Source organism: Diadema antillarum, unplaced genomic scaffold (assembly GCF_040938485.1).
Source record: "Diadema antillarum isolate AM-2024a unplaced genomic scaffold, OU_Dant_1.0 seq00000263_RagTag, whole genome shotgun sequence".
NCBI lineage: Eukaryota > Metazoa > Echinodermata > Echinoidea > Diadematoida > Diadematidae > Diadema > Diadema antillarum.
This window is the reverse complement of record NW_027271301.1, coordinates 1,823,957-1,944,494: the sequence shown is the minus strand read 5'-3', so window position 1 is coordinate 1,944,494 and position 120,538 is coordinate 1,823,957. Positions and strand designations below refer to the sequence as shown.

Below are 120,538 nucleotides of genomic sequence, written 5' to 3'. Positions count from 1 at the left end.
AAAATCAATCAATCAAAGTGATAAATAGTACAAATAAACAGGTTTTCATTAGTTTTATGGAAGAGCATTGTTTTCCACAGGAAATGTACGCAAAATTGTGCCCATTTTGGCGTGAAATGCAGTTACAAAAATGGACGTGGCCTTGTAACGGTACCCGTGGATGTTGCAAATTTGGTCTGAAAAGTTGCGTGAGACTTGAATAAAAAAAGTCAAGAAGCCTCATGACGAGGTCTTCATGTGTTCCAGATTTATTGCGCTAAACATTGAAGGGGGCGGATTCCTCCCCCACCCCCACGGTCCTTTTAGGGTTACATAAATTGAGAACCTATTACTCTAGGGATGTCATCTGCTTAGTTTGGTGAAAACCCTTCCTGGGGTTGTCAAAAAGAAACTGAAAAAAGTTTATAGATGACACATGACAGATGCTACACAACGAATGATCGCAACAGCTCACTTGAACCTTTGGCTCAGGTAAGCTAACAAGCAAACAGGTCCCATTCCACTTACTGGAGATGAGTGTGGTGTTGGAGAGTCTAGCTTGCGCTTCTTGCGTGGTCCAATGGCAGCCAGGGCAGTTAGATTGGCCTCCTGCTGGCGAAGCTGCTCCAGCTCCATCTGCTGCATCTCCCTCGCTTTCTGCTTGAGTCGTAGCTGCTCAGGGTCTTCCTGCTTGGAGCGGCTCTGCCGTGGGAAAGGAGGGACAAAAACATAATACAAATAGGCTACTGTATCTACATTTTTCCCCTTTCTCTAGTAAATTTTGGTGAAATTTTGCCATACAATATGTGAATAAAGTGCTAGGCATCAGCCTTTGTTTGTGGTAATATTCTAAAAAAATTGTAAAGTGAGAAGATTTTTTTCATATGATGAAAGTGGTAGCAAAAATCTGTGTGGTACCATAGGAGACTTGGTTGAAGTAAGCAGCACATACATGCAATAATTACAAAAAAAAAAAGAAACTAGATATATCGCTACGGCGACTGATATGCCTCCGCCATAATGCATGGTTCTCCTAAAAGGTCTATAGTACAATGTCTTGACAATGTGTGATGACAGTTTCACACAATTGGCAAAATTATTAAAATGACAGGTTTGACACAAATGTACTGAATGTTCACTTTCCTAGAACTAGGTTCAATTGGATGAATGATTAAAATGTCAGAGTGCAGGTATTTGGGGGAACTGATGATTTTTACTTGACTTTTGACCCTTTTATAAGTTTATGCATTGAGTAATTTTCAAGGTATTGAGAAAAAGTACAATTTCAGTATCAAATGGGAAAATAGCATTATCTAAACCTGGCCTTTGACCTTTGACTATAAGGTATTGAGAAAAAGTATAATTTCAGTATCAAACGGGAAAATAGCATTATCTAAACCTAGCCTTTGACCTTTGACCTCACAGTTCCAAAGAGAATCACTGTTAGGTTGAACATGCATAAATATGTAAGTTTCATGATGATACCTTGAGTTACTTTTGAGATATGGAGGAAAAAGTGCAATTCAGCACTTTCACTTGACCTTTGACCTTTTGGCAAGAAACTTCCCACAGAATATATACTGGGTAATACATGTATACATCAAGTTTAAAAAAAAACAAAAAACCTTCAGGCATTGCATAAATATAAGGGAAGTAATGATATTTTGAGGAGTTGACCATGACCTTTGACCCCCTGACCTTTGAACCATGACCCCCAACTTCTCTAGATAATCACTGCCCATTGGAACAAGCATATATACTAAGTTCCATGAAGATACCTTGAACCATTTGCGAGATATGGAGAAAAACATGAATTTTCAACCTTTTTTTTCACAAAATAACCTGTGACCTTTGACCTTTGACCACGTGACCCTAAAATCCAAACAAAGTATTATCCCCCCAGGATATACCCTCATACCAAGTTTGATGTAAAACCACCACACAGTTCTTGAGATATCGACAAAAACAAAACGGGACGGACGTACGTACGTACGGACGGACGGACGGACGACCCGAAAACATAATGCCTCCGGCCACTTCGTTGGCGGAGGCATAAAAAGGTAACATTTGATAAAATGTAACACAAGCACGAGGGCATGCATATATTGTGGTAAATAAAACATTTCATAACACCTTCAATGTTTAAAGGTCCAGACAAATTCAACTATACTGGCCTTTTGTAAATACTGTAAAACATGATATATTCGCGGCATGAATTTTTCGCGAATTGGAGCCGACGGCCTTTTTTGCGGCATGAAATTTTCGCGAACTGCCACTGGCATTCAATGCACATAGTGTAGACAAGAACTTTCGCGTGCATTTTAATTTCGCGAATCTTGGCGCTCGCGAAATTCGCGAAATTAAAATGCACGCGAAAATTCCTCGTTTTACAGTAGTCAAATGATTGTAAATGTATGCAATTCACCTTAATATTCCTTTGGAAATCTCAGGTTTGAGCAGAGAATGAAAAATACTACCCAATTTATGAGGATTTCACCCATGGTCCAAAACTTTCCAAGAATATCTTTACTTGTTAATATATGCATACAAGAAAACACCTTCTGGCAGTGCATGGATATGGGGAAAATAGTAAAATTTTGAGCATCAGACTTTAACCTTTGGTCTTGATCTTTGACCTCCTGACCTAAATATTCCCAAGAAAATCACTGACAGGCAGTGCATGCATATGTAACAAGTCTCATGCAGATTCTTGAGCCATTTCTGAGATATGGAGAAAAAAGTGAATCTTAGCATTTTCACTTAACCTTGGCTTTTGACCTCATGGACCAAAACTTTTTCTAGAGAATCTTTATTGGGTAATACATGTATACACAAAGTTTCAAGAAAATAACTTCAGGCATTACACATAGATATGGGGGGGGGGGGGGAGATAGTGAAATTTTGATAAATTGACCGTGACCTTTGACCTTGGCCATATGTACCAAAAATTTGATGGGCACAACTTAGTCTACTCATACATCTTTATACACATATAAATTTTATTACGATACCTCAAATGGTATATAAGTTATGCTGTCCACAAAAGTCATTACGGATGGAAGGAAGGATGGAAGAACGGACAACCCAAAAACATAATGCCTCTGGCGACACTTCTTGGCGGAGGCATAAAAATCCATTTCTTATTGTAGTTTAGGTAGATTATCTAAGTTTGGATTTGAATGTTTCTGTAGCTGACAGTCGGCACAACTGAACACATAATTGATTACACAGTTTCGGTTCCATAACAGAGAAAGCACGATTCCCCATCTATGTTTTATTCTAGGTGTTTGACGTAACAGTGCATCTGAATACGAACGCAGACTTCACGTTGGGTGGTATTTGGGAATAGAGTCAAAGCAGGTATGCACGGGAAAGTGAGTGAACAAAATTATGTACTTATGACAGAATCTTAAAGATAATCCTTTTTTTTTCAACTGGCAGCCAATGTAAAGAATGGAGAATTGGTGATATGGAATTAAACTTTTTAGTGAAAGTTAACACCCAGGCAGCAGAATTTTGCAACTGTTGCAGTTTTGCGACAGCATTCTTTGAGAGATTACAAAACAGCTGTAGTATTATGCAATGTCTCCCAAAGGTGACGAACTGACAAGACTCCCTAAGTTGACAACTGCAGTAGCACTAGGTCCTTTATACTGTACGCAGATAAAGCTCACCTTAGCAGCTCTTAAAAGGATTTCTCTCTCCTGTTCATCTCTTCTTTTCCTCTCCAAGGTGTCCAGCTGCTCAAAGAACTTCATCTGAGACCTGACATCATTCATCACTTGGTATCTTGCATCATTCTGTCAACAAACAATAAATATTGCCATCTTTTTTGGTCTTGTTCAAATGATACATTCATAAAATATAGTGACATATCTAATCTCCTTCCAGCTTAAATTTTTCACTTAGCGAAAGTGTAAGTTATCTACAGCCTGCCACACACTATACGACCTGAGGTTGTACAACCTTCCATGAATCCAACCATAAGACCAGTTCATGTGGCCTGGCAATGCACACTCTACAACTTGATCTTAGGACTTGCCACCTGCCTCCCACACACTTTAGTACATCATAGACCGAAGAGCATGCAGTGTGCACTTGCATTTCGACAGCATACATAAACTTGGGTCAAAACTTCCCATGGTTTCTTTACTGGGGTACAATATACTGTAAAAATGACCTATTTTTGGAGACCTAATGTGTGGCAACATGCACTTACAGCATACAGAAAGAAGCCACTTTGTGTACTTATTCAAATAAGTCATTGCATATTGATTTCAGGCCTGATTCCCTGCAAATACATATACTTTGAAGAACATACCAAAAAATCTCAAAATGTTAAAGACATCAGGTGATAGCTCATTTCCAGTGAGCATAACACATACTACTCTTGGTGTCCACCTTATTTGCGAGTAATCAACCTCTTTTGGTGTCTACAGCAATGCATTTAACAGCTGAATTTTGAGTAGCAATTCTACTGACTTTAGTTGTTTTTAACTGCATCCATAAATTTTTTATCTAAACTCACAACTCATGGTGGTTTATCCAAAACATGCAAAGTGAAAAATCAAAGTTTCACTCCTGGAAATACTGCTGCAACTTTCACTTTGATGTCTGCCTCAGGCCTTGTGCAATGTGCTTTACTGCCATGTGACAGACTTCAGAAATTATCCTTAAATCTAAACACAAGCAATAGATGTCCACACAAAAGATCAATACATATGACTAAACCCAACATAAAATAAAAAAAACTGTTTGGCTTTAGAAACAAGGCAATTTTTAAGTCTTATGTAATGGTTGTTACAGTAGGCAACAAGCTACATTGTCATAATCTACTACCGGAACATATATTTAATGAAGCTTCATGTCCATTCAAGGATTTGATTACAATTGCATTGCACATCTTCCTGTGCCACAGGTTCCATCAAAGACGTAGGAAATATTTATCTATTTTGGTCATTTTCATGAAAATTAACATGTCAAAACTATGTCACACTTCCACTCACCGATACTGAGAAATTACTCATAAGCTTCTGTAAAACACCACTGAACACCTTAACAACCAGAAAAAAAAAAAAAACAACAAACAAACAAACAAACTTTATTGTTTTTTTCACTGGCAGCTTACCCGGTATATTTCTAATCTATGTTGAGATATGACACTGAGTTTCTCCACCACCTGCTTTAATCTCTCCTGCACTGCCTGTGACACTAGATCCAACACTGCAGGTGCAGCAGAGTCTACACCATGCTTGGTACCTGGAGTGGGGGGGTTGATGACATATAAAGAGGGGAGACAAATCTTTAAAAAAATTGTGTGCCTTCATAAAAAAACAAACAATAAAGAAACAGAAGGAAGAAGCATTGTAATGACAAGTGTACACACATGTTAATTTAATAGAGAAAACTTTAAGTGGCACATAAGCATTTTACAGGTGGTAAGGAAGCCTAACACAAATCATCAGCAGCGAACAACTAATCATGCATATGTGACCCGCTACAACAAAAGGATCCTAAAGTCGCTGACGGGTGAGCCGAGAAAATCGAGTTTGAAGTCAGATCACCAAAATCTGTCACAACGTTCGGATTTCTGTTTTTAACATAATTTTGTAGTCTAATGTATCTTCTATCATCTGCCGAAATTTCGAAGCTAAATGATCAAAGGAAAGGCCTGAAAATAGCATTTTTCTGGGCCATGATTGGCTCGCCCGTCAGCGACTTTAGGATCCTTTTGTTGTAGCGGGTCACATATGTCCAACTTGTTGACCACATGAGAAGATCATTGTCTCATGAACATGCAGGCTTACATTCATCCTCATGTTAATGCTTTGTTGTTGTTGTTGGGTGTTTTGGGTTTTGGGTTTTGGTTTTGGTTTTGTTTTTTTTTTTTTTTTGGGGGGGTTCTCTCTTATTAAAGAGATTCACCATTCAAAGACTTGACTTGCTGAGTAGCCTCTCACAGTGATTCTTGATGTTCTTACACTACAGGGTCTATTTAAGGGCTTAAAGGTCCTGTTTACCTTTGGGAGAAGTGATTTAAAAAATTTTCAAGATATCACATTTGATGCATATGTGTAGGTCTGTTGTATCACAAAACATCCTACCATATACAATTTTGCAATAAAGCCTACAATATAAGGAGATATCAGTATTTTTCTCATTAAACCGTATCTGCAGATGGTTTAGGCTGGAAACATTTTTATCATAACTATTGTTCACATTTTGTGTATTTAAAAGAAGACTGTACTGGTATCTTATTTTTTGATATGTTGTTCTTCTAATTCCAAAAGACCAAGCTGTGCAAAAAAAAAAAAAGATTTCATCGCAATTTAGTCCGCAATTTAAAATTGAAAATGAGACTTTATTGGTGCTATTTATGCTAATGAGCTGACGAGCCTAAATGTAGCGACGTATCAGGTGCACAACTAACATACTGATTACAAGTGCTCGCATACGCGTGCGTTAATTCGTACCGAGTAGCAGACGACGCTTAGGCCTAATTAGCTAGCAGGCGGCGCTTATGTATTGTCCTATCCATGTAGATATCTCAAATCCCACCGAATCAAATTGCACCAAAATTACAGGATATACTTCTTAGCTTATTTCAAAGTACTCACTTAAGCCCCGGTCACACAGCGCTTTAGGGCTTAATCACGGCCAAAACCCGTCTAAAAGTGGTCTCCCGTGAAGCAGACGATGTTGTTCGCATTGATGTCGAGTTTAAGACGAGCTACAGTCTATTTATAGACGTGGCAGGACGCGGGGAAAAATCGAAACGGCGTCGGACGCGGTAAAAAGTTTTGAACTGCTCAAAACTTTACTCCGCGGACAACCACGGGTGGCACACATGGTAAAGACGTGCAACACACGAGAAACATACGTGATAATCCGTGTTCTAGCAGTGATTAAAACTTGGGAAGACGCGGCAAGACGCGAAAATTTAGCGGGCAGTGCACGGTCATCTGATGCGTGTTACGCGTTGGTATCACTGGAAATAGCGTGTGTTTAGCGGCTTATCACTGACAAATTGATTTTTTCAGTACATACACGTGGCTGGACGTGCTTCAGCAGTGGAACAGCCGCCAACGACCATACCCCGTACAAAGCACGGCCAAACCAAAATTGACCAAAACATTACCACTTACGACCACGTCCACCAGATTTTTATAACTTTTTGTACGTGATTCAGACGTGGAGTGCTGTGTGACCGGGGCATTATATTTGAACGAAATCAGTTATTGGGAAGTATCAATATCAATGCCGACTTTCAAGTCGTCACTCAAAACGAACTCACTCTTCGCGAGAGATCGTGGCGAACGTGACCTGCACAATCTAGGACTGAAGTTAGCCGTCTAATACTGTGCAAACGGGGATTTACGCAGGAACTAAAAATCTAAGTGCAATGATTGTGGCAATTTGTGTGATTTAGGCACTATGTTTTTCATTCAAGTTGCCATTGTACATTGATTTTTTGCTCCCGATTACTTTAAAGATTTGTCTCATGATATTAGATGGCTTGTACCTTCAGTCTGTGCGTGCGCAGGCAGGTACGCCGCGATCACTCATGTTTAACGTTAGAGCAATTTTAAGCGACGACATAAAAGTCAACATCTACACTTACGTTTCCCCACAAGCGATTTGGTTCAAATTTACATGAGCAATTGGATATGAGTCATAAAGTATTTCCTGTGATTTTGGTGCAATTCGGTAAAGTGAATTTTAAGATATCTACATGGATACGGAAGTACGTTAATACTATACCTACACTACAGTGCCAGCACTGGGATCGCGAAGCGGCGGCACTAGTGGCATCTACGTGGTCAGGCCACACTTCGAGGTATGGGTCCTACTAAAACTAGGTCTAGTGTTAGTCCTTGGTGTGAATAAGATCACCAAGAGATTTATCTTGGCTACAAACATCGGAAATCCATAAACCAGATACCTTACCTACAAAATTCAGCACAGGAGCAACAGATTCTGCAGGACAAGGGACTAGATCTAGATCTTGGAATCTGGACTTTCATCAGGACTTTCTTCAAGTTCTGGCAGCTGGGGTATGTAACGTTACGCCTACGCTGTGCCTTATTAGCGCTGTGCACATACAGCTGTCGTTGACAGCGACGCGAGTGAGTGTACGGTACTCATAAAAACTAGGACTGCCACTTGACTAGTCCTAGTCCTAACTGTTAGTTCTAGTCTAGAGTCTATGTGCACTGGGTGCCGTTTTCTTCTAACTAGGCGTAAATCGTACATGCTGTTGAAAAGAGTCTATTTGGATTTAGATTTTAAGATTCACTCAGCCCTCATCTACGTTAGATAGAAACTGTCGAAGGTAATAGCTCAATGCATTTTATGTAACATTACTTACACACAGTTTTCTACGGGCAGCACATTCAGACGATGCCAATTTCATTTTGCATATCTGGAAATTTCCCAACAAATTTTATCTAAATAAAAAGCTTATGAAGAGATTCCTCTTGAAAATTAATAAATATTGTTTGACATGTTTATTTCAGATCCATATAGCAATTTGACTAAATAACAGCTTTTGCAGTACTTCGTGTGAGATTTCATCAGTAAATTGACATCTGTAGTTTGTCTTGCCAAAGTCGGAGTTGTGCACCTATGACGTACGCCAAATTGTGTGGATCGTTCCATGGCTTGCTCGTTTTCATTTTTTTCAAAAAATCATTACAGGCTTATCCTGGGTTTTAAAATCCTCTCTTTCCAGTAGTAGGCATTAAAAAATGTAGATAAGAATTATAAGACAATTAGAAAATGTCAGTACAGTCTTCGTTTAACAATACTTAACATCGATTATACGGATTCAAATTTTTACAGTGGTTGTTTCTATCCCTTAACTCACATTTTAGAACTATTCTAAAGCACTAATGCTGGGTTTTTGTTTCTTCTGCAAATGGTAAATTATGCCTTTAATGGGATGCAATGCCATGCTCTCATAAAAACTAAGAAAAGTTCAAACTCTGCTCTTACACCAATGACAACACTCAATCTGAAAATGCACTTTGAAATTTATCAACAAGCACAATAGGTGCCTGGCTGCCTCTTTTAGTAAAAATTAGTTACGAAATGTAGCCTCATTAATTTTCATGACACAATATGATGCACGATAAATTACTTGAAAATATGACTGAACTTTACGTAACAAATATTTCTTTTAAGATTTTTTTACTTTTTGCTTTTTTCCATATGAAAAAAAAAAACTATTCAAAGTCGTGTAATATTCTCACAATAGAAGTACTTTTGCAACTCTGATGGATGTGTACAAAAGCCTGTTGTTTCCAAATGGAAATCCAACTAATCTTTAACATGGACCTATTAGGGTAAAATAGGAGCAAATGATACAGGCAATTTTTCAATAAGGTCAGTAGTAGTACAACTAAGAAAGGTTAGAATAAGGTTACCATTAGGCCACGTTCACATTTTAGAGGAGAGCGAAACAATGACTGTGTGATAGTGCTGCATCAGCATGGGTAGTAGGAGAATAGAAAGAAGGAAGTACCCATGAAAGCCGGCTCATACACAGAAGAAAGCATCACACACAAGCCAAAGAAATTCTCGGCAGACTTACAGATCTTGCTCATGTGGGCACGTAGCGGGGAGAGGTGGAGGAACTTCTCATCCTCACACGACCTAAGTTGAGTGCCAACAAAGGCCTCATTGGTGGCAAGAATGCGAGCACTCTCCTCCGACAGGTTAACGCCAGCCATGGAGGCCACATCATTGATGTCATCATCATCTCGACTGCTACTGAAGGGTTGGAAAAAAATAAATCAACACAGACAAGATTGCAGAGTATTATTTCTTTACAATTCACCACAAATAATCTGCATCTGCAAGGGAGAGGAAAAAGAAAACCAAACTAGTGTCAGGTACTCTATACATTTCTTGATGAATACATCTGAAGTTAAAGGGATGGTATAGTCTTGGTTGAGATGGGGCTTCGGTTTTCCAAATTTTTTGTGTGTGAGATTATGAGAAACCTCTAGGAAATATGAAAGAGCATGTAATCTTATGAGGGAATCAAAATTTACCAGTATTTGATGAAAATTGGTTTTGAAATGGCTGAGACATGAAAAAACAAAGGGATTCTAATAAAAGGTGGGACTTACCTTTTTATTAGGATCACTTTGTTACCTCCGCCAAGGGAGGAGGTTATGTTTTTGTTACCGTTGGTTTGTTAGTTTGTCCGTGTGCAAAATAACTCAAAAAGTAGTTAACGGATTGGGATGAAACTTGCAGGAAAGGTTGAGAATGACAAAAGTACCAAACGATTAACTTTTGGTAGTGATCCGAGAATTTTGGGGGAATTTATGAAGGATTTTTGACATTTTGGCAGGTAGGGTCAATGAACTTGGGAGTTCAGGCTGTGCGTATTTGAGGTTTGCCTGCGCGCACTAAAGTGCGTGCTCTAGTTTCTGCTGGGGTGAGGCGCGCCGTGCAGCTGAGTGTTTATGACGTAACAAAGGCTTCTATATTGGGAAGTCTGACAACTTTCAGCACACAATGCAGTACGTATGGGTGGAAATCACTGATATGTCTACGGAAGAACAAGATCAGTGGTGAAAATGATTTGCATGCTTGGCGGAGGTCTGCGCTCTCAGAGTGCTTTTCTAGTTTTAATTTGTTTTTGGATATCTCAGCCATTTCAAAACCGGTTTTCATCAAATAAACTTTTCTTAGAATTGTATGCTCTGTAACACTGGTTTCTTAGTATCTGGCAAAAAGTCAAAAACTCAATCCTCATCTCAACCAATACTATACCATTCCTTTAAGTTGCCACTGTTGAACAAAAAAGGAGGAAAAAGAAACAACACATTCCCTTCTTCTCTTAGCCTAAAATTCACTCAGATGGAAGTTGTATCCCCCATGTGGATGATTTTAAAAAATCAGATTTCAGGATTTATGGCTACATGGGATAAACAGCCTTTCTTCTTCTTTTTTTTTTTTTTTGTAAGGTCAAGTTCCAATAGTGCAATATATGTGACAACTTTGACATTTGATAATACACGTTACAAAGTCTTCCACACAAAGACAGAATCCACAGAAACAAAATTCTAATCATATAAACATGATGTAAATAGTGATGTCTACCTGAAAGTTGCTGAGCTGTCTTTGCTTTTGTCCTTCTTGGAGGACGTCGATCGACTGCTGGATGATTTACTAGTGCCAGTCTTACTACCTGATGACCGTGATGATGACTTGCTTGATGACTACACAGAATGATATTTAAACAAAATGTGAATACAAAGTGATTGCACAGAAACAGATAAAATGCCTAGCATAACATACAACACTTGCTGCATTATGCTGTTTCAAGGAAAACTTACCTATAGAATAAAGGAAAGGTCTAATTAATTGGCATAAATGAAAAAAAAAATGTGTAAATGCGCGCATTACAATACAATCTGTACAGATTTTTAAACTTTCAATTTCTTTTTTTTTTTCTTATGATGCAATGAAGTGGGTCAATTATATATCGCTTTTAAAGATTAGCATCTGGCGAATTCATATCTGCCACAACCAAAAAATTATTTCCCTGACATTTTATGGTTTTGGTGATGATGCATCACATATTATCTTTAAATTGAGAAACACACCATGTGACTCTTTACAAGTTTTGTAATACAAGGTTACATATGTACAAATCACACCAACCTTGGATGATGAAGGTGTTGCAGGCTTTGACACGCCAGGCTTTCCCTGTGGGCTGGGGGACCTTCCAGGTGAGCTGCTGCTCTTTGAACTTTTGCTGGACGGCTGCTTCTGTGACGCCTGCTGGGATTGCTTACTGGAGGAGCTTCGGCTGGTGGTTACAGTGGTAGAGGTTGTTGATGGGGTGCTTGTCGTCCCTAAAGATGCTGACTTCGCCACACCCACTGCCTTCGCCACCTTGCTGGATGCAGATGACGAGGAAGAGGATGCAGCAGTATCAGCTGAGGATGTGGCTGTTGGCGTGGCAACTGGATTGGCCGGTATTGGCGTCATCAGAGAGCTGATATTGGAGCTGCTGTGGCTCCTTTGCATGGACTGTCTCAGCAGGGGCAGACTCCTCTGATACACAGGTAGTGTAAATGACAGTAATACCAAATTACTTCAACCTGCATTTTGTATAAGTAGGAAATCTGCTTTACCACAGATCTACAACACTCATGTAATTCAAATTCATCACAAAATCACATTTACTGAGTGTAACTGTTTGCCATCCTAGCAAGCGCCCATCCTGTTGCAAACATGGCAACCTTGGTCAGATGGCCGACACTGCTCGCATCTGTACTAATCATTATCTTGTGTCATCAAAATTTTCTTGTTTCTGGCATAATGGTTTGTTCCTGGCTTTGCTGACATTATAGGCCATTTATTGTCCAAGTGCATCAGACACAAAGGCATTACATTTTCAAAATGACATTTTATTAAATGACAAACAGATATATAGCAGATATATACACTGCAGATGTATAATATACTGCTTCTACTGTTGTGCCAAAACAAATGTGGAAGACACCTTGCATTGTGTAGTATGCAAAATTGTAGTCTCATGACCACGGAATTATCTTGAGGCATTAACAGAATTCTTTGTTCATGTGTTGTTGTTTCTTAATCAATGACTTTCTCTTTTAAGAACATTTCGAGTTGACATAAATCCTCTAATTATTTTCCTTTTGATGCACAAGTTTTGCTATTTTCAGAATTACTTTGCTTATCTTAAACAAGGAAAGGCTAATGTTGCATGTGTCAACAGCCTAATTATACCTTGAGAAAAGGCACAAGGTAGGGTTGGGGTGATGAGTTGAGTTCCTTCTGCAGCTTTTGAGTGAATTCCTCTGGCTCAATCTTGGCATCCTAATGAAAATAACAAAAATATACAAATACATTAATAAGACATACACATACTTCTTTTTCTTCTTCGCGTCACATTGCATACACATATATATATATGCTGGTGTGGTCCAAAGAAGAGTTCTCCATTCAGTGCGGTCAGCTGCCATTACAAGAAATACTGATATAAAAAATGTAGAAATCATCTGATGATAAGTGTTTGATGCAGAGAAGGATAAGTGACTGCTTTTTGATACTGAATTCATCCACTCAAAGAAGAAGAAAATTCCACAAAAATTCACTTTTCTAGCATAATGAAAGAGCACTTAACCACTTTCAGAAAGCTGGGAGAATAATTGCTACCCTAACATTATATGTCAGCATCAAGTTGATGGAACTTGTAATTTCATGAAAAATGAATTTTTGGGGAATTTCCTTTATATTTTCTTTATATTGTTGTCTACACATACGTCATAATCTCTAGTAGTCTCCTCATCCAGCGGTTCCAAACACCAAAACTTTAAAAATTCCTAACTTTTGCATCGACTGTCCGATTTTCCTTAAACTTTCACTGATATGTTCTACTAATGTTGCTGAGCACTTTCACTCTATCCACATTTCTCTTTGGGTTTGGGTTTCCTGTAAGATAATCCACAACTATGTACAGTATATCAAACCCACTTCTATGCACTATGCATATAAACATACATGCAGAGCACTTGTATTTTATACAGAGATCACAGTATTAAAAGCATTTGAATACCTAGTAAGGCAAAGTAATTACTGAATGCTTGGTTTGCTAGCCAATAGGTGTCTTTTATTGAGTACAGGAATGTTTGCAAAGTATGCAAACTCTTGCTACATTATGTACAAGTGCGCGATAAACCATGTTCACAGTGGCTATCATCAGCGAGGCAATGTGCAGCTAGTAAAAATCAACACAAAGCGCTCAACCAATGAGATTGCAGGATTTTCGCTACCCTTTCTATGCAATTTGTCAAGGCAGACAGTACATCAACTGGAAGGTGAGAGAGAATTCTACACCTTAATGAACATCCCTATTGTAATCCTGGAGACTATAAATCCCTGGCTGTGATTACATTACCAAGAGTGATTCCAAAGTGAGATAGAGGGGGTAGAGGAGAATGCAAATTATGTAGCTTGGAGACATTTCAACTAATGGCCTTGGCCACATGGGAAAGAATCACGGTGCCCCTTTCTACCACTTGGCTCACATCGATGAAATTGTCCCTCTATATCTCTCTCATTTCACTCAACAACTTTGCAAGATGTTTTGGTAACCTATTACAATATGTGCCTTGCTTTATAGGGAAAAAATGTCTTTACTCACTACAACACCATTTGTTATGACTCATATAATGAACTTTAAACTTCAATTTCTATCAAAAGTAAGAATTAGAATTAAACATTGCCTGACACCTTTAGGATTGTGTAGCAACTTATGTGTACAGTGAAAAGTTAAAGATTCCCAGCTTGCAAAACAAACAAAAGAATTAACAAATTTTGATATACTAAACAATCTTGAAGATTTATCATGAGAAAAAAAAAAAAGAAGATTTCCAGCAAGACAGATAATCTTCATCTAGATGTCTGATAGCTGGATCCATTTTTCACATCTAAAAAAAAAGAGAAAAAAAAGAAACAGGTAATATCAGAGTTTCATAAACATTACTCATAAAGAAACTAGGTTTTCACAGATTTCAAAGAAATATTCAGTTGCTCTCCACCACCTGCAAGTTCAATATCGATAGCAAGCTCAGCATGATTTAAGTGAAATGGTTTACTATTATGGCTTAAAATGTGTGATTCCTTAACTGTACACACTTGGTTCTAAGAAAGAAAAAAAAAGAATCTGCACACAACATGGCATTCTGTAACCCCAGCTAATGAAGCAGAATCGACGTTCCAGCTACAGCAAAGACTTTAGGTAATAAAAACCTTCCTGAGAAATCAAGAGCATGACATTACTGTCATTGGTATTGGTCATTTCTCCTAGTTAGTATGTCACACTCGGTATGATTACAGTGTACATGCACAACACCTTGTGTTGCATTTACTGCTTTGCTACATTACTTAAGGTCAATTCCATTGTGACTTATGGGACAAAGTGACAATTTTTGGCAATTTCAAACCAGTATTTTGAGAAAATAGTTGCATCAAATGCATTTTTCTCAGTTCATGGTTAGATCCATCATATCACAGTTTATGAAAACACCATATTTAGTTTGAAAAGTATCATTGCATTACGTACGGCAACAAAAAATTGCTGTCGTGACTTATGGGACATCTGAGGACCACCGTTTTTCACGTGGGAAAGTAAGTTCTGAAATATTCTTACACACAGAGACTCTGGAAAGATATTTTCTTTCCTGAATGTAGCAAAGGGTTGGTGCTTACCCTGAGCCAAGTGGTATGAATATCTACTCATTGGTACAGTAGCAGGATAGGGAAAACCAGTGTGACTGATGGGACACAAAAACGTGACTTATGGGACGCTATCAACTACCACATTTTGAGATTGAGAGAATAATATTTACTGATGCCGGAACAAGATCTAGAACATCATAAAACCAATCTATGACCAAAGAACATTCAGAAAATAAGCCATGTGAGAATTACACAAGCTGTATTATGGTCATAATAGTGTATCAGAAATGATACATAAATTCTGCAAAAATTGGCAATTTTCATGAAAAATGAAGGTTTTTCGGACATAACTCTACTCCACGTTCACCGATGTTCACAAATGAGGTATCAAAATATCCGTTGTGAAAGGCTGCCTTGAGTAAACAATACCAGATCATCTAATCAAGCTTCATTAATCATCTATACTCAATAGTTTGATTATCATAAAATGCAACCTTTCCGTGGAATTGACCACAAGGGTTTAACCATAAGCTCTTGTTGAGTTTATTGAACACATCTAGGCAGATGAATTGCTCATGCCACATTGGGGGTACTATGAGGAACATGTTCTCACATGAGTTCTATGTTAGATGCCACCATGTAATTAACCTGCACACGAGTGCTCAATCATGACTAAACACTCATACATACAGCATATGTCTGCAAACAATCTGAAAAGTTAGCAAACTACAGATGTTTCAGTATTGCCAAAAATGAAAAAGTAGGAATGGCACATAACCTACAAGTTTTAACAGTCAGACAAACATTATTTGTTATACTTTATGAAGCTTTAGTTCTTTTCTTTTTGTTAAATGCCATTGGACTCCCATTATAACAAAGTCTGTGGGACCGGCACTTTTCTTTCGTTATATTGAAATTTCATTATAATTGAACAGAAAAGTACACAAAGAGATAAAAATGATCATTTGGGGACCTGATTTTTACTTTGTTGTAACAAGAATAACTATTCTATGTTATACTCCATTTTGCCCTTGAAGGGCAAACAGTGTGTATCTTCCCATGGCTGGTCATTTGGAAAGCAAGCAACTGTTGCATGATAACCAGACAAGCACTTGAGCCAAAATGTGATTTTCTGCTAATCACACAAAAAGTCTTTGCCTAGTAAATATCATTTTGGTATTTCTCACACTACACACATTAGCAGTCTTTAGGTTCAAAACAGTAGTTTCCTGGTAATTATCTTTCTTTAACAAGATATGACAATAACAATGAATCAATCAGTGTCCCAGGCAAAGAGCTCGCTCAAAGAGAAAATGTAAATTTATATCTCCATAGAATTCAAAAAATTATGACAAGAGATCCGGGAGGGTTCATTAATCCAAATATGTGGCTTTATGCTGAACCACAAATACTAATATTCCATATACACTTCTTAATCTGAAAATGAAATAAGGTTTGTTATTCTGCAGGTTCGTTAACCCCAAAATAAAATGATGTTTGTTATTCCAAAGGATTGTGATGGGTCAAAAAGTAAATACGATTCATTAATTGAGAATCTAATTTCAATGGAAAAAAAAAGCGCGCACTAACGAACCTTTGGAATTACGAACTTTATTTCATTTCTTGATTAACAGACCTTTGGAATGAAAACAACACCTTTTTTTCCATTTACGGATTTAACAAACCCTCAAAGAAACATTTTTTTTTTTGCATTTTTGGACCAATGAACGTTTGGCAAAACTAACCTTATTTCATTTACGTACGCTTTAAATAATGGTTTCTGATACACCAATTTTACTGAAGATTGGCGATCTGCAAAAAAACGCTGATCATCCATGATTGGTATCGGATCGGCATCAGATCGAATAATAAGTTACACCACTATACTAGGCAGCAGTGAGCTGGAAGTTGAAGTTGCACTAACGTATATGGGAAAAAAGGGGAGAGAGTGAGTCAGAAGGAAGAATAGAGTGAAAATCTGGTAAAAGGTCGGAATGGTTGGGAGGAGAAAGATGAAACCAGAAAGGAGGGGGCGAGGGAGAAGTTGTAGGTTGAAAAATCATGGAAATAGAGAGAGAGAGAAATGAAGTTTTATGAAACCAAGGGGGAGAAATAAAGCCGCTGAATGATGTGGACTATGGAATGCTGAATCAAAATGATGAAAGGAGGAATAAATTGGGAAGGAAAGCGGTAAGTCAACTCTTAACACTGGCACCGTTCAGATGGTCCCTGACTGGTAAAAATCAGTCGGGCCAGTAACTTTCTTCAGGAATTGCCAAATTTACTGGTCCGAAATAACTGGTACAAACAATGATTAAAACTAGAAATGTCGCTATGGCGACTGATGCCTCCGCCATAATGCATGATTCTCCCAATAGGTGTATAGTACAATGTCTTCACAATGTGTGATGACAGTTTCACATAACTGGCAAAATATTGAAATGACAGGTCTGTCAGAAATATCTTGAATGTTCACTTTCCTTGAACTGGGTTTGCTATAATTGTCTAAGAGTGCAGTTACACATATTTGGGGAATTGAGGATCTTTACTTGACTTCTAACCGACCCTTTTTTATAGGTTTATGCATTGAGTAATTCTCAAGGTATGAAGAAAGAGTGTAATTACAGTGAAAAATAGAATTTTTTTTTTTTTTGCATCTAAACCTGGCCTCTGACCCTTAACCTTTGACTTTCTGGCTGGAAATTTCCCAGAGAATTTCCATTAGGTAATACATGTATTACGTTTTAAAACTAATAATGCAAGCATATACTAGTATATGAGGGAAATAGTACAATTTTGAGGAGTTGACCTTGACCTTTGACCCCTGACTATTGACCCATGACCCCTAAATTCCCTAGATAATCCCTGCAAGTCAGTACATGCGTATGGACCAAGTTCCATGAAAATGCATCGAACCATTTGCGAGAAAAGTGAAATTGTAACATTTTCACCTAACTTTTGACCTTTTGACCTTTAACCTTATGACATGAAACTCTCTCTGGAGAATCTTTATGCAGTAGTACATGTCTACACTAAGTTTCAAGAAAATACATTTGGGCATTGCATACAGGATTGTAGATATGGGGGAAATAGCAACTTTTTTGCATTTGACCTTGACCTTTTGACCTTTGACCTCTCGCCAATGTCACTAAAATCTACTCAACTAATTGCCCTATCATACATCATCCTTGGACCAAGTTTGGTAAAAGCTGCTTCATCCAGTTTTGAGTTATCACGTAAACAGATAAATTTTAGGATTTGACCTTGATCTTTGACCTTTGACCTCTGTCTGATTTCACTAAAAAAACTAATCATGTATTTGTCCCATCATACAAATACATCGTCCTCGGACAAAGTTTGGTGAAATTTGCTCAATCCTGTCTTGAGTTATCGCGTAAACAAATACAATTTCATGATTTGACCTTGACCTTTAACCTTTGGCCGATTTCACCCAAAATCTAATCAAGTAATTGCCCCATCATACTTTATACTTGGACCAAGTTTGGTAAAATTAGAGTCAGTATTACTCAAGTTATCGCGTAAACGAATGCAGACGGACGTATGTACGGACGGACGGACGGACGGACAACCCGAAAACATAATACCTCCAGCACCACTTCGTGGCGGAGGCATAAAAATAAACAATTGTCGAGGCCATCGTAAAAAAATAGAACAGGACCACTAAGTTTTAGGTTCAGACAAGTAATAGAAAAATTGGCTATCTCCTGGTCTCACAGGGACAGGTCGGACCAGTAGAAAAAATGGGTTACTATACTGTGCAGCCCTTGGTAAGTCAAGGAGAGATGAGACTATACAGTACTAAGAGAAAGGAAAGAAAAAAAGAGGAATGAGAGCTAAGAAAGTACCGGTAAAGTGGAGGGGGTTGAGTGGATCCTAGGAAGGATTACTGTGGGAGACAGAGAGAAAACAAAAAGCAATCCTTCGTACGATCCATTCAACCCTTTCCCCTTAACTTTCTAAGCGTTCCTTAGTCCGCATCATTCATCGACTTCATTTCTCTCCCTAGGTTTTGTGAAACTTCACCTTCTCTCTCTTACAAGTGTGTATCTCCACGATTTCCAGCCTTCAACTTCTCCCTTTTCCCCCTCCTTTTTATTTCATCTTTCTCCTCCTGATTTCTGAACCTTTTACCTGATTTCACTGTTCTTTCTTATGACTCTCTCTTTCCTCTTTTCTCCCGTCTCCACTCGTGCATCTTCAACTTCCAGCTCACTGCTGCCCTTCATTTATCACTACCGGTATTTGCCCTTCCTTACAATCTCCCTACGTGTCGCTTACCTCCTCAACTCTCCTCTTTGTAGGCTCTTCTTTTGTCAAGCCATGATCTTTACACATTTTGTTACTGCACACCTCTCCCCCTCACTAACTTCACCATGCAAACCTTCAAGCAATACACAACAGTGGGTCTGTCACAAACCCTGCCAAACTTACAATGAGATTCTGGACCAGCTTCTTCACATTCATCACGGTTTGGGGAGGCTGGTTCGCATTGGAAGCCAACCTGATCAGAGTTGTCAGAAAGTTCTTGCACTTTTTCACGTTGTCCATGGCACCTGGTGACATAGCACCATGAGATCCACTTGCACCGGAGGAGGCAGTCGTTGCTGCTGCAGAACTGCTCTGACTCTTCCCCATCACTGTCACAGACGTCTTCGCCGAAACTTGTGGGCTGACTGAGACTGCTGTGGATGTGATGCCCCGCACCACTGGAACATTGCTGGATATTACTACAGGAGATCCTGCTCTTGTGGTTTGCGTGATGATCTGGGGACTATTGACGATTGTAGTGGCACTACCAGATGACAGCACTCTCCCTGGCTGAGCATTGGATGTCACAATCTGGGAGCCCGGCTAGAAAAGTGGGGAAAGAAAGGCACAATGTCATGGTGACATTTATTTTATCTTTTTTCTATCTAACAGGTAGTTTCTTCCAGGTTGCACTTTGAATATATGACAATGCCTATCATTACCACACTGCTGAGTAGCGTATATAGGCCCTATTAGAAGTCAAGTTATTATTATTCAATATCATATTCATAACCTTAAATACCAGGAATATAAGCTACAAAAGATATTAAACAATACCAACATTCACGTAGATGTGCTGATGGTGTCTGCAGTGCTATCATCTCCAACAAACTTAGAATGATGTGTTTTAAACAGTTCAAGATTATTTTCCCCCTTGCTTTGGTCTAAATATAAAATGAAATTTGATGCTTGCTACTTAAGTGACATAAGCATATAAATGACAAAGAAATCTTGCTATCAATGTCTACTTCACATTGAATTATTATACAAGTACAACACTCCTTTATCTTCTCCCTGGCCTAGAGTACAGTAGTCTGTCATGAACATTAGTATTCCACAAAGGTTAAAAGCTTACAAAAACAATGTTATACGTGTACAAGCATATAATTTATGCTGAATTTGTGAAAGTTTGTAAACAGTAATAATGCATTTTAGATGAAACCTGCAGAGACTCCCATCTCTCAAGCGTTTGGTAGATATCCTGCTTTGAGGCCATTTTTGCAAAGTCTCCAGCTCTCACTGTGTCTCTCCCGCTTATGATGTATTTTCTTTTTTTCACATGCAAGACTTTACTTTCCCCTGCAATACTACCTCTTTAAAAAAACATGAAACAAAATTCAAATAAAACAAGAGACAAATTTCATAAACTTATGGGTTCAAAAATTAACAAGTAGGGCCTCATAGTGTAAAGGAAAGGTAATTCAAAGAGTTAGAAGTGCGCGTAAATGAGCACAATCTTTCATCTATTCTTTAAACATCAATCAAATTTGTATGAGGTAAGCATTTAGTCACATGGAGGGCACTTGATTACCACCTGTGACCTGAAATATCACATCCAGTATTCTTATTTCTAGGGCATGACTTTCCCAATGCAAAATCATGAACCATTAACAACCAATACTTGCATTTGTTGGCTGATGGTGATGCAGACTTTCCTGAATGCTTATTTTTATGTTTCACTTTGTATCTTTCAATATACTAATTATATAGGTTAGACCCCCTATACAAGAACCATGCCTTTGCTGCACAACAAATAAAGTGCACCATAAAGACTGCAATACCTTGGGCTAAATGAATATCACTTTAAGTTTCTGGTCTTCAACTTGTTTGTCATTGTACTATATTTTAGCATGTTTCATATTTTATCTTTATAGATACTCCTTGGTAAAAAGAGTAGTTGTATTAACTGGGTTTAATTCTACCTGAACGTGTCTGTACGTAATCCCTGGAGACCCTGCGACATGGGCTTGAATCGCTGCTGGATTACTCATCACTGCTTGCACTGTTCCTCCTTTATTGATCAATACCACTCCAGGTGGCAATGAAGTACCGGGAGGAAGACGAATCTGTACTGGCGCCCCCATTTGGGCACGAGGAGCGATGACATGCTGCCCCGTTGGCATTCGAACCGTCTGTGCTGCAATTACATGGGGTGAGACTGCCTTTGGGGTACCTGAAACAGCATTGACAACATACTGTCCTGACCGCCCAGTTGTTGGAATTCCAGGGCTGGCAACATTGATTGTCACAACTTTTTGATTGGCGTTTCCAACTGCCACACTTCCTGTGGGGATCGTTGTTGGTACCGTAGGAACAGTGGCCATGCTAGGTTGCACAACTATCCTGGGTTTCATTGCACCTGACTGATCACTACTTGCAGAGCCTGCCAGAGCCTGCTGCCTTGCTTGCAACTGTTCTTTGGCAGAGCTAGAGTTGTTCACATTCCCACCTGCATCTGAGCTCAACTTGGCATTGGCATTATGGCTATGCACAGCACTAGGCACAGACACAACTTTTACAATTTGCTGATCATTGCCACTTGTAGTCCTCAGTTGATTTAAAGCATTAGGATTCAATGCACTTACAGGCATACCTCCTGCTGAGTCGTTTTGTTTGGTATTACCCGGTAAGGTCTGCTGATGCTGTGCCTGTATGGCCTGTGTTGTGTCCTGCTGACCAATGCCCAATGTCACTGGCGTTGGCGGGTTTGTCACAGCAACTTGTGGATTTGGAGCTACCGGCGTCGGTCCAGAGGATGGAGATAAATGCGTTCCCGTGTCAGATTTTACATTTCCTACTGCAGTACCACTTACTCCATGATTACTCTGATCATTATCTTCCGTTCCGTTGTTGGCTTGAAGAATACTGCTCGACCCCGATTCATGGTTATGACCCGTCTTTGCACCACCTATTTGTGATTCTTGCATGGTTTGCCTCACCGCATTTGAATGTATTGAACCCCCCGGTTCGGCCTTAACTGTTGTCAGTCCGACATGTCCAGTTTGTGCAGGCAAAGTGGCACTTTCGTTCACATGATTTACGCTAACTATGGCATCTTGTAGCGGTCCAGATACTGCCTTGGGATTTTGTGGTGCCAATTTCGTCTCAAGCGATCCAATCAGTGCATTAACCTCCTTTTCGTCAACCTCAGAAGAGAAAATATCGTCAATGGTCTTCGAAACCGCCATCTTCACTCCACCATGGCTTCTGAATGAATGAATCGGAGCATGCGCAGTAATAACTATTATGGGATATACGTACGTACGATCTCGATTGCGTGTGCAGAAGAGGGGCGATGAGAGAGAGAGAGAGAGAGAGAGAGAGAGAGAGAGAGAGAGAGAAAAGCTACTAGATTGGGGGGGGGGGGGTGATTTACACAAAAGACAAGTACATTGTACCTCCTGCTCTGCACGTGTTCGTCGAAAAAAAAATTCTGTTGTGTTTGTCTATGTGCGTGTGTGTGTATGTGTGCTTTTCACAATTTCGGGTATGTTTTTTATCAGCCATTTCCTGTCAAGTGAGGACTGCAAGTCGGGCAATTACACTTGTTTTCTTCGAAGGCTAGTCGGGCCTATACCAACGGCGTAAATCCGTACTGAGGAGTGGGGGGATGATCGGCGATGGTCACCATCACCACGATTGCAAGCCCATAACCAGACTAGACCGGCGCAGCCCTTGGGTGGGTGGGTGGGGGGGGGGGGGGGGGGGGGGGGGGGAGAGAAGAAGCTTGGTCTCCCCCCCCCCCCCCACAGACACACACTTTACAGGGATCGAATGTCCCACTCTTTTGCATGCAAAGTGGGAGGGAATTCAGTGGCAGCAAAAATATGAAGATTTTTTTTTCGTTTGTTTGTTTGTTTTTTTGCTTGTCAGCAGACTTTCGGCGGAAAATCAGACCTTAAAAGTATGAAGACTTTTTTGTTGTTGTTTCTCTTGTCTTTTGATGTTCTTTCTTCTTTTCTGACGGGCGATTTTGATACCCCCCCCCCCCCCCCCCCTTCAAAAGGTTCGGTGTAAAGATGGCAGAGGTAAAAATGGCAGAGGTAAAAATGGCAGGGGTAAAAATGGCAGAGGTAAAAATGGCAGAGGTTAAAAATGGCAGAGGTAGAAATGGCACAGGTAAAAATGGCAGAGATAAAAATGGCAGAGGTAAAAATGGCAGGGGTAAAAATGGCAGAGGTAAAAATGGCAGGGGTACAAATGGCAGAGGTAAAAATGGCAGGGGTAAAAATGGCAGAGGTAGAAATGGAAGAGGTAAAAATGGCAGAGGTAAAAACGGCAGAGGCAATAATGGCAGAGGTAAAAATGGCAGAAGTACAATGTCAGAAGTATAATGAGAGCGATTTCGTGAGATATAAACGTATGAAGAGGTTTCGAGTAATGATAACCTTGCCAGAGCAAACTGTATTTATCGAATTTTCAATTCCAAATTGCAGGTTTGAAGAATATTGAATGAATTATGTTTTAAAGAGATTAGAGCACTCTCAGCATTCTGGGTTTGATTCAAGTGCAGTGGCGTAATCTGTCTGTGTGCAGAGAAATAATAAACCAGCTAAGAGCCTAGTAGTCCTATGGGAAATTATTTTATTATTCAGTATTATCATTATTATCATTGTTATTATCATTATCATTATTATTATTATTATTATTATTATTATTATTATTATTATTATTATTATTATTATTATTATTGATGTGATACCCCAAGAAAATAGACCCCCCCCCCATTTTTTTAGAAGTTTTGAACAATTGCACTGATTTAAAAGAAAGAACATACCCTCACAAACTTGATCCATCCACCCCTAAAGCCCGGAGTGGAGTTAACCAAACTGCTTGAAATTCAGAGAAAAATGACATCACTCAGATGGATGTGGTTTTGAGCACACTTTCATCCCTGCATCCATCTTGACTGGACGTGTGCACTGGCGTAGCCAGGGGGGGGGGGGCGATGGGGGCGGTCGCCCCCCCTAAGATTTGGACCGGGGATTTGGGAGGCGGAAAAAAAATGCGTGTATACTGTATGCATGCACATGAAGCGGGTCTCCTTTGCAACCTTTCATCAAATAAGATATTTTTTTTGAATATTTCACTCAAAGTGTGCACCAGATCGTTGAATTTCAATTCAAAATATGCAAAATCTCTCGTGCATGGGAGGGGGTATCCCCCTCCCAAACCCTCCCCCTCTGTGCCTCTTTCCCTAGCTTAGTACACTTTTTAGATTTAAAAAAAAAATTATGAATAATTCTGAGTACACAAGACTTATCACATACCTTCCCAAAACTCAAGGTTCCCTCATGTATAAGGGGAATTTCCCCTTTTAATCGACCCTTTCCTCCCTCAGTCCCCTCCCCCCATCAGTTTTTTTTTTTTTGATTTCCCAAATGTTGATTCCATCAAATATGCGTATACGAGATATCTCAATTTCAACCTTAAAGAGGCAAAAGCTCCATCGGAAGGGAAAGGTGGAGATAACACTAGCCCACGCCTTCTCCCTGCTCACCCGCCCCTCCTCCCCCCCCCCCTTCCGCCATGCATAGAAGTAGACTGTGGCTATACCCAGATCGCTTTATTTCATTTCTAAAAACGCAAAAGCTCCGCGAGCGGGAGGCGGAATTCCCCTTCCCCTAAGCTCTACCTCACTAGACTTTATACACTGACACACAGTTGGTGCACATTCGGAATAAGAGCTAAATTCCGTGATTTCAACACTTCGATGAAAAAGTATTGCACCAAAAATTTGCACCAGATCGCTGAATTTCAGGTCTGAAAACGCAAAATCCCCTTCGTGTGGGAGGGGATATGCCCCTATCTACAACCTCGTGTGCATGCTTTTTCTGTATGATTGCTGAACAGACAGCGTTCATGATATTCAGTGTAAGAATTAATACAAGAAGTGTATTTAAATATAGGCAAATTGTTCTATAATAATCTACACTAAAATATACTGCAACCTCAAACAAGTGGGACTGCTTCAACTCGTTAAAACACGTAAAAACATGCATCAAATTGCACCATTTTGCAACATCAATATGCAAAAAGTTCTCACCGTGGGAGGGGGACACCCCCCTCCCACACCCTCCCCCTCCCCCATCGCTCGCTCCGCTCGCTCGGGTTCAGTCGCTTTCATGATATTCAGTGAAAAGAATTAATACAAGAAGATTATTCAAAATGATACCATTTTATATGCAAATTGTTCAATAATAATCTACATCAAAATATACTGCTACATTACACTAATGTTACTGTTTCACGTCGATAAAACGCGCAAAAACATGCATCAAATTGCATCATTTGCAACATCAAAATGCAAAAAGTTCTCACCGTGGGAGGGGGGGACACCCCCTCCCACACCCTCCCCTCTCCCTTCGCCCGCTCCGCTTGCTCGGGTTCAGTCGCGTTCATGATATTCAGTGAAAAGAATTAATACAAGAAGTGTATTTAAATCATACCATATTATAGGCAAATTGTTCAATGATAATCTACATCAAAATATACTGCTGCCTAACACTAATGTTACTGTTTCACGTCGATAAAACGCGCAAAAACATGCATCAAATTGCACCATTGCAACATCAAAATGCAAAAAGTTCTCACCGTGGGAGGGGGTACACCCCCTCCCACACCCTCCCCCTCCCCCTTCGCTCGCTCCGCTCGCTCGGGTTCAGTCGCGTTCATGATATTCAGTGAAAAGAATTAATACAAGAAGATTATTCAAATTGATACCATTTTGTATGCAAATTGTTCAATAATAATCTACATCAAAATATACTGCTACCTTACACTAATGTTACTGTTTCACGTCGATAAAACGCGCAAAAACATGCATCAAATTGCATCATTTGCAACATCAAAATGCAAAAAGTTCTCACCGTGGGAGGGGGGACACCCCCTCCCACACCCTCCCCTCTCCCTTCGCTCGCTCCGCTTGCTCGGGTTCAGTCGCGTTCATGATATTCAGTGAAAAGAATTAATACAAGAAGTGTATTTAAATCATACCATATTATAGGCAAATTGTTCAATGATAATCTACATCAAAATATACTGGAACCTTAAACAAGTGGGACTGTTTCAACTCGTTAAAACACGCAAAAACATGCATCAAGTTGCACCATTTGCAACATCAAAATGCAAAAAGTTCTCACCGTGGGAGGGGGTACACCCCCTCCCACACCCTCCCCCTCCTCCTTCGCTCCGCTCGCTCGGGTTCAGTCGCGTTCATGATATCAGTGAAAAGAATTAATACAAGAAGATTATTTTAATGATACCATTTTATAGGCAAATTGTTCAATAATAATCTACATCAAAATATACTGCTACCTTACACTAATGTTACTGTTTCACGTCGATAAAACGCGCAAAAACATGCATCAAACTGCATCATTTGCAACATCAAAATGCAAAAAGTTCTCACCGTGGGAGGGGGGACACCCCCTCCCACACCCTCCCCTCTCCCTTCGCTCGCTCCGCTTGCTCGGGTTCAGTCGCGTTCATGATATTCAGTGAAAAGAATTAATACAAGAAGTGTATTTAAATCATACCATATTATAGGCAAATTGTTCAATGATAATCTACATCAAAATATACTGCTGCCTAACACTAATGTTACTGTTTCACGTCGATAAAACGCGCAAAAACATGCATCAAATTGCACCATTGCAACATCAAAATGCAAAAAGTTCTCACCGTGGGAGGGGGTACACCCCCTCCCACACCCTCCCCCTCCCCCTTCGCTCGCTCCGCTCGCTCGGGTTCAGTCGCGTTCATGATATTCAGTGAAAAGAATTAATACAAGAAGATTATTCAAATTGATACCATTTTGTATGCAAATTGTTCAATAATAATCTACATCAAAATATACTGCTACCTTACACTAATGTTACTGTTTCACGTCGATAAAACGCGCAAAAACATGCATCAAATTGCATCATTTGCAACATCAAAATGCAAAAAGTTCTCACCGTGGGAGGGGGGACACCCCCTCCCACACCCTCCCCTCTCCCTTCGCTCGCTCCGCTTGCTCGGGTTCAGTCGCGTTCATGATATTCAGTGAAAAGAATTAATACAAGAAGTGTATTTAAATCATACCATATAGGCAAATTGTTCAATGATAATCTACATCAAAATATACTGGAACCTTAAACAAGTGGGACTGTTTCAACTCGTTAAAACACGCAAAAACATGCATCAAGTTGCACCATTTGCAACATCAAAATGCAAAAAGTTCTCACCGTGGGAGGGGGTACACCCCCTCCCACACCCTCCCCCTCCTCCTTCGCTCCGCTCGCTCGGGTTCAGTCGCGTTCATGATATCAGTGAAAAGAATTAATACAAGAAGATTATTTTAATGATACCATTTTATAGGCAAATTGTTCAATAATAATCTACATCAAAATATACTGCTACCTTACACTAATGTTACTGTTTCACGTCGATAAAACGCGCAAAAACATGCATCAAATTGCACCATTTGCAACATCAAAATGCAAAAAGTTCTTACCGTGGGAGGGGGGACACCCCCCTCCCACACCCTCCCCCCCTCGCTCGCTCCGCTCGCTCGGGCTCGGTCGCTTCGCTCCCTCGCAGACTAACCGCCCCCCCTAAGATGAAATCCTGGCTACGCCGTTGGACGTGTGTTATCTTTCTCTGCATACAGGTAAGAAACCTTGCTTTTACCCCTTTTCAATTATTCAAATCATTCCTTCCTATTGGTAAATCTGGTGATTCTATGATATTTAGTGTTTTGTAGTTGAATGTAGTAATTATTCCTTCAGAAAAAAGGAATTCTGAACACCAATGGTGTTCTCAGTGAAGTTATTAAGTATATGTATTTGTACAAATCTATTGTCACTTACAGCTAGATAGACTGGTATGCTAGTGTTGGTGAATAATAGAAATGGTGTTACTGTTATATTTGTGTAGTGATGTAGTACTTTTCATGATGTAAGAGTTGAAATTACAACTTAAGCTGATTTGATTCCGGATTAAGTGCTGCTTGTGCGAGTGTGAACAAGCCATAGGCTGTACTGTCCTGTGGAAGAGAAAGAGTAGAACGGTCAGTGTAAACACTCCTAGGCGGTGCGCCGTGTAAGAGTCCGTTGACCTTTAGGCTATCTTGGGAATGACTGTGAAGTGACTGACATACATTGTATATGTTATTCTGACTGAAAGCCCAAATGCCTTAACAAGTGTGCTAATTGTAAATACATGGATGTTTGGCATGATGCTTATGGAATAGTAGTGTAGCATTGTGCAGAATGGAAACAGTGACGGATGATGATAATAGTGTACATTTGTAGATACAGGTAGAATAGAGATAGAGACGGAGGGCCGGTGTGAACACAGTTTGGATGACTCACGCCAACCTCCGCACCTTATCGGCCAGAGCTCTGACCACTAGCTCTCTGGACGGTGTGTTTATAGTTGTGGTCAGTGTCTCTCTCACTTTCCCAGCTTCTCAGTTCCTCACTTTTGGCCAGTCCCTCACTTGGTATAAAGAAATTAAAAGGAATTATTCAGGGATCGTCCCCAAAGTTTGGTCTTCAGAGCGACCGTAGTAACATTCCCGAAATACTTTCGCTTTTGCCTGACGGCAGGGATCATCTCAGATGTTGTTAAAGTTTATGCTGTAAAAGATGTTATAGAAGCGTTTTGTTTTATATGAGAGGAATAAAATATAGGAACGAGCAGGAAAGAGAGAGAAAACCTGGATTTTAGAGAAACAAAGGAAAACTAAAGAAGTTAGAATTGTTTTGCAGTGTACTAAGATGACTAGTTTCCCCGCTTGCTTTCAAGACAATTCTTGCCAAAGAAGTGAATGCATTCCAGGTTTAGGTTTATTTAATCATTTGTGTTTCGATTTATGGATACAAACAGAGATTAATCAAATAATATGTAGTTGCGTTTATTTGATTAAATCAATTGTATTTTAAATGACTGGTTAATGTTAAGCTATAAGGTTGCTTTTGTTAAAGGAGAATTGTACAGTTAATTAGGCTTACTACAAAGGAATATTAAGATTGATTGTTACGAGTAAGTGTCATAATTAACCTTTGATTTTAGAGACTCTTTGAGGTATAAATCAAGCGTCATAATATTGAGCAAGGTAAATTATCAATTACACTGAAGAAGAATTAGATATTCTTATCAACAATTTGCATGTGTAATTCACGTTGTGTTGATGAAAAGAAGTATTGATAATTATTTGATTGCGATTTATATGATCATTATTGAAACTTGATATGATTTATACAAGAATAAAGAGAGACACTTTCATCCCTGCATCCATCTTGACTGGACGTGTGTTATCTTTCTCTGCATACAGATCAAGAGTGATATTGGAGTGTAAATTCAACCCAGTTACCCGAGACCCGGGTAACATTATTGTTATTATTATTATTATCATTATTACCTATCACTATAAGGGGGTTCCAACAATGCTGCACAGCCCTTAAACAGTTTAATCCTACGTTGTTTCGCCCAATGACGTTATCACACACACACACACACACACACACACACACACACACACACACACGAACCCACTTTTGATATAAACATATACGCAGATATACCTACTCTCACATACACACTCTTACACAAACGAATTCCGCTCACGTCCAGGCTAGTATATTGTCATTATTTTTCATTTCTTGAACTGTTTAGTGTAAAGAAGTGAAGGAGACATAGTCGAAGCAAACCGCTAATTTTTCACCTGTTCAATATTATTTTCTCACATTTAGGTTTCGTAGGAGCCTATTTATCTCACAAGGCCTGATCACGGCATAATGTAGAAGTAAAAATACAAAACGCAAAAAAACAAACTATACAGCAGATGTATCGGCAGACATAAGTAAGCTCTTGCAAAATATCTTATTACATTGTTCAAGTATTATACGGCGCAAAAAAAAAAAAAAGCTTTTGCAAAATATTTTATTACATTGTTCAAGTATCACATGGCGCAAAAACAAAAATCTCGAAATTTCTCCTAGTGGTAACGGAAACCAAATGGAAACAGTAAAAGATTCGTGCAAATAATATCATTTTTCATACCTGCATGTCTGTTATCAAGCAATTTTATTTTCAGAAGTTTGCACGCTTTTAAAAATTCTAATTAATATAGATAGGACCTACCAGATCTAAAGTGAATTTGATATTTTACTGACAAGATATATTTTTTTACCTGTAGAGCTGTATATAGTGGTTAATATGTCCATTTTCAGGTGTACCGAGGATCATCTTTTTACTGATATAATTGGATTGTTGACTGGCCGAGCGTTTTTCAAGTTACATGAGTGTCCCATATTTCTCCCCGTGTCCCATTTCTCCCCGGTCTCCCCCGTGCTTTATTTCAGGAGAAGAAGGCACAAAAAGCGCGTATTACGAGAAAGGTGTCAGAAACATGAAGGAAAAAAATCTCTGTCACTTTTACCTCGTCCTCTCACATTTCAACGACTAAATTTTTATCAGTGGCATTTTTATCTCTAGCATTTTGACCACTGACATTTCCACCACTGACAACTTTACCTCTGACAATTTTACCACATAATCATTTACCTCTGCCATTTTTACCGCTGCCATTTTTACCTCTGCCGTTTTTACCTCTGCCATTTTTACCCCTGCCATTTTTACCTCTGCCATTTTTACCCCTGCCATTTTTACCCCAGCCATTTTTACCACTGCCATTTTTACCTCTGCCATTTCTACCTCTGCCATTTTTACCCCTGCCATTTTTACGTCTGCCATTTTTACCCCTGCCATTTTTACCTCTGCCATTTTTACCCCTGCCATTTTTACCCCTGCCATTTTTACCTCTGCCATTTTTACCTCTGCCATTTTTACCCCTGCCATTTTTACCTCTGCCATTTTTACCCCTGCCATTTTTACCTCTGCCATTTTTACCCCTGCCATTTTTACCTCTGTCATTTTTACCTCTGCCATTTTTACCTCTGCCATTTCTACCTCTGCCATTTTTACCTCTGCCATTTTTACCTGGCACCCTTCAAAAAGCGCAGCCCTGAAAAATGCCCAAATAAATTCAATAAGATGGTAATATGGATATCTATTTCTTTGTATGTAATAACGTAGTAGACATTTTCCTGTAGCTATTAGGGGGGGGGGTAGGAGGAGGTTGTCCCCCATCCCACGGTGAGAACTTTTTGCATTTTGATGTTGTACATGGTGCAATTTGATGCATGTTTTTGCGCGTTTTGTCGACTTGAAACAGTTTCACTTGTTTAAGGCTCATAGCAATATAAGAATTACTTTGATGTCGATGATGATTATACAATTTCGGTATAAAATGGTATCATTTAAAGGGGATGGCTAGTAACCGATCAGTGGGAATCAGTGGGAATGCTGAGGGATGATTGTTCCAATCCTTGTGGGATTCATTTAAGAGTATACATTATATATCTACTGTTGTGTGAAAATTATTTGCTTCAGAATGGTCTCATATTCAAGTAATGTGCAGATAAATGCCCCGTCACTGACCAGGCACGCTAACCTGGAAACATTAAACTGCACGTATACTTGAATATGAGACCATTCTGAAGTAAATAATTTTCACACAACAATAGATATATAACGCACTCTTAAATGAATCCCACAAGGATTGGAACAATCATCCTCCAGCATTCCCACAGATTCCCACTGATCAGTTACTAGCTATCTCCTTTAAATAAACTTCTTGTATTAATTCTAACACTGAATATCATGAACGCGACCGAGCCCGAGCGAGCGGAGCGAGCGAGGGGGGAGGGTGATGGGGGAGGGCGTGTTCCCCCTCGCACGGTGAGAACTTTTTGCATTTTGATGTTGTACATGGTGCAATTTGATGCATGTTTTTTTGCGCGTTTTGTCGACTTGAAACAGTCCCACTTGTTTAAGGTAGCAATATATCTTAATGTCGATTATTCTAAAACAATTTTTGCTATAAAATGGTATCATTAGGTGAATTAACTTCTTGTATTAATTCTTACACTAATCATGAACGCGACCGAACCCGAGTGAGCGGAGCGAGCAAGGGAGGGCGGGGGAGGGTGTGGGAGGGGGATGTTCCCCCTCCCATGGTGAGAACTTTTTGCATTTTGATGTTGTCAAAATGGTGCAATTTGATGTATGTTTTTGCGTGTTTTATCGACTTGAAACAGTACCACTTGTTTTGTTTAAGGTAGCAGAACATTTTCGATGTAGATTATTATTGAACAATTTGCCTTAAATGGTATCATTTAGATACACTTCTTGTATTAATTCTTCCACTGAATGTCATGAACGCGACCGAGCCCGAGCAAGCGGAGCGAGCGAGGAGGAGGGGGTGGGAGGGGGGGGGGGTGTCCCCCTCCCACGGTGAGAACTTTTTGCATTTTGATGTTGTATAATGGTGCAATTTGATGCATGATTTTGCGCGTTTTGTCGACTTGAAACAGTCCCACTTGTTTAAGGCAGCAATGTATTTCGATGTCGATTATTATCAAACAATTTGGCTATAAAATGGTATAAAGTAAATCTAAATAAACTTCTTTTTATGTGTTTTATCGACTTGAAACAGTCCCACTAAGTTTATGGTAGCAGAATATTTTGATGTCGATTATCATTGGACAATTTGCCTTAAAAATGGTATCATTAAATTTAAATTCAATTCTTGTATTCTTCCACTGAATGTCATGAACGCGACCGAGCCCAAAAATGATTGAAGAAATAAATAGGGCCTTTTCAGGGAAGTCTTAAAATCATGGAATGTATAGCTCTTATTCCGAGTGTGCACCATCTTTGTGTTACATAAAGTCTAGTGAGGTAGAGCTTAGGGGGAGGATGTGGGAGGGGGAACACAATAATAATAATAATAATAATTGCATTTATATGGCGCTTCATACTGACGTTTCTAAGCGCAAGACGGAGCTTTTGCGTTATTAGAATTGAAATAAAGCGATCTGAAGCACACTATTAGTGGAAAATTCGGAAATTGTCATTCCTCAAAGTAAGTCTATACTGGAGAGGGGACCAAGCAAAGGGAGGGTGGCAAGATACGTCTCCCATATTCGAGGGAGCTTTTTTTTCAGTTTTAGAACTGAAATTCAACAATCTGGTGCACACTTTTGTTGGAATATCTGGAAATCTGTCAATCAGAGACGGTGGGAGGGGATAAGTCCTATTCCCTATATTCCCCCTTCCTACACGAGGGAGATTCTGTATTTTCTGAATGTATTAAAACGTTTTGGTGCACACATATTGTGGCATATTTTGGAAAACTGTCTATGTTCAAAGTGTAACCACAGTCTACTTGTATGGATAGGGGGGGGGGGGAGGGGACGGGCGAGCAGGGAGAAGGCGTGGGCGAGTGCTAACACCACCCTTCCAGTTTTCTATCAAAAAACGCAAGAAAATTTTTCTCATTTCGGGAATCATGGGGATCATAATGATATGTTTGCCCCTCCCCTCTTCCCCCGTCCGCGCTCCCCGTCCTCCAGGATCGACGCCCCTGCATACGAGGGTGCTTTTGCATTTTTAGAATTCAAATGAAAGTATCTCGTAAACACATTTATGATGTAATCTGGGAAAATTTCAATCTCAGTAGTGTATTATATAAATATATATATTTATTTATTTATTTATTTATTTATTATTATTATTTATTTTTTTTTTGGGGGGGGGGGGGAACCCTCCGTTAATTGAAAGTATCTAGATATCTCCTCCCACCCCCGGAACATTTGCAGTTTTTTAAACTGAAGTAACAGACCTGGTGCACACTTTAGATGAAACATTTTAAAATCTGTCAATCTAAAGTGTATTAATAATAATAATAATAACAATAAAGGACATTTATATTAGGCAGCTACTATAATAACATACTCTACTGCGCATTACAAAATGACATACATACAAGAAATTCAAGCAGAAAATACATTACTTCAAGAGATAACTTTTTAACCTGACCTTAAACTCATTAATTGTAACTGCTTGTCTTACAAACAAAGGGAGATTATTAAGTAGAAAGGACTGAACGGGGAGGTTATGGAAGGGGTTAGGCCTATCCCCCTCTTACGCGAGGGAGTTTTTGTATTTTCAGAATTGAAATTCAGCCATCTTTGGGTGAAATATTTAGACAGTTTTCTATCAAAAAAGTAAAAACATTTCCACATCTCGGGAGTTACGAGGAGGAGCAAAGTGATATAATCGTCTCCAATACTTTTATGCTTGGGGGAACCATCCCCCTCCCCCTCCATCGACGCCTCTGCATTTATGAGGGAGCTTTTGTAAGTGAAAGATCTGCTGCACACTCTTTGATAAAATATATATACGGAAACACGTCAATCCAAAAGTGTACAAAGTCTATTGAAAGGGACCCAGTAGCGGAGCTTTTATATATTTATGATTGCAATTCAACGATCCGGTGCATAGCTCTGGCGGTAGTTGAACAATTTTCCATAAAGAAAGTTCGAGATTTGTCCTTATCTCGGGAATTGCTTGGCGGACAAATGATTTGTCTGCCCCCCAACATTTCCGTAGGGGCGGGGCGAATGCCCCCCCCCCCCCCCCCCCCCGAGATAGATTCGACGCCCCTGATCATCCCTGGGTATGCCCATAGATGTAGCAGTCATTATCGTTTCAGGAATGATTCAGGAAATGGAGAGGGGGGGGGGGGCGGGGGGTGGTTCAATTATGGCGGTATATAGTTTTTGTTATTGAATGTTTGTTTTCGTACATAATTTGCAGATGGTCCCGAGTTGCTCGCGTCATAGCATGTTTACATGTAAGCCTAGGCCTATGCTATTTGACGTTGTCAACGTCTGGACCATAATATTATGTCATCATCGTTTCAGGAATGATTCAGGAAATGGAGGGGGGTTCAATTATGGCGGCATAGTTTTTGTTCAAGTTCAAGTTGATTTATTTCACTTCCAACAAACAAATAATAAGAAATACAAAGAAACGCTCTATACACAGACGTCATGAAATCAGTACCACAATGCGATGAACATTACTAACATTGTAAAAGAGATACAGGTAAATTATCAACAGAGATACAAATAACTGTTACGTCACTGTGGTAAATGCATAAACAATATTGCTGGAAATGGAGGGGACTGCTAAAAAGCAGAGCTTGTAGAATGCAGTCCCCTCATAGAGAAAAAATATAATAAAGAAAAAACAACAACAACAAATTTCCCTAAGCGGCAGCAAAAAAAAGAAAGACAGACAGAGTAATACACACATACATGCACACGGACGCACATTAACAAACACATGGCGGCTGTCTTGTAAGGAAAAATTGATGAAAGGATAGAAAGAGATATAGTAGTGAAGAAGGTAGTAAGTCCGAGGTGGACAAGGGGGGGGGGGGGGGGGAGAAGAGAGGGAAATGGTGGGTCATAACCAGGGCACTGTTCCAGAGGCACAGAAGCACGGGCTCGCTGATGAACAAAGAGTAGTGAGAATAACGAAGCAACAACAACATTGAAAATCAAAAGTAAAAAAGAATGAATTATTATGCTGCATACGAAGTTTTTAAATGATTCTTTAACTTTAAAGAAAATGTATAAAAACTTAAAGCTTCTTTTATATCATTATCCAGAGAATTCCAGAATTTTGGTCCAGAAAAGGAGAATAAAGATTTTGCAAAAACCGTCCTAGTCAAAGGCAAATGATATTCATGGGATTGACGGGTTGGATATGCATGAACAGTTTCATTCTTTAAAAACATGGAATCAAACATTATTTGTTTGTTTTCGTACACAATTTGCAGATGGTCCCGAGTTGCTCGCGTCATAGCATGTTTACATGTAAGCCTATGCTATTTGACGTTGTCAACGTCTGGACCATACCTTATGTCGATATTACTTTCTTCGCGAGCGAGCGAAGCGAGCGAGCGCTCGAGAAAATTATTATCTTACAAGATAGATATACTGTTCAGCTCTGTATACCTGTCTGAAGGCGGGCGTACGAACGTCATGCTATATGGCAAAATTGATACAATCACATTTTCTGCTTCCTCCATTTTTTTCTCAAATTTCGGGGGGGGGGATGATTGTACAGGCCACCCCCCCCCCCTCCTCCATTTCAGGGGGGATATATCCCCCACAATCCCCCCGGGAATTACGCCCATGGCCTATACTATATCTTTTTTCAATTCAGACTTTTTGTCATTTGATGAAGCAAGTGAGATTGCACTTGTCTTATTATTGGTTCTGTGTGTGTGTGTGTGTGTGTGTGTGTGTGTGTGTGTGTGTGTGTGGGTGGGTGTGTCGTTCATCAGTTCCCCATTAAAAAAGAAAGCTGATAGTCAAATTCCTCTTCAGTTCCATAGTGCAAATGATAACCAAAAAAAAAGATTTAAGAAAAAGAAAACATTCAATATTAACAAAAGCCATGGGACGCCTAATTGGTGGTCAGATTCTGGTTATAATACAGGAGTCCCGAAATATTTCTCTATTTTTAAATAATTATCTAATTTGCTGTTCAGTTGATTTGATGGCCAATGTTCCGCCCCCCCCCCCCACCTCCCACCTGCGGGGATCTATTATTGGTTCTGTGTGTGTGTGTGTGTGTGTGTGTGTGTGTGTGTGTGGGTGTGTATGTGTGTGTGTGTGTGTGTGTGGGTGGGTGGGTGGGTGTGTCGTTCATCAGTTCCCCATTAAAAAAGAAAGTGCACCCCACGGGGAAGCTCTTTTGCATTTATTTGCACTACCATGGCATATTTGGTAAATAATGTCAATTGTCAAAAAAGTATAAGACGATAATTTATTGGTTGGTTATTGATCAAATTGCAGCAAAAAAAAAAAAAAACATGCACACGCAAACAAGAACAAAAAACCAATAACGATCTAAATTCTTTAAAGGGATGGTATAGTATCGATGGAGATGAAAAATGGGCTTACAATTTTTTGCGAGATACCAAGAAACCACTTGTTAAACAGTACAGAGCATACCATTCTAAGAGGAATTCAAAGTTTATTTGATGAAAATCGGTTTTTAAATGGCCGAGACATCCAAAAACAAAGTACAACAAAGCGATCGGATGAAAGATGGGTCCCACCTTTTACTAGTATTCCTCTGTTTTGGGTGTTTCAGCCATATCAAAACCAATTTTCATCAAATAAACGTTGAATTTCTTTTGGAATTACATGCTCCTCCATATTTCATGAGAGGTTTCTCATATCTCACCCCAAAATGTTAAAAACCTGAAGTTAGACCTCAGCCAAAACTATAGGGCCTATACGATCCCTTCAACTACTGCATGATTTTGCAAATCCTTTAATTGTTGCACAATTTTCTTATTCACTATGCTGCAATACTCAAATTATTTGACAATATACCTTGTATCTAAGTGTAACTATCGAGCGGGGGTGTGAGAAAAATTATAAAAAAAGAAGAAGGAAATAATGCACATGTTGGTTATTCATCAAAATTACAAAGGCAAAAAGCCAAAACAAACTTTTACTGTCATTTTCAAGCAGACAGGAGGCACACTTCCCCCTTCCCCTTTTACGGGCTTGTACGCATAGGAAAAATGAAATTGTTGTTCACGTGACTGTAATATTTTTATGTTTTATGCGTGTGTATAATTGTTTCAAATGAAGTGTGTGTCGGGTTGTGTACGAAAGAGGGGTTTCTTCTATTCTGATCATAAAAAAGAGAAATATATGAATGAACACTGTTGGAAAGAATATGAAAAGATTAGAAGGAAACAGAAAAGGAAGGAAATAAAGAAAGAGAGAACACTGTCCGAGACAAGCTTTAGTGTACTACGAAAGGAATCTGTTGAATCCGTGAAGTACTTGGGTGTAACCATCACTTCTGATTTGAAGTGGACCCAACACATTAACAATACTGTCAATAAAGCCAATAACGTGCTTGCATTTCTAAAACGCAATCTTCGCATAAAATCTGATGTTAAAGCCACAGCTTACAAAACGTTGGTTCGACCAATTGTTGAGTATGCTTCCACAGTTTGGGACCCATCTACCAAGAACCTAATCCACCAAGTGGAAATGGTCCAGAGAAGAGCTGCGCGATTCACTTTAAATCGCTACCATAACACCTCGAGTGTCACCAAAATGCTACAAGAACTTAATTGGACCACTCTGGAACAGCGCAGAGAAAATGACAGGCTAATTATGATGTACAAAATACACAATAATCTCACTCCTCTTTCAGCACAGGACTATATCATCAAACAGGCTACTCAGTTAACGAGAGCCTCGCAACCACACTCCTACCAGGTACCATATTCGAGAACTGAATCGCATCGCCATTCGTTCTTCCCAAGAACTGTAAGGAACTGGAATTCCCTGTCGTCAGAAATTGTTTCAGCGCCATCTGTGGGATCATTTCGAAACCGTCTAACGGTTGATCACAGTGGCTAGTATTTTCGTCAAATTTTCTATGTGCTTGTAAATATCTGTAAATAAATTGTATTATAATGTAAATAGCATCAGTCTGCAAGAATCTTCAGTCTATTGAAGGAGGCAGACTTAATCAGAAGAAGAAGAAGAAGGAGGAGGCTCGTAGGGTTCGTCAAAAGAGGGCGGCATGGAAAATTTAATACGCTACATCCGGGTCATTCCTCCTGTCGATCGTTTCCATGATCAACAAACAACTCCTGCTGCAAGCCCAGCCAGCGTTAGCTACTGATTTGTTAGCAAATTTTAGCCATTTGGATAAGTAAACGTCAACAAAATCCTTCAAAATGGTATGTCATATTCTCAGTATTAATATGTATGTAGTTCTATGGCACATTATGTATTATCACCGAACACATAGCGCAGAGTGTTTCCTCGATCCTCCAAGCTGAGCTCGAGTGCGGAATGTACGAGTAACAAGTGTGTGTCGACCCTATCCTGGCTTCCACACCTCCCCAAAGGGCCGGCTGATGTTTGTGCGGATATTCGTATAATCGTTTGGGTTCGTGCGCTTCGCAGCGCACTCAGTTGTCAGGGAGATTTAACGTTAATAGACGTGTTGCGCTGTAGGTAATAATAATGTTCACTGAGAGCACTAACGTTAGGATTTTGTAACGCATCAAAATTTTACATGATTTCGTCTGTCAAGATCAAGATGTTAGAATGAAGTGTAATACTGTACTAGATCTGTACTACTAGTAGTGTACTACTACTACTGTACTAGTCTAGACATTGTTGTAGATAAACAGTAGTGGTTCTAACTCGTTAACAATATGTTACTAATTTATCGATCTAACGTTGTGGTTAGATCTAGCATTAACTCAACTGGTTAGATTCTAGCAATTGTAATATTGTACGTTGTAAGATCTAACTTGGGTGTTAGATTCTAGTCTAGAATCATCTAACATTAGAAGTTCATAATCATAGTTGAGTAATTTAGATAGACGGGACTAATTGTTATGTTAGAACTTAGAATAATCTATGGGTTTCTAACGTAATAGTAGTAGACCGGCTAGACGTCTTTAGGCAAGGCCTAAAGACCGGCTAGACGTCTTTAGACAAGGCCTGGCCTAGCGTTACAAGTTGTAACCCCGGGGCGCTCCTTGTACATAGTGCGACTGTGGGATTGGGGTCTTGTGCGAGGTAGTGTTGCAGCTAACTTTCAACTTAATACTAAAAATTACGTCAATTTGAATACATCAGTACAGATGTAGTCCAATTATTGACAACAGGATACGGTGAACATTTGGTTTCACTATAGTAATACTAATAGAAGTTGTCTATTCCATTTCTGTCCAAATTGATGACTTTAAATGATTCGGTCAAGAGGAATTTGTGAGAATGACAACTGTTCGGTACGACGGATTTGAAACCTATGCTCGTATCAGTTCGGGAAACCCACTCACAAGGGGGGCCCCTCCTTATAAGTAACCCGTCCCCCTTATAAGTAACCCCGTCCCCCTTATAAGTAACCCCCGGGGCACCCCTTATAAGGAGTCTCCACGCTTTTTTGCAATGCAACGCGAAAATGAAAGGACTGCGGCAATTCGCTTGATTATGTCCATAAAGCTTCACAAGTTTCCTAGTTACTCACGAAATTTGAGCAAAATCGGTTAGAGGCATCATATCTAAAATCATGGATTTAAATGCGATGTCAAACGACCCATGCGAATGCTGAAATGCGAGCGATTACTGGCGTGAGTGTCGCCAGGCGCGGCGGCGCGGCAATGCTTGAGTGCAGACGTGGCGACTGAGTACGGAGACTTTCGTTCATTCAGGTGGCTCGTCTGCACTCAAGCATTGCCACGCCGCCGCGCCTGGCGACACTCACGCCAGTAATCGCTCGCATTTCAGCATTCGCATGGGTCGTTTGACATCGCATTTAAATCCATGATTTTAGATATGATGCCTCAAACCGATTTTGCTCAAATTTCGTGAGTAACTAGGAAACTTGTGAAGCTTTATGGACATAATCAAGCGAATTGCCGCAGTCCTTTCATTTTCGCGTTGCATTGCAAAAAAGCGTGGAGACTCCTTATAAGGGGTGCCCCGGGGGTTACTTATAAGGGAGACGGGGTTACTTATAAGGGGGACGGGTTACTTATAAGGAGGGGCCCCCCTTGTGAGTGGGTTTCCCGAACTGGTATGCACTTGTGCTAGCTGGTACCAGTGTGGTCTTTTGACCAGGCACTCTTGCTGCGCAACATCATGTGGTGCCCAATCGCTCTCTAATATGCGCTGGTGGGCGCATTTCACTCAAACCCTATCACTCGCCACTACACAGCGCACAGTGAAAGGGCCTTGTTTAAAGGCTAAAACCATCGCGACTCTCATGCATATTCATAAAGCCGATGCGCCAAATGCCATGCAAAGGTTGCATCACAAAACGAAAGAATAAATGGGAGGTATAGAGATGAACTCATAGAAAAACATCTTAAATTCAAGACCATATGGCCAATGGGATCGATCTGAAAATGAGCAAGTCCACAACTGGTATGAATTAGATACGGAACATATGTATAGTTTAAAAGTAAGCCATTTGCTGGTAAACTAGGACACTTCTAGAGGTGCTTAAATTTGTGTTTCTTTTTTCTTCGTACAGAGATACCACTCTGTTGACTCAGGGCACTCCCACAGTATAACTGAAGGAGCACCCCGAGATTTATAGTTTCATCATGAAACTTAGTATATATTTATGCATGTACTACCTGACAGTGATTCATTGGGGAATTTTATGGGCATTGGGTCAAGTCAATGGTCTTCCTCGTCTTCTTGGTTACTGCCCAACACCCCTTAGTAGGGGCCAACCGGACAGGGGGTGTGCTGGTGTTTCTTGCGCGGAGAGAGAAGTGTGGGATCTAGTTGCTTTGCTCCTGGATGTACAAGGATTGCTGCTTTGAAGGAGTCTTTCTTTGTGATGTCGGTGACTGTCAATGGGAGCGTGTTCCAGTCTGTGATCGTTCTTGGGATGAACGAGTATCTATAGCAGTTTTTGTTCATGGCGATTGGGATGAAACTTGTGTGATGATTTTTGGAGAACCCTTCAGACCGGACGCAGGGCTTTTCGAACTGGGATGGACAGGCAAGCGCTTCAGGGAATGTGGTAATACGTCCTACTCTGCGTCTATGTTTCAGCAGTTCCCAGCCCAGCTCACGCTTCATATATGTTACACTACTGTGCCTAGAGTAGTCGCCTCTAACAAATCGCGCTGCTCTGTTCTGCACAGCTTCCAGCCTGTCTATCAAAGTCTGAGTGTGGGGGTCCCAGACTGTTGAACAGTTATCTAATAATGGTCTTCCAAGGGTCTTATACAACATGTTTTTGATTCTGCTGATACAATCATGAAGGTTTCGCCTTAGAAATCCTATAGTTCTTTTGGCTTTAGCACATGTTCTGTCGACGTGCGCATTCCAAGACGAATCTGATGATCCACCCCCAAGTATCTATGACACTTTGTCTCTGCTAATGTGCTGTTGTTTAGTGAATGCTGGTATTTGACAGGGTTTTTTGCATAGTGTGATGTACAAGACATGACTGATCTGAGCATTGAAATCCATCTGCCACTTACCTTGCCACTCAGTCAAGTATCAAGATCTCTTTGTAAGTTTTGTGCATCTTCTACTCTCGATACCTGTTTGTAAATGATGCAGTCGTCGGCAAACAATCGACAGGTGGAGTTTAGATCATTTTTCTCAGTTTGCCAATCTGTCAATCTATCTATCTATCTATCTATCTATCTATCTATTTATCTATCTTCTGTCTATCTGTCTGTCTGTCAAAAGGTCAAAGCCAGTTTAGAATACTAAAATGTTATGTAATGCTGAAATAACACTTTTTCCCCATGCCTTGGAAATTACCCAATGTATAAACTTATAAAAGGGTCAAGGTCAAGTAAAAATCCTCAAATCCCCAAATACATTTGTATATCCTCTTTTTCAAATAGCCATTCATCCAGTTGACCCTCGTTCAAGGAACGTGAACACTCGACACATTTGTGACAAACACTGTCGTCACACATTGTCAAGACGTACCATAGACCTATCAGGAGAACCATGAATTATAGCGGAGACATACCAGTAACAATAGCGACATTTCTAGTTTAAATATTTAACCGCTTTTTGGGTATCACCCGTGATTGATAAATGCAATGTTCATGCAGGGATGCACTGTACATGGCTTTGTGAAAGCAATAGATACACTGTTTAAAAGTAGCCACATACTGTATATCAGCACTGTAGAGATCTTGTTCTAATCTCCAACTCTACAGATGACCATAATACAGAAGTAATGTTGAGTTACTCATGCTGTGGCACAGCTGTTTATTCTGTAGCCTCGTGCTACACGACTGCTTATAAATGTCTGCAGTCTGCTTACAAGTGAGTGGTCATGGTGTGTGTGTTTACACACTGCATGCATTACTACATACATTGTAGGTGATGGCAATACATTAATAATCACATGCATTGATCACAATGTACTAGGTTGCTGTAGTCTTACAAATTCAGACCTACATCATTACATCTCCCTTTCCACCAAAGAAGTAGCATTGATTGATCATTGTCTACTGATCTAAAAACTTTTCTTTGTATCCGTTATTACAGTACAACTGCTTCACCGTGTTCATACTGTTGCAAGTGGGTAATGAGTTTTGTTGTTGCCATGTCTCATATTGTCAATAACCCTTTGTATTATAACTCAAAACTCTATGGAAACTTTCCAACTCAACTAACATAACAGTAGCCAATGCATGCAACTTGGCTTGGCTTATTATGAGCCATGTTTAAATTCAACTTGTCTTGTTACACTGTCAGTTCAATCAATACAAACATGCCCTATTAAAACTGTACTCACACTGACCTTCAAAACTTCTTACACACTGTCGCTTAACCTCACAAAACTACATCATAACTGATTGAACGAAATGTGCACTTTTCTGTATTGATATACCGGTATACACATTGTGCCTGTGAAACTGCTACTTGATGTGTTTCAATTTATACTATTAGTAATGTTATCCAATTCTTGTCCCCCATTCACCATATACACAATACTTGCATAAAACTCCAAAAATTTGCAAACCAATGTTGTTACACTTTGTAGGCCCCTGCCTTTCCTAATAATTCAAAACAATCTATGACAAAAGTATCCGTGTACCAGCTACTGATAACGCGATACAATAAATCATGGGCTGTCTATCTGGTTTGCTGTTACTTTATATCATACCCATTTTTTTTTTAATCATACTGTTGCCATCATAGTGCCTTTATGATGGGCGTAATGCTTTCCATTCATACAAAACTGGCAAGTATAACAATAAATGTTTCAAAACCAAGCAAACATGCATCTACCGTATACACAAAATACATTTGTATAATGCATGTTGACCAAATGAAAAACATTCATCACTTTTTTTACACAAGACCATGAACACACCTTTCTTGTCTTATTTTTTTTAACAAAAAAAATTAACAAAATCTCTGAAGCTCTTGTCATTGTTCATTAAGTCTTGTATAAGCGTCATAACTGTGAGTCTTTGCAGTTCATCATCATAACAGCTCAATTAAGAGGGGAGAGGTTCCAGAACGTACACCCTCATCCTAGGTCTTTCCCACCTAGGTTCCCTAATCTATAGCTGGCGTCATCCACCCTCAATTGGCTGGCCTTCACGGAATGGTGCTGTGTGGAATGTGGTGTTGCGAAGTCCACTTCAGGATTGCTGGCGGTTGGATGATGTGACTTGCTCAATACAGATGAAGCATATTTCATGCTCCTTCGTAATTCACCTATTATGGTACAATGTCAAATACGCTTGATAGGTTAATATGTAATTGTCACATAATCACGGAATATACACAGAAGTATCATGTCAAATGTTCGACTGATCTATATAGGACTCATTTATACAGTACGCATATCAAGCAACAGTTGGTTTTCTATCCAAATAATGATCCCTCAACTCTAATCATGTGACCATAAAGACATGTGAAAAAATTTTCCATACTCTTCACAATTATCGTTTCTTTCACCAAAAGGCTTTCTTGTTCATTTGGAACATATCTGAAAATAAAATTCCTGTGTTTAACATTTTTGGGTGATGCACAATCACTTCTGCAACATCTTCATAAAAAAAAGAAAAACTACTCAGGAATCCATGTGTGACTTAACACATTTGGAAACACCATGCTACACATATAATTGCTTTGATTTCTGAATCCTGCATAGATCACTACCAATATTTCAAATCATGACATGATTACATCATTACATGGATCACCTACAGTGTAGCTTAGATCCTCGCGTGAATTTCACATTTTGTAATCCTTGAACCTGGCTGGTAGACGGGTTTCACGCTGTGGGCGGGTTTGCTGTTGCCATGACGATGGTTTGTCAGCTCCTGCGGTCACAGCTGCTGGGCTGGTTGCTCCATGGCGATGAGATGATGCTGCATGGCCAACATCTGGTTGATGTCTCCTCAGACTGCGAGCTGCACTCGCCTGGATCTGGTTGCCAGGCAACGGGGTACTTGTTTCTGCGCTGGATCTGCTTATGGTCACAGGCCTGCTGTCAGTCTGGTTAGTGTAGTCTGGCCTGATATGCTGCCTGTAACGTCTGAATAATCTTCCGTTGGGACTCTGGAGGACGTATGAGCGTGGTTCTTCTGCTCGGGAATGCACTGTTGCTGGCTCCCAGCATTTGTTTACTGGATGCTGTACCCTCACTGGTTGACCATTGTACAGCGGCAGGAGTCCCACTGGCCTGGCATGCTGATCGTACTGCTGTTTCTGCACCTGCTGGCGTTGCTGGAGATGCTGCCATATGTTGTCAGCATTGGGGTTACTGTTCACGGCTCTGGCAGGAAGGTCACAGTTGAGCTTGCGACCCATTAGCAGCTCTGCTGGGCTCGGCAGGTTTTTGTTGATCGGCGTCATTCTCCAGTGTAGAAGGGCTAGAGGCAGATTGGTTGTTTTTTCATCATGTTTTTCACTGTTCGTATCTGCCTTTTGATGAAGCCATTTCCTTGGGGGCGTCGTGGAGAAGATGTGTTGTGGTTGAAGTTCCACGTCCTGGCAAACTCCTGGAACTGGTGGCTGGCACAGTGTGGTCCATTATCACTTACTACCACACATGGAACACCATGTTCTGAGAATATTCCTTTCATCTTTGTTACAACCGCACTGCTTGGGGCTGGTTCAGGTAGTGCCCTGATGATAGGAAACTTGCTGTAGTAGTCTGCTACGATAAGGTACTGGCTGTTGTTGAACTCAAATCAGTCGCCATGATTTCCCATGGCTTGGAGGGGATTTCATGCTGCATCAGAGGCTCAGGTGTCTGCGATGCTTGATGATACTGACACTTTTCACATGACTGGACCAATTTGTCAATATCCTTGTTGATGTTGACCTAATACACGCTGTTCCTTGCGAGTAATTTAGTCTTCTGCTGACCTAGGTGACTGATGTGCAGTTTCACTAAGATGTATGGCTGCATGTGCTTGGGAATAAGCACACGGTTGTCCTTGAAGATAAGGCCGTCTCCCACGGTGAGATCATTACGGATGTTCCAGTACGGTCTCAGGTCCGTTGGCAGGTCCTGAATGGTGTTCGGCCATCCAGTGATGATCACTTCCATCAGGCTGCTTAGGATTGGATCCTGTCATGTTGCTTGTTTCAGCTCGTCTGTTCTCTCTGTGGAGAATTGAACCAGGTCCACTCGCACATCTAAGTTGATGGTTTCTGCGTTCTGTTCATTTGGCATACGTGAGAGCCTGTTTACTTGCAAGGGTGTTGTCCTGTCCTCGTTGGTATGTTACGTCAAAGTTGTAGCCCTGAAGACGAATAAGCATTCGTTGGAGTCTTGCTGGTGCCGCTGTTAGTGGTTTCTGTTTCACTTGGATCAAGGGCTTGTGATCTGTTATGATGTGGAATCCTTGTCCATACAGGTAAGTATGAAACCTTTCCACACCAAACACTATGGCTAGCAGCTCTCTCTCTCGATACAGGAGTACCTTTGCTCCGTTGGTGAAAGTGTCTTGCTTGCAAAGGCAGTTGGTCGTAGGTGCTGTTGATCATCGCGTTGTAGGAGTGCTGCCCCTAGACCACGCATACCAGCATCACACTGTAGATATACTGGGGCTTGGGTGTCGTAGTACTGCAGAACTGAAGTTGTTGATACTTCATCCTTCAAGCTCTCGAAGGCTTGTTGGTGGTGAACTTCCCACAGAAAGTCTGCGTTCTTCTTCAGCAGGTCCCTTAGCTTGGCTGACTTGGTGCTGAAGTCCTTGATGAATAGCGACAGATATGTCATCATGCCTAGGAAGTGCTGGAGTTCAGTCCTGCGTGTCGGTGGCGGCAGGGACTGAAGATCAGAAACCTTTTCCGGGTCTGGTTTGATGCCATCCTTGGTGTACACATTACCAAAGAAGGTGACCCTGTTTTGCTTGATGTTGCACTTAGATGAGTTTAATGTCAGGCCATGCTTCTTGGCTGCGTTCATGAGATGCAGCAGGTTGCGCTCATGTTCTGCTTCAGTGGCTCCGTATACCACGATGTTGTCTGCAATTCACACAGTACCGGAACATCCTTCTAGGACACGGTCCATCTCAAGCTGGAAAATGTCTTGGCTTACGTTGAGTCCAAATGGCAGTCTCATGAATGCATACCGTCCAAATGGTGTTTGAAAGGTTGTCAGTTTTTGACTTTCACTGTCTAACTTCACCGACCAATACCTCGACTTGGCATCTAAGTTTTGAGAATGTCTGCTCTGTGGAATTTGTGGTTCAGCTCCTCTAATGTTGCGTGAGGATAGTTCGGTCTTATCAGCGACTTGTTTAGGTGCCGTGGATCAAGGCATATCCGGATTGACCCATCTTTCTTCGTCACTTACGTCAAGGAGTTGACCCACTCTGTTGGCTCGGTGATCTTTCTGATTACGCTTTGTGCCACCATCCTGTCGAGTTCATGCTTGACCTTGTCAGCTAGTGCGATAGGCATCTTTCTTGGAGCATCTTTATGGCTTGGGATGTTGGGGTCAACAACTAAATGTTGCTCTCCTTCGAATTCTCCTACATGGTCAAATTGCTCTGGGTAGGCTGTTTTCAATGAGTTGACATCTGCTACAGGCGTATCAATGCTCACTGGGCAGTGGAGCGTGATAAGGCCAAAGTGCAGTGAGGTGTGTAGGCCAAAAATCACAGGTCCATCTGATTCTACAACGTAAAATGTTGTCTCAACCCACAGTCCATTTGCATGTTGACATGGAATTGTTGTTGTTCCATACTGTTTGATTGGGGTGCCATTGTAGGCCGCCAGACTTGATGTGCATGTGGTGAGGCATCTCAAATCTGGTATTCCTGTAGCTGTCATTTTCTCAGGAAACATCCTGCTGAAAATTCGTACTGGCAAGGTGTTGGCTTGTGCACCAGTGTCAACTTTCCCGTTTAGTGTGCAGCAAACTCCAGGGCGGTTGTGGAGTCTAATGTTCAAGCTTGTGATGACTTCATCTCGCTTAGATGCATTTGAATTTGTCTTTAAGAATCTTGAGCAGATGCAAATTCATCATGTTCACTCATGTCATGTATCGCTTGTCCACGGCGATCATCACGACGCACGTTGTTAGCTCCACCACGTGATGAACTACGTTTGAAATTGCCTCTGAATTTCACTTTATTTGCAGGTTTCTTTGACGATAGGCACATCTTGGCGTAATGCCCCACTTTTCCACAACTATAACAGGTGATGTGTGCCGCTGGACAGTGTTGTTTGTCTTTCATGTGGCTTCCTCCACAGTTCTTACACATGGTAGCTGGGATTTTTTCCCTCTGAACGTGCTTGTGTTTTAGGCCCATCGATGCAATGTTTGCTGCTGTCAGCGTTGAGGAGGCTTCAGCTTTGAGTGACTGCAATGCTTGAATGTGCGCCTATGATGCCTCATACGTGCGCCCAAGCTGCAATGCCTGAGTGCAATGTGAACTGCTTGTCCTTAGTCAATAACTCTTTTTGATACTCTGGGATTGGCGTGCTGTTAATGATCAGTTCAATCAAGCGCTCATTCAGTTCAGGCTCAGCAAAATCACACTTTGACGCAACAACGGATCTGCATCTATTAACAAAATCATCCAGCTTTTCGTTCAGATTCTGCTTCAATTTGGAAAATTTCAGTCTACACACACGAAAGTTCTCTTGTGGCTCAAGTTGCTCCTCAAACTTACCAAGTATGGTGTTGATGTCAGCTTGCTGCTGTTCGGATAAATTCCAGCAATTGAAGCGTTTCAAACCTTACTCGCCGACTGATAACAGCAATGTGGGCACTCTGTCCCTTTCTGGAGTGTGTTTCACTTGAAAGTACAGCTGCAGCCTTTGTTTGAACGGTCTAAAGTTCTCTGCTACATTTGGGCCTTCCCAATCCATCCTGGGCATTTGATCAGCCATGTTTGTTAGTTGAGATCCCACTTGTTGCCATCATGTAGAGATCTTGTTCTAATATCCAACTCTTGGACATACAGATGACCAATACAGAAGTAATGTTGAGTTACTCATGCTGTGGCATAGCTGTTTATTCTGTAGCCTCGTGCTACACGTCTGCAGAGACTCCAACCCCAAGCACCTTCTGATCTGGAGATTCTCCCGCCTGAAACCCCTAGCAAACGGGAGACTCCAAGATGATGTGCGCGAAGTGCGAAATTCCTTGCGACCGGGGTTCAGTATAGGGTTCTCGTGCTATCTAAGGCTTATTTTTCAACATACGATATGGCAATAAGTAAGAAATCCTTTCCAATGGGAGACACAGAGCCAGAGTGGGAGAAATCAAATTTCAAGCGGGAGAACGGGAGAATTTGCAAAAATGGGCTTTCGGCGGGAGATCTCCCGTCATAGCGGGAGAGTTGGAGTCTCTGCGTCTGCTCATGTCTGCAGTCTGCTTACAAGTGAGTGGTCATGGTGTGTGTGTTTACACACTGCATGCATTACTACATAGGTGATGGCAATACATTAATAAACACATGCATTGATCACAATGTGCTAGGTTGCTGTAGTCTTACAAATTCAGACCTACATCACTACAAGCACCACTTGTAGATTCAAGTTATACCTGTGGTTGCTAAGATTAATTAAGTCACTCACAAAATCATTATTCAGGTTCTGATTTGAAAAGGAACATACAAATCATTACCTTGAAATGTTAAGTGTTTACAATACTCCAAACTAATTTCATAAAGTAATTTCATGAGTTCATCAAGGACATCCACCGGAAATGCTAAAAGGCATGTAATGAGTTACTTGCTTCAAGAAGCTAATGGAATTGCTGCTGAGCTGAGTCTTTAGACAAAGTTGTGCTGCAGCAGGTGTGCAAGTTAGTGTCTTGATGGCTGTCCCAGAAAACATAACTTTGTTGGGGGGGGGGGGGGGGGGGGGGGAGCTTGAGAGAAAACATGGGAGAAGAAAGGTTACCAGAGATGAGATGGTTTCATTTCATGATCAGGGGGCAAGTGGAATGAAATGAACATGTAATCAGCAACATCATGCAGAGGAAGACCCTGCTGTTTGGACATGTGTGCAGGAAAAAAGAAACAGCAACAAACAAAGAAAGGAAAAAAGAGTATGACAGGCTCAGGGCTGCCAACTCTCACGCACTGAGCGTGAGACTCACGCAGTTCAACCACTTTTGACTGTCTCACTCTGATAAACGAAATCTCACGCTAAACTTCCAAAATGGAATGTACATGACTACAAAAATAAATATATATATCTCTAAATTCTCTGATATTCCGAATATCGATATGCCCAAGCCCAAAATTTCGAGATTTTCCCACGCGGGTGCAAAGCTTGACCAACAATTATCGTTTTCGGTTCGCGCACAAAGATGAGCTATTGGATTATGATTGGTTTCTACCTATACCACGTGAGCGTAGCTTGTACTTTTGGCAAATTACAGTGCATGTATGGCTATGACGTGTGCTTTACATCGCTTTACATACACTGACTACGTACGGCCGCACAGCAGGCCGCCAGGCGCTAGCCAGGAGGTCGCTCTGCTCCCTCGCAGTGTCTCACGCCAAACTCTCACTCAAGGTTGGCAGCCCCGCAGGCTGATGAGTTATTTTTGCATGGTGGACTAGAACACAGGGAGAAGCCACTCTGCACTGGCATGGACAGCAATAACTAACATTGACTGACATTGTGTTACACAACTAGATGAAAAACAAGGGAAGAGACTATATGAACTGTGGAAGAGAGCAATAAAGAGTCTTGCAACAATGTACACGATTATGTAACACCTGCAGGCTTCCTTTTGCCTATGAGCAAATAGGAGCTACATTGGTAGGAGGAGTGGGGTATTGCAAATTTACATTTCAATCAAATGCCCCATGTGAACAGTTTACCACATATACCCCTTTTATACTTGGCGTTAGTTCCTTTCAGGTGCGGACCTGAAGCGAGCTAACTCTCAGTATAAAAGGTCGAAAAATAGTCCGAGCTAAAGTTAGTCCCCTCTAGGGGAGGTGGATCAGGTCAGCTTCAGGTCCGAGCTAACTTCAATATAAAAGGTTCGCGAGTTTAGCCACGGCTAAATTCACTGACCCGTGACCGCAACGCATGTGCGGTGCTTCCAGGTTGCCAATATGTACGTTTATTGCTGTACTGTTGCCACCGGCGCGCTGTGTATTATGTAGTGCATTGGTGTGTTCGCTGTTCGGTATAACTCTCAATGCAATGAACTCTTTGAACTGTCAAACGAGATGATTAAATCGTAAGAACAAAAAATAGACCAGCTCAGTACGTATACACTATATTATATGTATGTGCATATATATATATATATATATATATATATATATATATGCCGATGACTGGTTGAATTTCGCGAGTAAAGTACCGTATAACAACGGAACTGAATTCGTACTTGCAAGTAAGCATGAAAACTGTCACTGAATTTTCGCTCTCGTTGGAAGGACAGCAGGCTAATGGGGGGGGGGGGGGGGGACGATAGGTCTGGTCTCGCACGTAACCTTGGGTGGTCGAGAATGGCAGTATAAAACGACTTGGCCCGAGCTAAAGTTAGCTCGCTTCAGAAGCGAGCTAAAAGTCGTGCCCAGTATAAAAGGGATATCAGACTGGTAATCACAGTTAAAGTAGGATAATGACCAAATATTTTATTTATTTTGTCTCTCTTACTCCGTCTCTTGATTTGTATCTCTCTCTCTCTCTCTCTCTCTATCTCTCTCTAGCCTCCGAAGAAAGGAAAAAAGGGGAAAAAGAAGAAGTCAGCCAAGGCAAAGACACCAACTGTTATCGATGGAATCTCAACAGAAGAAATGTCAAAGGAACAGGTATGTATATATGTGTATGTTCAGTGTTCCATGTGCACAAAGTTGTGTAAATCCACTAGGAATTCTCTTTTTCTGATGATAATGACAAGTGTCACCTTTTAGAAGAAAATCATGTTTTGTAATTAGTGGATTAATATTATGTGAGAATTAGGGTTTTGAGTTTTGGACAAGTTGTGTTCAGTATTGTATTAGTTTACATTCTGATAAAGCACAGCAAATGCAGTATATTCTTGATGGTTGGTAATCACTAGCATAAACACTAGCACTAAACATAGCACAAGCACATTTGTTTTCAGGGGCCATTTCTATTTCTTAGATTTCTACAAATGCAGATGGTCATTGCTATGTGAAACTGAATGTTATAATGGCTGGTTTGGTTTTTGAATTTGCTAACAAAATAGGTGTTCACTCAGGAGAAAATATAATGTCACATGTGGCGAGCATAAACTATAGGATATAGCATGCAGTGTATTGTATCATCATTGTAGTTTTAATCAATCCATGTGCCAATCTTCAGCTAGCAAAAGCAATTTCAGAGAATTTGAATTAGTTAGTAAAGACTGTAACTCTGGTGGGTTGTAATCTGGCAGTGCTAAGAACCACAATTGTCAAAGCCAAGTTTAATGGTGTAATTAGTGCCAACTTGGAAAACTGATGCATATTTACATGTTAATGTTACAAGTAATTTTTGCCAAATTGCATGTCAAAATTTTTTTGTAGCAATGGGTTTTTAGCTCACCTGAGCTGAAGACTCAACTTTGCTAGTGTCATTTTTAGGCATCCGGCATGCATCATGTGTAGATTTTTTACATTTTTAACTTCCTTTTGAAAACCCTGTAAAGCATTTTCTCCAAACTTGGCAGGTAACATCTCTCGGGGGAATTCTGTGGATTCTCAATTTCTTCTAATGGGCATAATGCCCCAAATTAAGGAATCTTTAAAAATCTTCTCCAGAACCAAAAGTGATATAGCTAAGTTAGTGTTATGAGTAAGTTCAGTGGTGACTAGTATCAAGCGTGTTCATTATATCAAATTCAGGTTTGCCCCGTCTTATTGAGAGACCAAGTTGGGTGCCAATTTTCACATTTTGATCTTCCTGAAAATGTATCATAGTCATTTTTTCAACAAAATTGGCCGGTATTATTGCCAGGGTGATACACTTGTAGAATATTGACCGGCATACCGGCGTGATGCCCCAGTGCCCCCAAAGTAGAGAATATTTCTATAACCAGAAAGGAGAGTCAATGCTATGAGTAAATACATTGCCGAGAATATTTTCATGCATCTCATGGCACATCCAGGGGTTCCCCCTTCCCATTAGGGCTGGTACCAAATTGGGGGCCAGTTTGCAAATTTTGATTTGTTTATTTGAAAGTACATGGTCAAATTTTCTACAAACTTGGCAGGTACTATTGACAGTGTGATAAGTATGAACACCAACCCCCATGGAGGCCCTCAAACACCCCCAAGTCTGCTATGCTCTTCTTGGGTAATAGTCTGCAAGAGTGTGGAAGATGAACTTGGGATATTTGGGTGAATGTGGGACCTGCTGGGTCTCTTGTGTTATCCTCTTTTTATTCATGCTAATTTCCAGCTGGAGGAACATATTGTCAGGTTACGTGAAGAGCTGGACCGCGAGAGGGAGGAGAGGAACTATTTCCAGTTAGAACGGGACAAGGTCAACACCTTCTGGGAGATTACCAAGAGGCAGCTGGAGGAGTCACGGGCAGGGCTGAGGAACAAGGATCGTGAGATGGAGGATGCTGAAGAAAGGCATCAGGTTGAAATAAAAGTAAGGAGAAGAGGATGGGGAAAGAGGCAGTCCTGGTAAAACGTGTTTTTGCGTTAAATATTGACTTGATACATCTTGAGATTTATGTATTTTTGTGCCAATTAGTATTGATAGTCATTAGCATGAAATAGATATTTTATGCTATAGTTTATATACTTTTCACATTCTGAGGCCATTGCCTGTAGTGTTGCTGTTGCTGTAGCTGTTCATATGATTATGATTATCATTGTCTTTGTGATCATTTCTGTGTTGATTCCTAAGTATTTCTGTATTGACAATATTGTATTGGCCTAAGATTTAATGGTTTGTCTTGTTTTTGTTTTTTAAGTTGGAAGTAAACTTCCACAATTTTTTTTCCTTTAAAGATGGAAGTAAACTTTGTAAAGAGTGGAGAGCATCCTTTCTGTAGACATCAGTGTCATGATTACAAAATAGATTACAAAACTTGTGATTAGCTCTGATTTGTTTTTAACAGCCACAATCAAATTTCAAATTTGCAAGCACTCTCTTGAGTTTTAGAATGATAGCATTGAAAAATATGCATGAGTGCACTGTCACGATATTATGTTGATCTTGCAGGCTCATGATTATCATGACTCCATTGTAAATGTCATAACTATATAGTGTATCTTCCCCTTTCCTTGAAAAGCATATTCAAAGAATTCCATATTCTGCCTCTTTGAAGGTCTACAAACAAAAGGTCAAGCACTTGCTATATGAACACCAGAATAACATCTCGGAGCTGAAGGCTGAAAGTGCTGTAGCACTGAAGCTTGCCCAGGATGACCACAGATCCAACGAGTCAGACTTGAGGAAGGACAAGAGGAACCTCAAAGTGTCTCTCAAGGAGCAAGAACTCGCACATGAAGACATCATCAAGGACCTCAAGATGGTAAACCTCAAAACTCTCTATAAGATCTGTGCATGTATTGAGAAGTTGTTTGTATGTTCCCAGGGTGTGTAATCACACTATGACATTGGACTTAACATCATTTCATTATCCTATATTGAATGTGAGATTGTTAATTTTCTGTCATATCTAATTGTACCTGCGATAAGCATTTGTGATGATATGTAATTGAATTATCAAGAAAAACAAGTAGTTGTTACATTTCGGAAATTCAATCTGTTAATCTTGTAATAAAACTAGTATAACTAATGACTAGCAAATCTCTTAATTTCCCAGAATGGCAATGAATGTTAAAAGGTCCTGGCAGTCTGCCTGGCAGTCTGACATCATTGGAAGATACAGATAAAAGAACAAATAAACTTTATCATAGCCTTGAGTAGTGAAGATGGTGAAGATTCAGATCATTATTCATGTACTTCTTTTGCATTTTATCTTGTTTGCTCAATGCAGAAAAATGATGAACTTGTCACAAACCTTCGTGCAGACTTTGAAAGAGAAGCAAGAGGTAAGATTTTTATCCAGCTAGCCTGAGCCATATCCGTGCCTGCCACACTGCATTGTATTCATGTACACCAGTGCAATTTTTCTAGTCAATTGTCTGTGCTTCAATTCTTATCCCACTTTTGCAGGCAGTATTTTTTTTTAACCTCTTTAATTTCGTATAACACAGTAGTCTCTGCATTATTGGATACCGTTTAATCGGTTACTCCATTTACTTGACATACAAAGTGAACAAATAGTTACAAAGCATGTTATATTTACCAGATAATCAGGTGGGCATTTTGGTTCAAAGCTTCATCTATTCTCATTGTCTCAATGTCCTGCAGAAAGTCTTTAAAATGTGTACCTAAGTATAAATTTTGAAGAAATTGAGAGGTACTGAGAGGTGATAAAGGGCTACGGTTTACATTTTAACATGTTAAATGTGCAGGGAATGATCAATTCGCCGCATCACTAGAGGAAGACATAATTCGGCATGCCAGAAACAGACTCTTACACTAGCACCATAGACACAGTCACACAGTAATCATATATATATACATGTCTAGCCAGCTCTCAATAAAACAAAGAATACTGAGTAAGCTTTCTTTGAATTGTTCATGGAAAAGTGAACTTACGATCGCCATCAATGGGGACAAGATGATTTATGGCTGCATGCAAGATTTATGAAGTCAAGTTGCACTTACAGTGTCACATAGATATGACTTGTCTGACGTACATTATACTAAGTCATGAATGCATGTCTGCGCTCGTGCAGGTAGTGCCTCGGCATGGATTACTGATTATTGGTATCCTTTGCAGTTGGCCATCAACAGGGTAAAGTAAGACATTATCATTCTGTAAGATTCGCATGTTGTTTGCCTTAAAACCATTACAAGAGAAAGTGGAATTTCTGCGAAGGCTGTTATGAAACACAAAACAAGCTGTCAGTGTAGTGACAAACCGTGCAGCTGTAATGTGCAGAAATGCTGATGGCATATCAGTGTTTATTTCATGTTATATGTTTCATCCAGATTTAAGAAACAAGGCAGTTTGAAAATTTGTATGAGCATTTAGTTGCCTTGCAGTTAATAAGGGTTTTTGATATGCATTATCGTGAAACATTTCAGAAATTGAGGCCAAATATGAGAAGAAGATGAGGTCTCTACGGGAAGAGCTTGAACTTCGACGCAAAACAGAGATTCATGAAATTGAGGAGAGGAAGAACAGCCAGATTAATACTCTGATGAGGAATCATGAGAAAGCCTTCAGCGACATCAAAAATTACTACAACGACATTACTCTCAACAACCTTGCTCTCATTAACTCCCTAAAGGTATGTTCCCAAAGTCTTTAATGGAATGGGAGTGACTAAATGGAGCTCTGTTTGTCTGACAAATCAATTGATATCTATTGTCAGTTTAACACATGCTACTAAGTTTGATTTACTTGGGCTTGCATCGTCAAATGGTTACAATTTGTTGTCTAATGGGAAGTAAAACAAATGCATTCGAGGTCTTTACTGCCTCCCTTTTCCATATCCCTGTATTATTGTAAAATTATTATGTTGTGTCAATTTTCTGCTTTGCATTCTTGTGTTATGACGTAATACAAAATATATTTTTCATTTTTGGAATGAATTGCCTGAAATTCACTGAGCCGATGATCACTTAGGGAACTTAATCAGATATTTACAAACTTTCTCTGTTGATGTCGGTGTAAATCAGATTATCATTTTTTTTTTTCCTGTATGGTTTTGTATTTCAAGCTTCAGATAATTTCAATGTTACATGTGCTTGAGCTGCACAACAAATTGCCAACAAGTTCTGTCACACATCAAATTTTAAATCATCGCAGGAACAAGTTGAGGAGATGAAGAAGAAAGAGGAAAGGATGGAGAAGCACATGAATGAGATCCAGGCAGAAAACCGGCGCCTTAAAGAGCCACTAGAGAAGGCCAGGGAGGAGGTTGCAGAGCTCACCAGGCAGCTGGCCAATTATGAGAAGGACAAGGCTTCCCTTGCTGTGAGTGCACTTTCAAAGTGGAAACCTCTTTGCAAAATTATTTGTCTGTGATAGTGTATCATTGGTTTTTCATTTGAAAGCAATGAGGAAAGAATAAACACTTGTCAAACTGTATTCTGTATGAACAGTCAGCAGTTTTAGCCATTTGGTCTTCAGAAGCAGTAGGACATTGTGAGCACAGCAGGTCTTGACACTAACTTTTTTTTTTTCTCTGGTGGCTGTCGGGCCACTAAAATTTATGAATTTGAAATTTGGTGGCTTGAAAAAGGAATGTAGTGACCCAAAATGAAAGGAAATATAAAAATTTATTTTTGATTTTAGCTGCCAGGTCAAGCCACCAAAGACAGCCTTTAAAAAAATCTAATGGCTAAACATCAATTTTTAGTGGCCCTGGGCCACTGGACCACCTCTAATGTTAAGCCCTGCACAGTATAGACGAGGCTTCCAATGACATCACCAGGCCATAGCTTAACTTGCTCAGGGGCAAAAACTGCATATGGGGGGTAAGCACATAAGCGTTACATCCCACGTCTCATCGCTTGTGATTTTATCACGCCAGCCAGGCAGTTAAGTACGCAGTACGAGTGCCGCTTACTAGCTATGTGTAGATAGTGGCTGGTCACAAACACTAGATCTTGCAAGAAGTCCGGAAACAGCAAAGCATTTATGCTAGATATTGACTTTTTATTCAATTTTGAAAGTTTTGAGCATAACTAATAGTAGTTAAAAGAGTTGTGTTGCTCATGGCTGCACAAATGAGGAGTCAGTCTGTGTTAATGGCAAGAAAGTCAGATGTTATGAAATACAGAGTCGAAACAATTTATTCCCAGAAAAGCGAGCAGTGGCGCTAATGTACTTTTGGTATTCTGTAGATATCTCAAATTTCACAACACCAAAACGTTTCCAGCCAGCCACTCACATAAATTTGTACCAAGTCTGTTTATGAGGAATTCCATGTTCATATCAATGTCAACATATTTTACATGTTGTCTCTCAAAACAATCACTCTTCGAGACGATTGTAGCTTACACTGCCTGTACTGTACATTCTGAATCTGAAGTTAGCTAATATTATACAACGTAATAGAAACACATGCATACACACACATTATCAACAGACTTTTTTGAACTTGCCATAATCATTGATCATGTACATTGATTTTTAGCCTTTTACTTCAAAGATATACAGTGTGTCACGCAATATTTGATGGCTAACTTTAGTGTCAGATAATGTAGGCAGCCTACACTGCAATCACACGCGAAGAGTTAGTTCTGGATGACAGCATGAAAGCCAACGACAATATCAACACTTCCCGACAACCGATTGGCTTCAAACTTTTGTAAATGGTTTGAAGTAAGTCATGAAGTGTTTCCTTTGATTTTTATGTAATTTGGATAATACAATTTGAGATACCTACATGGATACGAAAGTACATTAGCGGCCATCAGCTGACAAAGTTATGACTCAAAAGCATAGCAGAGCATAATGGTCATTTGTACATGTTACAGTGCATATATATTGTCTGCAGCATCTTGTGGTGTTTTTTATTTTGCCCCTCAGGCACATTTACAGGCTGATGAGTGTCAATGAAGGTGACGTTACGGAACCTTGTCTATATTCTAATGGTTTGAATTACCTTTTGCTTTTTTTTTGTTGAAATGGTGCTTATTTCTCAGTAAGTAACATGTAATGTGTGAACATGATATTCTGAATGATGCCAGTGGACATTAAATGAGAAGACAACTTTGACTTCGTTTCTTTGACCAAAGTCAACTAAATTCTGGAAGCTGGTATGTGACATGAATGTTGCTTGAGGTTTCCTGTTCAGAGCATAGCTAATTCTCAAGTCAAGTGAACACCTACTAATATCTATGATGTGTGTGATTCATTGTTCTTGAACAGAGTGCAAAGGCAAGGTTAAAAATCATGGACAAAGAGTACAAGGATCTCCAATGGGAACATGATGTCTTGGAGCAGAGGTTTGAGCAGGTAAGCATAACTTTTGTTCTTTTCCTTTTCCTTTTCTTCTTTTACTCATAATATAGATGCCATTAACCATCCTAAGACTTTGCAAGATTATATTTCACAAATGCATGACATCTTATAACTTTTAAGAATAAAGATTTGCCAAACTAAAATTTGCCATTTTGAACTTCACTGACATGGACATAACTATGATACATTTCCCTGTGTTATAATATCCTTGTCAATACTAAGTGTAAAATGTATGCTTCCATCCATTTCACTGCTTATTTACCTGAGTGACCTATTCCGATCATTCATCATCCTGCGTCCGTCGTGGGTCTTGCGTAAACTGTTTACATTTTCAGCTTCATCTTGCAAACTCCATGACAGATTTTCACCTAACTTGGCAGGTAGCATCCCTAGGGTAAAGGAGCTCAGTTTGTTGAAATGGGCACCATGCCTCTAAGAGCACCCTAATGCCCTGAAAAGGAATTTACAAAAAGTCCTAACCAGAAATGATAGAGCGGAATTAGCACTGTTTGTAACTAAATTGATGACTTTAGTTTTAGGATTGTTTGGGCCCTGTGGGGAAGGGAGAAGGGAAGGGGGAGGGGAAGGGTGAAGCAACTTTGGGCCAAGTTTCACATTTACAGCTTTGTATTGAAACCTCATGGTGGATCTTCACCAAACTTCCCATGTAGCATCTCTAGGGAAATAGGATCTCTATTTGTTCAATGCCCCCAAAGCCCCTAAATTAAGGAATCTTATTTTTTTTCCTCTCTAGAACCAGTAGTAATAGAGCTACATGTAAGGTAGTGCTATGAGTAAGTACATTGATGACTGTGCAGTGGGGGGAGGTGAGGAGATCAAAGGGGGGGGGGGGGGGGGGGGCATACACTTTCAAATCTTCAGGTACTTCGGAATGCATGTTAACATATTCACCAAACGTGACAGGTATTCTTGCTAGGGTGATCAAATAAATATTTGCACAAATGGGCACCATGCCCCACTTAAAGGCCCCCAGGGTCGCAGAACCCTTCATTAGAGAATTTTTAAAAGATCTTCTTCTATAAAATCAGAAATGCTAGAGCTAAAATGCTCTAAGTGTGTTTTTATGTGCAGTTTCAAGTCTGTTCATGTTAGATGTAGGATAATTTCCATTGTTGGCTGGGGGAGGGGGATGAAAAAATTGAGACCAATGTTTACATTTTCAACTTGAAAATGCATGGTCAAATTTGTCTCCATGCTTGGCAGGTATTATTGTTGGGTTGATAGCATATATATTTGTACAAATTGGCACCTTTGCCACCCTTAGGGACCCCAGAGTCCCCAAGTTAAATATTAATCTTTAAACAAATCTTCTTTTAAACCAGATACAATAATGTATATACACTGGTGAATGTTCTTTCAAATTTGTTCGTGCCAGATCCAGGGATGGCCTCTTTGAGGCTAGGATCAAATAGGGGGCCAGTTTTCACATTTTCATCTTCTTTTTTGAAAATACATTGTGAAGTTTTCTGCAAACTGCAAACTGCAAACTTGGCAGGTATTATCACCAGTGTGCTGAAATATACAAATAGACAACATGCCCCTGCCCCTATTCCCCCCAAATTGACTATGTTCTTCTTAGGCCCCCATCTCACTAGGAAGGTGACCATGGCGATCTATGACGATTTAACAATTCGTGGCGCGATCGCCGTCCATCTCCATATTTGGCCTCCGAGGCGATTACACTACGGTTTCTCTACGTTCAGCCTGCGCTGTAGGCGATAGTGCCACGATAATGCTACGACGCTGCCACGTTTTTGCCGCTTTTCCAAGCCGACGAGACACGCTGCTTCTGCGATCAAAGCAATCGTATTGCGATATTAGTACGCTTATCAAGACCTCGCTACAACAGTGATACGATTGGAGCAACAGTGATACGTTTATGCCGGGCTCATGCTACGATCTCAAGCGATCAGGGTATGAAATTGGTTTCATGATTGAATTTCTTCAGGCAGATGTCAGTGTCAAACGAACGTGGATATGCAAAATATGGTTTTACCCTTACATCTTAGCATTCTAGAACACACCTGTAAGAACCTGATGTGAAATTGCACTATTAAGTTAAGTCATCCATTCAATTAAAAGGGTAAAATATGTATATAATATTAAAGAACCGGCTTACGAGCAAACTACAAATCGTATCCTACGATGAGACAAATTTATGAAGATATATTTGAAAAGATTACAACTGAATTTACTTTCATTGATTTGCAATGGTATATAAAAAACAAACAATTTAATACACAGAGTAGATTCACTTTCTTTTGTTCATGGTTGGTTCCTGTTACGTAATGCTGTAAAAGTGGTAATTTTCATGGGCGATGAGGCCGCTTTTGATGTGCTTGAGTTACGCCTAACGCGTTGCTACCCCGTCAGAGTTACGAATGTGGCGCTTTTAATGTGCTCGTGAGGCGAGTTTGATATGCTCTAAAACCACGGCGACCTCGTTACGGAAGTTTTGGATATATTCAAAACTTCCGTAGCGAGGTCGCTGACCATGGCGATGGTGGCGACCCTCCGCGCTTCTGAACCGCTCAAGATACGATGGAGAAGATTTAAAGCGATCAAGCCACGATCCACCGCGCTTTGTCGATTTTTGATGATCGTAGCGGAATCGCCGTCTAGTGAGATCGGGGTATTAGATTCTTAGTCTGCAAGAGTGTGTGGACGGTGAACTTGCAGTGCCTCAGGTGAGCACTAGACCAGCTAGATCTTTTGTTCATAAAGCTCCTGCACCTTGTCCTATATCATATTTGGGAGAGTATATCTATTGCAGGATCAGGCATTAGTGTAATCAATTTTAGACTACATCCTTTTGACAAATTTTTTCTTCAGATCAGTGCAAAGAGGTTTCAAAAACATTTTTGTAGCATTGATTTCAAACAAATACAAGAAGACTTCTTGTTATTTTCTGTCCTTATACAGCCTCTGTGAAAGACTGTATCAAAGTATCAAAATCACCCCTACATGAAGGCTGTCCTTTCATGTTGTGTGTGCATGTTTTGTGCAAATTACCCCTTCCAATCGTATTTATTGTTGTCCTTGCATCCACAGCTGCAGAAAGAGCGAGATGAGCTCTATGCCAAGTTTGTCAAGGCCATCCATGAGGTGCAGCAGAAGAGTAGCTTCAAGAACCTGCTGCTTGAGAAGAAGCTTGGTGCCCTTGCTGATACGCTGGAGAAGAAGGAGGCACAGCTCAATGAAGTGCTCTCTGCCTCCAACCTTGACCCAACTGCTCTGACTGTGGTCACCAGGAAACTGGAGGTTAGTTGCATTATACCCTGACACAAACATACACCAATCTGCATGTGGTTGATCAGGCAAGATGCAGACATTGTGAAACTCTACTCTTACATGAACTGTATCATCAGGTAGGGTTAGAGCTGTCTAAATGAGGACAGCTGTAAAAACTGGGGTCGTACTTTACATGCTATTCTGATTACTTATGTCCAGTATGACCAGTGACAACAGATAGATATTTTCTATGCAGTTGTTTAAGAAGTTTTTTTTTCCTCTCACACCTTCTATTTTCTGTATGTTCTCTGCTCTGCAGGATGTCCTGGATTCCAAGAATAGTGCCATCAAAGATCTCCAATATGAGCTGGCTCGGGTTTGCAAGGTAAGATAAGGAGGCTGATTAGCAGTTCATGGATTCTTTATGATCACTTCAATTATTTCAGTGGGAAAGGTTATATTAGTTTGTCAATTCCCATGAAGCATTTGACAGAATCCACTGACTGCATGTTAAGAATAAGTAGTGACAATAGTGTAAGTAGGGTTAAAGACTTATGAGCAGAGTTGAACAGATAAACCCCTCTTGTAAATTTCAGGACTGGAGGGAAATAAGTTGGTCTACTTATGATATGATATGAAACACAAAAGACACTGAATTCTTCATGTACAGTCAAACCTGTCTATAGCGGCCACCGAAGGGAAACCAAAAAAGTGGCCGCTATAGACAGGTGGCCGCTATAGACAGGTCGGCGGCCATTTTGCATTTTAACATGTGTATTGCACAATAGCATGGAATATCGCATGTTATTCTTTTTAAAAAAGGCAAATAAGTTTGCACTAGCAGCTAGAGTACGAAGATTTTGTTTGTGCAATTCACAAGTCGTGTACTTCATTTCTAATTTTATTTTAGGCTTCTTCTTTTCTTTTGATTTTTTTTTCTATTACTATTTTTTTATTTTTGTGAAGATTTGACTACAAATGTATTGTGAGATTCAGCTACGCGACCCAGGCCAACGCATTACCGATACCACGATGGGGACGTATCTCACTCGGTGTCATGTTGGCTCTGAAAAGAGCCGTTTGTGGCCCTGAAAAGGGCCGTTTGGTAATGGTTGGCACTGAAAAGAGCCGTTAGGAAGTGTCAAAGAACATCAAATCTTTTTGAAGAAGTCAAGCATCGTGGTCTGTCGGACCTCCTGTCATTGTCGTTGATGCTCTCGGAGGACTGCATTTTCCAAGCCATCGCATCTTTCGAGAATCTCGGTGTACCCTTTGCTCACTGCCAATGCCTGTATGTCTGCAATGCTCTTCCCGACATCAACAAGATTTTTGAGTTTGAGCTGGCTGAGCTGTGGTTCCTCCTCTTCGCTGTCTTCACCGTCATCATGGTTGGATTCAAGCCGACGCTGAAAATCCTGCACAGTTGAAGCCTGGTCGGGATCAGTTGTCACGAGAGAAGCATCAGTTGTCACCAGGTCCTCCAAGGACATCTCCAGCTCCTTCTTGACACACACCTTCCAGTCCATCGCTTGGCTCTTCTTGCTCAAGTTCTACCTCACCGACGTCCTGGGGGCTGACACCGCACTTGCGGAAGCACTTTTGTATTGTTTCAGCGTTAGTGTCTTTCCATGACTGATCGACCCAGTAAATGGCCTGGAGGAGGTTGGTACGTCGCATGATATCAGGGGCAGTTAAGCCTGGTTCCTGCTCCATGTGCTGGATGATCCCTCTCAACTGACGCTTTCTGAACTTCAACTTCGCCGCTTGAATGATTCCCTGGTCCATGGGCTGGGTGACGGAAGTGGTGTTCGGAGGAAGGAAGACCGGTTTGATGTTCAACAACTGCAAGTGAGGATGGCAAGGAGCATTGTCAAGGAGCATGAGGATCTTTCGACGTTGTCGCTTCATCTTCTCGTTGAGCTTTGTTATGAAGAGTTCAAAGAGATTGCTGGTCATTCAGGCCTTTTTGTTTGCATGATAGTCCACAGGGAGATCCTTACGTTCAATCCTACCGAAGCATCGTGGTTTGATTGACTTGCCGATGATCATCGCAGGCTCCTTTTCTCCGACGGTGTTGGCGCACAGCATGAGAGTGATGCGCTCCTTTGACCATTTTCCGTGAGAGCAGTCTGTCCCTTTGAAGTGGAGGGTAGAATCAACAGATGCCTTAAAGAAAAGTCCCGTTTCATCCATGTTGTAAATGTCACGGAGGTCGTAGTCAGCGCACAGTTCGGGCAGCCTCTGTTTCCAGTCATCTACAACATCTGTCTCGACTCCACCAATCTCTCCGTTCATCTTGCCGAAGATGATGTTGTGCCGCCGACGGAAAGCCTCCAACCAGCCGTTTGATGCTTTGAAGTCGTCGAGCTGTAGTTGCACTGCTACATCCCTTGCCTTCTGCTGAAGAAGAGGACCGCTAACAGGGAAAAGCCGAGCCGTGCAATCCTTGAACCATTCGTAGAGGATGGCATTCAGTTCATCATTTGCTGTCTTTCGGTTCTTTCGTTTGCGGTCGAGTGGTACATTTCTTTCAAACACCTCGATCCATTCCTGCTTTCTCTTCAGTATGTTTTGGATTTGAGTTCTCCCGCAGCAATGCCCTTGAGGAGAAAGCCTCTCGGCGATGGTATGTGCGCTCAACTTGTCTTTATTCAAATTTATGAGTTCTTCCGTCGTGATGTTTTCATTGCAACTGATTGACAAATTGCCCTACATCGACCTAAATAAGCACTGAATTGATCAGTGTTTTAGTAGTAGCCATGATAAAAAATCATGGGCGTACATACTCGATACTGTTCGAATCCTGCTCGAGTATGTACGCCCATGATTTTTTATCATGGCAACTTGTCTTTGTCGTGCATTCTGATGACTTCCATCTTTTTTTTAAGGAGAGCTGATGCTGCCCTCCTGGCACTTTTGCAGCGTTGGTAGCCATCTGGGAGTTGTGGTATTCGAAGCAAACTCAGAAAAAAAACACAAAAAGGAACTTGAACGGCGGTGAAAACGGTGTGATGCAATGCGATATGAACGCAAGAAAAAGAAAAGAAAAAAAAACCAGACGTACAGTGCTGATAACTTCGTTGCGTTGTAGGGGGAGAATACAGCTGGTGCGTAACAATTGGCTGAAAGTAAGCACGGACACTGACATTGTTTCTCTCGGGGCGAGACAGATTCGAGCTCTTCAATGGAAAAAAATATCCATTTTTAAAAAATAAAATAAAGGCGTTGTTGAATTGATAAAAATAAATTAACATCTGAAACATTTTTACCTTGAATATTGAAGTCTTTATTTTGATTATCTTGAATTTTTGTAAGTCTTCAAAATAACATTTCGAGCGTGAAGTGCTGGTTCGTACCAGATTTGCATGTGTGGGGATTGCGAGCGACTTTGAAGCGGGGATCGGTAATGTGCAAAGCTGACGTGAACAATAAACAATATTCCAAAACGAGAATCCAATTGTCCTTGTACGTGTATTCAAAGGAATTTTTATCACTAATTAGTCGGCATATTGGTAAAATTCTATGACGATATTGCAAGCTGTCTTTGCCTTTGTAGCATCTATTCAGGGTGGCATTATTGAAGTCTATATCTAGTCAAGTTGGCAGAGTAATAATACGGCTTTTCACGACGAAGAGCTGCGTTTGTCAGTCATGTCTGTGTGATAGAGCCAGGAGTCTGAAGAATGCATGCAAAGAACGTAGAAGTCAACATATTCATGGCTGATAAACTGTTCAGGTAAATTTTTGTGGCCGCTATACGCAGGTTGATACACTCCATGGGATACAAAATGAGTGGCCGCTGGCCGCGTTAGGCAGATGGCCGCTATATAGAGGGTCTATAACACAGAAAATTAAAGTTAAAATTGAAGTTAAGACTAGCATATTAAGCACACTTACCTGACAGCTGTTCTGTTTGTGTGTGTGTGTGTGTGTGTGTGTGTGTGTGTGTGTGTGTTGCGTACCAGCCATCAATCAGAGCATATGAAGCAACGATAGTGGCATTCTTGTGCATGTCTTGCAGAGTACATACTTATTTTTTTTTTCTCTATGTTGTTGATTCTTGCAGGCACACAATGATCTACTTCGTACTTACGAGGCCAAGCTGCAGACCTTTGGTGTTCCTACAGAAGAATTAGGGTTCAAGCCTCTGGAAAGTACAGTTGGAGGACAGGCGCTTGGCCAGGGAGCAGCGGGACTCGTTGCTGCGCCCACATAGACCAATGGAAACTTCTGTGTGAATACTGGGACACTTGTGAAATCCAACTTTCTTTGCAGTCTCCTTCTGATTCCATGAAGTGTTTGCAAGGAAAAACAAACCTTGAATCCAGAATATTGCTTCCCAAAATTAGAGATAACCATCATGATAATGGTATCATTATTGTTAAGATGTGTTGTTCATGCTTACTTGCATCAGCCATTGAGTACTCCGCAGAACTGAGATGATCAGTACCCTCAACAGACCACATACTTATTGCAATTCCATTACAGCTGTGATTAAACTAGGTTCATAAAAGAGTAGCTGATGAAAGTTGCTTAACATAATCACAGTTTAGATTACCTTAATGTCGTGTTGCTTTCAAATGGGAGAGAACCATTGTGAACCTCCAACTACTGTAAAAGTGGAAATTTTTGTGGTGTTGAAATTTTCGCGCATTTTGCGCAATCAGAAGCTAGCGCAACAATAAAAGCACTTGAATATTTTTGCTTGCCATAATGTTCCAGCAGTAATGTCTTGATTTTGCAGAATTAAAAACACACAAAACTCTTTTTAACCAGCCAAGCGTAAAAAAATTAGTTGCGCGAAAATATCCACTTTTACAGTATTGGGCTCTACATAGTGATTTGTCGGTGGAATGACATCCCAATTCCATCTGCCAAAGCAAGCAGATACTAGAGATTCCAGACCCTTTGTTGTGCCAGTCACTGCCTTTCAAAAAGTGCCCCTTCTCAGTATGTCATGAAGAGCAAACTGAATTTTCATGATTACAAACAAGACAAAACGAAAAGGGAGGGAAGCACAGACTTGCTCATATGTAGAGGGTGTATGCTGAATGTAGTATGGAAGCAAAGCCCTAGCTATTCTTTCTCTGTGCTGCAGTTCTGGTCTGGTATTTAAAGTATGGTGAACGAGACATTAAAATCAAGAAAATCATATAAAAGAAGGTGTCAAAGCAGAGGGAATTGTCTCCTTAAACAGATTTTTAATGTGACTTACTAAAAGATATTCACGCCACTGAGAAATCGCGAGTTAAAACCGACTAATTTGCTTCACTGATATTCGCTCCGGAACAGCCGTCTTTTTCTAGCCCTAAAATATGACGTCACAAAATGAACAAAACCCTTTACGAGTGCAGTGGGACATCGAGGCCACCATTCATAAAGCACATATTTCTTGGTGAGCGGATGCAATATCTGGCCTGTCTTTAGTTGCATCTGCTTTCTCGGCTGAGACATTAAAACGTCCAATTTTTACCTTATATTGTACGGAAAGACTTTGAGTTTGACATTGAGAGTGAATTGAGTGATGACAGTGACAATGACACTGATCGTGACAGTGGCAAAGTCGAGGTGGTAGAAGAAGCGAGGGAGAGGCGATGGATATGGAAGGCCGCTGCGGACACAACTCGTTTGGGGCATACATGGAAACGGGCATACATATGCAACTGCCTCTCCATACGTATGCCCCAAATGAACCACGTCCGCAACGGCCCTCCATAGACGGAGCCCACTGTGTGGATGGAGTGCATAGCACAGCACACATTTCGTGACGTCAGATCGGGTTCAGGTGGTCTAAAAAGGGTCTCAAATACACCATCTCTCCATCGTTCTGGAGACATTTTTACCTTCTGAAAGTTAATTATTCATATTCCTAGAGACTTAAGCTTTCCAGAAATGTATGAATCACCTTGTTTATGAATACAGTATCATCCTTTTTTTCTCGTTACCATACTTTAAGGTTTTCAGAAATTGATGTTTCTCCCTTTATGGGACAAAGAAAAAAAAAAAGAAAGACCAAAACTGGCTTTCGAGGGAATTTGACTGGTTAGAGTGACTATTGTCCAGAGCAGAATCATATTTCCAAAAAAGAAAAGATACTGGTATTCTTGCTTTTGTAACAAACGTTCAGTAATGCCAAGGACTAGTTCCAGATTTGTTTTGTTCTGCTTGAATCGGATGAAGAGCTATGGAGTTCACCACGCTCAAATTTGTCACTAAAATCAATTCACAGTCAGTGATATGTATATATATATATATATATGTATCTGTACAGAGAGAAAGTACAATTTTGGATAAGTCCTCTGTGTATCAATATAAATGATTGTAAATCACTTGGTGTGAAAATAAAGCTATCCCACGTTCTGTATATGTGGTTTCAATTTTGCTTTTGTATTTAAAAAAAATCACAAGAACTATACCCCAAGTTTAACCAAACACTAAGGCCCGAATTCACGAAGATGGTACAATCTTCGTGACCGTAGTTTTGAAAAGACCATAGTTTTGTGCGGGGCACCAAGTGTCGCATGGCCTATTTCGTTGACGAAATTACATTTTGTAACGAAATTAACATTTCGTCGACGAAATGACAGATTTCGTAACAAATTACGGTAGGCCATGCAACACTTGTCGCCCCATTAAAAAAATATGGTCTTTGTCCATGGTCTAAACCATTGACAAGATTTTACCACCTTCGTGAACTCGGGCCTAACTGTAGGACCTCTTTTTCCATAAGAACCTTGACATTTTATGCTCTGCCACTCAACAATTGTAGGCTTGCTTTCATTGTTCTTCTTCTCCTTGACAATCTAATGGCAATATTGTTTTGTAAGGTGCACACACACACAGCTCACATGCACCCACACACATAAATATGTACATACTGGAGAACAGCTCATTAAAAAAACCAAAAACAGTTAGCTATACATTTGTAGAATTGCAATAAATGTGGCATATTGAAATGCACTTGTATGTCACAGTGGACAGACATTTCCCTCCTTTTATACTTCTATAATATTAGCATTATTCCTATACACCACCTACCTGGTTTCCATGGCAATGACATTAACAAAGGTATTTAAAAACATGCACAAAAAAATGTACACATTCACCAACTGTTCAATACATGGCATACATAGTATGAAAATATATTGTCTCACTTACCACCTGAATACTCCATGAAGTAATTTGTATGAAAAAAGTTTCATTTCGAACAACCATTTCTAATTTCTATTGCCTTAATTAATGCATTGTATTATAAGACATCTGCCAATACAAAATAGGAAAACCATAAGCTCAGGGCATGTAACCAATCTTCAGATAGTTGATAAGGAAAAATAATTTATGATTTTAGCAATTTAATGGTTTAGGTTTGACCCAATATTATCATTTTACTATAATACAGTAGCAACGATCAATGCCAATTTCATTTCCAGAGAGACAAGATATACTATGGAAGTACATGTATAGTGAAGTGCATTCAGACAATGAACCATGGGTGACAGGACAGTGGACAAACGAAGTCAGAAGACGGATATTTGCTAAGTTAATGCTTAGAAACAAACTTGATCCATATTTTTTATGCTTTTATTAAAAAAATGCTGTTATTATGGCAATGCATTGTTTCAACATTGATAAAATATGTGTCTTGCACATCTAGAAATTGTGTCTTGCACATCTAGAAATTATATTGGTCACATGTGCCAATGTCAAATGCTAAAAAAAGACTGAAGGAGGAAGCTCAATCCACAATATTTTTGTAGAATTTTTAATAAAAAAATATTGTACAATTATATGATGGCAAGACATACTATAGCAGTCACATGTGCCCAAAATCAAGTCAAATGCTCAAAAATTGGAAATTAGCTTAATCTTCAATATTTTTGTATGATTTTCATTTTAAAAAGCTGTTACATATCTAAACGTAAAGTTGTATCAGTCCACATTGACGAAAGATGCGTTTCGCACATCTAAGTGCTATAGGGGTCACATGTGCCAAATCCTATGGCTAATGCTCAAAAACAAGGAAGTTAGCTCAATCTACACATTTTTGTTTCATTTGTATAAAAATTGCAGTTACCATGGCAACACATCTTGAAACTGTAAAAAAAAAAAGGTGTTTTGCGCAGTAGCGTATTTCAGCAATCATGTCTCAAATTGCAAAGCAATTTATGCTCAAAAAGAAAGAGGAGTTCAATCCACCTCATTTTGTATGATTTGTATAAAAACTTGTCAGTGGCATATCTACGGGGGAGGGGTTAGGGGGTTTAACACCCTCCCCCCCCCCCCCCTTGGGCTGCCAAGTGAAAAAATGCGATGCGCATAGAAAAACGCCATCATGTGTGCAGACCCACACAGTATGCTCCTAACACTGTCTCATGCTCAACCTCTTTCTGTCAACACATTTTTTGACACTCGCACAAATGTGTATTGCACAGCTACACATTACATTGATCACAATCCATGCAAAATTTCACTTGAACTGCTTCAACACTGATAAAGCAGTTCCATGCACATTTTGGTATGATACACTGTATTTTTAAACTCTGCCGTTACCATTGCAATGTATTACTTGCTACACGTACTGACAAAAAAGGTGTCTTTCACATCTACTGATGAAAGTGGTCATGTCTCACATGCTGAATTTTGGGTCCATTGCTTGGGTCCATTGCTCAAAAGATGAGGGAGTAAAATATATTTCAATCCAAAAGATTTTCCAATGGACTGACAGACTACTGGCAACCCTACCTCTGGATGATTCCTATACCCCCTTACACACTTTGGGGTGGAGGTATGTACAAAAAGAGAGAACAATTTGCTCTTCTAGCTCTCTGGTAAAGTAAAGAAATTAATAACCTTTCTAACTAAAATCATTGCCACTTATGCAAAACAGTAATTTTAATTTTGTATTCCTAGGATGTCATTTTTCAAGTCAGCACACTTGTGTATGGTTAACTCAGGCACAGTTCATGTGAGGTATCAAACGGGCAGGATCCCACTTTCATGTCATCACATTTGAATTCATTCGCTGACAAAGACAGAGCACAAAAAAACACACAAACAAGTGAGTGGATTTTAAAACCTGCACAGTGGAGTTTCATTTTCCCTTCTGCAAAGGTAACTGCATACTCTTGTAAAAACTAACCAAAGCACAAACCAAAAAACACACACACAAATAAACATGGTGTACATGATCATGAATCCAACAGTAAAGTCACATGGACAGACTTTTGACACACAGGAAGGCATCCTTTCAGGAAACAACCCAAATGCTGAAATATATGAACATCAGTGAATGCTGTTCTTGAACATTACAACAGCCAAGCTTTATCTGGTGGACCATCCAAATATGAAATACAGTCAACCGCGCATAAGTCGAATAATCGCCCAAGTTGGAATTCTTTTCAAGTTCTCTTCTCTTTATATTCTATTGATTTTAATCCCTCATAAGTCAAATTTTCTAAGTCGAAGCTATTTCTTCAGTCCAAATAGATTCGACTTAGGCAAGGTTGACTGTATTTACTTTTCTTTGACAAGAGCAGGATGAGAACAAAGTTCTAGGCATTAAGGAAGTGCTTTAGCTCATATTTTTTTATTATCACCCGGCATACATTTCCAACAAGATAGTGAGTATAACAATAGGTGGAAGTGATGGCAGCATGCAATTACTTCCTGTTACCATCATTAATACTTTATAGAAAAAGATGCTTGTGATGTTTGATCCCTGAATGAAATCAAGAATGTTTATAAATTACATACAATTCACATTTTTGCCTTGAAAGTTAATTTCACATACACTGTACTTGGTACATAAGAAGGCAGCATCTGTAATTTCATGTCAATCTGAGCATTTCTTAGTATCACAACCTGTAGAGACTGGATACAATGGACATGAAAACATAACATTTCACCCAATTACACTAAAAACAAAACAAAACAAACCAAAATAAAAAGAAATGAAATACTTAGATATTTATTTGACTTGGAAAATTGCCAAGCCTTTCATTCATTCTGCCTTTCAATAGCTCATCTATAAATATGATGGCCACAGTGAAACTAGCATATATTTCAGCAAAGATTATGTTGTAGTCTGATTTTGGTAAGCACATGGAATATGAAACGATCAAAATTTGGACCCCTATATTAGTCAATGGCTCATCAAAATGGTTAAAAATATGACAGACTGGTCATATTCTTGAACACTAGTCATGATATCTGGTCAAAAGTCCTGGCTAGTTACAAGAAAATGTTTGGAGTGATTATCCTATATATTACATCACATAATACAGGGCTCGACACTAACGGTGGCCCGGTGGCCCGGGGCCACCAAAAATGAAAGTAGGGCCACCAAATTTCAAAAAAGGGCAAATTTGGTGGCCCGCTTCGGGCCACCAACATTTTTTGAAAAGTACGTCAATAAATTCATAACCTTTTGCGCCGGAAATGCATAAATGCATGCAGTGAGTGTGTGCAAACGTAGTAACTTTGTCTTTTGTGTTTTGAGAAATAGAAATATGCTCTTCTAGCTTCTTAATTATTTGCATGTAGGCCTAATCTGATGTCATTTATTTATGTTTAGATGTTGCAACCCATGTGCCTGTCAATGAAGATTTATACTCAGTCTTCACCATTCAGTAGTTAAATTTGTTTAAAGGATGGATGAAAAGGACTGAATGAGTGCCTGAGAGTGAGTGTTGCGAGTTTGTTGAGGTTTATTTATGAGTAGATATGTCCAGCTTCCAATTCTTACTATGATAGAACTTAAATATTTGACTAATTTACAAAAAAAAGGACCTTAACTGTTGTTTTTTTTTTGGGCCACCAAATTTTTCTCTTGGGCCACCAAAAATCTGAAATTGATGATTTTGGTGGCCCCATCGGGCCACCAAAAAAAAAAAGTTAGTGTGGAGCCCTGCATAATAACTGGTAAGGCTTGAGGAAAAACCATGTACGTGTCGGCCTTCAAACATGCATCAATGAAGGTCAGTGCAAACACATATAAAGGTAAGCATTAGTTTCAAAAGACTTTTGTAAAAACAAAGTAGTGAATGGGGAAACCTTGACATGGCAGCGTTAATGACTACTGGTAGACCTCAGTTTTCTCTTCTTAACTCCAAGAGACTTGCATTGAAATCTCTCAGACTTTCTACATAGCCTGTGATTGATGTAGGAAATTATGTACCACATGACAAAAACATAAACATTTGACCACTGACCTCCCAATACCTAGCTTCCACAGCCATGCAGTATAATTCATCATGCATATTTGTACTGCATACAGTGTATGCCATTAAAAAGATCAACCAACATGTAAAATGAATTAACCCATTACAATTGTACCTACAAAATCATAAAATTCTGACAAACTTCATGTTGGACTCACTGTGTTTCTCTATGCAATTGGTTGATATCAGGGAGTTACAATATCTTATGGCATCCTACACGGAGAGTACATTTTTGTAAATTGTCTTGGTCGGGTGACAGACTCTTCATTTGCTTGAAAATCCTCCTTCACTTTTTTTGAAAAAAAAATTTTTATGACAGACATTCAAAATTAAACATTTTCTTAACATTTCCACTGACTTCATGATTCAGCACACATATAGCAAAGACCATAGATGTTCTGACATATTGACCAAAACAAAACAAAAAGTCTTCACAGATATCAAAGAAAAGTTGTTTGTCTTCATGTCTACAAAGAAAATGAAGGTTACCATGAGCCAGACGCCACTGAAAAAGACAAAGACAAATGCCTTCTGTGCCCATAGGATGCCATGCCATAGAAATCATTGAGACACATGATTTCTTATTATTGGTATGTTTCCCTACAACTTCTTAAATCCGCAGCTTTTACACTACTGCCTTCATTACTATCAAATATCTATTTTTGGGAATTTACCTTTGGTGAGTTAAGGTGTTCACAAGACCCATACCAAAATCATACAAAGAAGCATCCTTTCACAGTGAATATCTGAACACTTAATTATGAGGAGGGGAGGGGGGGGGGGGGAACTCAATATAACAAACTCTGAAGAAACAAGATAATTCCTGTCACAGGGACTGCAATTCTGCACTACAAAATAGTACCAAGTTTCCTTTCATACTAGTCTGTGTACTACTCAACTACATGTATTATAGCCAGATTGGGTGTCTAACGAAATACATGTGTAGCTGTTAAAACCACCTGAATCTCATAATTTCAAAACTTAAGAAAGTAATGTTGTTTTGCATGGCATTCACTGTGTTGAAACGGGTGCTGTAAAGATATTTGGGGAAAATGATACATCAAACATCATATATCAAACATCATATATATAACTCGTTATTCCTAACTAGGCCGGGCTATTCAGGTAGACGATAGAGCCGGGGGGGGGGGGGGGGGGGGGGGGGGTTGCCTCCCAGGCCCCCCTCCAGATCTTGGCCGTCGACCGCACGATCGCGACGGAAATTGGCACACACATTGCCTATGACGTAATCTAAAGTACCGTGAAGTTAATTTTTCAAAAAATTATCATTTATGCTAAATTATGCTAATTTATGCATAACTATGCATGAAATCAGACAATTTGGTATAAATCACTTAATAAAGCTCAAAACAAGCACATTTTTTGTGTAAATATTCTTTTTAGTGTCCTTAGCAAATGTAGGAGAAAAAATTGTGCCATCAGAAAAAATTCTGAAGTATTTATTGTTTTTTAATTTCTTATGTATTTCTTTGTTTTTTTTAATTTACTGTTTTTCATTGTTTTTTTCGATGAAATTTGTCCGCTACATTGTTCCGAACAAGAAAATATGTTATCAATTGGTTTTAATCAATAAAACTCCAAAATAATCATGCTTTTATGAAATTTGCCTGTAAGCACAGTTTGCATTGAAATTGCACACGAATTCACGTTTTTGAGCAATTTTTGGTCTAACATGAATGTACATATTTATGCGCAACTTCGGAACCGTGCGCCCGGGCATCGCAAATTTGGTGTCAAAAGATGCAGGAGACTCAAAAGAAAAAATTCATGAAACGTCGCGGCGATAGCTTTTCGCGATAGCGATACATCGCGTGGAACGTCGGGGGGGGGGGGGGGGGGCGGCCTAGTTAGGGTTAAGTCACACAGGGCTTTCATTATCACTATTTTTTCATTTTCTTTTTTTTTTTAAATTTCAGCTCGATGATTGAGCACAAGGAAAATAATTTTGTAACAGTCTGCCCGACACCGTTTCCCTGGAAGAATATTCTGCTTTACTTCACACATCTCGTTATACATTAAGCATCGTACATGATATATGATTATCAAAACCCCTAACTTTCTGCCTCCTCGATGTATTTTTCATATTGCTCCTTCGTCATCAGGTCATCCAGCTCTGAGATATCACTGAGCTTCATCCGCACTAACCAGCCTGACAAAGTGAGAGAGATATCAAGTGATGATTTCATGTACATGTAAAACAATGCTACATTTGGGAGTGTCAGAAAGTTTCCAGACATTACACTTAAAAAGTTGTAGTAGCAAGAAATTGCATGATTACTGACCCAACTACCCAGATTTACCCCAGTGAAACTGACAGGTTCTTTTTTTTAATGGGGATGGGGGGATTGGACTATCAATATTGTAGAATTACAATAATTATCATCATTATCATCATCACCTGCAACTTTGCAACCGTGGAGTACAGGTATAAACGGAGAAAGATACATGCTCAGTTCATATTCATATCGGGATCAGAGTTGATATTTTTGTGTGTTGTTAAGTTCCCTGACAGCACCCAACTTGCAAAATTTGCGAGAAATAAACACCAAGCCAAATATATGGCATATACAGTATTACTCTGTTGTTGCATCCATTTCAGTGATGTATTGCTACAGAGCATCAACCTGGCAAAACACTTCACAAATGTTATTCTTTTGTGGAGTTGGTACAAAGTGCTGAAATGAAAATGGTTATGATTTGAGTGGTGTATCTATCACGTAGCATTTCAACCAAAGTTCTTGCATCATAGTACCCTTTATGAATGACTGAATTACCCTCCTATAATGAGGAAGTTTATCTGTTAGTGCTTCATATATTATTGGATGCCATTTGACAATGCAAAGAAATCCAACAGAAATAAAGTATATTGTATGTCATTAGACAGCTTACCAAGGTGAAAGTTTCTGGGTGTATAACTTTTCCTTTGTGTTTACAGGGGTGTTTACTGACACGTCTACTTTTCTTTCTATTCTATCATTTTTCTTTCTTTTTACCAGTAGATATAAACGACCTGTAGAACCTCACCTTCATCATAAGGAGAAACATTTACGAGTCCTGGTTCTCCCTCCAGGGCAGTATTCACCTCCACCACTTCTCCTGATACAGGAGCATTTACATCACTTGCTGCTTTCACACTCTCTACAGTACCGAATGGCTCTGAGGAAGAAAAGGGACGTTCCTAATACAGTGTTAATGCAGTAACAAAGCAAATCAATCCAAATTCTTCTTGAAGAAATTCTGCAAACTAAACTTTTCAGGCTGAGCCACTTTGTAAATTTGCAGATGAGAGTATTCTTGGGTAAAATATCCCCCCCCCACAAAAAAACCCACATTTTTATGCATACATTTGTAGTTATGTGGATCAAGAAATTCATAAAGAAATCACCCTGCAAAGCATTTCATGTTTAAATTATAAGAATGTGTAATGGGTAATTCCATAGAATAGGGACCCACTTTGTGACATGCCTATTTTGCCAATAAAATCAGAAAATCAGATTTTTGTTCAACATAACTTTAAAAAACATTCATATTGAGTAAGTCCCTTGAAAACTGACTGAAAATTAACATTCTAAACTGAAATTGAAGGAAGTCAGCATACCAAATTGCAGTGTATGGGGGGGGGGGGGAACTGGTTCACTATGTAAAGGGGACACCATTGGTGTCCCCCTTACACGGTGAACCATCCATTTTGGCATCTTACCACATATTTCAAACTAGTTCTATGTTTGTTTCAATAGAAGTGATTATTTTGAAGTAAGAAATCAACTATACTATTGAAAAAATGACACAACCCCTATTTTTGGCCAGGAAAAAGATTCTTCAATGTTTCCTGTGTAAGGGGGACACCAAATATTATTTTTGCATTTTTTTTCAAATTAATAGAGTGGTCAATTTTTTGATACCTGTTACAAAGAAACCACAGCTACATTGTAAAATATACCAATGAGGAGCAATTCTTGTTGTGATAAGACAAAAAAAATTAGCTATCACTGTGCCCCGACGCAATATTTAGGGGGACACCAAAGCCAATGTGTGAAAATTATAATTTGGTCTTTTTTTCAAATTTATTTATTTTACCCCAATTTTCTCTTGAAATCTTTTAAACTATGTGATTGCTACCAAAATAACAACAAACAGTTCAACACTGGTCCTTAATATGGATTCCACACTCATAAATTAAGGTTTCTCGTGTAAGCAATAATGGGGACACCAAAACCTACACGAGAAACGTCTTTCTTGGGATTTACGTGCGCAAATGTGTATATCAATTGATGCATGAATTATATTTATAGTGTTCAAAATTTGCTCGTCTTTTATCATTTTTGACCCCTTAAAATAGACTTTAATCCACAAACAAGCTGTAAATCTGTCTAACTGGTGTTACAGTAAAATGTCACACAATTTTGCCCCAAAACATTGTGATTTTGCACTTTTTGTCAAAATTCATGTGGAACTTTGAAGAAGCAATTTCTATATTTTACTTTGAAAAGGAAGATACTTACCTGAATAAGAGTATTCAGAAGTAAAATTGATTTAGGGTATGTAATTTTTAAGCAATGACAATATGAAGCAAATAGAAGGGGCATTTAACTAGTGGGATCCTTTTTAATGGAATTACCCTAATACAAGATGTAAAATACACTTTAAGATTACAAGGTCTCACATACAATATAAGTGTATCATAAAGTTTTATAATACCAGGGATCTCGCCAGCGTATATCACCCTTGTCGGCCCCGACAAGCGTGCGGTTTGAAGAAGCAATTGCCGACAAGGGTAAAACTTGCCGACAAGGGTAACACCACGCGTGAACTTGCCGACAAGGGTAACTTGCTTGACGAGCTAAGTTCGGACCAATTTCTCGCCTTTTTCAGTCTTTATTATCTGGCTAGAAAAGAAGCTAGATGTTGAAAGCAGCTGCAGTTTACATACTTATACAAGCGCAAAAATTTACCCACGCAGTCACCGCACCGATCACAACAACGCGGCTCAACAGAGCGACGTACTAGCTGATACCAGGGAGGTCTCACCTCCCTGCTGATACACAACACATCACACACTTGCTCACTCACATGCGCTCTGATTTGGGATCCACACACACATGCACAAGCACCCAGCCGGCCACTTATCCAGCCGCCTGCGTGTACAACGCTACAGTGTATTGTGAGAGGGAGAGAGAGGACGGGAAGAGAGGGTCGGAGGCCGAGCGAGGCTGAGGAAGGCTGACACGTGCTCGCTTGTTGTCGGGTTACGCAAAAACAAACGATATGAAATGCATGCCCCCCTCCGCCAAAGGTTGTATTTTTTTTTTATTTTTTTTTTTTTGGCTGCTTTGGTTTGTTTGTTAGTTTGTCTGCCTGTCTGTCTCTCTATTCGCAAAATAAGTCAAAATTTGGGAACAGATTAGGATGAAATTTTCAGGAACAGTTGGTTGGTAAAATGGCGCAAGGAACAGATGATTAAATTTTGATAGTGAGCAGGATTTATAATACCACCGAAATTCACCGCCAGGATCCAGGATCTTTAGACTGTTTCGTATATTTGAAAGGATTCGTATCAATTCTTTAGGAAGCTGGCCATCGGCAATGACGCAAAATTAGATGCGTTCAAAGCATTGCCGCAGAGAGAAAATTAACTCCATTTTTCGTTAAAAAAAGAAAAGAAAAAAAGAACGTGCGATGGAGTAAGCAAATGCAAATTGTTATTTAGGTTTTGGTAGTTTCAGTGGGTTATTTTTTTTAAAATCTAAAAAGCCATGCGTTCCATTTTAGCCTTTTCAATTTCTATGGATTTGTAAACGTCATTCGTGAATATTCCATTACCCTTCTCCGGGCCGAAATTTATAGTAATTCTGTCATGATGGTCTTTCAAGTTCAACGTATACGTAATGCTCCACGTGCTACTGGCTTGGTTTGTTAAAAGGTGGGTTAGGGGGCCTTCATGGGCAGAAAATAAATGATGATCATTCATCGATGTTCCCAGTTGGTTAACATGCTATGTACACGCTGTTTACGACCACTGAAGCAAGGTGGCAGTACGCGCGACATTCTTTATCTGACACCTGGCTTTCGTGGAAATATCATGGAAATTTCCACAAGCCATGATATCAAGTTTCCCCACTGCTTGAGGTCGTGCTTTTTTTTTTTATTCTTCATTACGAACATCAATTTGTTCAACTTGAAAAGTGTAGATAATTTGCTTTGAGGGAGTGTTTCTTTCTTCTTTTTTTTTCATTGCAGCATCGGTAACATTTTGTTTTGTTCATCGTCCGTGCATGGCAGGGGTTCATGGGAGGAGAACGATAGGAATGACTTGGGAGAAAATAAACTGCAAAGAAGGAAGCATCTTTTGAGCGAGCTGTCTTTGTTTTTCTCTACACCAGCATCAGTTATCGCCACCAGGATTCATTTTTTTTTTCGTTACTCCGCCAGATTAATGATAAAATGATGCTAGATTCTTTATTCTGAAGGTTCGTTAATCCAAGAATGATTAAGAAAAAATGTCCGTTCATTTCACGACGAAATCAATTTTGTCATTTCGAACGTTCTGCCAGTGAAATTTCGGAATAAAACGACGGCACAAAACAGCGTGTTTTCGTACTCTAAGGGTCTGTTATTCCGACAGAAGTAGTAATGATGAAATAATAAATTGTAGATTCTTTATTGTAGATTCTTAATGACCATCATTACATTTTTGTATGATATCTCTTTGATGTCACGGCCAAACTACCGCAGTATACCCAGAAATGAAAGTGCAACGATGTCCCGAAAAGTTCTCGATCGCTTCTCGCGCATCTGCATGCAATAGGCCTACCACGTGGTCGAGCAGACGGCGAGAAAGCAACACGGCGCGCGTTGTTGCGATGCAGAGGCGGCTAATTATTATAACAGTGAAACAGGAAAGGCCTAAAAGAAATCGGAACCTCCACCATCGGCACCTACTTCTCTTTCATTTATTATTTCTGCATTGTTTCTGTGAGAATATGCCCCTCACAACGTTCATTACATCTCCGTGAAAATGTCGCATTTAGTGGCATTTTAGCGGCGATTTATCTGTGTTGTATTGAGCATTAGCGAAGGCTTCCGCGCTTCGCGCGGGAGGGGGAACCCCCCTCCCGTACCCACCCCCAGAACAGCGCGCATAAATGCCGACAAGCGTGAAGAAATTCCTGGCGAGAACCCTGAATACAAATTTCAAATTGAGCAACAAACAGACAAATAAAGTGATCATTTTTTTGTCAATCTGTTTAAAGGCTGCACTGCGTATTCAATGTAAACAATCTAAACAATAATGATCTTGTTCAACAGTAAATCATGATTAATTATAATTTCTTTAAACAAAATTTCACATTGCTAACCTGCTCGCTCATATGTTGCTCCGACCTCTGGAAGTTCAATGAATACTACATCTCCGAGTTGACCCTGTGAGTATCAGAAAAAAACCCACACACATACAAAATAAGCACACAAAATTACTTGATATTACCACCGTAAAACACATCACTCAAATCAGGCTGCATTTAATGGCATTAGGACATCTCATACTGATAAGCCATCATATGGGTCTCACTTGAAATTGATAGGCCACTTTAGATAGTACAGTCAACCTCGTCTAAGTCAAACTATTGGGACTGACGAAAACACTATGACTTACATTTCTTCATGAATTTTCATAATGCAATGTCTTTTTATGTTGGTGTTGACCATAAAATTATAGTCGACAGTAGCGACATGTTGTATAGGAAACAGAGTTTTTGTTTCATTTGAGTTTGTATACAAGAACTTTGAAGCTCAATTATTGGACTGCAATAACTGAAATGCATTGGATGTATTTTTTTATTTTTTTGTGCAGTCACAACCATCGTGGTAAGGGTAAGAGTGTGGGCAAATTACATGCACAGTATTTATCTCCATTCTTCACTCCTTATCAATCACATCATTCATCATCAATAATACATAAACAATCACCAAAAAGTGCAGAGGACACAAATAAGTCATAAGAGTGAACACAAATCTTGTACTGGTTTTGAGTTGGTTTTATACGTGGTAACTCACATAACAGAGTCAAGATCTTATGTTCATGCCATGCGGCTTCACCGCCTGAATTGCTGAATATTGTCACTAAACACACACTTTAATATATGAGCTATCATGTTGTGTGTTCCCGCCGAGGGATACTGTATACGCCATATATTTCGCGAGTCTCAATTTTCGTGAATCAGGAACTCTCGACGATTTTGCGAGTTGTTAAATTCGCGATCGTGGAGTCCTGTACTGAACGGACAAATGTACATGCATATGTCACATTCACATCGGGATCAGAGTTAATATTTTCGCGTGTCTTTAATTTCGCGAATAGCACCCAACTCGCGAAATTCGCGAAAATAAAAACCTCGCGAAATATTCGGCGTAGACAGTATACAACATATGCCTTGGTGTGATTCTTGTCGTATATCTTGCATATATGGTCTGATACACAATAATCAACGAAGGAATAAAAGCCCTACCCATGCGCGTAACCACCAGCCAACCAAGCTAGAGTTTCTGACGGTGTGGACATGTTGGCAGAAACAATATATGTTAACATTTTCAGAGCAGAATTGAATAGGATGTAGTGTAATGTACACAGATGTTGCGCATTGGTGCTGTACTTGATTGTGAGGGTTTGCTTTTTGTTTGGTTTTGTTTTTGTTTTTTTCAAAACCCTACTGTGGCCAAGGAAAAAAAAATGACTTGTGCAATGGCAATAACATGTATTCACACAAATCTGGACTTGAAATTAACTTTGACATAGCCGAAATTCGACTTGTAAATTTTGACTTGTGAAAGATTACTTGTATTTCAGAGAAATAAGTAAAGAGATACTTTAAAGAGTTTTCGGCTTTTGCAAGGTCAACTTAGGCAAGGCTGACTGTATATGAATTGGGATATATTCTCCTCATGACCCATTTACAGCTACTCATTTCATCTGCCCCTTTTATATTTAAATGTAAATAATGAATTCCACTGTGCACGAATAGTTGTTGTTATTTAAGGCAAGTTCAGGAGAGCTTCCTGGCTATCAACTTTTAATATAAAGGTATGCAGGAAATTTTAACAGTACTACAAGGAAAGGACTTTGTGTTTGCTGCATGACAGATATAATATAATATGTACATCACGCATAATATGCATCACAGCATGTATTTTCATCTTGAAAATTTGTACTGACTCCACATAAGGGCAACATTCATTACGTCATCGTTTACCCAGTTGAAGATCTGCAACAATGCATCACGTGATGTAATCGAGCCAAGTAGGGATTGATATATCATTGGCCGCTGCATCATATAGGCTGCCTGCACCCAGTCCCAACCACTGCATTGATGTGCATGCAGGATAATTTAACTAGCATAGATCTACTGTACATGCTTGCGTTTAGCCAATGGCTAATGCTTTGACATGTTACACCATGCTGTTTGAAATTCTCTTTGTCACTGAAAGGATGTGACTCATAGGTGATGTCATATCCAGTCAAATAATAGCCTTTTGACAAGGCCTTCAGGCTGAAAATGAGACTACCTGTATGGAAACAAGTGAGTGCAGGGCCAAGTGGTGCAGCTGGGAAGCTTCTTTAACCCTAACTAGGCCGGGGAGGGGGGGGCCTCAGAGGCCCCCCCTCGACGTTCCGTGCGATGTATCGCAATCGCAAAAAGCTATCGCTGCGACGTTTCATGACTTTTTTCTTTTGAGTCTCCCGCATCTTTTGACACCAAATTTGCGACGCCCGGACGCGCGGTTCCGAAGTTACGCATAAATATGTACATGCATGTCAGACCAAAAATTGCTCAAAAACGTGAATTCGTGTACAATTTCAATGCAAACTGTGCTTGCAGGCAAATTTCATAAAAGCATGATTATTTTGGTGTTTTATTGATTAAAATCAATGAATAACATATTTTCTTGTTTGGAGCGATGTCGCGAACAAATTTCATCGAAAAAACAATGAAAAACATAAAGTCAAAAAAACAACGAAATACATAAGAAATTCAAAAAACAATAAATTAGCATAATTTAGCATAAATGATAATTTTTTGAAAAATTTACTTCATGGTATTTTAGATTACATCATAGGCAATGTGTGTGCCAATTTCCGTCGCGATCGCGCGGTCGACGGCCGAGATCTGGAGGGGGGGGGGGGGGGGGCCCTGGGAGGCCCCCCCCCCCCTGGCTCTATCAACTACCTAAATAGCCCGGCCTAGTTAGGGTTAAACCTGACATGAAATGTATCTTCTGAAAAAAGTGCACATTTCCTCGACTTGTCACTGACGTATGTTAAGGGTATTATTCCCCCTGCCTTCAGAAAGAGGCAAGTCCAGGATTCTCTTATTATGCGAGAAAAGTGAAAATATGCTGAATTTTCTTTATCTTTTCTTTATACAGTTGTATACATGTGACATCAAAATCTATAGTAGTCTTCTCATCCAGCAGTGACTGGGCAAAAACTTCAAAAATTCATAACTTTTGAACGGATTGTCCGATTTTCCTCAAACTCTCACTGATGTGTTCTACTAATATTGCTGCATTCACTCAATCCACATGTCTATGAAGGTGGACTTGTCTTTTAAGTTCTGCTCCGTAAGCGCTGGTACTGATGTGTGTGCATTCTAGCTATACGCATACATTTTTACGAATAATATTCGAATTCCATGTCGATCAGTAAGCTGATCACGCGCACACTCCGCATATCACTATCGTTCAAGAAGTATTTGGAAAAAAATATTGATAGCGCGATCGTTCAATTGAAAGAATTGGGTGAAAGACTAATCTATTTCAAGTTGTTTTTTCTTTTATATTCTCCATAAAATTTATACTGAAACCCCAAAAAACAAAAATTAGAGTGACAAAAAATTCTAATATTTTGTAGAGGGCAAGTCTCACGATATTCTACAAAATAGGAAACATAATCTTCAGGGTATTGGTACACTTTAAAGGTCCTGCCGAGTACTATGTTTTAGCTGTAAGTCTTGCAATAGACTAGTTGACAGAAGATTTAGTTATACGTAGTGTTGAAAATCTACCCAGTGTGTACAAGTTGTGATGTAAACCTATCTGCCATATTCAGGAAACTTATCTTCAACTCACCTGTGCAAAGTCTGTAATGCCTATTTGCCCTGTTTGGTCATCTTGGAGCATGACCCACTCATGATCAGTGCTGTACTTTTTATCTAGAGATGGAAACATAGAAGAGACAAATTACATACATGACGGCAACCAAAATGAAAATTGCAAGACTTGATATCGTCTCACAATCAAGTACAATGTTAGCAAAGATCCTAGTCATCTTTCAAGCTTTCTAATTGTGATATGGCATCATTGGCATGACAACAGGCCACCAACAGGAACTGCTCAATATAAGCAGAGTCCATCCCATCAACAGCTCCCTTCCTTGACTGCTGATGTGCTCAAGAGTTCCTTACCCATAAATTTGAACTGGGAAACAAAACTTTTTCTCATTTTGGTCATGACAAACTATTGCAATTAGATATTTTCTGATCTCATGCCAAACTGAACTTGACACATTTCAGGCAACCTTGAGTAACATATAAATGTAACCAACATCCTACAATGACCAACTAAAAGTTCCGAACAATGCAAAATGACTCATTTTCTGACTCCAGAGTGTCCATTTGAAACAGACAAGGTATGGAAAATGGACACTATCATTTCCTTATCATTACTGTTTTCATTATCACTACTGTTAGGAGCTATATAGACTACATGAGTCTGGGATCTTTGAGTATCACCATCATTGATAATATACATTTACAATATGTACAGCTGTATATGAAATTCTAGTCTTATCTACTCAATGTGTCAAAATGGGTCATACAGTTTTCGTTCATATTTTTTTTCATTCATTTCTTCTTTTTTTTCATTTCCAACAGAAACACATAAATATTTTACAGAAATTGAATACCGGTACACAGATTACACAACAACACAAAATAAAAGATAAGTTTACAGAATAATTATACTGAAATGCTGGAAATGGGGAGGAATGCAAAAAAGTTAATGGTGGCAGGTTTTTGTTTTTGTTTTTGTTTTTGTCTGCATATCAGGGGTTATCACAACCCAATGTTTAATTCAGTGCATGGCCCACTATTCAAAATATGCTGAAGAATAAAACTGTCTTTCTCAGGACATTTTTTCATTTAAAAAAATTTGCCATCATACAATTGCAGACCATATCGACAACACAACTTGAAAAGAGATCAAGCTCACCTGCATGTATATGCTCGCGCCACTAGCTATGTAGCTACTTACACCAAAAGACTAAAGATACTTTTACTAGTTTTTGCTAGTTTTGATGAAGACAATACATGTAGTAGCAGATGGTGTGAGCAGATTTTTACGGTTTACTAAGCTGTTGAACTAAGCAAGTTTTTGAGATAGAGGTGTTCCTGTCACCATCAAAAAGCACAGTGAACTTACTGGGTAGGGCAGCTGGGATAAGAAGTTTGCATTAATCCACTACATTTTTTGATGCACTAAAGGCAGTGAAAAGCACAGTTGCCACCATTTACAGGCTGAGTACGCTATGCACTGCACTGCCACTGCGCATAACCGCCTGTGACAAAGAGTGCAACAGTCTATGAATCAGGAGTTATCTTCTAATTGTACTATTTCACTTGTTATCCTTTCATTTCTCTTCATATCTTTTGATAGGTTTTCATCCTGTGATATTGACATTTTCTTGATGTGTCCCCTTGAAGACACTTAACAGCTTTTTGGGGCTAGTTTCAGCCCACGGAGTCGTACCAGGTTGTACGGGCTGTGACTCGACTATTCAGCATATAACATGCCAATTAGACTTATGAACTGACTGCAGCAAATAAAGCACATTTCAAAGCCTAAGTGTGTTTGGTGCTGAAAGCCCCCACACACATTCGCAACAACCAGTTATGGTGATTGTTTGTATGTTAATGGACAGATAGAACAATTCTACAGCTTCACTACAGACGGTAACACTACAACACTCCACAGATAGGCATAGACACTAGATCTAGGTAACATGGAATATCTAGGCAACATGGAATATCACAGGCATTACAAAAGTAATGGTAGCGCCTTTCATGAAGAAATGGCATCTATAGACGACCAGTTAGGTATTGGGACTCAATATTCACTTAAAAAACTCCTTTTTTTTTGCCAACTGTTTCTAACAAAAAATATTTTGTCTGGTTGATTTCACAGCATTATGGGAATACATACAGTTTAGGAGAGCAGATCATATAATCCGACGCTTTTTTTTTCTCTCATGGCTCTGAATTTCGAACTCAGAGGATGAAATTGCAGCCAAAAATAACACCACTTATTCATCAAGTCCTGAAAATTACAAATCTTGCAAAATTATGAAAATTATTCACTCATTATTCACTCTGCTTTTTGGAAAATAGACTTTCAGTGTACCCCTCTACAAAAAGTTATCTTTTAATACGGTTTGAAATCCCATTATAATTCTGGACACGATTATCATTAAATGGAATAATCGACGTTTTCCACATCTTGTCCTTGCACAGAATCACAATTCATACTGACAATTCAATGTACACATTCGTACCAGTGCAAGAAAAAGAGAAAATCAGCAAATGAGGCTCAAATTTTGTATTGTACAGTAAAAGGTACACTATAACATGAACATTTCAAACAATTCAAGTGATAAAACCTTGTGATAAATCGACATCTTCTAAATCTGAGGTGAAATGTGAATTTCTTAGCGTTTCCTATATATCTTTGTGTCACATTTTTTTTTTTCAATCTCGGCCCATACAACGCCCTGTGAGGCTAGTCTACAAAGTCCCATGCATATCGAATGTCATTAGTATGCAGAGATGTGCACGTCCAGAAATACCATGCTGTCCTGTAGTACAAATGTACCATACCTGTATATACCAGGTGTTACAAAAAAAAACATTTCCCACTTTTGACAACTATATCGATTAACACTGATTATTTATGAGGAATAGCTGAATAGTGTACAATTCAGTTGGAGGAGATTTGAATATGATTTGAATATTTGAATATTTGAATTTGAATATTAATCAATTTCATTAGATAAATTATTAATTCTCAAGCTAAGTTCCAGATTTTTGGTCAAATTTGAACCCTCTGTACAAAATTGAACTTTACACAGGAACCAATGATGTGTATGTGAGTGTGTGCTTACAATTACCCTGAACAATAGACATGAATATCTCGAATACCACCTTTTCAGAGCTCTGCTGACTAGGCTTCTGGTCTCTTGCTCCAAGGCACATGAATGCTTTATCAGGCACAGCGATACGATGCCACTGACTCGCCAAAAGCACATGACCTCGAAGCCTCATTTACATAAAGTAAACAGCTACTGTACGCAAAACTGCTGGGGAAGTGTTTCAGGACAATCACAATATCTTGCCTCAGAAGCCATCATATATGATACTATCTACTCAGCAAATTGAAGGAGAAACTATTCTCTAACTGGCAATGTTTGACCCCATTTACAGTGCAGGGCTGGGCCAAGCCCGGGCTGAGACAAGGCTGAGCCCGGCCTTAATTGCAGTACTCAGCCCCGCAAGTCTGTACGTTTACAGTGGAGGGCTTGGCCCAGGCTTCTCATTCAAACCTTTCAGTATTTTGTTGTAGTGGCGCTCTGCTTGAAAACAAACAATTATTACTGGGAGCACGCCGGTCGCAATTTGGTACCGCATTTGGTCCAGTTTGCATTTACAGTGACAAAAGGTCAGGCCGAGCCCGGGCCGAGACTACCTCCAGAGCTTGGCCAAAAATTTGGTAGTCTATTTGCTCTGATTTTAACCTAACTACTAATTGCGCAAACACGAAACTTCGCAGGTAGTGAGTTTGGGGCATACAGACTATCAGTATGTAAATTATTTCTTTATTGTTGTCCACACATGATGTCGTAACCTCTAGTAATCTCCTAATCAAGCAGTTCCAACACCAAAATTTGAAAAATTCACAACTTTTGCATTGATTGTCCGATTTTCCTCAAACTTTCACCAATGTGTTCTACTAATGTTGCTGCTTTCACTCAATCCACAGTTCTCTTTGGGTTTTGGTTTCCTTTAAAGTAGGCCCGCATAAAGAATCGCCCTCTCTCGGACAACTCGGGGCAGGCACCAGACACGGAGCGAGTCGATCTGGAAACGGCTGTGAATGTGACGTCACCGTATCGAGCCTGCACGCGCACGCTGCAGCTAGCTAGCTGCATGCATGTGATATGCATTGCTAGACTGTAGATCTATGTTTTTCTGCTCGCGATCGCCTCATCGTCAGGAAACTCGGAAGTTTAGTAAAATCAAATCTGTCACTGTAAAGTTCTCATTTAAAACTACGGGATTATCAAAGTAATATAACATTTCTGTGGAAATTCAAGCTTTTTGATATCAGTAAGTCATTATTTTACCTGTGTACAATCGTCTGCGATATTTCGTTTGTGGGAACATTGTACCTATTCACCTGGATGATGTTTTCTGTTTATATGAAATGCAATCAATAAAGATCACAAGAAAATGAATCTTTGATATTTCTTTTGTGTGATTTTATTTCATTTCTGTGTAAGCCTTTGCTTACACACGGCCATCTCTATTCCGCTATTCAAATATTGTTATCGGCCCTTTTGCGCCAACAGAAAATAATAGTACTGACTTTAGCAAAACGAACTAGAAAGGTTCTACACATGTCAATTTACTGATGAAATCTCACACGAAGTACTGCAAAAACTGTTATTTAGTAAAATTGCAATATGGAGCTGAAATAAACATGTTAAACAATATTTATTAATTTTTAAAAGGAATCTCTTCAAAAGCTTTTTATTTAGATCAAATTTGTGGGGAATATTCCAGATATGCAAAATGAAATTGGCATCATTGTCCGAACGTGCTGCCCATAGAAAACTGTGTGTAAAAAAAGTAACGTTGCACTAACTATGCATTGATGATGAGCGATAGTTAAAGGACAAGTCCACCTTCATATACATAAGGATTGAGAGAATGCAGCAATATTAGTAGAACACATCAGTGAAAGTTTGAGGAAAATTGGACAATCCGTTCAAAAGTTACGAATATTTTAAGTATCTGCGCAGTCACTGCTGGAAGAGAAGACTACTACAGTGTATGATGTCACATGCGTACAACTATATAAGGAAAATAAAAAGAGAATTTCAAAAAACTTTACTTTTTGAATAAAGTGCACATTTCTTCGACTTGCTACTGATGTATATTAAGGGTAATATTATTCCCCCTGCCTTCTGAAAGAGAGAAGTCGAGTGTTCTTTTGTTATGCGAGAAAAATGGAAATATGTTGAATTTTCTTTATTCTTTCTTTACATCGTTGTACTCATGTGACATCACAAGCTATGGTAGTCTTTTCATCCAGCCGTGACTGAGCAGAAACTTCAAAAATTCATAACTTTTTAACGGATTGTCCGATTTTGCTCAAACTCTCACTGATGTGTTCTACTAATATTGCTGCATTCACTCAACCCACATGTCTATGAAGGTGAACTTGTCCTTTAATGGTTCGACATCACAGTTCAAACTATCTAACGAAGATGAGGACTGAGTGATTTTTAAAATCTAAATCCAAAAAATAGTCAACGGCAATCACGGTTTACGCCTAGTTAGAAGAAAACGGCACTCAGTACATATAGACTCTAGACTAGAACTAGGACTAGGACTAGTGAGCAGTCAAGGACCGAGAAGATTCTACTCGCCGCTCCGTCGACAGCTGTACGTGCACAGCGCTAATAATAGGCACAGCGTAAACGTTTCGTATGCAATACATACCCCGAATGGCCCTAGCCCTGCTGCCAGAACTTGAAGAAAGTCCAGACGAAAGTCCAGACTCCAAGGTCTAGCGTTGCCGCTAGAGGCCCTTGTGCTGCAGGCCCTGTTGTTTCTGTGCTGAATTTTGCAGGTAAGGTATCTGCTTTATGGATTTTCAATGTTTTTGTGGTTGAGATAAATCTCATGGTGGTCGTATTAACACCAAGGTCGTTTTAACATTCAAACAAATAGTTACAGGGAAAAAATCAGTATCATTAATATGTCTCATGCATTTTTGTGTGAATTTCTTACATATTTCCTTGTACATTTTGACCTTTTGTTTACTATATATTTTTTTTTTTTTTTTGGGGGGGGTGGGGTATTATGGGTTTAAATTTCTTACAATATTGTACTATTTCTTTTGGCCATGCAATTAAGGCCTGTATGCGTACGTTAAAAAATAAAGGGGTATTAATTGGTAAATCCAAATCAAAAATGCATTTTGAGGCCAGATATCTTGATTCAACAACAAAACTACCTTTGCTAATTTCCCCATTTTGGCATAGTCTAAAAAGTTAGGCCCTAGCTCAGACAAAGTCATGCCAATTGAATTGCTAACAGCTAGGCCCTTGCTCTCATTCCAAACTCAAAATCTCACAATCAAACTTCTTGAATCTTGTTCTAGTTCTATTGAACTGAAACTGAAAGGTCTCTATACTCTGATACTTTCCCAAATTCATGTTGATGGCCTGTGGCTGGGCTAATACATACTCACATTTCACATTATTCAATTTGATATGAAATCTGCTACAAACGGTGCTAAAACTTGCCAATTTTGAACATTAGCTGGGTCAAGTCTACTGCGGAGATCGATTTCACCCGCGCCTTCGTCGCCATCTCTCTCCCGCTCCACTACCCGGCCAGCCACGGCGGGATTGCGAGGAAGAGGCTCGTTTTGATACGGTACAGGCTGGCGTTCAACTGCACCTGCACTGCCTGATGATCCATCGACGTCACTTTCATCTTCGTCGTACTCGCCTATCTCCCCATGGTTGTTATCGTAAGAGTCCGAATCATCAAACGAATCCTCCGAATCTGGATCACATTCCAAAATGAGGTCCTCGATATCCAAGTCAGAGGTACCTTCTGCCATTTTCAACAAGAAAGTCTAGTCGGCTTCGCATCCTACACGTATTAGCTTGGCTTTGTATACAGCTAGCCATACGCTAGCTAGCGCTAGCTCGCGCTCGCTCTCTCGCATAAGATCGAGGCCTCATCACGGTGACGTCATCTTCCCGCTGAGAGTACAAACGAGCTGTTCTCTGGCTTTATTAAAACTAGTTATTCGTTTTATTAAGAAGGGCCTATCATTGGTAAGCGTTTCTAGGTGAATTCGAAACATGGTTAGGTGGAATCTATGGTACTTCCTCGTTATAATGAGGTATATATGACCCTGGTTTATGCATAATTTAGATTTCTATGCGTGCCTACTTTAAACTTGATGGGTTCATCGTTCCAAGACTTATCTAAACCAATTTCAAAGCTGTAGACACTGGGTGCATGTTCAAAGTTATTTGTTAAACTATTCCAGGGTTTCCTGATACGCATGTTGAACAAGTTTCTTTTTGTAGTGGTATGTGATCTAAAAATATGCAACTTTTTACCATGTCCTCTTTTTTTTCCTTGTTTTGATATCAGACCTAAATCAGGCACTACCTTTTAATCATATTTATGAAATGATTTAAATGATTCAATCATATCACCTCTCACCCGGTGGAAAGAGCTCTAAAGTTGGAAGTCCAAGATGCATCAATCTCTGTTCATAAGACAGAGCTCTTATTTCATTTATCGGTTTTGTGGCTCTCCTTTTGACATTTTCTGAAGCTAGTATACAACGTATGATTTTTGTTTTTGTTTTTGTTTTTATTCTATTTTTCAAATAAGGACTCCACACTGCATGGGAATATTCTAAATGAGGTCTTAGAAAGCTTTATAAAAAACAATAAGAAATAATCCTTGTTTTGATATACAAATGTTCTTAATAAATTCATCAATTTATCGGCTGTATTTATTTGTAACTGAAAATGCTGATCAAACTTAAGTGTAGAATCAACCATCACTCTAAGGTCCTTACATAAATCCACATGTGAGAGGGTACAACATTTCCAATATTCATAGTTGCTTTATATCAAGATGAAAAGACTAGTCATAGGTCCCTATACCTATTAATACTATTTCTATGTATGCCACCTGCGCCAAATGATATTCTTGTGAATGAAAGCAAGCTACTAGCGCAGGCAATAGCACCAGCTTGCAGCTGGCGGCTATGGGTCCGGCCCCCATCACACTGCAAATCATTTTTGTCACCACTCCATTCACTGCTCTTAATTTATGCAGAGCATGCACTGATGCACATTTATATTTTGTCAAACAAAAAGAAAAAAAACCATGAGAAGTGTAGTATCATTCTCTATTAGAATTCTTGATCTAGGTAGTTTAGATCTAGATCTATAGGGCCTACTAACTAGATTCTAACTGCACCAGCGACCCCAACACGTTTGTGTTACGGTCGCAGGGCAACTCGTTTTTTAAGTATCTCCTCATATGACTTTTAATACTATGTCTGTACCAGGGTAACCACAGACCAAAATACAGGGTTTTATACACGTATTAAAACTTGCAGCCGTAATGTTAGATAACATACTTACTATCATTAGCGTTGGGACTGATCTACAATATGATTTGCTATAAGAGCCCAGTGAAAGATTTTATCTGAGCTTTTAGTCCTGAAGCACTTCGCATTGTTGAAGTACTTACACGGCGCATGCGCTAACAACACAGTTGTTGTCGATCATGCATTTAACATGCATGGACTGACTGAGAGTATGGATAAAACATAAACAACACACATTCTTATACCCGTGTATACTTACATATAAAAAAAAAGGAAAATATTAATTTGCACATATGCGCAAAATATGCTTCCATGATTCTAATTCTAAAATGGCGAATTGGTTAGAATGGGTATCCCAGAAATCATCTCCAAGATTATGACAGTTCAACTCGTTTTCGGAGGTAATAGTTAGGGATAGCCACTTATATGATATTCGTAATTATATTCCACATACTAAGAATCTTGCTTTAGGATTGGTCAAGAGCTGATCACGAGATAAAGCGTAGTTTTGCCCATCACATCACCTGAGAAGAACTAGGTCACTTGATAGTACACAGTGCAACGCAATTTCCCTTCAGTGTCGCGCGGTGCGCGCAGCAAATTCATTGTTTTGTCATCTATAAAGCAGGGCTCGACACTAACGGTGGCCCGGGCCACCAAAAACGCGCGTCGGGCCACCAAAATTTCAGAAATGAAGATTTTGGTGGCCCAATCAGGCCCCCAAAAAGTCGGATGATTGCCTTGTAGATGGACAGCGGTAACAATCGGCTCCGTAAGATGCTAAAATTAATGTCAGATGTTTGCTTTTTATTTTGGAAATGAATAACGGTAATATTCGACTCCGTATGATACTAAAATAAGTGTCGGATGTTTGATTTTGCGTTCGGAAATGAATAAGGATAACATTCGGCTCCAGAAGATGATGAAATAAATGTGGAATGTTAGCTTTGACGTTCAGAAATGAATACTAATAACATTCAACTCCGTACAATGAGAAAATAAATGCCGGATGTTTGCTTTTTATTTTGGAAATGAATAACGGTAATATTCGGCTCCGTATGATACTAAATGAAGTGTCGGATGCTTGGTTTTGCGTTCGGAAATGAATAAGAATAACATTCGGCTCCAGAGGATGCTGAAATAAATGTGGAATGTTAGCTTTGACGTTTGGAAATGAATACTAATAATATTCAACTCCATACGATGAGAAAATAAATGCCGGATGTTTGCTTTTACATAAAAAATTAATAGTAACATTCAGCTCCGTTCGGTGTTAAAATACATATAGTAAATGTTGGATAATTGCTTTTACAATCAGAAATGAATAACGGTAACTTCCAGCTCTTTTATAATGCCAAAACAGATGTCGGATGTTCACAAATGTCTGCAAATGCTCCCACTCTATCGTTTCAAACGTAAGTTTTGACCACCTAAATAGGCATCAACTTTTATAATAATCTATAAGCCTATTTGCTAAATCTTAGAACTCAGAATAACGGTAAGATGATTGAATTTTCTCTTCATTTATTTTAGACATGGGTACATGTATCACTTCAGTAATACTTAATATTTCATTTTCTATGTTCAGTAGGACCGATTTAGTATTTCTTATGTTTTTCTTGATTTCTTTTTCCGCGCCACCAGATTTTACTTTCGGGCCACCAAAAAATAAAAATTAAAGATTATGGTGGCCCGATCGGGCCACCAAAAATAAAAGTTAGTGTCGAGCCCTGTATAAAGACAGCTGTTTGTTTTGCTGATCTCTGGCAGTCCATACAGTCTTAACGCGAGATGAATACGCGCGAAATAAAAGTGCGTTGCACTGTGGACTATCATTTAACTAGGTCACTTGATAGTACACAGTGTAACGCACTTTCACTCTTCAGTGCCGCGCGGTGCGCGCAGCAAATTCATTGTTTTGTCATCTACGCGCACACGTAGCCTCAGCCCTACGGATACCTAAAGACAGCTAAAACGGTTTCAGATGTGGAATAAAATGGGAATTTCTAGGACCCTAGATGTGGAATATAAAGCAAATAATCAACTTTTAGTTTCAGGCAATGAGACAAACTATCACTTCCTCGGCGATCTGAATGTGTACGCTATCTTTCGTCAGCTGCGCTTCGGAAGGATAGCTACATCCAGATCGCCTCGGAAGTGATAGTTTGTCCCATCACCTTCACCAACGTGGATTATTTGCTTACCATATGCTATTACAATATGCGGCGGTGTTTGCTTGCATTTGAACGATGAATGATTGACAGACTTGCAGGCGTCGCAGTGCATTCCCATTACTTCAACAAACTGCATATAGAATCTAGGTAAGGTTCTATAGTCGCCAGGGCACTCTAGTTTTACTGGTTACAGCGCCCCCACCCAGCCCAGGGTTAAAGGCACATACATTTTGTAGTCCCGGTAGTGTAGAGGGCGCTGTTGATGCTACTGCCGATCACCGTTAGCATTTATACGAAGATTACGGAAGTTGAGCTGTCATCAAGAGTAAAGTCCGTAGGTGTTGCTAAGTAACGTTGCCTTCGTTGTCTTCTCTGCACATCGCGCAGTCTGTAGTAATGCCAGGGTGCGTGCATATGTGCTTGTTATTTATGACATCACAAAAGAAGTTTGCTAAAGCTGTCATCCCCCTCAGCCGAATCATGAGCCGAACTGTGATCGGACCACTGACTACAGTGAATCGGACTTCTTCGGACTCGGGGAAGTGGGCCACAGCGTGAGCGCATAAGAGGAGTCGATAGCGTAGGTCTCTACAGGAAACTTGCGCCGTGCGCCCGCATACGCATTTGACTAAACCACCGGGACCATGTGCCTCTAAGGGACAGGTTCACCTTCACAGACATAAGTGGATACAGCGACTGCAGCAATATTGATAGTATACATATAATACACAGGTGAGAGTGCGTTAGTGGAGATGTAGAGCACTCGAGGGTATTTACAATTGTGAAACATGCACGAGGCGAAGCTGAGTGCATGTTGAACTACATTGTAAATACCCGAGAGTGAGCTGCATCTCCACTAATGTCACGAACTCAAACCTGTGTATTATTTGATAAATTTATAAAATGGGTCGAAAACTAACAGCATTTTTCATGTACCTTTGTGGGTCAATACCAGTCAGCTACATGTAGCACTAGCTCAAAAGTCAAGATGTCCGAAGATGTTCGTCCCAAACATTTACGCACGTCGCACTCGGAAATCCCACACATATAAGTACTGTAGTATGTATTTAAGCGTATACGTACGCCACATGTTATGCACAAGAAAGGCCGGCTGGCAGCCCAAACTAGAAGTTGCTTACAGGATTGACAGCGCGTATAGTAGCCCGCGACGCACTTGTAACAACTAATTGAGTGTGCACTGCCAGTGTAAACATTGTGACATCAGTGACTTTACGCTTTTTTTGCACGGCCGTGCAATAGTAAGAAATCATGCACGCACACGTGACTCATTTCAGCGCTTCCAATTGGCTACATTCTTGAACCCATTTTATAAAACACATCAGCAAGAGTTTGAGGAAAATCAGACAATCCGTTAAAAGTTATGAATTTTTGAAGTTTCTGCTCAGTCACTGCTGGATGAGAAGACTACTAGGTCTACAGGTAGTACAGCTTGTGATGTCACACATGTACAACATAGAACATATAGAGAAAATCCAACATATTTTCACTTTTCTCAAATTATAAAAAAACACCTGATTTCCCTCTTTCAAAAGGCAAGGGGGAATAAAATTACCATTAACATATGTCAGTGATGAGTCAAGGAAATGTGCACTTTTTTCAAAAAGTATAATTTTGTGAAATTCTCTTTATATTTTCCTTATATTGTTGTACGAATGTGACATCATACACTGTAGTAGTAGTAGTCTTCTCATCCAGCACTGAGTAGATACTTTAAAACTTCATAACTTTTGAATGGATTGTCTGATTTCCCCTAACTGCGACCAGCAGCCCCATACGCATAGCGTAATGGGGCTGCGCACTGTAACATTCAGGATCATGACAGAGTAGTATAGCGGACAAATATCAACTTAAAATCGAAAAATTTCTTCAATTTGAAGACTTACCAGAGAGTTGAAGTATTGACAACAGGGTTCATGCAACGTTTAGGTCTGCCAATAGTCCCTTTCTGTTCGAATTGATGACTTAATATGACTCGGTCCAGAGGAACCTGGGAAAGCTACACTGAATTGACTGCCAGCGCATGCGCACACATCACATGTGTACAAACCCAAATCCATTGAGTTTGTGTGCGCATGCGCTGGCCGTCAATTCAGTGTAGTTCTCCAAAGTTCCTCTGGATCGAGTCACATTAAGTCATCAATTTGAACAAAAAGGGACGATTGGCACAACTAAACGTTGCACGAACCCTGCTGTCAATACTTCAACTTCACTGGTAAGTCTTCAAATTGAAGAAATTTTTCGATTTTAAGTTGATACTTGTCCGCTATACTACTCTGTCATGATCCTGAATGCTACAGTGCGCAGCCCCATTACGCTATGCGTATGAGGCTGCTGGTCGTAGATAGATTTCCCCCAAACTTTCACTGATGTGTTACACTCTAGGTCTAGGTAGTATGGTAGGGGTACCACCTATCGGCAGGGTACCTTCCCATCGGCAGAGACTTCAACTCTCCCGTTTTCGACGGGAGATCTCCCGCCGCAAACCCATTTTTGCAAAATCTCCCATTATCCCGTCTGAGATTTAATTTCTCCCGCCCTGGCTCTGTGTCTCCCGTTGGAAAGGATTTCTTACTTACTGCTATTGTATGTTGACAAAATAAGCCTTAGATAGCACCAGAGAACATCTAGAACCCTAGGAACTTGGCGCTTCGCACACATCAACTTGGAGTCTCCCGTTTGCTAGGGGTTTCAGGTGGGAGAATCTCCAGATCAGAAGGTGCTTTTTGTTGCGAGTCTCTGCATCGGCACCCTGCGTATCATGGCTGTTTGCGTATAGAACGAAAAGGTATGTGCAGGATTAAGTGTCATTAGCTATAAAGACAATAAAAACGAAGAAACGAAAATCAAACTCAAAAACATGCTAACAAACCAAGCTAAAAACGTTTCAATTACACATCCGCTCAGTAACGACGCATATATTGCATGGCTGTGAAATTCACGTGTATTACCTATGGCTATGCTGTGAAATTCACATGTGACCTATGGAGGGGAGGGGGTGCCGATCGCAAGGTACCCTTTTTAGCTGCGCGAAGAAAACGGAACGCACGCACTAAAATTTCGCTATTTTAAAATGGAGATTCATAATCAACGAGACGGTCACGACATTCAAAACTGCAGTATTTATGGCATATTTGAGGTAAGAATTAGGGGAATTTGTGCTATATTTTTAGAATAAACAAGCTACAGATCCTTAAGGTGACGATAGGTGGTACCCCAACCCTACTTAAATATTGCTGCTTTCACTCAATCCACATCATACATGTCTATGATATTGATAATGAAGGTGGACATGTCCTTTTCCTAGACTCAACTAGAGCTAGACGGGACTCTCCCTAGACCCTAATTTATAACTTAATAATAATACAAGTCAGTTCGGGAAACCCACTCACAAGGGGGGCCCTTCCTTATAAGTAACCTGTCCCCCTTATAAGTAACCCCGTCCCCCTTATAAGTAACCCCCGGGGCACCCCTTATAAGGAGTCTCCACGCTTTTTTGCAATGCAACGCGAAAATGAAAGGACTGCGGCAATTCGCTTGATTATGTCCATAAAGCTTCACAAGTTTCCTAGTTACTCACGAAATTTGAGCAAAATTGGTTCGAGGCATCATATCTAAAATCATGGATTTAAAGGGAAGGTAAACCCAAAGAGCAATGTGGATTGAGTGAAAGCAGCAACATTAGTAGAACACATAAATGAAAGTTTGAGGAAAATCGGACAATCGATGCAAAAGTTATGAATTTTTAAAGTTTTGGTGTTGGAACCGCTGGATGAGGAGACTACTAGAGGATATGACGTATGAGTGGACAACAATACAAAGAAAATATAAAGGAAATTCAACAAAAAATCACTTTTCCAGAATTATGAAAGAGCAGTGGACCAACCGCTTTCAGAAAGCAGGGGAAATAATTGCTACCCTTAACATATGTCAATATCAAATTGATGGAATTTGTACTTTTCATGAAAAATAGATTTTTGTAGTATTTTCTTTATATTTTCTTGGTATTGTTGTCCACTCATACGTCATAACCTCTAGTAGTCTCCTCATCCAGCGGTTCCAACACCAAAACTTTAAAAATTCATAACATTTGCATCGATTGTCCGATTTTCTTCAAACTTTCACTGATGTGTTCTACTAATGTTGCTGCTTTCACTCAAGCCACATTGTTCTTGGGGTTTATCTTCCCTTTAAATGCGATGTCAAACGACCCATGCGAATGCTGAAATGCGAGCGATTACTGGCGTGAGTGTCGCCAGGCGCGGCGGCGCGGCAATGCTTGAGTGCAGACGTGGCGACTGAGTACGTACTCAGTCGCCACATCTGCACTCAAGCATTGCCGCGCCGCCGCGCCTGGCGACACTCACGCCAGTAATCGCTCGCATTTCAGCATTCGCATGGGTCGTTTGACATCGCATTTAAATCCATGATTTTAGATATGATGCCTCGAACCGATTTTGCTCAAATTTCGTAACTAGGAAACTTGTGAAGCTTCATGGACATAATCAAGCGAATTGCCGCAGTCCTTTCATTTTCGCGTTGCATTGCAAAAAAGCGTGGAGACTCCTTATAAGGGGTGCCCCGGGGGTTACTTATAAGGGGGACGGGGTTACTTATAAGGGGGACGGGTTACTTATAAGGAGGGGCCCCCCTTGTGAGTGGGTTTCCCGAACTGAAGTCATCATGTAATTATCATGACAATGGCAACATCTCACTCTACTCAACCAGTCAGTTCCATTGTTTTGTACACAGTGGAGGGGCAACCGTCATAATAAGAGAGAGCAGACACATATATATGCACATTTCACCATTCTGCTAAGCCAATTTAACTACATGTTTCTGACACAACATGACATGGAATATGTGGGCGCATGTACGAGTGCTGCTACCACAGACGCACAGTAGCCCGACCATACGCTGTGTCGCTATTGAATATACATCGACTGGGCTGTGTATGTATAGTTACTACCACAGCACAAGTATAACAATCTAGGGAACAGAGACTTACCATCAAATAGTGTTGAACTACCTGCAAAAGATCGTCTGATTATGGCAGATGACGGGTGGAGATGCCTGCATTTCTGAAAGACCGTAAGTGCTGGTTTAAGCTGAGACGTGACAAATCTTGCTAGCGTTGCAGCCATGTTAGTCGTTACAGAGAAGTTCCGAGAATGAACACACCAGAGTCAGAGAGAGTGACTAGACAGGTCTTTTTTGATCGACCCGAGTACATTGCCCACACACACACTGTTGGCATGCATGCTAGCTATGGATCGCTAGCCTTCTCGCGCGATAGCTAGATCTCTGAATGGAATCCGCGCTGCGTACGCGTTGTGTATGTGGCGCCGACGACGGTACGGCAGACACGATGTCGGGGTGGGGTAGGGTAGGCAGGGAGATGGGGAATCCCGGGTCTAGGGCAACCTTTACCCCCTGGACCCTTCCTCTGACTATAACCCTAGTCCTAATCCTGAACATACTCCTTTAGAACCCTAACCCAAACTCTAACCCCAACCCGAGTTCTCCAACCTGAACACTATACTAGCATCCAGTAGTATTAGCAGGGGGGGGGGGGGGGGTACGCTAATTGCCCTGATATGGGGAATCCAACCTGCCTGGGGTGACCCTACCCTGGACAATTAATACAATACATGTACTGCCCGAACCCCCCTCCCCTCCCTGGGGTAAACCCTACCCTGGATCTGTAGGCCTACAATAGAGTTCCTAATACATGTGTACAACCCGAACTCCCGGACTATGGGAGTGTTGTTAAGCTCAATTGGCTGGTCTTCCATCATTGTCGGTATATATCCAGGAAAAGTAGACAGAAAAACCCGTTGTCCGCGGAGGATTTTGTTGAGGCGAAATCATTTTTAGTACTTTTTTTCTACAGCTCTCCTTCCTAGACGGGGGATTCTGTGAAGCCAGACGTATGCTAGTCTCCGCGGAACATTATCCCCGATGCTACGACAAATCAGAGACCAATCTTTGTTGAAAAAGAAAAGAAAAGAAAAACAGAAAGAAAGATGATCAGAATGTTGATGATATAAGATCTTGGATCTCGTCATGTCAACATCCTTTCGCGATTTATCATGACAAGCCCCCCCCCCCCCCCCCCCCCCCCCCTTCAGAGGCGGTCAACCATGCACACGGCGTTTGCCTTCCAATACCCCGGCAAAGATGGGAAGTGGTTCGAATTTTGATCTTCTATCAGCAAAATTACCTCCTATCGAGGTTTTTGGAAGGGAAGCTGGCAAAGCAGCTAGCCGTGTGACGTATATGGAGTGCATGTGGCGAAATGTCCCGCGAAGAGCCAGAGTCGGTCCAGCATTCCATTTAGCAGCAGCAAAGCATAGCCTAATATTTGAGAGTAAGTCCATTCGGGAGATGGGCAAACACCAATAAGCCCCACAATCCCTCTGTCGATTTGTTCCCCGGGAGTTTGAAACTAATTCTATACTTGGAACCGTATTTCAGTATTATTTTGGAAAGTTTTTAAGATTACTTCTATTCAAAAGCATTTCTGGAAATTAGTAAAAGACCCCCTATTTAAATGATTTTTCTTGATTTTCCCCCAACTTGAGCCCTACACTGGCCCTTTCCCGAAAATCGGAAACGTTCATCTGGTACAGATAACCGCCTGAGTGGGGGTGGTGTGGGATGGGGTGTCCTCTCCAACGCAAAAGAGCTTACGAACTACACACTGTTTGGAATGTTATGATTTTACAATCCCAAAAGTAAGAAAATGAATATTCAGGGACAACTGAATGGCTAAATCGTGTCTTCTGTCAACATTTTGCTCAATGCACCGCTGCACTTTCTTGCCTTTTTCCCCCTTTTTATTCTTTTTTTCTCTCCTCATTCTTCCCTCCCTTCCTCGGCTTTATCGCGTGGTGAAAAAATGGTTCACGAGTTACTTAGTAAGGATCTCAACACGTGCACGTCTATGACTTTGACTCCTAAATGTATACAAGTGAATGTGGTGAACCATGCATAATGAAGTTTGCGGGGCCTTTTGTTTGGCCTATTCACAGATCCTCGGACAAACTTTCATTTATTTTATTTGCAGATAACTCTATTTTTCATATTCTTACCATGACCCCAAGATTTTGATAAGAACAGTAGGGTGATGAATTTACAAAAAAGTCACACAGTGAATTTACGCAAAATAATTGTCACTTATAATACAAAGACAAAAATGTACGTTTTTTAACAACCTCATAGATAGTCCTCCAGGCAACATAGCATTTGACAGTATTTTTACTCTCCGATAATAGACGTAGTTTCTTCTATCAAATTTTAGGTGTTTATGTTGATGATAAGATTTCTTGGAAGTGTCATATCAATAGTAATTTTGTAAAACCATTTCTCGTAATACAGGCGTAATCAGAATAGGTCAAAATATTGCCTCCCTTCATCTGCACCAATGATGTTATATTCAAGATTATTATCAAGGTATTTGAATTACGAAGCAATACCATATCAAACATTACCACATAAAATTCTTTTACTGCGAAAGAAGACACTCACATATAATTGTTTTCATTCATTTCATTTCATTCGATTCATGTTTCTGTGTTTCTGCATGTTTCTGTGATATTAATATGATTAAAAAAACATGATGAGGGAACATGCAAGTAATGCTGAGTCGAGGGGAAGGTGCATTCCATTTAGCAATGATTGACAGATGAGGTCACAGCAGGAACATTGATTTGGAAGAAGTTTTTGTTGGCGTATCCAAGTAATCTGAAGAAAAATAGAAGAAAAATTAGTTAAACTAATGGAATCTTTCTAGATATTCATTTCACCTCAAAAGTGATGTTGAGGGTATCATAAATCAGCACAAATCAACATGCGTTTGGATTTCAGGGAACCTTTAAAGTTGCCGGAAATGGAGGAGACGTGTTGAAAAGCCAAGCTTTTATTTTTCAGTCTCCTCGTGGACAATAATATACTGAACGAAGCTAATAACATCAGGGAAGTTCTTTAAACTTCGTCCCCAAACACATACTGATGCTTTGTTTTTTTATCATAAAATTTTGAAAATAAAAGATTTGTAGGCATACGTATTTTTAGAAGTGGCCAGTTTTTATTTCATTATGATGGTAATTATTTTCCCAAGATACTTCACGATCTGTTTCATCGAAATAGTCACGTTGGCCCGAATTCACGAAGGTGGTACAAATGAAAGCATGGTTAAGCTACGCCAAGGCTGCGTTCACATAGAAGTGGTAGTATTCGGGTATTCGGGGCTCGTTTTCGAGGGCATGCGAATAGCTTGAATCGAACGATAGGATTTCCTCACACCGGTTCACATAGGAGGGCACTATTCGAAAGTACCGAATAGCTGCGAAAAGTATAGCAAAGTGGGAATCGAGCTTGTTCGATTTTCTTGCAGCGTATACCGTCTCTCGTTTATGAAATAATGACAATTTTGGTCTGGATTTGCCCTTTAGCAAAAATAAGCATGTCGGAATAGACTGACATTCTGATGCAGTTTAGAAATTGTTAATAAGATTTGCTGGGATGTAGGAGGAAGAAATCCTCACTGCATGGGATGGGGAGTTGACGGTGAGGGTGATGGTGTACTCGGTGCCCGAATAGCGAATAGCGAATAGCGAATACCGAATACTTCTATGTGATTACTTCTATGCAGCCTAAGAGGGTACAGTATACTCTCGCGAAATACGGACGCCATTAGCTGGCAGACCGATAGAGGGCGTATGTTACGTGATCAATCAAAGCCCTGATTATACAGTAGTGATGTCTGCCTTTCATTTCCCCCTTTTTAAGGGGCATACAGGGGAAAAGATGTAATTAGGAGTTTAGGACTTCGTTTTGTCATACAGAAGTATCATTCCTGTCTAACCATGAAATGCAATTGAAAAAGTGTCATTTATTTTCCAATATGCAGTCCCACAAAGTTTGAGCTAAAGTAGCTCGAGAGAGAAAGAGATAGACGGCGTTTGTCAGCTTAAATACAATCTTTGAAGGAACAGACAGATTGAAAAGTAATGAAATTTCTTCAATTTTTTTGAACGTATCGACAGAAAATGTACTTCTGCTGATATTTTGAGGCCTGAAACACAATTCTACCGCTATGTTTCTCCTAAAAATGAAGAAAATGAAAGGAGGTAGGGTTTTCTCCATAGGCTCACGTGTTAAGAAGCTCGCGGTATTATTACTAAAATGGCCGCCGTTGAGCTCCATATGGGGCTCCATGGCGTACTACACCCGTTTGCGTGCGAAATTGCGAGAGTATACCACAGCCCTGTGGAGTATACCCTCTTGGCGTACTCTGCTTCTATACTCTTTGGTTTAAATCATGGACAAAAACCATGGAGCGCCAAGTGTCGCATGGAATATTTCGTTACGAATGTTCGTCAATGAAAATTATTTTGTAACGAAATGACAACATTTCGGGTTACTAAATGAACATTTCGTCCACGAAATCATAATTTCGTTAACGAAACGGTCATTTTGTCGACGAAATGACCAATTTCGTAACGAAATATTCCGTGCGACACTTGGCGCTCCATGGTTTTTGTCCATAATTTAAACCATGGTGTGATACCACCTTCGTGAATTCGGGCCATTTGAGAACAGCGCATACCAAAATACATTTGCTTCTACTGGACCTAAACTTTGTGATAATCTTGACAACAGCTTGAAATGATATACTAAAGGTATGACATTTGGAATTAAGAAAATATTTGCGTTCAGCATGCATGACAGATCACCTGTCCCGACAGAGATGGAGTGGCACGTTCTATTATACAGACCTCTCTACATTCTTCCATGGACCTACTAACGAATTGACTTTTAACGAATCCAACCATTGCACTTTGAAGTACCTGCACTGCAAAAAGTCCGGTGTTAAATATGAAACACCGAGCTGGTGTTAAATTTCCGGTGCTCATTCATGGTGTTAGATTAACACCTCCGGGTGTCATTTCAAAATATAAAATAGTTTTTTGAATAGTTTCTTAGTTACTGCACTTCTTGTTAATTTTGAACTTCAACAAGACGATAAAGAATTTTCCGATAAAGTACTTGATTTTTTAAAAAATGTGTAAAGACATTTACACTCCAGTAACACCAGTTGGTGTGGTCTCCTATTGAAGCTGGACGGGTGTTATACCATTGAAATTAACACCACCAATATCAAATCAAGCCAGCCACAGTGTCAAATTAACACTGTGAACACTTTTAACACCATCACAATACATTTTCTACACCTGTGGGTGTGGTCCTCTATTGAAACTTGATCGGTGTTAGATTTAACACCCATGGTGTTAAATCTAACACCGATGCTTTTACAGTGCGGGTACGAGATCCGCCGCCACCTGACAATGCGCATCTCAATGAGTACATACAGGACGACGTGTCTCGAAAATGATGATTGCATAATCATGCACCGTCAATGACAAAGGACCTGTTTCCCTAAGGCTGCGTTCACATAGAAGTATTCGGTATTCGGGTATTCGCTATTCGCTATTCGCTATTCGGTATTCGGGCACCGAATACACCGCCACCCGCACCGTCAACTCACCATCCCATGCAGTGAGGATTTCTTCCTCCTACATCCCAGCAAATCTTATTAACAATTTCTAAACCGCATCAGAATGTCAGTCTATATGCTTATTTTGCTAAAGGGCAAATCCAGACCAAAAGTGTCATTATTTCATAAACGAGAGACGGTATACGCTTCAAGAAAATCGAACAAGCTCGATTCCCACTTTGCTATACTTTTCGCAGCTATTCGTACTTTCGAATAGTGCCCTCTTATGTGAACCGGTGTGAGGAAATCCTATCGTTCGATTCAAGCTAATCGCGTGCCCTCGAAAAACGAGCCCGAATACCCGAATAGTATACTTCTATGTCAACACAGCCTTAGGCAGTTCACATAGGAGGGCACTATTCGAAAGTACCGAATAGCTGCGAAAAGTATAGCAAAGTGGGAATCGGGCTTGTTCGATTTTCTTGCAGCGTATATACCGTCTCTCGTTTATGAAATAATGACAATTTTGGTCTGGATTTGCCCTTTAGCAAAAATAAGCATGTAGACTGACATTCTGATGCAGTTTAGAAATTGTTAATAAGATTTGCTAGGATGTAGGAGGACAAGAAATCCTCACTGCATGGGATGGTGAGTTGACGATGCGGGTGACGGTGTATGCCTAGTATTAATAGTTAACTATACACAGCCCAGTCGCACAGCGTACTGACAGCGTCTGGTCGGGCTAAGTAATAGGGAGATTATTGTCATGTCCGCTTCCCTTCCTGTCTCTTTTTACTCTGAAAAATGTGCGGAAAAGATAGAAAATGAGATTACATTAATTAGCTAAATAGTTAGCTTTCTCTCACATTTTGCGAATGAAGATATCTGAGCCGTGACATACTGATACACACCACAACTGCACATGCATTTTCCTTGATCTAAAGGTATTAGCCCACATTTGCAAACCCACGAAAATCAAAACTGCATAAAACAGGTCCAATATGACTTCAAGTACAAGTTATAACAGTAACATACCTCACCTGTTGCTATTTGTCTATACCATTCGATAAAAGAGAGAAAATCATCGTTTTAAAATCAATTTTCAAACCGGGTCAACCCGACCCAAAATCGAATTACGAGCGCGGGCTAGCTACGTACATGTAACTTACACAATATCGCATGCATGTAGTACGTACGTGGACCGGAGCTAGCGAGCGTTATATGCATGCATACGGTGCATTTTCATTTATTTTTATGAAAGTAATGGACTAATTGGAACGAAATTTTGCACAGGTGTTACTGCAATCATACCCAAACTCCATGCTAACTATGAGACCAATTGCTGCAGGTTTACAAATGTGGGCTAATACCTTTAAGGCAGTTATTTTCGTCTGCACATTTCTTTTATAATTTTCAAAGCTGCGTTGTGTTTTGCAGCTCTGTCTTGCCGGCGGCGGATATCATGAGATCAAAGCAGGGGAGAATGTTCAAAATGTTTTTGTGACACTTTTGACATAGACAGAGGCATGATGAATGTCCATGTCTAGTAGGTCCATGACCCAACACAGCAACAGCTAAAGTATGCAAACTGGATTCTAAGTACTGAAAAGTGTAAGTTGACGTACAGGTTGATGAATGGCTCTTTATTACGTCATAAAACATTCATACATTTTTGAATAGAAATTATGTTGTTAGTAAACCGGTCTATCATTAAAACAACCTTGTGCATAAAATTTGCATGGAATGATATAAGTATGCTCGGTGCAGAAGCGGATCTAGAGGGGGGGGGGGTGGGGGGTGGGTTGCAACCCCCCCCCCAAAAAAAAAATAAAATAAATAAATAAATAAATAAAATAAATAAATAAATCCGAGGACCATTTCTTTTAAAATCTTATCTTTTTTTTAAACTTGTAATTTTCAATTTGGCAATGACCTCTATACCAAAAAATAGTGGTGTTTTAGATGCAAGAAAACGCCATTTTCACACACAGATTTTCAAAAATTCTCCCTACTGTGGGAGGGGGGAACACCCCCTCCCCCCCCCCCCCCCTCGCTCGCTCCGCTCGCTCGGGCTCGGTCGCTACGCTCCCTCGCATACCGCCCCCAACCACCCCCCTTTATAAAAAGCTAGATCCGCCCCTGCGGTGACAAGAAGAAAACGAAAGTCGGGAGGCGCTAACCACTTGATGTAGGTCCAAACAAATTTAATGAACGAATTCCAACATACTGAATGCCTCGGTGACATCGGTCAGTCAGTAAAACAGACCTCGTTATGTGGAATGAACCCTTCACCAAGGCGCACCTGCATGCATGGGATACAAAACCTGAGGAATGCGAACTTGTGATGCGGAGAAAGAAAAACCAGAAGCGCATCTCCAAAAGGCCTACCCTATAACAAGCCCTCTAAAGCCAGTACAGCGCTTGAAGTTTGTTCCTGTGATTTGCATTCCAGGATAAGATTGACGGGCAATAGATTTGCATACGTCGCATAGTATAGGGCCTATTATTATACTGCCTTTCGCCAAAGAGCCATTGTTAAAATATCCGCATAGTACAAGAAGAAGTTCCTGTGAGGCTGCGTTCACATAGAAGTATACTATTCGGGTATGGGGCTCGTTTTCGAGGGCACGCGAATAGCTTGAATCGAACGATAGGATTCACACCGGTTCATAGGAGGGCACTATTCGAAAGTATACACCGAATAGCTGCGAATAGTATAGCAAAGTGGGAATCGAGCTTGTTCGATTTTCTTGCAGCGTATACCGTCTCTCGTTTATTAAATAATGACAATTTTGGTCTGGATTTGCCCTTTAGCAAAAATAAGCATGTCGGAATAGACTGACATTCTGATGCAGTTTAGAAATTGTTAATAAGATTTGCTGGGATGTAGGAGGAAGAAATCCTCACTGCATGGGATGGTGAGTTGACGGTGCGGGTGATGGTGTACTCGGTGCCCGAATAGCGAATAGCGAATAGCGAATACCGAATACTTCTATGTGAACGCAGCCTATGAGTGCGTGAGCATCAAAAATCAGCGTCCAATGACATTTAAACGGTATTTTCATGGGCGGGGCTTCATTTAGGGGATATTTCCACCAATAGCATACCACCGAAACCTTTGGTCTCATTTTCTGAAAAAGTTTGAGAAGGCTACCAATACAGTTTCATTTTGCTCTCCTTATGAGTTTGACTGGCCTTCAAGTCTTGAACCTTGAGTCTGCTAAATCACGTGATTGTTATTCCATTTGACATTTTCACGCTGTCAAAAACCAAACCAGTTAATTAAGTTTTGCAGAATTCATCAAGAAAAGAAATTCTTCATCAATGGCGCGTACCAAGCAGACAGCAAGGAAATCAACGGGAGGGAAAGCGCCCCGCAAGCAGCTCGCCACCAAGGCGGCAAGGAAAAGCGCTCCAGCTACGGGCGGGGTCAAGAAACCACATCGCTTCAGACCAGGTATGGCATAATACACAATTTTAGTTGCTGTGTGATCATCAATGAGAAGATGGATGAATCCTTTTAACACCCTTACACCTATTTGTCTTTATTGCCTTGTTAATAGAAATTAATATTAGGTGAGCAGAGCGACACAAAGCCCCCCCCCCCCGGAAAAAAATTCCGAATTCGAATCCTACCCTATGTCGACATCCCTTGGAAATCTGTTAGTCTGATAAAAAAAGAGTAAAATTTTACGAGTTCAACGGTAACAAATTGACTGAAATTAGATGAAAAATAAGGATGTTATGAAATTTTGAAGTTTTGATAATTTCTCAAAAACAGTTCTTGTCATGTTGTACAGTGGGTCTGAATATGCAAATGAGTGAGCTAACCATGTCATACCCTCACAATTTTCAATTGATCGTGTACACACACAAAAAAAAATGACGAAAATTCAATGTTTTTGTCCTTGAAGTCTATAACATGACGTTATATTCGTGGTTGAATAACTTCAGAATAGTGATCAGTTAAATAGATATAAATTTACGTATGAAGATTTGAGCCTCGGGCATAATTGCGTTTGAATGAAAAATCGGAAATGTCAAAATTTTAGGTACAAACTAAAGTTTAAATTTTATATCGTAAGTTGTGAGGGAATGACATGCTCACTTTGTCATTTGCATATTCGGAAAGAGTTCCTTATGTCCCCCCCCCCCCCCCCCCACTAGTTTGCACAAAATAGATGTTTTTTTTTTTTCTGATGGTGGACTAAATAAAGGTTATGGGAAGTCTTCCCATAAATGGCATAACCTTTATTTAGTTTATTATTGGTAAAAAGGAATAGTAGTTTGTTTGTTTTGTGCAAGTTGGTGGGGGGGGGGGGGGACATAAGGAACTCTTTCCGCATATTCATATTGACTGTTCAAGAACTGCATGTTTCCCCCAAAAATAGCGAAACTTCATAATGTCATAACTTCCTTATCTTTCGTGCGATTTCGATCAAATTTATACCGTTGAACTCGTAATATTTTACTCTTTCTTATCAGACTAATTTATATTTAGACTGGATTTCCCCTTTAACGTTGTGTCACAATCCATCAAATTCCTCTTAACTGGCAAATTTGATGTAGTGATAGTGACGGGCCCAGGGAAATCTTTGCCATGCTTGCAATAAGGCTATAAAATTGCATCTTATTTTACTGCATGCATAGTTCTAGACTGTATAAATTCATAGCTAGATTGGTTGAATAATTATGGTTGTCAGGTAATTTTATCTATTTTGTCTCAGTCGACAGTAGACAATCAGTATCGATTCTATTGACGTTCACAAGTCTGCAAACATTCTGGACGTCTCACTTTGATAGGGACTGTCGCTCTTCGCGAGATCAGACGTTACCAGAAGAGCACGGAGCTGCTCATTCGCAAGCTGCCCTTTCAACGCTTAATCCGCGAGATCGCTCAGGACTTCAAGACCGAGCTGCGTTTCCAGAGCTCTGCCGTGCTCGCACTCCAGGAGGCCAGCGAGGCCTACCTGGTTGGCCTCTTTGAGGACACCAACCTGTGCGCCATCCACGCCAAGCGAGTGACCATTATGCCGAAGGACATTCAACTGGCCCGTCGAATCCGCGGGGAGCGGGCGTAGTGATGACAACGGGCCAATCCAGTCACGAATTTGGAGGTTACAACTTGAAAAAAATAATATAAATTATTGTGTAAAGACAAACATTTAAATTGAAATCTAAGTTTGAATAACATCATGCCTAGGCTTAACTGACGTCTTTTCTAGTTTTTTAATGTATTTGTGTTCTTGTGTGTTTTGTGTGTTTGTGTTACGAGTATCGTTTTTCATGTAAAGTTCTGAAGACCTTTTTTTTTTTTTTTTTGGCACGGGGATTCAGGTTTTAGCTTTTTGCGATATAATTGGAAACCATTTAGTCTGTATGAATATCAAAGAACATGTAATTCTAAGAGGAATCAAAAGTCTATTTGATAAAAATCGGTTTTGAAATGGCTGGGATCAGATATCTAAAAACAAAGAAAAACAAAGTGGTCCTAATAAAAGACGAGACCCACCTTTTATTAAAATCTCTTTGTTTTTGGCTATTTTGGTCATTTCAAAGCCGAATTAACTTTTAATTCCTCTTAGAATTGTATGCTCTTTAATATTCATATAAGTGGTTTCTAATCATCTCGCAAAAAGTTAAAACCTGAATCCCCGTCTAAACCAAGCTATGTCACACTTTAAAATGCATAACTTTGGAACGGATTGTCTGACTTTCCTCAAACTTTCACGGACGTTCGAGCATAAGTGACGTCACTTTTTGACATCGCGCCTCGGGATCCCGACGTGCTAAGTGATTCAGCGTACTCGCAATTTTCAGCGTTTCATACACCGGTATAATTCAAACATTTTGAGTATACACAACGGAGTAGTGCGTGTTTGATTTCCTTTTCCTCCTCTTCATTTTGAGGCTTATTACTAAGATACACCCTGTAGAAAAAGTGAACGTTTCAGACTTTTCCTTTTTTTGGGGGGGGGGGGGGATGAGTTGCGAAGTCTTGCTATTTGCGAGGCTGATCCGGTTTGCCACATATTTCGACTATTTTATTTTCATATTGCGATTTTGAACATGGGTTCAAAGGGAATAATAGAATTGTGAGTCCATCCATCTCTTGAACCTCCACCTGACGGCAACTGTGTTCATTAAAGCTTATTACTTGGCAGTACAGAATGCATTCAATGAAAAAGGGTGTTTCCCCACGTGTTAATTGGCGCCAGGCCATTCTAGACACCTGCATGGTCAACCGAAAGTTATCCTTTGAACATACATTCTTACATCGGGCAAGCTTAAATGCCTAATGATAATGTCGCTTTGATAACAGTGAAGTGTCTTACCAATTGAGAAAAAAAAAAGGAAAGGTCATTTTCTGAAATATGCACAGGAGATAATTACGAATTGGCTTATAGTGGACATTAAATCCGGACTTTCATGTTGAAAATCACTCACTTCCTATAATTAAATCGCTGCAAATTTGAAGAAGCATTTGCAAAGCTCGTGCAGGTGTAGAACCCTAAATATTTTGGTTTGAACTTGGAACACGTACAGGTGTATTACGTCGTCTATTTCAATGTAATAGCTCCTTTCCAGATATTGTGTTTTCGCTGACAAGTACAAGAATGCAATGTGCTTCCGTATTCTAGCTATTATTTATACCATGCTCGGGTCCTCAGTGGAACATCTCGCTTCTCCAGCATTACCCCAGTTCTAAAAAATCTTCACTGGCTACCAGTATCCAAGAGGATAGAGTTTAAAATTCTTCTTCATACATGGAAAGCAGTACATTCTTCAGCTCCAAAATATTTGCAAAACCTTGTTTCAGAATACGTCCCTGGCAGAAATCTCCGTTCATGTAATGGTAACAATTAACAGTTAAAAGAACAATCTCGACTCTCGGAGAAAAAGCCTTTGTTTCTGCAGCCCCATCTCTCTGGAACGCTCTTCCACTGAGGATCCGATCAGCAGAGACCACTGAAACATTTAAAAAGCTTTTGAAATCACATATGTTCGTATCTTGTTTCGATTGAATTTTCAACGAATTGTTCATTGGTGTGTATGTCTCTACCTATCTCTTTCTTCTTTTTCAACCTTCTTATGTACAATTATGACTACGATGTATGCTATTCTTTTCATAATTACGTCCCTCTGCGCCTCAGAATAGGATACTAGATCGAAGGCGCATTACAAATGCTGTACTTATTATTATTATTACCATTGTATAAATGTTTTAAACTAATACGCGTACCTTTAATCAGAGGAAGCATTCGTGAATTACTGTATGTAAATGTTGCATGGGTTTTTTAAGAGTCAATTCACTAATGACCACTTTTATTGCATGAGCCTAGCGCCTTTGTGTCAATCTAATCAACAAGATGAAAAGCTCAAATGCGGTTATACAGTGAAGTGTTATCGCCACGCTTGGGTTTTAATATAATCTTTCCAAGGAGATGGAGTTTCAAGTGGCTATAATTATTCAAACAGCTGTCAGTTTCTCATAGATGCATATCCCACAGGGGCAATGGTGCCTTTGATGTTAAATGTTTGAAGTCGTCAGTTTCTGAGCAATCTGCAGATTCATTTTGAATGCTTCCATTTTTAGATGAGATAAAATTTCCTGTAATAATAAAACATGAAACAAAGGTCAGTCCCGTCCTAACCCCGACTCGGTACAGGTTGGGGTCGCTGGTGCGGTTAGTCCCGTCCATGCGGTAATGTCGACAAGAGTGTAAATCAGAGATGTTTAGAAAGTCTTTGAAACTATAACCCCTTTTGGGGTGTCGATTTCATCACTATTCCGCTTCATGCTGACAAATAAAACTGAAGCAGTATTATCTTCGAGTATGGTTCTTTAGAAATCAATACTAGTATGTCGGATTCGTGCCCGGACATGCCCAGTCGAGTTATTTTGATTTTTTTCTTTTAATTCAATTTCGTCAGTACTTGGACAATTTTATTCGCGCAATTGCTATTCGCGCATCCCATTGTCTTAACGATTATGTATGGCAAAAATTAATTACCATCATATAACGACATATTTTCCTTCGTGAGGGGCTGGTCATAATGCAATAAAACATGAATCAATTGTCTTCCTACCTGTGAGGCAAATCCAGTTTGGCACATACTTCAAATATTTTTGAGTGGCGGCATCGAGCATGGGTTCAAAAGGAATAAGACAGTTGTGACAGTTGTGACATCTTGAAACTCCTTTATATATTTCGAGCTAAAAATCTCTCTCTTTGCCGATGACGGTTGACGATGAGTTCTCTTTCTACCTTGGTACACTGCATTCTATATAGAATCACAACCCTACTGATCACGAGAACTATAGATGTGCTATGTATTAATTTCCATGTGAATTACTTCATCTCGAAGGCAGTGGGTTGGCGTTCTGACTCGTTGGCTATTCAGTATTTCATTCTGTATGATGAATTTGATGAATAAGTAAGAACATCACGACACACCACGTCTATTTTAACTGTCATGGATTTTGCGTGTTGTGCTTTTGTTTCGTCATATGTCGTTTTGTGCATCATTGCCATCATCCACATTGGTTAGCTTGTTGACGATAGCTGCACACTGACACACGGTTCTGGATAGCCGTTTCCTCCGTTCGATTTGCCCTCTCTCTTATGTTAATGTGGATGGAAGCATTTGCATCCGTGAAACATACACCTCATCTAGTGCTATCATACATCAACCACGCCAAGAGATTTAGGCAATTTTACAATTGCCTGATTGATGTCAATGGAAGTGCAAAGGTGTTGATTTGTCGAATGAGGCAAATAATATCAGACTGAACATCTTGTGCGAAGCTTGCAACTGCGACTCTCTTTCAACAAAATCGACACCAAAGGTATCACAAAAGAGTACATTGTATTTAGAATCTATAGATATTCGTGGTACAATGTACAATGCAATAGCAAATGGCGAGGGAACTTTAATCTGGCTATAATGTAGTGTTATGTCTTCATTAATGTTAGTAATTTTGTTTAAGTGATGTTGAATTTTTTGAATTTTTGTAATAAAGACTTGCCTTGACATTAATCCAGTTTGCAGCAATCGCATTTTAAAAGTTTGTAAAGAGTTATCCATTTCCCCGATTAAAAAAGGGTAGGGCGTGCCAAAAATGTTTGGCAGACATGTGTGACACGTGAAGGCTGCCAGTCATTTTCAGATGGTCTGGGTGTGTGTGTGTGTGTGTGTGTGTGTGTGTGTGTGTGTGTGTGCGTGATGAGATTTACATTGTAAATCTTAAATGACATTCAAGCAACCATTTGAAAACTCTAAATGAGAGTAAAATGCACGTTTAGAATCAATACATAGTTTTTACAGTAATTGTACAACAATGTATTATGAATTTTTCTCTGGAGCTAAATCTCCAGCTGCCAATCACCTAAAACAACACAGTCGGCTGTGCTGTAAAAAAACAGTGATTCATTTCAGGCAGGTAACCCCCCCCCCCCCCTCGGTGCACGCACACATGCATACACAAACACACACACGGCACAACAGAAAAGCGCACTTTACATGAGAATTTCATTTTTTTTCTTAGCAAGTCTTTAAGTTTTATTCTAAAACATGTACAATTATGCCATCAAACTCCATTGTGTAGGCAAGCAATCCAGGTAAATGTACAAGAAATGGATTCGTTATCAGCACATAAATTGCATCAACCTGTCTGAGGTATGGAATACAAAAAACAATTTCAAATGTACAGGTTCAAAATAAGTTTCATGAAAAACAAAAAACCTAGAATAAACAAAACCCCAACTTCACATGGACACATGGTCGGGAACACAGGAAACCTTGAATAGGGTAGAAGGGCTATGGAAAGCTTTACAATACTTCAATCTTTGACTACTTTTACTTGCAACTTGATCCCTGGCATATTCAAAGTAACAGAGAGCTTTGACTAGCATAAAAATGCTACGCATGGGTGATATAACTTATGTTAGATCAATATAAATGAAACTTGATCATCTTTTGGCATCTGAAATCATAATATGTAAATAATCTATATGTTCTGTTTCAGTTCATTACAGTAACAATGATGAGATTAAATTATTTTACTCTCACAAAGTGTCAGTTGACACATGAACAGAAGAGGATGCCTCTCTTAAGACATGAACACAGAGAAAAGAAAGTCTACATCTTAAATCTGTCAGCTTTATTATCATGAGAAAGATGTGACAACCACTAGCCAAACATATGAGCAAAGGTGTAATACAGAATGGTGAGTTGTACTGTTTGATGCAATTACTGGTCACCACATAATTTTTCTCCCCATTGACAAGAAAAAAACAGAAGGAAATAAGAGAATTGTACCATTTCATTGTCAAGAGCATTTTATCTTCTGCATCTGTCTTCATTTCAATTTACCAAGTCTTGACTTGTCATATCTGTAAGTTTAATTTTTTTTTTTCCATTTGGGTTAAAAAGTTCAATCTCATGTACCACCTTGACATTTAGCTTCTATTCTTTCAGCCCCAGCAGCCATTAAATCTGCATAATGCATTTTTCACCATCATTCCAGTATCTTGACTGGATATACATGTATATTTTGAAGTTAGCGCAAAAAACCTTGACATAGTCCATGACCTTGAATGCATGCTCAGCTTTAAAAATCTTTTATTAGAATAGTCTAATGGCCACTTGGTCTCAACCTACATGGTCTAATCCTGTTTTGGCTACTACCAGTTCGTCTAATGACCATTTAGTCCAATTGCCACTTAGGCTCATTTACCAGTTCGTCTACTTCCACATGGGCTATGCCCATTTGGTCTAACACCCACAATTTACTAGGCACAGCGGGAAAGAAATGACATAAAATTAGAAAGGACATAAAATTAAAATTAGACCACCTGGTAATAAGACAAAACAATAATTAGCAAAGCTGGGCATTAGACCAAGTGAGGATTGGACCAAACACGCATTTGATGAAATTGATAATAGACCAATGAGGCCGCAGTAGTGTTAGACAAACTGGGAAGTAGATCATCTGATATTAGACCAAGTGGCAATAAACCAGTACCAGAGTAGATCAAATTCCAGCAAGACAATCTTCTATTACAGTGCACTTTTGTGTTATAACAAAATTCTGCTTACAACGAGGAAAAATTCAGGCCGCAACACTTTCAGCTCTATATATTTTTATTGTTTATTTGTTCGGTTATAACACAATTTTGATAAAATGAAAGAAAACTGCCTGTCCCAAGGACTTCGTTATAACGGGAGTCCACTGTATCACACATTAGAAATTTGACACATGCTGTTGGCCTTCATCAGATTTATTCAGAGGTAATGGCATTACATAGTCCTGCTATGATTTTGAAATGTAATATGTTAGACTGAATTTTGTTAAATACCATATTCACCTCATTCTAAAACCTCCATTTGAGTTTCACAAATTTCAAAGTTTGATCAACTGAAGTTCTACCAATCGGTAAAACCTGTGAATTGGCAAAATGATGTGTTAAAGGGATGATATAGTATTGGTTGAGTTGACTATTCAGCCTTTGACTTTTTGCAAGATACTTCGTAACCACTCTATGAAATGTTAAAGAGCATACAATTCTTAGAGGAATTCAAAGTTTATTTGATGAAAATCGTTTTTGAAATGCTTTGATAAATAAAAACAAAGTAAAACAAAGCGATCCTCATAAAAGGTGGGCCCCACCTTTTATTAGAATTGCCTTGTTTTGGATATCTCAGCTATTTCAAAACCAATTTCAACAAATAAATTCCTCTATGAATTATATGCTCTTTTAAATTTTAAATCAAGAGATTTCTCATTATCTCAAAAAATGGTCATCAGAAAAGTTGGAAACCTGTAACCCCATTTTAATAAAAACTATGAATAAAAGTTGATTGTACTTCTTCACATGATTCCTGAATTATTTTATGTTTTCAAAGTGTGCATCCTTGGCCTTTTCGGGGGTCAGACAATAGTCCAAACAAACACAGACAGAAACTAGAATTATCACTGAAGGTGATTAATACCCCCGCCCCTAGTGTTGCTTTATAGTATGTGATGTCATGAGGGCAGTGACGTTAATACCAAGTTTGTGCACTTGTCGAATTGGAAACAGAATAATTTTATTTTACTGCACAATTACAGAGTTGACACTGAGTTCCACAAGGTTTGGGTAAAAAGTGTGGTTACCATGGCAATGCATTGTCTAATACAAACACAAGGGACATTTTGCGTAACTACACTTAAAGACCATACACACCAAATTTGACCTTCATAGCTTGAATGGTTTATTTTGATACAAAAATGAGTGGTTATCATGGCAACACATTTTCCTTAAACTAACACATTGGTGTCTTGCAAAACTACACTTCTAGATCATGATACATACTAAACTTGACTTTAATTGCTTGAATGATGGAAAAGTTATTCGATCTGCAAGGTTTTGGTAAAATTGTGGTTACCATGGCAACGGTTTGTGTGACAAACACAAAAATGTGTTCCACATCTATACCTCAGGGCCATAATGCCTACCAAATTTGATATCAATTGCTTGAAAACTGTGGAAGAAGTTTACTCCACAGGATTTAAAGAAAAACATGAGGTTACCATGGCAACACATTGTCCGATACAAATACAAAGGACATTTTGCAAAACTACACTTAAAGAGAATCATACACACCAAATTTCACCTTCATAGATTAAATGGTTCAATTTTGATACAAAAATGAGTGGTTACCATGGCAACACATTTTTCTTATACTAACACATTGGTGTCTTGCATAACTACACCTCCCGCTCATCATACATATTAAATTTGACCTTAATTGCTTGAATGATGTGGAAGTTATTCAATCCACAAGGTTTGGGTAAAATTATGTTTACCATGGCAATGCTTTGTCTGACAAACACAAAAATTATGTGTTCCACATCTATGCCTCAAGGCCATAATGCCTACCAAATTTGATTTCAATTGCTTCAAAACTGTGGAAGTTGTTCACTCCACAAGATTTTGAAGAAAACATGCGGTTACCATGGCAACACTTTGTCAAGTACAAACACAAAGAGTGTCTTGCATAACTACACCTATAGATCATCATAGATACCAATTTTGAAATTGATTGTTTAAAGGGTGTGTACAGTTCTGGTCGAGGTGAGAATTTTGCTTTTAACGTTTTGCATGATTTTAAGAAAGCACTCTATGAGATGTCAAAGATCATGCAATTCTAAGGGGTATCAAAAGTTTATTTGATGAAAATCGGTTTTGAAATGGCTGAGATCTCCAAAAACAAGGTGAAACAAAGAGATCCTAATAAAGGTGGGGCATGTCGCCTTTTATCATTATCACTTTTTTGGATATCTCAGCCATTTGAAGACCAATTTTCATCAAATAAATGTTGAATCCTTCTTAGAATTACATGCTCTTTCATATTTCATGAGAATGTTTCTCACTACCTCACCTAAGAATGTTCAAAACATGAATCCCCACCTCAACCAGTACTGTACAGTCCCTTTAAATACTATGGAAGTTATCAAATCCACAAGGTTTTGGTAAAATTATGGTTACCATGGCAACGCATTGTCCGACAAACACAAAAAATATGTCTTGCACATCTATACCTCAATACAGTGGAAACTCGATATAACGAGATGGTCGGGACCGAGTTATTTTCCTCGTTATAGCCGATATCTCGTTATATCAGTAGGCATAAAAGAAGGCATAAAATAAAGACATTAATTTGCACATGTGGGACTATACCCATCATATTTCAATCAATACTGATAACTTGATATTGCGTGTGAGGGAATTACTCACCTTTATGGGTAAGAAGATGTTTTTCGCCAAGGAAATCCAATATCAAGAATGTGTTTCTTATTAATTGTAGATGTTTGAATTTGTAAATTTATATAGCTTGCGACTGTATCAAGATCGTCTGTGGATTGGTATGTGGTTATATCGTATGGGTGTGTGTTGTGTGGAAAGCTTGAATATAGTCTGCACAATGCTGTGTGTGTATGTGACACATTCTGTATGTACATTATGACTGCGTGTGTGTGAAGACGGGGAATTCCCAAAGTAGAAGGCCAATCACAGCATCAGATTGCCTCACACCTGCTAAACGTCATGATGATGTCATGTATACATATGGCCGTCCCACCACATTTTCTGCATGTATCAGTGTGCGTGCACACAAACACTTCACACGTACAACATGCAGTGCTAGCTGGTGCACTGAAGAAAATGATTGTGTGTGTACAAGACAGTTTTTGGCGCATCAAGCTTTACAATCTCGGAAGATGATAGCACAGGCGAAGTAAAGCTTTACCGAAGGGATTTTGCTTTACCTCGCTATAGCAGGTTTGATTTACTATGTTTTTCTTTGTTTGGAAATCACAAAATTTATCTCGTTATAGCAGTTATTTCGTTATAGCCGATCTCGCTATA

General features: G+C 39.8%; 5 protein-coding genes across 6 annotated transcripts; 2 read left to right on the top strand and 3 right to left on the bottom strand.

The window, feature by feature from the left end:
• Window positions 1–436: 436 nt before the first annotated feature.
• LOC139729760 (transcription initiation factor TFIID subunit 4B-like) lies at window positions 437–22,724 on the bottom strand. 2 transcript variants are annotated; one of them, XM_071640694.1, is made up of 9 exons: window positions 21,459–22,724; window positions 19,660–20,079; window positions 12,754–12,843; window positions 11,659–12,054; window positions 11,095–11,213; window positions 9,572–9,750; window positions 5,108–5,238; window positions 3,654–3,779; window positions 437–681 (listed from the first exon to the last, which is right to left on the bottom strand). In XM_071640694.1, exons 1-9 carry the CDS (start codon window positions 22,722–22,724, stop codon window positions 451–453), a joined length of 2,958 nt encoding a protein of 985 aa, XP_071496795.1. In that variant the 3' UTR covers window positions 437–450. The 2 variants fall into 2 exon arrangements, with proteins under 2 accessions (XP_071496795.1, XP_071496796.1); XM_071640695.1 differs by having other exon boundaries at window positions 9,572–9,747.
• A 16,396-nt stretch (window positions 22,725–39,120) lies between these two features.
• On the top strand, window positions 39,121–68,838 carry LOC139729759 (dynein regulatory complex subunit 4-like). The gene is made up of 11 exons (XM_071640693.1): window positions 39,121–39,223; window positions 52,157–52,258; window positions 53,853–54,050; window positions 54,736–54,942; window positions 55,411–55,465; window positions 56,571–56,776; window positions 57,298–57,465; window positions 59,368–59,454; window positions 62,533–62,742; window positions 63,032–63,097; window positions 66,779–68,838. The coding sequence occupies exons 1-11, from the start codon at window positions 39,221–39,223 to the stop codon at window positions 66,926–66,928; spliced, it is 1,452 nt and encodes a 483-aa protein (XP_071496794.1). The 5' UTR covers window positions 39,121–39,220; the 3' UTR covers window positions 66,929–68,838.
• Window positions 64,669–66,681, bottom strand: LOC139729775 (tigger transposable element-derived protein 4-like). Its single transcript, XM_071640709.1, has 3 exons — window positions 66,675–66,681; window positions 64,920–65,357; window positions 64,669–64,841 (listed from the first exon to the last, which is right to left on the bottom strand). The coding sequence occupies exons 1-3, from the start codon at window positions 66,679–66,681 to the stop codon at window positions 64,669–64,671; spliced, it is 618 nt and encodes a 205-aa protein (XP_071496810.1).
• A 6,964-nt stretch (window positions 68,839–75,802) lies between the features above and the next one.
• On the bottom strand, window positions 75,803–100,805 carry LOC139729758 (glycine cleavage system H protein-like). Its single transcript, XM_071640691.1, has 5 exons — window positions 100,632–100,805; window positions 85,074–85,156; window positions 81,308–81,371; window positions 76,977–77,108; window positions 75,803–76,101 (listed from the first exon to the last, which is right to left on the bottom strand). Exons 1-5 carry the CDS (start codon window positions 100,765–100,767, stop codon window positions 76,004–76,006), a joined length of 513 nt encoding a protein of 170 aa, XP_071496792.1. The 5' UTR covers window positions 100,768–100,805; the 3' UTR covers window positions 75,803–76,003.
• An 8,643-nt stretch (window positions 100,806–109,448) lies between these two features.
• LOC139729757 (histone H3, embryonic-like) lies at window positions 109,449–111,205 on the top strand. The gene is made up of 2 exons (XM_071640690.1): window positions 109,449–109,581; window positions 110,928–111,205. Exons 1-2 carry the CDS (start codon window positions 109,449–109,451, stop codon window positions 111,203–111,205), a joined length of 411 nt encoding a protein of 136 aa, XP_071496791.1.
• Window positions 111,206–120,538: the final 9,333 nt, after the last annotated feature.

Bases quoted from the DNA above. Each gene is read 5' to 3' on its own strand.
- LOC139729760 (XM_071640694.1), bottom strand. From the start codon at position 22,724: ATGGCGGTTTCGAAGACCATTGACGATATTTTCTCTTCTGAGGTTGAC. The intron at 12,844-19,659 runs GTAAGTTTGGCA...TATTTTCATTAG, and splicing joins AGCTGGTCCAGAATCTCATT to GATGCCAAGATTGAGCCAGA. The intron at 11,214-11,658 runs GTTGGTGTGATT...CATTCTGTGTAG, and splicing joins CAACACCTTCATCATCCAAG to TCATCAAGCAAGTCATCATC.
- LOC139729759 (XM_071640693.1), top strand. The intron at 55,466-56,570 runs GTAAGATTTTTA...GAAACATTTCAG, and splicing joins CTTTGAAAGAGAAGCAAGAG to AAATTGAGGCCAAATATGAG. The intron at 57,466-59,367 runs GTGAGTGCACTT...GTTCTTGAACAG, and splicing joins AGGACAAGGCTTCCCTTGCT to AGTGCAAAGGCAAGGTTAAA.
- LOC139729775 (XM_071640709.1), bottom strand. The intron at 64,842-64,919 runs GTGACATTTACA...TCAAAGGGACAG, and splicing joins GTGCGCTGACTACGACCTCC to ACTGCTCTCACGGAAAATGG.
- LOC139729758 (XM_071640691.1), bottom strand. From the start codon at position 100,767: ATGGCTGCAACGCTAGCAAGATTTGTCACGTCTCAGCTTAAACCAGCA. The intron at 77,109-81,307 runs GTTAGCAATGTG...TTTCTTCCTCAG, and splicing joins AGCAACATATGAGCGAGCAG to AGCCATTCGGTACTGTAGAG. The intron at 76,102-76,976 runs GTGAGGTTCTAC...TCACTTTGTCAG, and splicing joins TGTTTCTCCTTATGATGAAG to GCTGGTTAGTGCGGATGAAG.
- LOC139729757 (XM_071640690.1), top strand. From the start codon at position 109,449: ATGGCGCGTACCAAGCAGACAGCAAGGAAATCAACGGGAGGGAAAGCG. The intron at 109,582-110,927 runs GTATGGCATAAT...TCACTTTGATAG, and splicing joins ACCACATCGCTTCAGACCAG to GGACTGTCGCTCTTCGCGAG.